Source organism: Schistocerca americana, chromosome 7, assembly GCF_021461395.2.
Source record: "Schistocerca americana isolate TAMUIC-IGC-003095 chromosome 7, iqSchAmer2.1, whole genome shotgun sequence".
Classification (NCBI taxonomy): domain Eukaryota; kingdom Metazoa; phylum Arthropoda; class Insecta; order Orthoptera; family Acrididae; genus Schistocerca; species Schistocerca americana.
Genome location: NC_060125.1, coordinates 136,259,976 through 136,404,154, shown reverse-complemented (window position 1 = coordinate 136,404,154; position 144,179 = coordinate 136,259,976). Strand labels below are relative to the sequence as shown.

The 144,179-nt window shown below is 43.2% G+C and overlaps 1 protein-coding gene across 1 annotated transcript; it reads left to right on the top strand.

Moving 5' to 3' along the window:
- The first annotated feature begins 53,205 nt into the window (after positions 1-53,205).
- LOC124622172 (myogenesis-regulating glycosidase-like) lies at positions 53,206-133,733 on the top strand. The gene is made up of 5 exons (XM_047147816.1): positions 53,206-53,241; positions 95,614-95,730; positions 100,466-101,874; positions 121,143-121,299; positions 133,327-133,733. Exons 1-5 carry the CDS (start codon positions 53,226-53,228, stop codon positions 133,524-133,526), a joined length of 1,899 nt encoding a protein of 632 aa, XP_047003772.1. The 5' UTR covers positions 53,206-53,225; the 3' UTR covers positions 133,527-133,733.
- The last annotated feature ends 10,446 nt before the right edge of the window (positions 133,734-144,179 follow it).

The following is a 144,179-nucleotide window of genomic DNA, read 5'->3' as shown; positions in this document are numbered from 1 at the left end:
TAATTCTACGTGTGAGGAATATATCCTGCAATTTGTGCCGTACATTTTCATTACATCCTATATGCATAACAGTACAAGGAGGCACAGTGCAGTTTTTGCTCTGCTGTATGCTTCGATTCTGCAGTTTTGACTCTGTGCTAGTTGGATACTCTTGAAGTCATATGTTTCGTTACTAAAACACAAAGTTTATTAACAAAGTTATATTAATCCTCGTTCGATATCCACCCTTCACTATGAAAAACGAGTCGAAAATACCACAGGAATATGATATGTGGAACAATGAGAGGAGACGAAAATATTAGCAACCAACGACACGATCAACAGACAAATTATGGCAACTATATCACAAGGCAATGTAATGAAAGTACCCAATAAAGTAACGAACTTTTGGTTTCGAAACTATTTCGTTACCCTAACTAAATTTCCATTATTTCCGCCAGCAGTAGCACTCTAGCGTCTAGCTGCACTTGGTCCAAGATTTGATGTTCCTGTAACAGCTTCGTCTGACGAGCCTGCAAAAACCGATACGCCGCTTGCCGGAATCTGCATCAGGGAGCCACAGCGTACCCGGAGATCGGAGCCTGCTTACCCATAGTGGTTCCGGCCCAACGCCAGAGATACCTGTCGCGTTGCGCAGGTAACATCGTGTGCCAACCTTGATGCAACAATGACGAGGTTTCACCTTCACTGTTGCTTTTACAAATGGTGTGCAGCCAGTACATTTTTGTAGTTGTCACCTACAACGCACAGTTACACCCAAAGTGAAAGATCGGAAAGAGCGGGTGGTAACTGGCTGTCACTGGAGCTTCGAACAGTGACACAAAGGAAAGCATAATGCATCTGTTGGCAGTTGTGCATTTGCTTCTGGATGTCGATTAATAAAGAGAGGATAAATCAACAGTAACGCTAATTTTTACCCTTACGAGGGAACACAGCAGGTTCCCAGAAACTTCGCTCAGTGGAAGAGGAGTCAAATTAAGCGGACACGTGTCTCGGATTATCGGTAGACATCTGACCGTTTCTGTAAAACGAGTTTTTGAGGTAGTTTTGAGATACTTATTGTGCCTTTTACCGAGCGATATTTTCAGACGGAGAAGTGTCTCAGTGGTTTGCGTCGGGAGTCCGTAATTTTGCGCACCGTGTTCGAAACATGATTATTGTTTTTATTTTATTTATATTTTTCATTTACGTATCCATGACCGTAGAAGGTTACTGACAAGAATGTTTCTTATCAAATTAGGGATACAAGTGCGTTATTCTAGTTGTAAAAGTACAACTGAATTTCACTATAAGTATCATACATTTATTACATGCCTATAATATATGTGTGTATGGTGTGCTGAGGGGTTAAAATCTTTTCATATCCTCAAATTTCATTTTCAAATCAATTCTTGTATTTCTTTCACATCTTCATTCTTTAGGAAGATTTGGTGCATTCCCTTGGATAATACCTATCACAGAAACACTCGAAACACAGATGTTACGAATATCACGAGCATTACGCGAAGGCAGGTTTGCCACAGTGACATTTCTTCATATGAATCTCACTTGGGAAAGAAACTTCGTTAACACTGCTGAAGATCTCGTGTGTTGGCAATAATTTCGCGACAAACCATGCATAACGGATGTCTTTTCATATAACTGGCGCTTGCAAGTGATTATGAATCATTATGTGGTCGGGGAATTTCACCAAAAATATTTTCAAATGATTTTCTCGTGCTTTTTTTAAATTTTTTAATTCATTCGTTTGGCATACAAGTTGTAGACTTTCTTCTGGGTATTATGCCGCGTCATCGCTAAAAACTAACAACAGTAATAAACTAAAACCGACGTTTCGGCCGAATTGCAATGGCCCTCCTCAGGGCAAGACTGATTTTGCATGAGGATAGGTGCTTCTATTTATTACAAACTATCGATTTCTGACGTCACGGTTGTAAAACTATTAATTGGCAACCGTGACGTCGGACATCGATAGTCTGTAATAAATAGAAGCACTATCCCCATGCAAAACCAGTCGTGCCCTGAGGAAGGCCGGGGAAATTCGGCCGTAACGTCGGTTTTAGTTTATTATTGCTGTTAGTTTTTAGCAATGACGCGGCATAATACCCAGAAGAATTTTAATCACTATGACACTGGCCACGGAAGCCTACGTTCTTATATAAGTTGTAGACTGTTAAGGACAACGTTATATCAATATCCACTGGAAAATATTCGTGTAGTAATCGTCTACAAACGTTGGTATACAAATGAAAATTAAAAAAAGTAATAATCATGTTTCGAACATGGGGTGCAAAATTAAAAAAAAAGGCCGCGACGCTAACCACTGTGCCATCATTTCATCTCACGAAATCATGCCGTAAAAGGCACGTTAAGTGCCTCCAAAATACCTCGAGAACTTTAGCCATATTTTTTTTTCAGAAACTTATCTACCGATGAGCCGAGAAACGGTTTCGCTTTGACCCCTCTCCCACTGAGCGAAGTTTCTGGGAGATCAGGTTATGGCGCTTGCCGTGTTCTCCTGTTTAGTGCAAATGCGTACACCCTGGCGGCCGATTGTGGAGTAATGCAAGCGAGGAACCATGCGCGGCAGGCCGCCCGTCTACTCACCCGCGCGCGCCATGTCGACGCCTGTAGCAGCTAGCTGTCTTCGTCGCCGAGCGCGGCAGCCTTTTTATATCGGACTGCCTGTGACGTTGGCGGCGCGTCCGCATATCAGCGCCTCTGTATTTCTGTTCTCCTAGGCTGCGTTCACAGCGGCACCGACATCGGGCGATAGTATGGTCATAGTGCGTCCGATCTCCTTGGCAGTTTTTACAGGGTCGTAGAGATTGGGTTAGAATCTATTCTATGCATGAAGTAGGTTAGATTTTAACCTCTTAGCGTGGTGTAGATTCCACGACGCCTCTGTGATTGGATGCGAGTGCTGCATAGTGGCTTCTGCTATTAAAGAGTCGCCGACTGCATGCGAATGAGCTTTCCTCTCGTAAAGAACATGGTGAATTCTATAGACATTGTTATAGGAATTACCAGACAGGTTTTACGAATATATGAGATGACGGGAGACACTCAGCCGCCCGCCGTGGCCGAGCGGTTCTAGGCACATCAGTCCGGAACCGCGCTACTGCTACGGTCGCAGGTTCGAATCCTGCCTCGGGCATGGATGTGTGTGATGTACTTAGGTTAGTTAGGATTGGATTGGATTGTTTGGGGGAAGAGACCAAACGGCGAGGTCATCGGTCTCATCGGATTAGGGAAGGAGAGGGAAGGAAGTCGGCCGTGCCCTTTCAAAGGAACCATCCCGGCATTTGCCTGGAATGATTTAGGGAAATCACGGAAAACCTAAATCAGAATGGCCGGACGCAGGATTGAACCGTCGTGCTCCCGAATGCGAGTCCAGTGTGCTAACCACTGAGCCACCTCGCTCGGTAGGTTAGTTAGGTTTAAGTAGTTCTAAGTCTAAGGGACTGATGACCTCAGGTGTTAAGTCTCATAGTGCTTAGAGCCATTTGAACCATTTGTTACACACTAGAGATAATTGATTCAAATGGCTCTGAGTACTATGGGACTTAACATCCGTGGTCATCAGTCCCCTAGAACTTAGAACGACTTAAACCTAACTAACCTAAGAACATCACACCCATCCATGCCCCAGGCAGGATTCGAACCTGCGACCGTAGCAGTCGCGCGGTTCCGGACTGGGCGTCTAGAACCGCGATACCACCGCGGCCGGCAGAGATAATTCGTGGTGACCTAGAAAAGTAAGTTATAATCACTTATTTAAAGTTGTGCAGAAGTACGTCAGCTAACCTTCAATGACTGTTATTTAGCGTATGAGTGAAAGGCAGGCATAAAATGTAGCGTAAAATCAAAAATGGTTCAAATGGCTCTGAGCACTATGGGACTTAATATCTATGTTCATCAGTCCCCTAGAACTTAGAACTACTTAAACCTAAATAACCTAAGGACAGCACACAACATCCAGTCATCACGAGGCAGAGAAATTCCCTGACCCCGCCGGGAATCGAACCCGGGAACCCGGGCGTGAGAAGTGAGAACGCTATCCCACAACCACGGGCTGCGGACTAGCGTAAGATCCTCTGAAAACCTAAAGCACTTGGAAGTGGAAATCCATGCAGTACACCACATTTGCAAACCACTTCATATTAACAGAATCGCTACACTACTGGCATAAAATACCAGTAAACAGTAATAATAGTAGTTTGTAGACAACTAATGACAACCTACCACAAAAAAGGTCTAGTATAAGCAGATACGCCATCCTTTTCACCCGAACAAATTAATTTCTGATGTTATAATCTATGCCTAAAATTTCCAATAAAGATTTTGGCTATTTGAGGTTTCACAATAACCTGCGATTTCAGTCCATAGATTCCGAACTATATCGCAGTTATGGTATTTTCATCCTTAGGGTGCCAGAAACACACTATTTCTTGGACTGAAATTATTAGTTTCTCATGCTTCATATATTGTGTGCTAGAACGTCGGCCGATTTGACGGAAGCAAACAAACTGATTTGAATTTCACAGATTGTCATCCAAAGTCTGCACGTTCGGCTGATAAGGTCGGCTATAGTGTGACCGCATACGTAGTGACATATTGATTTGAAAAGATCGGCCGTTTCCGGCAGAAGTCGGTCGTCGGCCGAATCCACCATTATCGGAGCCACTGTGACACAGCCTTACTGGCAGCGCATACAGACTGTATCGATTAATCTGGTAAGGGTACCGTATGGCACAACTAGCAAATAGCGACGTGATTCCACTGTCACCAATCGGAATACTCACTTTTGCCCACAGCTTTTTTGAAGGTCTGATGACGGGTGTACTGCCGAAACTGTTTGTCTGTCAAAATAAATGATGCAATCACGACTGGGAATTCTACAGTTTAATTAGGTGTGCTCACTAGACAAAATATTAGCAACATTCTTAAAAGAGCACACTGGTCGCTATGGACTGTTTACAACTGGCAACGCGTGGTCATGTGACCCTGCAAGCTGTCGTAAAACACGGCAGTGAAGTCGTGTACATGTACCAGTGGGACTTATGGAATCAGTGCAGTAAGATGGATCTGTGTAGAGAGATGACAGAAAGCCAGGAAAGAGCAGTCATGTACGGACGTGCCCGTGTCCACACTGTGAATGTAGCTGACCAATTTGTTGGTGTGTCAACGGGGACTCTCCAACGTTTCTACAAGAAATGATGCTCGTGTAACAAAGCACACGAGCACTGGTCGTAGGAAGATACGATAGGGATCGGAGACGAGTGTCACACCTCCTCAACGACAATCGGTTTGACACCGGTCAGGAATTGTTGCTGACAGTGAATTCAGGTCCATCTCAACCAGTTTCCGTGCGAAAATGGCTAGGGAAACTGTCTGCAGCGGACATTTGCAGTCGCGTACTTGCAAAAGAACACTGTTCACCGTGTTCCCGGGTTCGACTCCCGGCGGGGTCAGGGATTTTCTGTGGTGTCACCACCAGACACCACACTTGCTAGGTGGTAGCCTTTAAATCGGCCGCGGTCCATTAGTATACGTCGGACCCGCGTGTCGCCACTGTCAGTGATAGCAGACCGAGCGCCACCATACGGCAGGTCTAGAGAGACTTACTAGCACTCGCCCCAGTTGTACAGCCGACGCTCATAGCAATGGTTCACTGACAAATACGCTCTCATTTGCCGAGACGATAGTTAGCATAGCCTTCAGCTACAATTGCTACGACCTAGCAAGGCGCCATAATCCTTTGCTATATATATTGTGGTTATAACATGTATCATCAAGAGCGATGTTCTACAATTGTGGATTAAAGTTAAGTATTACAGCAACTGCGTCCATTTTCTAAGTTCTCATTTCCTTTTAACTGTTCCAGACCTCACGCCAATCTGCGTGAGCTTAACGCGTGCCTTTCGGCTTCCTCTCGTTGTGACTTGGCTGTCGTGCTAAGTCACAACATTTTCTCTGCCTCGTGATGGCTGGGTGTTGTGTGCTGTCCTTAGGTTAGTTAGGTTTAAGTAGTTCTAAGTTCTAGGGGACTGATGACCATAGATGTTAAGTCCCATAGTGCTCAGAGCCATTTGAGCCACCACTAATTCAGATTACCATGAACCAGGATATTTATTTTAAATAACCTCCTCAGTGACTTTCTTCTAAATCTCCATAATGAGTATGGCGTGACTAAGTTCACAAAGCAACTGTCATACATTCCTGGTTTCGAGAACACTCAGGTATCCAGCCGCAACTCGATTCAAAATTTTTGGTAACGTTTTTGGGGAACAGTGATCTTTTAAGCTATATAAAATCAGTGAAAAAACAGTCTATGTAGGGATGGTTATTTTATTAAAATGACCCTTTTCGGCCTGGTCTTAGGCCATCTTCAGACGACGATCCTTAGAACAGTCAGCTGATCTCAGTCACTGAAACAGCTCAGTACAGCGGGTAAAACGCAGCAGTCAGCATCCTCCCAGTCTGGTTGCTCTATGGGGTCGGATCATCAACGAGAGGCTTCAGCTATATATGCCGTACCTGAAGACTATGTACTCTCTTGCTTCCGAATTGAGGTCATTTTCGAGACTAAAGGCGGTGTCATACAGCATTAGCGTCATGTCTCTCGGGGATTACTAATTTTTGTGCCTCGTGCTTATGAGCGTCATCAGTTTGCTGCAGAGCTTAAAGCGACCTCATTCTGCGCGATTCTACTGTTGTGATATCCGTACATACTATAAAAATGGATTTATACATGTGTATACACCATATGATCGAAAGTAATCGGACCCCCCCCCCCCCCCCCCCCAAAAAAAAAACATACGTTTTTCGTATTAGGTGCACTGTGCTGCCACGTACTGCCACGCACTCCATATCAGCGAACTCAGTAGTCATTAGACATCGTGAGAGAGCAGAATGGGATGCTCCGCGAAACTCACGGACTTCCAAGTTGGTCAGATGGTTGGGTGTCACGTGTCAGACGTCTGTACGCGAGATTTCCACAGCCCTAAACATCCCTAGGTCCACTGTTTCCGATGTGATAGTGAAGAGGAAACGTAAAGGGACACGTACAGCACAAAAGCGTTCAGGCCGACCTCCTCTATTGACTGACAGAGACCGCCGACAGTTGAAGAAGGTCGTAATGTGTAATAGGCAGACATCTATCCAGACAATCACACAGAAATTCCATACGGCATTAGGATCTACTGAAAGTACTATGACAGTAAGGCGGGAGGTGAGAAAACTTGGATTTCATGGTCGAGTGGCTGCTCATTAGCCACACACCACGCCGGCAAACGCCAAACAACGCCTCGCTTGGTGTAACGAGCGTAAACATTGGACGATTAAACTGTGGAAAAACGTTGTGTGGAGTGACGAATCACGGTACACAATGCGATCCGATGGCAGGGTGTGGGTATGGCGAATGCCCGGTGAACGTCATCTGCTAGCATGAGTAGGGCCAACAGTAAAATTTGGAGGTGGTGGTGTTATGGCGTGGTCGTGTTTTTCATGGAGGGGGCTTGCACCCCTTGTTGTTTTGGGTGGCACTATCACAGCACAAGCCTACATTGTTGTTTTATGCACCTTCTTGCTTCCCACTGTTGAAGAGCAATTCGGGGATGTCGATCGCTTCTTTCAGCACGATCGAGCATCTGTTCATAATGTACGGCCTGTGGCGGAGTGGTTACACGACAATAACATCCCTGTAATGGACTGGCCTGCGCAGAGTCCTGACCTGAATCCTATAGAAAACCTTTGGGATGTTTTGGCAACGCCGACTTCGTGCCATGCCTCAGCGACCGACATCGATACCTCTCCTCAGTGCAGCACTCGGTGAAGAATGGGCCGCCATTCCCCAAGAAACCTTCCAACACCTGATTGGACGTATGCCTGCGAGAATGGAAGCTGTCATCAAGTCTAAGGGTGGGCCAACACCATATTGAATTCCAGCATTACCCATGAGGGCGCCACGAACTTGTAAGTTGTTTTCAGCCAGGTGTCCGGGTACTTTTGATCAAATAGTGTATGTTCTTCGTCTCCTACTAAAACCCTGAACCGATATCAACCAAATTTTGTACGCATATCACTTACTGTTAGGCAACAATCGCTGTCAGGGAAGGAACCACTCACCTATCACAGTTCAGGAAATATGGCATCAAAAAGAATGAGATGCGTAAAAAACTGCTTCATCATGCATGACGTTTAAATCTATTACTTCTGTGCTAATGACACTATTCGCAATAAATTTCGTAGACAGTGTCCACATATGCTGCTAAATGCACTTACGAAATTATATCATGGTATCACACATAGTTCAGGACATATAACGTAATAAACACTGAGATGCGTAAAGAACTGCCGCATCATGCATGACGTTGAAATTTATTACGTATTAGTAACTAACTCTTTTCACAACATATTTCTCCAATAGTATCAGGTGAATATGGAGACACACACACACACACACACATATAATGGTACGACACATAGGTCAAGAGATATGACGCCACAAACAGTGAGATACGCGAAAAAAAGATGCATCACTCACTGCATTTTAATTTATTACGTCTTTACACTGACACTATTCGCAACAAATACTGCGGGCAGTATCCACGTATATTTCTGAATGTCCCTGCAAAATTCTATTTTTATATGAGACATGTTTCAGAAGATATAGTGTCATAAATTCTAAGGTGTGTGAAAACAAAACTGCAGGGTGAAATTCGCTACAGATACAGATGAAATATGAGTGAAATGCGCTAAATATATGTGAAATATATGCCAGTTGTGCATACTTTGTTAAGGCAGCGTACAAAAAGCTCGTCCTAAACCACTGGATCGGTTTCAGCCGTATTTGGTGAAGTTGTTACTTACCATCTGAAAAGAAATGCTGTGGGGTAAGAACCACTGGCTTGCTATTGGGGTGGGGGTGATAAATTGGAGAAAGAAGTTTTCGATGTGATGATGGCAGTCGGCCGAAACGCCTTATCCATTTGAAGATATAAACTGCGATCTGGGCCTACAATTTTTGTAATCGCCAGTCGCAGACCTATATAACGACTTCCTGTCTTCCATTACCAAACACGGTTGCTCGTATAAATCAAGGCATCCATGGCCGGAATTTGTATTGCGACTTGGAGACTGATGTCTTGCGAAGAAAAGAATGGCACATCTGTATTGAGACTTGGAGACTTACGTCGTTGGGAAGAAAAGAATGACGCCGAGGTTGTTAGCGGTAACTTGGCTTAAAAGACTTGCTTGCACTCGGGCAAGATATTCTTCTCTTGATTCGCAGCTCCTGAGTCTAAGTAGGCCGGGCAGTACTTGTTTTCTTTCGAATGTTGATTTGAACAGTTGACTCCAAATGCAGTTATGCGCAGGGTGAGTCGACTGCTGAGAATCCACCTCACTTTTCTCACAAGTTGGTTTTCTCTTGTAAGACTGAATAAGAGGTCAAACCTCACCGAGCTATGTTTGGGTCTTAGGTCATTGCTTGACACAACAGTTTCACTCTAGTTGAATATGTTGTGCAGTTGAACGGTAACTGACTGATCTCCGAGAAGTTTTCTTTGGAATTTAACGGGACACCTTTATTTTTATCATCATAGTATCCCTGTATAGCCTTTTAATTGAGTTAGGAAGTCTCCGCAGAACTCTTTGAATATTAAACTCTTTTAAATATGTCTTTCACTCTCTTCAAGATTAAGGACACATTATCAATCGATGGCATTACTGTGTAACTACTTTCAAACTGTGCTATTCTTAACTTACGTCAAGAGGTACATTTACTGAAAGTCTCTTTGTGAACTAGATCTTAGAATCCATCAGCAGTCTACTCATGCCGCTGGCAGTTGACTGACTTAAAATAATGGTAGCCGATACGTTCTCATGTGAAACTACGCAAAGGATGTGCGCTCCAAACGCAGTCCCACTTACCTGGGCATGCCAAACAGAAATGTGGCGTGGCAGATGGGTTAGCGGCTGCCGGCCGTGACCTCTGGGCAGTGCATGAATTCAGTGGCTTTTGCCGGCCGCTGTGGCCGAACGGTTCTAGGCGCTTCAGTCCGGAACCGCGCTGCTGCTACGGTCGCAGGTTCGAATCGTGGCTCGGGCATGGATGTGTGTGATGTCCTTAGGTTAGTTAGGTTTAAGTAGTTCTAAGTCTAGGGGACTGATGACCTCAGATGTTAAGTCCCCTAGTGCTTAGAGCCATTTGAATTTCAGTGGCTTTTCACACGTGGCAGTATAATTTACTGTACCAGAGACGTAGGTTTAGTTATCGCGTGATCATACAGCTACAGCTTATTATGAAAGAAAGAAAGGCATTAATTATATACCAGGGTCGGTTTAATGAATAAAGACACAGACACGAGGCAGTTCGTAGCCTTTACAGACTGCCTACCCAGTTCGCAGTTTTGTTCTACTGTCCATCAGATTACAAAATGTACTAGGAATGATCTGAAATAGGGCATTAATTATATACCAGGGTCAGTTTGATGAATAAAGACACAGACACGAGGCAGTTCGTAGCCTTTACAGACTGCCTTCACAGTTCGCAGTTTTGTTCTACTGTCCATCAGATTACAGAATGTACTAGGAATGGTCTGAAATAGCGCAAACTTTCGGTCACTCAGCATAGGAAACTTGGTTGTAGCCTTTTTGTAGGCACCATTCACCAATTCGCCTGAAGGTTTCGAAGACCCACGGAAAATCCAAACAGGATAGTCGCGTAATTACTAAGCGGTTATAATTAAGGTGTAGCTACCCATGGAAGTCTAGTGTGAGCTGTAATTACCGTATGGCAGCAAAACTTGGTGGATAAGCTAATGCGTTAACGCGGAACCAATTTACGCTGCAAAAAGTAAGTTGCAGTGTTGGCCACCATGTGCAAATCTGGCGCTGTACAGCATCTCGTCGCCGGCCGGAGTGGCCGAGCGGCTCTAGGCGCTTCAGTCTGGAACCGCGTTACCGCTACGGTCGCAGGTTCGAATCCTGCCTCGGGCATGGATGTGTGTGGTGTCCTTAGGTTAGTTAGGTTTAATTAGTTCTAAGTTCTAGGGGACTGATGACCTCAGATGTTAAGTCCCATAGCGCTCAGAGCCATTTGAACCATTTGGCATATCGTCGACGTCTCCGGTGTTTATACTTAACAAACTGTGTAAGTGGCAGATGCCCAGCCTTATTCCAAAGTAACTGGTATCCCGACTGTCAGGGCCACTTACTTGGCCACTCATACGTTGCCCGTGGTTCATGAACTAAGACATGACAACAGGAACCCACACCATGATGTATCTGAGGGAAAAACACGTACGTTTTTCAAAATCAGGATAGCTGAATAAAGTGATTGTGACCATGTTGCTAGATGCCAAGTATTTGTGAGCGCATATCCCACTTACCATTTTCCTTCCCACTATCCTATTCCATCCCTTTGTTTACCTGGGACTCGTTACCAAACCACGAATAGATCACCTCCAATCTAACCAGAGCAACTGAATCATCAATTTTTATTAATGAAACCTGCATTTTCATCATTTTGTATTTGTATTTTCCACTTAGTTTTATGTAATACCTGTATGGTTGAAGAACAGTCATTTAGGAGCTGTCTGCCAGCCCAGACAGAGACTGAAAGATCTATAAATAAAAAGAACTGACTGTGGGATACATATTTACGGAAACTCAAGTAGTGCAGACAGGTGATCAAATGAGTACAGCCTGACACTAAATCTTCAACCTCTTTCACTCTGGAACGCAGGTGGTGTTACACAGCGTCAGCTTTTCGCACTGCACCAACCGGAACTCTCTCACATTATCAGCTACGTGTAAGAACTTTCTTCAGCACATCGGAAGACGTGAAATGCGGTGACAGTACTTCATCGTACGTGCGAAAGGTTTTTTTACACAAAAATTTACTTTTGTATTTAAGTGCGCCACTTGATATATCTGTGCTATTAAACGGTGCAACAACCTGACACCGAACGTGGATTACATTTAATCAGAGCAAGCTGTCGAAGTGAGAGCCGTCTACAGCGCTATAGTAATAGTAGTAGCAGATACGGAGATAAAATGACACATGAGAAAGTGAGCGCTTATCTCGACATTTTGACACAGAAATTAACCCAAAATAGATTACTTAACTGATGAATCTTTATCATCGATATCACATTCGGTGGTGGGATTATTTGGCTTAAGTGGATGTAACATCGAGAGAATTTATTATGCTCTTGTCAGTGTATCAAAGTAACCGTGTTTCGATTGTCAAAGTGATTTGTCCGATAACTTGAGTCATTAGAGAAAGTTACATTCGGAGAACGTCTTATTTCCTTGATGATGCAACCATCTGTACTATGACGCTTAACGAGCTATCAAATTATGATGAAAAGAGAGTGTCTACTGCATAATATACCAGTTAGGTACTTTCCTATTGCTCTCAAATGCAGAGTCAGGAGAAAATAATGATTATGTTTGCTCGTCTCTAGATTTGTGTATTTTTATTGTTGTAGTCTTTTGCTCTTCGTCTATATGCATTTTTGTAGCTTACAGAACAATTTCAAAACATTGAAAAAAAAAGCTCAAATATATGTGTTGGTGAATATGGGAATGGCCACAATTCAATGAAAATGCACTGCTGGTAAATGGGACTTGGTCGATGAGTAGGTAGTGAGAAGGGAGGTAACACAGATAACAAGAGTCTGGTGTGCATATTGTTCGAGGATTTGCAAGATCTAGGAATCTGAGGAGACATCGAAATTAATTAGTTGGTTGAGGATGCGCTTACGAGAGACCAGGAGAATACAGAATGTGGGGCAGAAAGCACGTCATACGAGGACTGGCAAGCAATAACAAAATTTGGGTGGACTAAAACTTCAAACAACGTTGGAAAATGTATGGATTGGACAGGTAAAGTTTTCATACCTGTCATTGACAGGTGAAGAGTATAATGTCCACGTTTGGCCTGTTTGTAATTTGAGTCTGTTGTAAAGTTCTTCTTGGACAGTTAGGAAATGGGATTTTCTGGTTAGTTAGGAGTCGAAACTAGCCTAATTCTTAGTGTTCTAGTACGTTGGACGAAATAAACACAGTGGGTAAAAACTTTGTCATCCCATAGAGCCATCAAGCTAATATCGTGTAACACCACCTCTAGGTTTGACAAAAGTCTCAATTCGCTGAGCAAGAGAGTGCACAAGATTCTTCAGGTGTGACATATTCATCTGAAGAAACTAACTGATAATTAGAACCTGTGGAGCTATCATATGAGAGGAATGTTTATTCTTACGTTTCAACAAATGATCCTAATAGTTCCAGACTTTTTCTGTGGGATTAAGATCGTGTAATTTAACGAGCAGTCGTGGCTTAATATCGTGCCTGTGCGCCCGTCATACCAGAAACGTATGCGTGCTATTCTGTAAACACGGCTGTCGTCATCTTGGAAGACAGGAGTGTCCACAGCAGCTTCATCATGAAGGTATAGAAAGAACGTCATCGAGAATGTTGGAATAAACATACTAGTTCATTTTTTTTTTTGAATCACCAGTCTTCTGAGCGGTTTGATGCTGCTAGACACGAATTCCTCTCCTGTGCCAACCTTTTCATGTCAGAGTAGCAATTGCAACCCATGTCCTTAATTATCTGTCTTCCTTAATAGATTTTAGCCTCTATAGCTCCATCTAGTACCATGGAAGTTAATTCCTGGCGTCTTAACAGCATCCTATCGCTGTAATTTATATTTCTTTCCTCGCCGATCCTGCGGAGAACCTCCTCATTCCTTATCAGTTCACCTAATTTTCAACATTCGTCTGTAGCACCACATCTCAAATGCTTCGATTTTCCTCTGTGGCAGTTTTACTACTGTCCATGCCTCGCTACCATACAATACTGTGCTCCAAACGCACATTCTTAGAAATTTTTTCTTCAAATTAAGGCTTATGTTTGATACTAATAGGCTTCTCTAGGCCATGACTGCTCTTTTTGCTAGTGATAGTCTGCTTTTTATGTCCTTGCTCCCTCCATCATGGCTCATTTTGTTGCCTGTATAGCGAAATTCCAACTCCGTCTACTTCGCGATCCCCATTTCTCTCGCTGTTCTCATTTCTGCTACTTCTCATTATTTTTATCTTTCTTCGATTTACTTTCAATCAACATTTTGTACTCATTAGACTGCACATTCCATTCAGTAGCTCCCGTTATTCTTCTTCACTTCCACTGAGGCATAGCAATATCATCAGCGAATCTTAACGCTGGTATTCTTTCACCTTAATTTTTAATCCCACTCTTGAACCGTGCCTTTATTTCCGTCATTGCTTCTTCAATTTATAGATTGCACAATAGTGGCGAAGACGATTTTCCTATCTTACATCATTTTTCATCCGAGCACTTCGTTCTTGGTCTTTCGGGCTTATTGTTTCCTGGTTATGGTACATCTTGTACATTACCCGTCTTTCCCTATGGCTTAGCCCTATGTTTCTCAGAATTTCGAACATCTTGGGTCATTTGACATTGTCGAACACTTTTTACAGATCGAGAAATCCTATGACTATATCTTGATTTTTTTCAGTATTGCTTTCATTGTCAATTGCAACGTCAGAACCGTCTTTCTGGTGTCTTTACCTTTCGTAAAGCCAAACTAACCGTCATCTAACAAATCCTCAACTTTCTTTTCTATTCTCCTGTACATAGGCCTTCACTGTACTGTTTCCACACATCCGCTCCCTCCTCTGCATTTAACAAAAGAATTGTAATTGAACTCTTAACGCTACCGCCCTTACCTTTGATTTCACCAATGGCTGTTTTGACTTTTCAGTATGCTGAGTCAGTCCTTCTGACAATCCAATATCTGATTTCAGAATCTCTGCCAAACGATGATACAATTTAACTGAAATCTACCCATATCTCCCGGCCCTTTCCAAGTATACCTCGTGCTCTTAAGATTCTTGAACAGAGTATTCGCTATTATTAGCTGAAATTTATTGCAGAGCTCAATTAGTCTTTCTCCTTTCTCGTTCCTACGACCAAGCATATCACGCCCAAAACATCACGGAACTACCTCTGATGTGCAATACTGCACCCACTAACGCCGGGTTAAACACCTATTGGGCTGTGGGTGCGTTCAACGCCTCGCATCGTTTGAAAAGTGGCAACAACTCGATTCGCCGGACCCTGCTACACGCTTACATTCAGCTGCTGTCGAGTTTCTGTGTCTTTCGGTCGATTTAAGACGGGCACCTTTATGTGCCACTGTGAGTAACGATATTTTGTTATGTGTTTGAGAGGGACCTGTGTTCATTGTCCGCAGCAATTGCTCGTTCGATCGGTAACCAATTGTTGTTGACAATGCGTGACACGCGTCACTCGTTCCTTTCGTATAGTAGTATCTTTTTAGGACGAGTGTTCTTACATCGTTTTACATGGCTAAAATTGATACGCCATTCCTTGTAGACACACCAGGCAGTCCGCATTGATACAGTACCAGTAACACATCTGGAAAAATGAAGTGGTCAAGGGCCTAACCAAATACGATGCTGTCACTTCACGTTGACCATTCTTACCGTGGTCATTCCATACAATCAACTGGCACAACCACCAATCTTCACTGCAATGACTTATGTCAGAGGTGGATGTCATATGATTTCATGATATTAGGTCTGCATAACTACATTGCTCCTAAACGACCAGTGTGTTTTTTTAGGGGGTAACTAATATTTTTGTCTTGCAAGTCGTTTTGCGGCAGCATGTCTGAATAAAATCTCAGTCTTCAGACTCCGTCGTTTCGAATAAAATTCTCGAGTTTTCGATCGCCATCTTCGCAGTTGTTATCAGGAGTAAAAACCATTAACTATCAGGGCTGTTTTTTTTTATCAATTCTCCACAAAGGGGACGGGGTGGCAACGGATAAAAATGCTCTTCAGCCAAAGGTTACATAAACTGTATTTAAAAGATGGTTAAAATGTATAAAAAGATTATAATAACACGATTTTGCGAAAGAAAGACTACACTGGTGGACGATATGTACGATTTTATAAAACAAGTGACAAAAAATGGTTCAAATGGCTCTGAGTACTATGGGACTTTACTTCTGAGGTCATCAGTCCCCTAGAACTTAGAACTAGTTAAACCTAACTAACCTAAGAACATCACACACATCCATGCCCGCGGCAGGATTCAAACCTGCGATCGTAGCGGTCGCGCGGTTCCAGACTGTAGCGCCTAGAACCGCTCGGCCACTCCAGCCAGCAAACAAGTGACAATACACGAAGATTTTGTAAAATGCACACAGATGGAAAATACTGATGGTTTTTAAAACTCGGTTGGCTATTTTATATTACATTTGAAATATAGTAACTGATGAAAATGAATGATGCCTTGGTGTAACGGTTATGCTAGGCGATCCGTGGCTGGCACGGTTTTACACTTGTAGAGGCACGATTACAGCAGTCAGAGAGGGCCGAAGTGTTGGACAGCTCATAGCAGCTCCAGATCTGCAGCGGGACCGTGTGACGCCAAGTCGCGTGAGGGACCGTCGCCACGCTTGTAGGATGGCTGGAGCTGCAGTTTCAAACGTGACGCTGGGCCCTCGCGCCGCTTGACGTCACATGGTCCCGCTGCAAAACCGGAGCTGCTATGAGCTGTCCAACTCACCTTCTGCGCACGCGCCGTTACGGCCCTCTCTGATGCTGGGGGCTGCAATCGTGTGTATACAGGGTGTTACAAAAAGGTGCGGCCAAACTTTCAGGAAACATTCCTCACACACAAAGAAAGAAAATATGTTTTGTGGACATGTGTCCGGAAACGCTTACTTTCCATGTTAGAGCTCATTTTATTACTTTTCTTCATATCACATTAATCATGGAATGGAAACACACAGCAACAGAACGCACCATGGTGACTTCAAACACTTTGTTACAGGAAATGTTCAAAATGTCCTCCGTTAGCGAGGATACATGCATCCACCCTCCGTCGCATGGAATCCCTGATGCGCTGATGCAGCCCTCACAGGTAGAGTAACCCGTATGAAATCATGATAACGTGCTCCATTGGGTCCGCAGCTCGTGGTCGCGCGGTAACGTTCTCGCTTCCCGCGCCCGGGTTCGATTCCCGGCGGGGTCAGGGATTTTCTCTGCCTCGTGATGACTGGGTGTTGTGTGATGTCCTTAGGTTGGTTTGGTTTAAGTAGTTCTACATTCTAGGGGACTGATGACCATAGCTGTTAAGTCCCATAGTGCTCAGAGCCATTTGAACCATTTTTTTTGCTCCATTGAGCGTAGGTGGAAGAACATGGGCACAATCAAGACATCACCAACAGTACCTGCCCAAACGTTCACATAAAATCTGTGTTCATGACGTGATTGCACAATTGCGTGCGGATTCTCGTCAGCCCACACATGTTGATTGTGAAAATTTACAATTTGATCACGATGGAATGAAGCCTCATCCGTAAAGAGAACATTTGCACTGAAATGAGGATTGACACATTGTTGGATGAATCATTCGCAGAAGTGTACCCGTGGAGGCCAATCAGCTGCTGATAGTGCCTGCACACGCTGTACATGGTACGGAAACAACTGGTTCTTCCGTATACAGTGACGTGGTCAACGTTACCTTGTACAGCAGCAAATTATCTGACGCTGAGATAAGTATTGTCGTCAACTGCACGAAGAATTGCCTCGTCCATTGCAGGTGTCCTCGTCGTTCTAGGTCTTCCCCAGTCGCGAGTCATAGGCTGGAATGTTCCGTGCTCCCTAAGACGCCGATCAATTGCTTCGAACGTCTTCCTGTCGGGACACCTTCGTCCTGCAAATCTGTCTCGATACAAACGTACCGCGCCACGGCTATTGCCCCGTGCTAATCCATACATCAAATGGGCATCTGCCAACTCCGCATCTGTAAACATTGCACTGACTGCAAAACCACGTTCGTGATGAACACTAACCTGTTGATGCTACGTACTGATGTGCTTGATGCTAGTACTTTAGAGCAATGAGTCGCATGTCAACACAAGCACCGAAGTCAACATTACCTTCCTTCAATTGGGCCAACTGGCGGTGAATCGGGGTAGAACAGTACATACTGACGAAACTAAAACGAGTTCTAACATGGAAATTAAGCGTTTCCGGACACATGTCCACATAACATCTTTTCTTTATTTGTGTGTGAGGAATGTTTCCTGAAAGTTTGGCCGTACGTTTTTGTAACACCCTGTATAAGCGGTAAACCGTGTCAGCCCCTGGCGGCGACGTCCACCAGAGGTTGGAATCGACTAGATGTCTGTCTCCTGAACTAGTTTGTTTGTTGCTACTCTTGGTTTCGCAACAGGTAGGAGCCACTCCCAGATGTTTTGCGTCGGTATCTGTTCGTCTGTATAGTTTTGCTTGTGTCGTCTTGACTTTCTTCTGTGTGTGTATTCATCATCTCTTTGCGTATCATTGTTTTATTGTCCCCGCCTCCATCATGCTGCAAAACTGCCGTTGCCGTCGCTGTCATCGTTGCCAGCCCCTGCCGCTGCCGTTGCCACCAACCACTGCCTTCCGGCATCCGTTTCCGTCCTAGTGTTCGTCTTCAGCGCCGCGTCGTCACCGCCGCCGCCTACTCACTGCCTTCATCTACGTCGCCACCGTCGCCGCTGCGGTCATCACATCATCTCGGACACTGATCGGCCATCCTCCGCCATCTTGGCGATGCTCTGTCGCCAGTACATATCAACCCCTATAACCGACTCCTCATCGCATGATGGCACCCCAACCACCTCCATCATTTACCCCACCCCCTGCCCTGCTCCCATGATTCCGACTCTGGCCCTTGCCACTCTCCCCTTTCCCACAATTTCTTCTCCATCCACATTCACATTGGCCACCTACCCTCTCCTTCTCTCAACACCTTCCCCACCCGCCATATTTTCATAAGCCTATCCTCCACTCCCAGTCTTTCCCACACCCATCACAGCCACTGCAATACTTGCTTGAAATTCATCCCACTATGTCACCATCACTACACCAAAAGCCACAGTACCATCAACTAGCAGCCAACCTGACTCCAGCCCAATGGAAGGACCTGCTCAATACCATGTCCCAACTTCTCCAATTCTTCAATTCCCACCCCATCCCAAAGCCACCAAAAAACCTCAGAAGTGACCCAACATAGCCAGCCAGCACTACCACCAAAAGACCACAAACCAATCTAGACTCCTCTGAACACATGGACACTGCTCCCACCCTTGCACCTTCTCCCCCAGCTCTGCACACCTTCATCCTACCCTGCCCTGACACTCAATTTCTAAGCGCCAAACCCTTCACCCTCGAAATCACAGAGTACTTCTCCCATACCGTTATCACCCAAATTGTCCCTTGCAAAGAATATGTCCTCATCAGGTCAACCAATTGCAACTTCCACAAAGGCCTTCACCACAAACGACCCCACAATATCTTTGGTCCTCATGCCTCTCTTACTCCCTTGAACACAAGCCCCCCATCCCATTCGAAACAGCCCCAGCCTCCTTGCTATTCTCCCACTCTCACTGATGTGATAATGACATTTGGCCCTGAGATCATCACAGTGAAGGTGGTTGGTGAACTGAATTCCATTTCTTCCTTAGAAATCTGCACTGCCCACCGTATCTTCAATGAGTCCAGTCTCACTCTGCTCATGCACTTATTCACAGAGCATACCACCATTACTGATTGGTTCCTCAAGCAATGAGCCCACATCTGCAACCACCATCACAAAGGCGAACCCTCCAAATCCCTGCCTCAATCCTACAGATGCCAAAAATGCCTCCTATATAACAACCTCATTACTGGTTGTAAGAGTCGTCCCACCTGCCTCCCCCCCCCCTCCACTTAAGCAGTCCCACTTCCATAAGCGATGCCCCATCCTTGGTCACCCTTCCACCCACCTGTAACACTGGAATGACGCTGATCCTACCTATTCTGCCAAGAGCAAGGCGAAACCACTATCCATCAAACCTGAAGTAACTGTGCCTGTCCATCCTATGAATCATCCGAATAACTCCTTCTGTCGATCCCCATTGCTGAGGGCATCAACTGTTTCCTTACCATTGTCCTTTAAAATATATACCCCGTCCAGAGACCATAAACCCTTCAGCAAACATCCCTTGCAGTTCACTCCATATTTAACCTCAACACCCAAGCCACATACTCCCAAAACAGTTTCCACTTTGTCTTCAAACATCTCAACATCCTCATATAAATGTCTCCACTCCTAAGGTTGCTCAACTTGCTTCCTAGCCCCTCATCCAGACGTGATAACACTAACACTACTGCGTCCTATATAGCAATATCTGCTCCCTCCCCACCAACAAACCTCTTTTCATGAATACCCTGTCCCAGCACAACATCGATACCTTCATTCTCAATGAAATGTTCCACCAACGACACTACATTATCAGCACCTCTCCCTATATCCTCCACTGCACTGATAACCCCCTTCCCCTCACTAGAGGTGGAGTAGCCATCACAGGAATCTTTAGTCAATAATCCCGCAGAACATCTTATACTGTCATGTCTTCAAACCCCTAACCACCACCTGTGCTATAGTTTACACCCAGTCCACCAGTCCCATACCCTATGACTTCCAACTCCACCTTAATTTTTGCCGCCAACCTTGATATCTACAGTAGATGTCCTACAAAACTCCAGTGCTGGCATCAGTTTAGGAACTCTCTGCAAGGTGAAATTCTCTCCTTACCATAGCACACATGTAAAGAAAGTAGCACCACCCCACGATGTCTTTGTAGCACCATCTAACCTCCTTGGTTGCCTTACTGTAGATGCAATTGGAAGTGACCACCTACCTGTTCTCGTCACCATATCCTACACACCATCCCATGCACCCCATCTGAATCTCCATCCAACAGTTGTCCATGTCATCAGAAATGCCCTGGGAATCCATATCCACGCAGGAAGCCATCCTGCAACCTTGCATCAACCCGATATCCTTCATGCCACAGTCTTCCTGCAGCAGTCCTTGCCAGATGCCCTTCTTGCAGCAGTCCTTGTGAGATGCTATCTCTGCCCACATACCTACTAAGACTATATATTCTCATCACTTGACTCTCCCATTACAAGTTGTACTTCTTTTTCTGTGAATCCTTTCACTCAAATTTCTCCTTCTTATGGGCTCATGACTGGGATACACTCACACGCCACCTGCAAATACAACTACACATTAGAAATTTACTCAAAGCCAAAAAACGCCAGAACTGCCGTCAGACATGCACCAGGCCTTATAGTACACTCCCTGTTAACTCATCCAAGTACTGGAAAGCATTCCACCGACTTACTTGCGCCCATCCCATCCCTCACAACCATCCCTTACCTAACGACTTGAGCAAAGCCAATCACTTCACCTCATATATCTCTGACGTGTTCTCTATCCCTGACGATCCTCATTTGGACTACACTCAATCCCCTACTGTCCAAAAATACACAGATACTGCAGTCCCACCCCTGGATCGCAGCCTATGACACTTGAACAGCTTGTCACAAACAGAATTAAACAGTCTAATCACATCACAGGACCTGAAAGAAGCACTTCACAGAAAATGCAACACATTACCTTGTAACGACTGTATTCCCCATGAAAGAGTCTTACCTCCTTTATTATCACCCTTGCAATCCTATATACCACTATTCTCTCCACAGGCTTCTATTCTGAACTGTTGAAAACCTCTAAAAGCCTACTTTTTCTCAAATCGAATAACCCCACTTACTGACATACTACACCATCTGCCTCACCTCACTGTTTAACAAGGTCCTTGAACTCATCCTCTCCCAATGCATTCGCTGACATCTGCACCAACACCAACTGCTTCCTATCACTCAGTGTGGGTTTCATCCCTCCATATCTGCTGATGGCCAACTCCTGAATCTCATCTGTCTCCTGTCCCAACAATTCAACAACCGTAAATCCGCCATCATTGTTTCCCTTGATGTAGAGAAAGCATATCACCGCATATGGCATTCCAGTCTCTTTTTCAAAATCGAGATTTATGTACTTCCATTCATCTATGTCTGTCTTATTGCGTTCTTGCTATCCAGTCGCCCATATTATGTCATTGTAAACAAAACCAATTCCTGTATCTTTCACCCCTCTGCTGGAGTGCCCCAAGGTTCCATTCTCTCTTCTCTCTTTCACGTCTTATACACTACCGATATGCTCAAACCACCTCCCCCCATCTACCTCATTCAGTATGCTGATGACTCCTCACCTTCTGTCCTATGCTCCATAAATCCCAGTGATCGCTCCAAATCCATCTCATTCACTTTACCTCTTGATGTAACAAATGGCTGCTTAAGGATAATCTCTCCAAAACCAAGACAGTAATTATAGGGCACATCACCCACACCTTCTTTCTCCATATCTCGTTCCACACCATTTATAACTACCCTGTCCAGCTAACTAACACTATTGAGCAGCAACTAATGTGGAAACCTCACCTGCTAAACCATCCAACAGAAAGCCCACATTAGACTAAAACTACTAAAATTACTAACTGGCTGAACATGGGGACTAAACCACTCCATTGTCCTTCACACATACAAGTTACTGATCTGCCCTACCCTTTGCTATGCAAATGTTGCATAGATATGCATCTCACCCAAATTTAATAAGCCTTCAGATTCTCGGCTTATCTTCCCCCACAAGGATCCTTTTCAACTCTTCAAATTCCCCCCTCTTCCCACGCACACTGAACATCTATGAAAAACCTACACCTTCTGCAAGCTCGACTGCAACAATCCTACTATGTTCCTTCTCCTTTTCAATCCTAGTGTGCTGCCATTCCATCAATGCTCCACTTGCGTAGCCCCCACACCGTCTTCCAAAAAAATTTCAGCAATCTCCCACTCCCAGAGCACAAACTCTGCCCTGATGTATACCCATCCTATCAACTCTGAATCACACCCACTCTATCCACTCCCTGAGGGCTCCTTCCTCGTCCTCTCCCCATATCACGGCTCCTCCTTTCCTCCTCCCCTGTCGCTCCCTGTTCCCTTTTCCTTTCAAATATATAGATTCTAATACCAGCTACCAATTTCTCCTTGTCCCCCACAGCCACCTCTACATCATCACCGTTTACCACATCTCAGCCCTCATCACTACTACTCTCCTATCTCCCTCCATACCCATCTTTCTTACCATCAACAATCTGTCGTCCCAGGGCAAGTCCTTTTCAAGTATTAAGGAAAGCATACAATGCTCTGTTTTTACTGGTCAGAGTCAGATATGTCATGTAAAGTATTTTCAAGTGTTTTTTTTAAGGTTTACTGTTCTTCAAGTGTTTTTCAAATGTTTTTAACTGCACTGTCTGTCCACATTTTTATCACTGTTTTTGAACTGTTCGTGAACACAGATTGTTTCTTGCATTCTCCCAGGAACATCACATTTTAATTTTTTAAAAATTCATAGCAAATATGTCTCCTCCTTTTGTGTTCATCATCTAAGTCAGTGAATACTGTCTACTGGCAAAAGAGCGAGTTGACGGTACCGCTGCCAGCCACCCCATCACATGGGAAGGCAGATAACGAGGGAACAAATGCAGCGTCGTCGATGCTGTGGAGTGGAAGGATTGTGCTGTGAAAAGAAGCTATGTGACTGGAGTTAGGGCGGATCTCTGTGGCATTACTGCGGATGGTTTGAACATATAGGATTGGATACTTTTCACTGTTTCCACTAGAGGACAATGAGACTGGAAGAGGGAACTGGGCTGCGACCTGATCAGAAGTGCATTGATCTTAAGTTGAAACAGAAAACTGGATGGTCATTCATGGTTAAAGGAATTTTCTTGGTTTTAAGGGAAAGTAGCGACGTGTCTTTTGCTGGGAATATGAGAGAAGGACAATACTGAGGTTCGGTCATTGGAGAAATATTTATGGAAGAAACTATATTCGGGGTCGCTCAAGCTGTTAATTGGTGAGGACAGATTCGATAATATAGATGTTAGAATGATGCAATGGTTGGAAGATATTTTACTAGAGGGATAAAAGGATTTTAGTTTCCAATAACGCAGGACAGAAAGCATTGTAGAAGGTAGTCTTGTATAATGTGACAAGGCCCTGCAAGTAGGACAGAGGACATTCTTTTAGTTGGTAGCAACTCACACAATCTTCCACAGAGGCTGTGTCGTATTTCTTTGTGAGTATCTTTTTAATATCTCAAACTTTGGTTGTGTGTAGGTATGCCTATGGCTTATAATTTGAGTAATAGAAGCTGGGGACAAGGGTTAACCTGTAGCCCATAACTTGTGACTTGCAACCTGTAACCAGGATCCATAACCTGTAACCCATATCCTGTAACCCATAATCTGTAAACCATAACACATAATCCATAACCTGCAACCTGTAACTTGCAACCAGTAACTTGTAGCCCATAACATGCAACCCATAACCTGTAATGCATAACCTGTAACTCATAACCTTTAACCCTTAACTTATAACTTTAACATGTGTAATGCACAACACATGACACATAATGCATACCAGTAGTGTCTAATGCATAAAGGTTACAGGTTATGGATTGGTTGGTTGTTTCAGGGAAGGAGACCAGACAGCGAGGTCATCGGTCTCATCGGATTAGGGAAGGACGGGGAAGGAAGTCGGCCGTGCCCTTTGAAAGGAACCATCCCGGCATTTGCCTAGAGCGATTTAGGGAAATCACGGAAAACCTAAATCAGGATGGCCGGACGCGGGATTGAACCGTCGTCCTCCCGAATGCGAGTCCAGTGTCTAACCACTGCGCCACCTCGCTCGGTGTTATGGATTATGGACGACAGGTTACAGGTTATAAGTCACAGGTAATGGGTTACAGGCTATGAGTAACAGATATGGGTTAGTGGCTTGTTGTGTACATGGTTCCGCATAGTCAGTGCGTACACAACTTTCCCACTAGAGCGCGCCCTACTAAGCACAACAACGCAGGCGCAGCACTCGTCCATCTCCGCACTACGAGATGGTGCTGCTTTAGAGACGGACCAAATTCTGCTTCTGCCGATCCGTGTATTAATATGTAATGCAGCCAATGAGGTTGCTGCTAACGCAGAACCTTTTCTCCTCACAGATCACACTTGCGCAGTGATACCTGAATGTGCGAGGTATTATAACGAGTGTACAGACCTCCAATTAGTCAGTCTGCATTAGGCTGTATGAGTCTACATTTATCTGGACCTGTCTGTACCAGTCTACATTAGTCTGTACCAGTCTATAGTCAAGTTTCAGTCTGCGCCTAATAATATTACCATATTCCTGTACATAGCCATGAAGTAAATGAATAGACACTTTGTCAAGTATCAGAGATATATGAGAATAAGATTAACGTACCAAGACCAAAGGAACTTCAGATTGTCAATTGTAAACAGCATCCAGAATCAAGTTATGTAATGTCTATGCTTTTTATTATTTTAATAAATGTGTGTGAAAATTAATCAAGTTCTGTTTAAAGTTGGTCACAGTCAATCTGCTACTCTAAGCGTGCAAGTGGCCTTTCTATCGTCTGACCTAACGGCAGAAGATAAACACCCCACGATAAGACTATGAGACATATTGCTGACACTCGCCTACTTCGTTAGAGCGACAAGTCAAATTATCTGATGGTGTGTGTACCGAAAGTCTTACAGTACTCACACCACATGGCTGTATGTTGCAGACTATGGGTTCTGGGTACATGTTACAGGTTATGGATTAGGTGTTTCATGTTGTGTGGTTGTGGGATATGGGTTACAGGATACAGGATACATGTTATGGATCGTAGATTACAGGTTATGGGTTACAGGTTATGATTACAGGTCACAGATTACAGATTATGTGTTACATACTATGGATTACAGGTTATGGTTTACAAATTATGGGTAACAGGTTGTAGGTTACAAGTTTTAGGTTATATGTTTTGGGTTATGGCTTAAAGATTGTAGCTTATATGTTGCAGGTAATGGGATACAGTTTGTTCAAATGGCTCTGAGCACTATGGGACTTAACTTCTGTGGTCATCAGTCCCCTAGAACTTAGAACGACTTAAACCTGACTAACCTAAGGACATCACACACATCCATGCCCCAGGCAGGATTCGAACCTGCGACCGTAGCAGTCGCGCGGCTCCGGACTGAGCGCCGGCTACAGTTTGTCTGTTACATGTCACAGATTATGTGCTTATGTGTTACATATTATGGGTCACAGGGAATCACCAGAAGCTGACACTCCCAATAGCTAACACCACCAGTAGCTAACATCCTCTCCCCTTCCCCCCCCCCCCCCCCTCTCCCATAGATGACACACCTAGCAGCTGCCACCCACTGTAGACACACAATAATTTCAAAAGTTATACATTATTACCTCTCTCTGTAATGCGTACTACAATAATGTAACAACATTACAATTTTTATTATAGAGGGAGTAGAGTTTCCCCCGTGTAACAGCAGAAAATGACAACACTTGGTACTATGCTAGTAGTAGGGATTCTGATCATGTGGCTATGCTAAACGCATTCCAAAATGTGTGCTGAATAACTTCTTACAATGTTGGCATTGTTTTCTTTGCTAATTCTTGGTGTACTTTAGGCTGTAAATTTGATCCGAAACAGTGCTCTGGATGGATGTAATGCTGTCAGTAAGTGAACTGTGAGTATTTTAATAAGTTATATGATTAGGAGCAGAAATGTTTAATTTGAAGGTCCATTGTGCTTGCAAATTTGGTAGCAATATTGAACTTTCGGTTTTAGACACCTATAATTCTTGGTGTATTTTAAGCTCTAAGTTATATCTACAGAGATCTGTGTTTGTCTTTGCTAGCATTTTGATGTCTAAAATGAATTTTATGTGTGGTACAAATATTGCACCACAGTTGGCTACTAACCTACAATGTATTTAAGTAATCGGTGACGGATCATTTTAATAAATAATACAGATAATTTAGATATGGAAATATTTAATTTGAGGTTCCATAGAGCTTGAAAAATGTGCAAAATTTTACATTTTTGAGAAATTACGTAAATGTATTTTGCTTGAAAGTTTGCAGAGGGGTATAATTACACATGCAAATTACAATGAGACTGCATACGAGTTTGTGGGGGGGGGGGGGGGGGGGGAGCGGGAGGAGGCGCGTTTGATTAGTGATAAACAATTTTATCAAAGCATTTACTTTCAAGATATCGAATATATCTTGCTGCGTCATCTTGTTTAGAGATGATTCGGCTCTGTCATCATTTTTGGTTGTGATATGTGTGTAAACATAAGGGAAGTTAGTGTCACAGGATAATATCCCCAGTTGACACTGAAAATTCGTCCAAGTCCACTTTGGAAGCTCAGAGAAGGGGAACCACCTGTTGTCAATGACTAGCAGGCTGCCAGCTCAGGAGGCAATGCTGAGCAAGTTGTGGCAAATACGGAAGCTATCGCTACACCAGGGAGTGACCAAGCCCCCAAGTCTGCAAGCAAAGCATAATGACATGGAGGCTGAGACGTGCGTCATACTAACGGCAGATCAGAGTTTCGAAAGAAAGGCTAGGTATAATGCAACTTTAACTATTCAGGTGTCGTGCCAGCAGAGAGGAATTCCTTAAAGGTAAAGCTGCGAAAGTCTGAAGTCACTAGGAGAGAGGACAGCAACAGAAAACCAAGAGACATGATGTGTTAGCCATCCTTCCCGCCCCTGAGCACACAGGAAGAGCCAACATAAATATCCCAGCCTCCTTAACAAGCGTCTGATTGCTGAGTGCTGATTGCCGACTGCCCAGCGGCCTTGTGTCAGTTGCTGATGTCCAGTGAGAAGAGAGGCTACAGAGGTCGACCCTAAGCGCGCCTAGCAGACTGTCTGTCGAACCACGAGTCTGGCTGGAAAGACGCTGCTGCTGCCAGCTGCACTGCCAACATCCAAGGCCACACTGATGGGGCACGGAGACCATCACCATCCTTCAGCTCTGCTGGAGGCTTGACCTGTGTGACCTTGGTGCTGTCTGTCATCTGCCTGCCAGTGCGTGGCCGACTCTGCTGCTCATTCCGTTCCTGTGGTAGACACTGATGCTGCTGGCTCCCGTACCCAAGACAAGGCCTGAGAGCTAACCCCTGTGAGACGGTGAATACTTCAGGAGGACTTGGGTCGAGAATCCGGAGGGCAAATCTTTGATGTCCACGAGGGCATTTTGGGAACCAATACGCGGAGGTCGAGGCCGCTGGATTCCTCGGTCGGCGGCTGCCTGTGGTGTAGCAGCTGCTACCTGACACTTTTCTGCATTGACCGTATTGCTGAGAGTCGAGCGCACGCTGGCTTTTTTCGTCTGATGACGCACTACTCTGCTGGTCCATCCGTGGCGCGGCAGTTTGGAAGACAATCCCGTGTTACTGTTCAGTAAATGTTTTATTGACAATGATGTTTTTTGGCGTTTTTGACCCTAATTTGAACCTCACCATCGCATCTTGCCTGGCTCTCCCTGAAGACTGTGGGAGTCTGGTACCGGACTGGTGTCAGCAAGTGTTTGCCAGTGGTAAAGACGTCAATACATGTTGTCACACCCACATATCTAGAACAACAGTGGCTCCAGTGAGAGGTAAACAAAAAATGGTTCAAACGGCTCTGAGCACTATGGGACTCAACTGCTGTGGTCATCAGTCCCCTATAATTTAGAACTATTTAAACCTAACTAACCTAAGGACATCACACACAGCCATGCCCGAGGCAGGATTCGAACCTGCGACCGTAGGAGCAGCGCGGTTCCAGACTGAAGCGCCTAGAACCGCTAGGCCATAACGACCGACGAGAGGTTAACAGTTACGACTTGAAGTTCGGAACAATGTGGTGTCGTAAGTGACTGATATTTGTTTGTTTTTCTTGTTGTATGTTTTCGTACGGTCATGTTGAGTCGTAGACCCTTCACAGTACGTTAAAGTGTCGTTTGTTAGACTGCAGGAACCTACAGACTTGTCTCAGTTCCGTGTGAATACCAGAAAAGTTTAACTGCAGCTAGTAAGGTGTCTGTACTGTAATTTATCTGAAATTCACTTGCCATGTGTTCAAGCTGTGTCGGCTATCTGTAGTACGTGGTCACGAAGCGCTATGATTCGGCATAAAGAGTAAGTGTGGTTCAATACCTGTTTTTGCCTATTGTGTGTGCAGTTTCCTTCTTTTCTGGTACAATGGGAGATGGAGTTTACATGAATGACAGACACACGAGCAGCGACTCTGGATGAAATGGTGAAAACTTTTAAGGGGCAGATAGCCGCGTTGTTACAAACTACGTCGCAACAGGGGCCAGACAATGAAGCATTGTGTAGGAGTGTAGAGCAATGGGAAGTCGTTGGAGACCAAAGACTCCTTGATTCAGGAGAAAATAGAACCATGTTGAGTGTGCCTGCCTATTCCATCGATCCTTCAGCAGATAACCTCATAGCGCCATTTTCTGTAAAAGCAGGTGAGGCTGTATCTATTTTTATTAGTGATGTAAAGGCTGCTGCCAAACTTGGAAAATGATTGGAAGAAACGTCCTTGAATATGGCTAGATTACGATTAGTGGGTGAAGGGAAAACGCACGTGGTTGTGCGATTCTGGTCGCTTCAGTCTGGAACCGCGTGACCTCTACGGTCGCAGGTTCGAATCCTGCCTCGGGCATGGATGTGTGTGATGTCCTTAGGTTAGTTAGGTTTAAGTAGTTCTAAGTTCTAGGGGATTGATGACCACAGATGTTAAGTCCCATAGTGCTCAGAGCCATTTGAACCATTTTTTGAAAACGCACGTAATGTACCACAACGCCCTCAGTGAGGCCTAACCGTTGATGAACTGGCTAATGGTGTAACACAGCGCTATCAGAAGCAGAACAGTGTAAGCTTCTTTAGGGAAAACTCAATGGGTTACCGCAGAAGCACTGCGAATCAGTTGAATCCTTCTCTGGCAGGTTTTGAAAAATGAACTCGTACACGTATGAATTAACGCAGAATGCAGAGGTCATAGGGTGACTCTGCGCGAGTCAGAGAAAAGAGTTCTGGATATGTTTTGAAGAGGTTTCTGCTGATATGTCAAGGAGGGTTAGAATAGAGAACTGAAGCAACTGATCTGCTGACATTAGGATTGCTATGCAGTTGGAGGAGATCAACATTGCTATACGAAGGCAGAGTTATCGCAGTACTTTTTCTTCTGAAGTGACGTGTTTTAGATTTGGGCACGCGGTCCACATCAAGAAACAGTGTCGTCAGTCCGAATGTTGGGAATATGGGCCATAAAGCGTGTGATTGTCTGAAGAAAGCACGGGACAAGCAGCGTCCTAGTAATCGGTCGTTAAACGGGACAAACAGGAATGGGAGTGCCTTAGAGCGGACGCCACAATGTATGTTATGTGGAGTGTGTGATAATGACGTGGGATAACGCTGTTCAGTTTTATCGTGGGAAATAAGTGTATTTGGGAGCATTTAGAAGCACTGCCGCATGTTGATAGGGGTATTGTGCGATTTTGGTATTCGACTTTCTTGCTAAACATCACGCAAAAACTGACCTTTTGCAGAGTACAATTGAACTTGGTGGGACATGGTTTCCTTTAGGGGCAACAGCTACAAGTATTACAGTCATGAACGTGTACCAAATAAAACGAAGACACAATCACTAAAGATCAGTCTGCGTGATACGACACTACGAGCTACAGGGAAGTTGATCTGGGGGTACATATATAAGGATTTATTATATGTTGTAGAGGCATTGGAAACTAAGAGAGAATAGACAAGTTGAAAGGTGGCTACACTGAGTCACAGCGCCAGAGATTGCGCCAAAGATTATTATTCCGCCGCCTCCACTGGTGCAGTAGTAGTTCAGAGGATGTCGAGTGCAGTAGTAGTTCTGTTGGGCGAGAGAGTAGATGCTGTTCAGTTGGTGTAATGTATAGATGGAAGATGTTGCAATTATTAGTGTATTTTTCGTCAATATACACTCCTGGAAATGGAAAAAAGAACACATTGACACCGGTGTGTCAGACCCACCATACTTGCTCCGGACACTGCGAGAGGGCTGTACAAGCAATGATCACACGCACGGCACAGCGGACACACCAGGAACCGCGGTGTTGGCCGTCGAATGGCGCTAGCTGCGCAGCATTTGTGCACCGCCGCCGTCAGTGTCAGCCAGTTTGCCGTGGCATACGGAGCTCCATCGCCGTCTTTAACACTGGTAGCATGCCGCGACAGCGTGGACGTGAACCGTATGTGCAGTTAACGGACTTTGAGCGAGGGCGTATAGTGGGCATGCGGGAGGCCGGGTGGACGTACCGCCGAATTGCTCAACACGTGGGGCGTGAGGTCTCCACAGTACATCGATGTTGTCGCCAGTGGTCGGCGGAAGGTGCACGTGCCCGTCGACCTGGGATCGAACCGCAGCGACGCACGGATGCACGCCAAGACCGTAGGATCCTACGCAGTGCCGTAGGGGACCGCACCGCCACTTCCCAGCAAATTAGGGACACTGTTGCTCCTGGGGTATCGGCGAGGACCATTCGCAACCGTCTCCATGAAGCTGGGCTACGGTCCCGCACACCGTTAGGCCGTCTTCCGCTCACGCCCCAACATCGTGCAGCCCGCCTCCAGTGGTGTCGCGACAGGCGTGAATGGAGGGACGAATGGAGACGTGTCGTCTTCAGCGATGAGAGTCGCTTCTGCCTTGGTGCCAATGATGGTCGTATGCGTGTTTGGCCCCGTGCAGGTGAGCGCCACAATCAGGACTGCATACGACCGTGGCACACAGGGCCAACACCCGGCATCATGGTGTGGGGAGCGATCTCCTACACTGGCCGTACACCACTGGTGATCGTCGAGGGGACACTGAATAGTGCACGGTACATCCAAACCGTCATCGAACCCCTCGTTCTACCATTCCTAGACCGGCAAGGGAACTTGCTGTTCCAACAGGACAATGCACGTCCGCATGTATCCCGTGCCACCCAACGTGCTCTAGAAGGTGTAAGTCAACTACCCTGGCCAGCAAGATCTCCGGATCTGTCCCCCATTGAGCATGTTTGGGACTGGATGAAGCGTCGTCTCACGCGGTCTGCTCGTCCAGCTCGAACGCTGGTCCAACTGAGGCGCCAGGTGGAAATGGCATGGCAAGCCGTTCCACAGGACTACATCCAGCATCTCTACGATCGTCTCCATGGGAGAATAGCAGCCTGCATTGCTGCGGAAGGTGGATATACACTGTACTAGTGACGACATTCTGCATGCTCTGTTGCCTGTGTCTATGTGCCTGTGGTTCTGTCAGTGTGATCATGTGATGTATCTGACCCCAGGAATGTGTCAATAAAGTTTCCCCTTCCTGGGACAATGAATTCACGGTGTTCTTATTTCAATTTCCAGGAGTGTATATTGAGGTAAAAAAAAGAAGTATTGCCGGCCGAAGTGGCCGTGCGGTTAAATTCGCTGCAGTCTGGAACCGCAGGACCGCTACGGTCGCAGGTTCGAATCCTGCCTCGGGCGTGGATGTTTGTGATGTCCTTAGGTTAGTTAGGTTTAACTAGTTCTAAGTTCTAGGGGACTAATGACCTCAGCAGTTGAGTCCCATAGTGCTCAGAGCCATTTTTTTTGAAAAGAAGTATTACAAATTTCTTTAATGACAATGCCTCTTGGTCACAGGTACAGTCAACAAAGCATCTGCTCGTGTTCATGTATTAGACTTGTAATTCTGGTTTCTATGTGCAATTATAGTATTTGTGGTTTTTCAATTAGTTCGTTGTAAATGGTGTTTAAAATACCTTGTCGTATTGAGGAAGAACCGAGCCAGATACATGTACGTTGAGTCACACTAGCACACACAGAACACTTGTACTTTGTTGTTTCGTAACTTTTATAGTTGCAGGGGACTTAATTAATCAGTTGTGTTAATGGAAATTTCTTGTCATTCTTTATTTGTATTTTATGCAGACAGATTGCGTGCTAATACTAAGATGGAAGATTTTGAAGAAAATAATTTATTTCATATACGAGATGCAACAAGAGAGCGCCAGGCGCGCGAACTTGACAATAATCGACATTTGGACTGGGACAGACGCGGTAGGTCTTTGTCGCCACGAGGAGAAAACTTTGACTATAAACACTTCTTGACTGTTCGGAAATTTAAGATCTTTCGCAATTCTAATAATGTCATACATCCATGTTCATGGTTAGATCAATTTATGTACGCACTTCCGCCAAATTGGCCACTAAGTCACAAACTGGAATTTATGTGTGGATATTTAGGTCCTCAGGGGATTCAATACACTGAGTGAATATGTGCCGTAGCGTGCACAGGGCCCCAAGCTGTAGTCGTTCAAAAAACGGTTCAAATGACTCTGATCACTGTGGTCATCAGTCCCCTAGAACTTAGAACTACTTAAACCTAACTATCCCAAGGACATCACACACAACCATTCCCGAGGCAGGATTCGAACCTGCGACCGTAGCAGCGCGCGGTTTCGGTCTGAGCGCCTAGAACCGCTAGACCACCGCGGCCGGCGCTGTAGTGGTGCAATTTTCCTCTTAGTTTTCTGCGCTGCTGTCTATTCTTTTACTATTCTTTGTATCTATCAAAACAACTCTTCAACTATCAATCTATCTAGAAAAGGAGTCAGTAAAGAATAACCGGATATGACTATTTTACCCAAAAGTGACAGTTTTTAGGATATTGATGAAAAAAGAACCGGCGACGCGCATGCGCGCACTTATTAGATATTGTAATAATTTAAATGATTTTTATCATGAATTTCCATCGGCATATTGGTCCGAAAACACGCAAGACAGAGTCAAACATAGTCTTATTATGCAGCGTAATTTTAAACAGTCTGAGTTCCGCACGCCGGCGGAATACTTTGAAGACATGATTCGAAAGAATCAATTCCTTTCCAATCCTTATAGCCCGACTGAATTAATTCGCATTTGTTTAACTAAGCTGCCACAATCGATAAGACACATTGCTTTAGCCGGAAGATGTAAAGACGACATTGAAACTTTTAAGACTTTGCTACAAGAATTTGAGTATGACAACGACGACGGGACTTCTTGTAATTTTTTCAGTAACGGTAATCATAATAGATTTTCAGAGAAAACGGACAATGATCGGAACGGACGTTATAGCGGTAATTTTGAAAATTACAGACGAAACAGACAGGACAATAGATACCAGCCTTATGACAATAACAGACGTTGTAACATAAATTACACAGACAAGTATAATAACAGAAATTCTTACCGGAATGATCAATCATACGGAAACAGTAATCGGTATCATTAAGACAGAAATTATTCATACAATAGTAGGAATTCTTACTACAGAAATAACAAGGGTAGTAGACCTAACAATAATTTTAGAAGTGACAGTCGAAACTACACAAGAAGTAGTCATGCAGATAGCCAGGAAAATAGAAATTTTAATAACAGACACAACCAAGAATTTACATGTAACAGACAGGAGGGACCTAATTGGCATCCTTCACGTGACAGAAATTCAGAGAGACAAGTGCAAATCGTAGAAATTGATCCGCGAAATGACGCGAATAATCAAAGACGTGACGCAAACAATCGACAATGACTTGTAGCTTCGGATTCTGGCAGCAATATAGACGGTTCAGAAAGTAATGACACTACGACTTTATACTACGTACGCATGGATGACATGAGAGATATTTTTATAGACGAAAAGGAAAATAATGTAGACGCATTTTTACATCCCGTTATTGAAGTATGCGTGAGTAAGAATAAGTTCACTGCGGTTTTAGATTCTGGGAGCCCATTGAATGTTATTAGTGAATCAGTTTTTCGCATATGTGTAGGAACTATTGCTTGTCCTGTGTTACCTGTTTCTAAAACTACATTTCGAGGAGCTATTTCTGGAAAAAGTGTGGAAGTCAAACAACAGACCAACTTAAATTTCATTTGTCAAGGATATAAATTTTCTGCCAATTTTATTATTGTTCCATTACTCAGTACACAAAATATATTAGGTATGGAGTTTCTTAACACATATGAGGAAATTTTAAACTTTAAGGAAGGAAGTGTGTACTTGACGGTTGCCGGAATGCCGAGATGTTTGAAATTTTTCGAGTGTGTAACGAAATCTGAATCAGACACAAAATGTTTAAGGTTTCTTACTTCTGATGTTTTCGCTGAGTATTATGACGACGATGTGTTCATTCATGACAACGACAATAGATACAGAGACGCGATGGATGATATAATTAATAGTGAAGAATTAATTAATGAAAAGTTTAACAAAGCTGAAGTGACAGATGACGTTGCAAGAGAAGAATTGCACCAAATTTTGACTTCACATGCTACAGTGTTTAGTCATCACACAGGAACTATACAAGGCTTACAATATTTATTTAAAGTAAAAGAACGCACACCATTTCGGGGAAAAAAGTACGCTATTCCTTTGGCTTACAGAGACAAAGTTAAGAGTGAACTTCAATACATATTAGAGCATTATTGAGCCAGCAGTCAGTCCCTATACCAGCCCATTACATGTCGTTCTTAAAAAGGATGGGTCAATTCGTTCGGTTCTGGATTCCAGACAGATAAATAATATCATCATTACTGAAACTGACCGTCCACAAAATCTAGATGAACTTCTTCAACATTTCCATAAAATTAAGGTTTTATCCACAATTGATATGCGCGCAAGTTTTTGGCAAATAGAACTCCACCCTGATTGTAGAAAATATACTGCCTTTTTAGCCTTTGGTAACTGTTATCAATTTCGGAAATTACCGTTTGGACTTACTGTATCTTCAGCAGCATTCATTCGTGGTTTAAACGAAATTTTACCTGTTTATCTTCGTAACAATATTACTTCATATGTTGACGATATTCTTATTGCTAAACATTCTTGGAGTGAGCATAATAAAATTTTGGATTCATTATTACGTATTTTTGCAAGAGTTGGCATTACAGTGAACCTGGAAAAATCTGAATTTGGTCGTTCTCAGGTGAAATTTCTTGGTCATATTATTTCTACAGAAGGTATTCTACCTGATCAAGAGAAACTAGACACTATTCTTAATTATGCTGTTCCTACTACAAAACGTGATGTTTGTAGTTTCCTTGGTGTCTGTAATTTTCTTAGACGCTTTGTTAGATTGGACAATTTGGCCACACCTCGTTTATGTGAACTTTCTGGAAAGAATTCTAATTGGTTTTGGGATGAGGAAGCTTAATTAGAATTTCAACAACTTCGTGATGCTTTAGATGCTGCTCCACTTCTTTCACATCCGGATTTATCTAAAGATTTTTGTTTGGCGACGGACTCATCATACAAAGGCCTAGGTGCACACTTATTTCAAGAGACTGAAGAAAACGGCGTTGTAGTACAGAAAACTATTGCATTTTGAAGTCGTCTTCTTTCTAAATGAGAAAAGAATTATTCGATTACGGAACTTGAAGCTTTGGCTGTTGCTTGGGCTTTCAAAAAATTTCGCATCTTTTTGTATGGCAGACATACTAACGTTTACATCGATCATCGAGCTCTGGAATTTCTTATGTCAACAAAATTAACACATGGAGGAGTGTCACGATGGGCGCTGTATCTACAGGAATTTGATTTTAGTATTCTTCACACCCAGGGTTCTTCAAATATTATTGCTGAAGCTTTATCACGTGCACCTATGGGTTTGAAACAAAGTGCTGAGAAGGACTGCAAAGAAAACAATTATTGTTTGATGTATATTCAAGGTGTTGCGTTTGAAAATTTTATTTCGTCCGCTCCAGGACATCGCTAAGGAGCAAAACAATCTGGAAGGACATTAAGGAGAAGTGGAGGAGAAATGAAAGCGTAGCGATTAGACAGTATTATTTAGTTCGCAATGATATTCTTTTTAAACGAAAATCGGTTGACAATTCTGTTTGGATAGTTTGCATTCCTGATGAGTGGATTAATAAATTGATTTGGTATACACATGCACACTTTGGTCCCAGAAAATGCCTTCATAAATTACGAGAAAATTGCTACTTCAGTAATATGGAAAAACGTATTCGATTTGTTCTTGCCACATGCAAATTATGTCAAAAGGCTAAGCCGCCAACAATTTCTCACAGAGCACCGTTGTTTCCTATCATTCCAACAAAATTAAAGGAGATGGCTGCAGTCGATTTGTTCGGTCCAGTGGTTCGTTCCACCAATGGTTTTGCGTACATTTTGGTAGCAGTGGAATTGACATCAAAATATGTGTGTTTTACACCGTTACGCAAAGCAACAGCTCGTTCAGTATCTAATGCTTTCATCAAACATTTTCTTAAAGAAGTGGGTCATGTTGATAAAGTTATATCAGATAATGGATCACAGTTTCGCTCTAAAATTTGGCTTCGTACTCTACGGCGTCGTAAGATTAAACCAATTTTCATTTCACTTTTTCACCTTAATCTAACGCTTCAGAGAGATGGATGAAGGAAATCAATAAATTGTGTCGTCTTTATTGTCATCATAATCACAGAACGGGGATCAGTATCTTCATATTTTTCAAAGCATTCTGAATGAACTCTCTAATGATTCAACTTCTTTACCGCCTATATTGATATTAAAAAATAAGGCACCGACAAATCGCATTTCTGAAATCGTTCCTTTTCCGCCTACACAGCGGCATTCTGAAGTTGTCAACCTGGCTCTGCAAAATATTGCATCTACGGCTGCTAGAAGAGAGAAATCAGCTAAAGGTCCTGGTCGTTTAAAAACTTTGTCAGTTGGTCAGAAGGTGTTAATTAAGTCTCATCGTTTGTCTCACAAAGGAAAATGCTTGTGTCGGAAATTTTTTCTGCTTTATAACGGTCCATATAAAGTTCACAAAATTATTCATGATAACACTGTTGAAGTAAAAACTCTTAAATCACGGCGCTCTAAGGGAATACATCATATATCGAACGTTAAACTTTTTGTGGAATGACATACATTTGAGAAATTAACAGTTACACGTAAACACGCAGAGAATACAAGGATACCACGCCGTATTCTGGCGGCGGCACAAACACTAAGCGACAGTCAGTCCGCGCGCCGCACAAGGTAGCCGTTGACCGCAAACAATTACTTCCTACGTCACGCTTACCTACAGCTGTTCGAGCGCTCAGTGCGAATGCACTGACAGCCGTAGACAAATACACAGTCTAATTTCTCCGATTAAATTCCGCAGAAAGCTTTAGTGGCTTGATAACTTACGTTATTAACGTTCAGTTTTTCCTGGATACAGTTGTATAAAATATTTAAGAACTTCAGGTAAATTCTGTGCGTGTCCGACGTTAAGAGGACTTGCTATCGAGAAGATTTCAGGAAGAATGTAATTTCGAAGAAGAAAGCAATAAACTACAAAGGTAACTATTAATTGAGTTTATTTTTCAGGTAACATATTTCTATATAGGTATGTACTTTATACATAACTTGCTGCTCGCGATTACGTGATTTATACTTTGTGCTAAATTTTATGTTCTATGAATTTACTTGTGAAGCAACATGCTTGCATACATTTTCTGATTTTGACAATGTTTTATTAATGAGCAGGTTGTTACGTGTGTATATTATGCATCGCTTGGCTGCTATGCTTTTTCACTGATGTCATATTTTTTATTATGTGCCTCCTGTGCCTATTTATTCAAATTATAATTGTCACCTGCTTAGTTGTTCTGATATGGTTATGTATGTAAGTTATGCTTTGTGATTTATCTGCTTGCGCCTTCATGTTTACTTATTAAGATTACATATGAACATTTATTTGCTTATGCTGATATGATGCTAATGACCTATTTATTATGTAAGACTAATCCTTGCTGCTTTGCGTATGGATTGCATACTTACACATTTCTGTTTTGTTGTGATAACTACACTTTAATTTGGCGTATAGAAATGCTTATATACTGTGTACAAACATAGAGTTTAGGTTACACTATGGTATTAATTATGGATTGTTCGCTTGGCAGAACCTCGTTGTAGGGATTGTGCTGCATCCACTTGTTGACATTCTGTTCTCAACTGGTATATTTACTCGCTATTGCATGTTTTGCTTACGCTCAGTGCTTTACATTTTAAGATAAGAAAATGAACTGCTATAATTCTACGAACTACATGGGTACAAGAAACTTCATTGAAGTCACATGAACTGGAGGTTTTATGGAAGCTGTATTAATTCATTATATTAGAAAGGAAGCTGACGACATGAAATACCAACACTAGCTTTAGACCATTGACAGTTATTACACTGCATTCTTTGTGAGCAATTGAAATAGCAAGTGACACTTGACACAAGAAATACTCAACATGTTTGCTTCTGTTTTACCATGATTCTTGAAGTGGTTTACACACTGTGAAATATTACGGTTGTTCATTCAAATTCTTATGTGATCATTAATACTGTGTACTCGCAGCTACTTACTGAAAGTTATTCAAACTGAAGGCTGTTAGAGGTCATGTATGCATTTCTTTTATTTTAGTATGGACAAGGTAACCAAAATGTATTTTATAATTCATAATGAGTAGAAGATTTGGCTTAGGTGGATTACACAGAGGTTGTGTGTGGACACTGTGTCTTCGGATTGTATGGGATGATGAATTGAAGTTTGCACTAGGATTTTATCCGTTCTTGTTCGAGGAGACTGACTAGAGGAAAGAGTTGTTGTGGAAGTGAAATGATATTGGTGATCAGGTTTATATGTATCGACGTATTGAAGAGGTATTATTGAGGTATTGAGATTGAGTTGATGATTATTGGAGTTTTGGTGGACAAGAGGTAAGGTAAATGATATTGGTGATAAGGTTTATATGTATCGACGTAAGAGGTATTATTGAAGGATTATGTGATGCTGATGATTATTGGAATTTTTGTGGATAAGAGGTAAAGTAAGTGAGGAGCATATTTTTTTTGTTGGTTTATATGGAACACGAAGGATGAAGATGGCAGACTAGAACACTCCAGTGGAAGGAAGATTCTCTAAACACACACTTCGTTAAATCAATAAGCAGTACATATAATTTTGGAGAGACGGAGTATTTGCATATCTTGGCACACTGACAGTTGTTCAGCAACCATACATTTTGATTTGGCTTGGCAAATATTGGTCTTGACATGATGACTATGACGTTGACTAACTATTATTGACTATTATACACTGCTGCCACTACTATTTGATGCACATGTTGAACATCAAATTTTGACAGAATTGCATTTACACAGTTAACACTATTCAATTACAAAATAGTATTTAATATGTGGATGAAAGATGAGTGAGTGTGTTTCGTGTGTTTTCCTTTCCTAATTCCAAATAATTGGTACCGACCTACCTCCTAAATATTATTTTACTTGTTTGTTGTGGCTTGCAGTGACACCCATAAATATTATAGGTTTACTGATATTTGTGTATTTGCAATACATTTTGCAGCAGCGGAAGTAAATTATCTTGGTGACATAATTGGCAATGAAAGTGTGAGAACAGGTTCGCGCTTGGTCTCAGCAGTTCAGGAGTTTTCGCCACCATAGACAGTTGAACAGCTGCAGAATTTCATCGGTCTGGGTGAGACATTCACCGTACCTAGCACACTGCAATTATTTTATTACAGTCGAACCTTGTTTATCGAACACCTCCAATAACGAGTGATTTGGACGAGTAGAAAAAAAAGTGTAAGGAAGTGACTCCCATAACGAACGATGTTTCACTTAAAGAGCCTGTTTAGTGTTATTTTTTCAGTCTTTAATAACCATTTCAGAAATCACATTGTGACCTGGGCTGGGCTCTTTGGCCACAATAAATGGAGACTAAGTCATGCATTATCCTGTAACTTACTGCTCTGTAAACTAGAAGCTCCGGCAATGCTGTATCCAGTCAGCTGTGTTACTGATCGAAATACACCTCGAGCCGATGTTACAAATTCTCTGGAATGATGTAGCAAGATTTTTTCCTCGTTAGCGCATGGTAACTGTACAGTGTAAAATTTACAACGCAAATAAATCAAAGTACGTATAATAACCAGTTTCTGTTTTATGGCCAATTAAGATGCACATTAACGAACATACATGTATAATGTAATTGAACATTTTAACTGTAATTAATTATAGGGATTTCCCGAAAACTTATCGTACCTAAGTGACATATGTACATAGACAATTCACATAATGAAATGAAGCTTTGTAATTATGATTAATGAGATTTATGTAGCTGTAACATCTCACAGTTGTTTGCAGTTGTGAATTAAGTTTACTAGTGTAAATTATCAGCAGCGGCTTCAAATACCCATCTGTTAGTTTACATCTGTGATTATTTTTTCTATATTCCATTTTGGATATTGTTTTTTTCACAGAAATAAGAAGCGGCAAAAGAGAAAAAAAAAGCCACGAGCGAACTTATGCAACTGATCAAACTGTGTAAGTGCAAGAGATTTATAAAATTCCAGCAATGAAGAATTAAAATATTTATCGTTAATCTTATCTTCATCTTTATTTTTTGATCGCTACATTGCAGATCAACCTTTCTGTTTGAAGTTCTGCGGCAAGAGTTTCTACGTGAAAATGATTAAAAAAATGAAAACGTTTGCAATTGCATCAAAATATGAAAAACGAGACTCAAAATTAATTTTGAAAGCACTCAAAGTTTCAATTACAAAATCTACCTGAAATTCAGTTTTGATTTCTGATTGAATGTGTGGTATTTATTAAAATGCGTGAAACATTTTTTGTTCGTTTGAGACTGAAAAAATTTTTTGTCGAAAGGATGTATTATGAGCGTACAAATCATACAAATCAGGCATCAGCTGATTTTCTTGTTTTGGATTGTTGTTTGTAGCTCAAAAAATCGCATCAGAGCTTTTCCATTTCTAAGCCACTATACTGTTGACTAATATGCTAAGTCATTTCTTCAGAGGCTTTAGTAAACCCACGGAATTGAAATTAACAGCTGACATGACTGGGTTTAAAATTTCTAACATATCCAAGCATTTTCCACACAATGACTGTTGATGTATGCAGCAATGTACGTAAAATGGTTTTCGACCTACCCTCATTTTCTACCGTCTTTGACACAAGATCAGCTACATCTTTATTTTTTCGACTCATGTTTTTACCACCATCTGTGCGAGATCAGAAACATCTGCTGATTCATTTAACGCTAAAGGAGAACGACTCTAAGTGCCGAGTTTTCTCAGACAATGGAATTAAAATACTTTCGGCAATATCATTTACTCTTCAAGTCACAGTTAATGCTGAGAAACTTTTTTTTAAAAAAATAAGCCTTTCCTGGACATTTCTTTAACTGCTGGAATCATATAACCCTTTGTTAATTCGCCGTCAGTAAATGATTTCTCACGTTTTCCTATTGAGTGAGTCGCGCAGAAACTATCACCAGTTCCTGCTTCTTGTTCAATATTTACGAGTAGTTTCTTAAAGAGCATTTGCTGAGTTTTCATACCGCGTTTTAATGACGCATATATTTCTAACCGTAGGCTCTCAATACATTTGAAATGTCTCTAAGAATGTGTAGTCTCATAATTACGTTTTACATTGTATTCCTTGCGAAATAATATTGTTTCATTGCATATTATACACGTGGCCTTAATACTTGACTCAATCACGAAATATTGATGTCCTCATTGCTCTTTAAAATTTCTGCACTCGCTATTTTCCGTTTCCTTTCCATATTGACACAAAGCCACAGAAAATGGATGTAGCTGTGAATCAAAGTGATGGTAATTAATAGTATTAAAAGCAAGGTTTCTGAGTAAACAGTTGCACTGGATTTATTTTTAAGGCAATTTCGATTAAATTAAATACTGTTAAACTCACTGTATCTTCACTAAGAAACTGTAGTCTAAAACACTAGTCCTCCTGTATATGGATTTTGGGAAGTGACGGTCAATATTCGGGGATGTGACAGGTATAGTCATTCGAAACAAAAAAGTCAAGTAAACATGGACTATCAAAATCATACCTTAAGAGCTACGTGCACTGGTTCATCTTCGCTACTTTGAAACACAACTCTTCTAATGAATAAGTGCATGTAGCTGTTAAGAAATGCATTTTAGATCACATGTTTACTGGACATTTTTTTCTTGTTTTGGTCCAAACTACCACTTTCCGAAATATGGAAAGCAAAGAGCTTGCAGTAGAAGAGATCTGTTTCACAGTATCGAAGATCAAGAATTGCTCATAGCTCTTAAGGTATCAGTTTTAGAGCGAGTGTTTACTTGACCTTTTTGTTATCGAGTGATCATTCCTGTCATAACCTTGAACATTGACCATCACTTCTGAAACACCCCGTATTTTGCTTTTCAGCTCGCCCATGTTGCCACTTCTCACAAGAAGGTGCTGTAATACAGCACTTATCTTTCTACTCTCCGGAAGATGATACTACCGTACATTTAGCGTTGTCGCAAGTAGTCGTAACAATATGTAAAGCGCAGCACGCGCGTCGGCTTTCACCGCGGCAATGAAATGACATGGGCGCTTGCCTGAAAGTGTCAACAAAAACTGCGACTGGAATTCATTCCCGAATACTGTACCAAAAATCTCTCAATTACCACCTCCTTCTGAAACGAAAATTTGTGCATAATTCAACACTGCAGTATGTTGGTATGGCGAACTGTAGTCTGTCCAACTTTTCTTGGGCTATGTCAGCGGTGATCACAGGAAACGAAGCCGTCACCACTGTTGCCGCTGCGTGGCGAGAGATGATGCGGTAGGAAGATATCCCACAGTGCTGATACCACGTGCAGTTCGCGCTATGTTTTGCCCACTTGCTGTAATGTTAATGACGCACAGAAATAACAAGGTTTCGTGAAAGAGCGCTACAGCAACCTTCACGAGTCGTATATATTTGTTAAGACCACCAGCTCAGGGTAAAAAAATAAGCAGTTCACTGCGTAATGACAACTGCAGTGCCAGTCACTGTCAGCTCATAAAAACTATCAGCAGTGGTATGCGCCACGGAAACATCTGAATTTTACCGAGGAGATGATCCGAGAAGTACAGACCTCAAGAAAACTTAGGCAGACTATAGCCAGGTCTTGGCTCTTGGGACTTAATGGAAGAGTCATTGTGGCCCTTAGGCTAAAGTGTTTGGAGACCCCCGATCTGTGTAATTATTATCATCGATTCGTAAAGGACTTTGCTCATATTGCCGGACGTTTGAACCGTTTGTGACGGAAAGGAGCAATATTTGAATGAGCTACCGAATGTGAAACGGGCTCCTGTTCTTTAAAGCGAGTACTGATATCGGACCAGTTCTGGAATTCCCTGACTTTGAAAAAGAATTTATTCTGTTTTGTGCTGAAAGTAATACGGCTAGGACAAACTATAGATGGGAAAGAGCGTCCTGTAGCGAACGCATCCCGACAGCTGAACAAAGCGGAGGAAAATTATTCTAGGACTGATAAGGAGATATTAGCAGTAATCTATGGTGTTACGTACTTCTGCTGTTATTTATATAGTCAAAAGTTTAAGGTAGCGGCGGATCACGCTGCTCTCAGATTGTCATTAGGATTGAAGGATCCTTCCAGTAGATTAACAAGTGGGCACTCTGAGTTAATATATAAGCCAGGAAAATGGCATGCGAGTGCCAAAAGTTGTAGCAGAAAAATTTTAGTTCTGGAAACACTGGGCTGGAGCGTTGCTGTATGGCGAAAGGCTCAGACTGCTATGGCGACTGTGAACGATTCACGTCGCAACATCACCTCGTGACGCACGACGTCTTGCCGCGCAGAACAACAAAGTGAGGATTACGAGTGGTGGTACGTGCAGCTTTCTGACACGAAGTCTTGGCACAACCACGTGACTGTAAGTTGTCGGACCATGGTGGGTGAAGAGCAACTGATGGAGGAATTGCCGAAAAATTTTGATGGGGGAATAGAATACGAGACGTTGAGCAATACGTCAGAAACTGCGTGCTTTATACGCAACGAGATGATCTTAGCCACCCTCCGATTCTGTTACAACGTCTACCGGAAGCATCAAAACCTCCCGAAATACTTAATGAGACATTTTATGCTCATTTAATAAAACAACAGCAGGAAATAAATGTATATTGACTATAATTGGCCATTTCTCGCCTTATATACTAGTGGTTTTAATTCCTCACCAAAAAGCGAGTACACTTGCTCAAGCGTTAGTAAATAATTGGTTGCTCACATTTGGTATTCCGAACACGTTAATCACAGACCAGGGTACCGATTTCACGTCCGATCTTATGAAGCAGTTGTGGCGATTGCTCCGAATTCGCGAGCTGCGAAGAAGCCCTTTCCACCCTCGAGCCCATGGAAGAATTTCGAAGATGTTGAGCTATTAAGTTAGCAATAATTTTGAAAATGAGGACGTATATTTAAATTTTGTAACTGATGCGTACAGTTCTAAAGTCCCTACGGCTAATCGTCTCTCGCTTTACGAGATAATATATGGGAGAAAGTGATTAAGCCGTAGCTCGGGCCCGACGTCCAATCAGTGAAAAAGTTTGATAAGAGATTACAAGACATTTTATAACGAGTAAAACACGCAAATACAAATGCCTTATGACGACAAGAGCAGATTGGAAAACGCTTAGGGAAGTTACCGTAATACAGGACTGGCCAATGGGTATTAGTAATGAACCCATATACACCAAAAGGCAAAAAAAGAAACACCATGGACCAACCAAGTAGTCAACTGTCAATGTTAAAATACAGATGGCTGCGAAGACTTCTATTATTCACGTAGGACTTATTAAACTTTTTAAGGAAGCTATCGATGCATTACCACAGATACCAGCAGCATCTGCAGTACAGAATAAGAAGCCTCGTGAAACAAAGAAGAAACAGACTGATGGCCAGAGTAGGTTTAAAGTGCCTTACGCCCTTTGCCTATATTGCACTTAGTTTGTCCTTGTGTAGATAATAAGAAAGTCATCCAGTTTTATTTTGTTCTATTTACAATACGTTTTAAAGTTTTTTTAATTTTTCATTGTCTAGAACCGATACAATCTTGTTTTTGTATATGGGTGTTGTATAGTTTCATCCGGGTAATCTCGCAGGGGGAGATAGTGATAAAGGTTCCTTCTCTTAAGTCACATACGGAAATGGGTACAGGTGTGAACCAAAGATGTATTAATAGTTTCAGAGGAAAGAGGTGGCTACGCTCTAATGTCGTTGGGAGTCCTACAGAGATACCAGAGGGAAAGTCTTACGATTTGCCCAAATAGGATGATACAGACTGGCGAGGTCCAGTTGTTTCTGGAAAAGGCACAAGCAAGTGAGTGTCAAAGGGAAGTGTTAACATAGTATCCACATTTCCAGAGAGTAGGCATCCACTGGGTCTACTAATTTTTTTCACCAGAAGCAGTCATAGTAAACTGTTACGAACACAGTCAACCAACAGGTGGAATTACGGGATAGCGGAATAACAATAAAGGATACGACTTGTGTCTTAGCAGGTGCGACGTTTCGTCTACCAGCTACGATCACTGGTGTAACCACACTTTAGTGGAAACAATGAATGTTATACTGACTCGAAAAGCCAATAGAGATACTGCCGACCCAAAACATACCCATCCTAAATAATACCTTGAATCAACATATTTCATGCTCACTAGACGAACTAGTAGTAATGCGAAAAGGGAGAAATACAGCCAAACAAATGTTCTCGGACATACGGGAATGCCGCGATAGACAACATCATAGTATCACGACTACAAGCGTGACATCTGCCAGTACTGTAGTGGTTCTGCGTGAGAGTTGTGTAATCTACTTCTGTTTTAAACGAAAGTCAGTGCACCTCTCAGATTTACCTGTGCACCAAATATCAGTTGATTGATTTGTAAATAAAGCTCAGACACAGTAAGGGAATTACGTGTAATCTCATAGATGAATCTATAAGTAAATGAATAATTATGTTAGTGTGTAAGAAAAGGCTTCTTCAGAGACCTGAATTATCGGTTTGATGTATCAACCGTTGAAAACCATGTAAATCACCGCCTGAGTCAACGAACAGGAGACTGCCAGTTAGGAGGAAATGCTGAGCGAGTTGCGGTAAATACGGAAGCCGTCGCAACATGGGGTAACACCGAGTGCCCAATTCTGCAAGAGAAGCTTTATAGCATCATGGAAGTCGAAAGATACCGTCATACTAGTGGTAAAGCAGAATTTAGTAAGAAAGGCCAGCTACTATTCAGCTTCAAGTATTGAGGTGTCGAGCCAGCAGGAAAGGCTTTCTGAAAGGAGAAGTTGCGGAAGTCTGAAGTCACTAAGAGAGTTGACAGTGACAGAAAACCGGGACACATGATGTCATAGCCATCCCCATCCTCATAGAGCACACAGGAATCGTGAACATAAATACCCCACCCTTTCAATAAGCGTAGTGTTGATGTGTGCTGATCTACAGGCCCTGTGCGTAGTCTCAGCCGTTGTGCCAGTACCAGCTATCCAGTGAGAGATGAGGCTATGGAGGTTGATCCTCAGCACACCTAGGTGTCTCTGATCATCTATGGAACCATAAGTCTGGCTGGAAGGACGCTGCTGCTGCCAGTTCCACCGCCAACTTCTGAGGCCACTCTGATGGGTCACAGAGCTCACCATCATCCTACAGATCTGCTGGAGGCTTGACCTTTGTGACCTGGACACTCTCCAACATCTGTCTTCGAGCGGATGGACGCCTCTGCTGCTCACTCCGATCCTATGCTGCTTGCTCCTGTCTCCAAAATGGGGCTGAGAGGCGGCCGCTGTGAGCCAGTGAATGCTTCAGGTGAAGCTGTGTTGAGACTCTGGAGTGCAAATCTTCGATGTTCATGAGAGCACTTTCCAGATCGATACGCAGAGCTCGAGGCCGCTGTATTCAGCAGTCAACAGCTGCCTGTGACATAGCAGTTGCTGCCCAGTGCTTTGCTGAGCAGTCCATATTGCTGCGAGTCGAGTGCACATCGGCTTTCCTTCTGTGATGAGGCACTGTTCCACTGACGCAGCCATGGTGAGGCACTTTGGAAACAATCCTGCGTTACTGCTCAATAAGTGTTTTATTGACAACAATATTTTTTTTGGCGCTTTCGAGAGTGATTAGGGCCTTATCACCACATCCTGACCAGCTTTCTCTTGATGACTGTGGGAGTCTGGGAGCGGATCCCTATCATATTACGAAAAAAAAATGTAGTTTACGTGCTACATCACAATAAAAATGTCAAATTTCCTTCTTCCTTCCTCCCTAACATTGTGTTTAGTAAGTTTATTTGTCTTTTGGCTATGTTGTGTGTGTGAGTGTACGTTATCCCATCACATATTTCTACTAGGTTTCGATGTTATTTAATAGATGTTTATAGAAAATAAAGTCTATAAAAGTTTAAAGAGCTTTGGGACCGTAGTTCCGGTTGGTAAATACTACAAACTTCGTCGAAAGTTGCTGTTACACATAATCTCTAGTAGACCTAAGTAATATGTAATAAGAGCAATAACTGCCAATCAGTATCATCGATTACATTTTTCTAGCGTGTGGTATAACATCATATATTATCTATGTTCCTCCTGAAATGATACTTGGGAACAACTTTAATTAATTTAAATTCAAATTTAATGGGAATGTATTGTGATTTACACCAAGAGTAGGCCTAATTAATTAATTTCTTCCAGTAAGTCAGACTGTCTTCTTGTTTGCGTGCTTATTTGCTTAGCTTAATACTTTAGCTAACTTCTTTTTTTCCAGTTGTAACCTTGATCATGTTCGTTTTACGACATCTTTCCCTTAGGCCTAATTCCTGCTTTTAACTGTTAGTTTATCATGTTACTTGTAACCACTTAGCCATGGAAATAATATTGGAGCACTTACTTTAGACTTAACAATCATGTCTTAGGCGCTAATTTGACGAATGTGTGAATATGTAAAATATAATACTGAGATACTTTGCGTAAACATTGGAATTTGGATTTATTGTAGACGTATTTTTACTGTCATTTTAAACTTGGAAAGAACATGGTGGTATTTGACAAGTATCATGGACGTGGAATACTAATTAATTTGATCCTCTGTTGTGTCTTAAACCAAGCATGTCACTCAGATCGAACAATGTTGGTGATGACAAGCTTAAAGCCATAGTAAAGGTTGGCTTGTTGATAAGATGACATGATTATACGAGTACTTATTACAGTTTTATGTTGCGGTGTCACAAATTAGAATTTCTGCGGTCGCCGGAAGAAACATCAGACTTCGACATTTAGAACATACAGGTTGCTGATCTGAAAGGGCACATACTGCAATACGAGACCGCAGATGAAATGTCACTTAAGCGCCATAATGCTAGATCAATGATCTTGGCTGATTGCTGGAAAATATTAATATACAAACACAACGTCATGACAGAAGAATATAGAGCCGGAATACAGCCATGTTTTTGGTGGCCTACTTTATCATCTAAAAAAAATGTACACCGTCTGTTACATTACGGTAGGTAATACCTTCCTCTCCAAACTTTAACAGAAGAATAATAATTACTACAGTTTTTGTTCTTTGTTATAGAAACAAAAATTGTTTAAGATAGTATCTCCTACGCCTGTTTCATGTAAATAAATTAATCTTTGCCGCTACTTGGCATATTTATTTCACACAGATTTTTTAAAATGCTCGATTACAATAACTTATTTATTGTGCGTTTTTGAAGATTTGCAGAATAGTATTAAAGCAAGACTCATCTTTGACAACTACATATTACTAATTTGTTAGTTTAATTGTACATATAAGCAAAGTTTGGTTCTTAACTTTTTATGTTTTACACTCAGTCTCATACCTCACTGCATAAGCAAACGTTGGTTTTTAACTACTTATGAAGAGTATATTTTATATTTGTTTTCATGTAACATTAGAAGTTTACCTGCCTGTTTAGCACGCCACTTGCGTTTAATCTTTGGGATAATTTATATAGAGTTTGTAATCATGTTTTCGGCAGCAGTTTGACGCAAACATTGTACTGTTTTGCCTTAGTGATACAGTGTTGCAGACTTGAAAAGAAAAGAGTGAAATGTGACAGGCATCATAGACGTGGCAAATAATTAATTTGAGGCTCTGTTGTGTCTTATACTACAGTATACCTACCGACCTTTGAACATTTTACCAGTGCAGCCATCTGTTGATGAAGACAAACAACATGAGCATAAAAGCAGCAGTTGATTATATTTCCTACACTTCGATGTTTAGCGGAATAGTATTTAAAGTAACAGTCATGTTCAATAACTATGTGTTACTAATTCATTAATTATACTGCATAAGCAGATGTCGATTTTTAACTATTCATTTGTATATTCATTGTACACCACTGTTTGAAAAAAATGTAACACCAAGCTGAAAGATGTAATCACGACGAAATTTATTCCACCGATTACGGACAAATGATTATCATCACAGACCTGCATATGCACAGTGACAGTGGAAATTCAGTACGGATTAATGCCACTACTTGCTGCAGTCAGAGCCACTAGACGTTGGAGTATGGAATGAAAGAGTGCCTGAATATGCTGCTGGGTATTACTCTGCAGTGTTTAGGCGCATCCAAAAACCATAAATTGCGGCTGCAGAAGATCTGAATGAACAAGCTGCTGACTGATACCTGTCGTTCTTCGAAGAAGGCTTGCACATTCCTCGACACATGCGGCCAGGCGTTGTTCTGTTGGAATATGGCACGTGGAACATCGTGCAAGAGGGACCATGGCTTGGGCTGTAAAATCTCCCTGGCGTAGCGGTAGCTGTTCAGATTGCCCTCGAGACATAGGAGACGAGATTGCATGTGTCCATCACACTTGACGTTTGTCTGCTATGCTGCTCAACGATACACGTCGCCCGATTCACCATGGTGGCGTCGAACGCTGATGTCGCCGTCACTATAGGACAAGTTGGAATTCGTCCAGAACCATTGTATTTTGGCACTCAGAGCACCAGTGTCAGCATTCACGTGCCCACTGGGACGTTGATGGGTTCCAGTGAATGGAGCCGATGCAGTGGCCTGCATGCCACCAGTCCTATCCACAGAAGACTGTGTCGAGCTGTCGGCACAGACATATCCACACCGACTGCAGTGCTCCAACGTCACACCAACACTCTGGATGAAGCTTTTCTGTTCGTTTCAGCCAAACAGACTAGATGGTCCAGAATGAGATTTTCACTCTGCAGCGGAGTGTGCGCTGATATGAAATTTCCTGGCAGATTAAAACGGTGTGCCCGGCCGAGACTCGAACTCGGGACCTTTGCCTTTCGCGGGCAAGTGCTCTACCAGCTGAGCTACCGAAGCACGACTCACGCCCGGTACTCACAGCTTTACTTCTGCCAGTACCTCGTCTCCTACCTTGCAAACTTTACAGAAGCTCTCCTGCGAACCTTGCAGAACTAGCACTCCTGAAAGAAAGGATATTGCGGAGACATGGCTTAGCCACAGCCTGGGGGATGTTTCCAGAGTGAGATTTTCACTCTGCAGCGGAGTGTGCGCTGATATGAAACTTCCTGGCAGATTAAAACTGTGTGCCCGGCCGAGACTCGAACTCGGGACCTTTGCCCGCGAAAGGCAAAGGTCCCGAGTTCGAGTCTCGGCCGGGCACACAGTTTTAATCTGACAGGAAGTTTCAGACTAGATGGTGATCATCACAAGGTGTGGTCACATTGTGTCATTCAGTACACTGTCAGTACTGTTGTACTGTCGTCATACACTATTGGCCATTAAAATTGCTACACCAACAAGAAATGCAGATGATAAACGGGTATTCATTGGACAAATACATTATACTAGGACTGACAAGTGATTACATTTTCACGCAATTTGGGTGCATAGATCCTAATAAATCAGTATCCAGAACAACCACCTCTGGCCGTAATAACGGCCTTGATACGCCTGGGCATTGAGTCATAGCTTGCATGGCGTGTACAGGTACAGCTGACCATGCAGCTTCAACGCGATACCGCAGTTCATCAAGAGTAGTGACTGGTGTATTGTGACCATTGACCTGACGTTTTTAGTTGGTGAGAGATCTAGAGAATGTGCTGGCCAGGGCAGCAGTCGAACATTTTATGTATCCAGAAAGGCCCGTACAGGACCTGAAACATATAGTCGTGCATTATCCTGCTGAAATGTAGGGTTTCGCAGGGATCGAATGAAGGGTAGAGCCACGGGTCGTAACACATCTGAAATGTAACGTCCACAGTTCAAAGTGCCGTCAATGCGAACAAGAGGTGACCGAGACGTGTCCCATACCATTACGCCGGGTGATACGCCAGTCTTGCGGTAGCGTTCTCGCGCACGGGGTCCCGGGTTCGATTCCCGGCGGGGTTAGGGATTTTCTCTGCCTCGAGATGACTGGGTGTTGTGTGTCTTTCATCATCATTTCATCCTCATTCACTCGCAAGTCGCCGTAGTGGCGTTAAAGAACTTGTGGAGCGGCGGTCGAACCGCCCCGCGAGGGGTCTCCCGGTCACCAATACCCTACGCTCATTATTATTTAACTGAGTCATGGTTTCAGTTGGTAAGAGCTGATGGTAGGGTTCGAGTGTGGCACTACGGAGCCTAGTTGTCAACAAGGCACCGTGCAAGCTGGTTGTGGCTCCATTGTAGTGTGGAGAGTGGTGTGGTCTGTGTTTACATGGAATGGGCTGGGTCCTCTGGTCCAAATGAGCTGACCATTCACTGGAAAAGGTTATGTTCGGCTACCTGGAGACCATTTGCAGCCATTCATGGACATGAGTTTCCGATCAATGACGGAATCTTTATGGATAACCATGCACCAAGTCATCAGGCCGCAATTGTTCGCGACTGGTTTGAAGAACATTCCGGACAGTTCGAACGAATGATTTGGCCCACCAGATCGCCCGACATGTGTCTCATCTAACATTTATGAGACGTAACCGAGAGATCAATCTGTGCACGGAATGTTACACCGGCGTCACTTTCGCAATTATGGACGGCTACGTGGGCAGTATGGCTCAATGTTTCTGTCGGGGTACTTCCAGCGACTTGTTGAGTCCATGCCACGTCGAGTTGCTACACTACGCCAGGCAGAAGGAGGTCCGACGCGACATTAGGAGGTATCCAATGACTTTTGTGACCTCAGTGAATTTGCCCACAGTGCTGCAGTACTAAAATTGCAGCCTGAAGGAGGTTACATTCCGGATCGCCCCCATGTCTCAGTTTGTTACAACAACATGCACACGGCCGCTGTGTTGAAGCAGCGAGCGTCGCCACGGCGCAACCAGGCTTGTGTTGTCGCGTCACCGCCAGCGCCAGCGCGCGTCTGTCGCTCGGTATAAAGGCGGACGGTGAGCGCTGCGGGAGCTACTGTGCGGTGGCCGCCATGATGGAGCCAGCAGGTGAGTACCGACCGCAGCCTTCTAGTCGAGCGCACCGCTCGCTACGCCACTATCAGCTCCTTCGAGATAAGATTGCTCTCTCCATTCGTGTCACTGTCACAAAGTAATTTACTTAAAAGATGATCAAATCACATCCGTTACCCATGTCGTCTTCAGACACTACCCTTCTTGCCGTGTACTTTTACAGTATGATCTGAAAAGCTGTTTAAGGCCAATGATTATGACTGGATTGAATATTTGTTGGTAGGGAGGAAGAAAATGTTATCTTGGATGAAGAGTCTACATCTGCATTTACATCCATACATCGCAAGCCACCTGACGGCGTGTGGCGGAGGGTACCTTAAGTAGCTCTATCGCTTCTCCCTTCCATTCCAGTCTCGTATTGTTCGTGGAAAGAAAGATTGTCGGTATGCCTCTGTGTGGCCTCTAATCTCTCTGATTTTATCCCCATGGTCTCTTCGCAAGATGTACGTAGGAGGAAGCAATATACTGCTTGCCTTCTCGGTGAAGGTATGTTCTCGAAACTTCAACAAAAGCCCGTACCGAGCTACTGAGCGTCTCTCTTGCACAGTATTCCACTGATCTGTCGTCTCCGTAACGCTTTCGCGATTACTAAATGATCCTGTAACGAAGTGCGCTGCTCTCCGTTGGATCTTCTCTGTCTCTTCTATCAACCCTATCTGGTACGGATACCACACCGGTGAGCAGTATTCAAGCAGTGGGCGAACAAGTGTACTGTAACCTACTTCCTTTGTTTTCGGATTGCATTTCCTTAGGATTCTTCCAATGAATCTCAGTCTGGCATCTGCTTTACCTACGATCAACTTTATACGATCATTAAATTTTAAATCACTCCTAATGCCCACTTCCAGATAGTTTATGGAATTAACTGCTTCCAGTTGCTGACCTGCTATATTGTAGCTAAATAATAAAGGATCTTTCTTTCTATGTATTCGCAGCACATTACACTTGTCTACATTGAGACTCAGTTGCCATTCCCTGCACCATGCGTCAATTCGTTGCAGATCCTCATGCATTTCAGTGTAATTTTCCATTGTTACAACCTCTCGATATACTACAGCATCATCTGCAAAAAAGCCTCAGTGAACTTCCGATGTTATCCACAAGGTCATTTATGTATATTGTGAATAGCAACGGTCCTACGACACTCCCCTGCGGCACACCTGAAATCTCTCTTACTTCGGAAGACATAGAGAATGACATGCTGCGTTCTGTTATCTAGGAACTCTTCAATTCAATCACACAAATGGTCTGATAGTCCATATGCTCTTACTTTGTTCATTAAAAGACTGTGGGGAACTGTATCAAATGCCATGCGGAAGTCAAGAAACACGGCATCTACCTGGGAACCCGTGTCTATGGCCCTCTGAGTCTCGTGGACGAATAGCGCGAGCTGGGTTTCAGACGATCGTCTTTTTCGAATCCCATGCTGATTCCTACAGAGTTGATTTCTAGCCTCCAGAAAAGTCATTATACTCGAACATAATACGTGTTCCAAAATTCTACAACTGATCGACGTTAGAGATATAGGTCTATAGTTCTGCACATCTGTTGACGTCCCTTCTTGAAAACGGGGATGGCCTGTGCCCTTTTCCAATCTTTTGGAACGCTTCCTACGGTACACCGCTGCAGGAAGGGGGCACGTTTCTTCCCGTACTCTGTGAAAATCGAACTGGTATGCCATCAGGTCCAGCGTCCTTTCTTCTTTTGAGCGATTTTAATTGTATTTCTATCCCTCTGCCATCTATTTCGATGTCTACCATTTTGTCATCTGTGCGACAATCTAGATAAATTAACTACAGTGCAGTCTTCCTCTGTGAAACAGCTTTGGAAGTATGCGGAAGTAACTTTAGGTTTACCACAAGAAAGTGTATTGGGACTGTTGCTGTTCTTATTGTATACTAATGACTTTACAACAATATAAATAGTAGCCTCAGACTTTTCGCGGACGATGCCATTATCCGTGATGAAGTACTGTCTAAAGGAAGGTTGGTTGGTTGGTTTTGGGGGAAGGGACCAAACAGCGAGGTCATCGGTCCCATCGGATTAGGAAAGTATGGGGAGGAAGTCGGCCGTGTCCTTTCAAAAGAACCATCCCGACATTTGCCTCAATCGATTTAGGGAAATAACGGAAAACCTAAATTAGGATGGTATGACTCGACTTGAACCTTTGTCTTCCCAAATGCGAGTCCAGTGCGCTAACCACTGCGCCACCTTTCTCGGTCCTGAAGAAAGCTGCACGTCTATTCAGTTACATTTTGATCAGATTTTAAAGTAATGCAAATATTGACAACTGCTTTAAATGTTGAGAAATGTAAAACAGTACGCTTCACGAAACTAAATATTCGTAGTATCCTACATGAGTGTCGCGGTGGGAATCGATCAAGTCATAAAAGTATAAGGGTGTAACAGTTTGTAGGAATACGAACTGGCACTGTCAAATAGGCTCAGCCGAGGGTAGAGTACGTGGCGGACTTGATTGATGGAACAGAAATAAAATTCAATCAGTCTGCAGAGAGGATTGCTCATAAATCATTCTGTGACTCACTCTAGAATTCTGATCAAGTGTGTGGGGAACCCGTACCAGATAGCACTAGCAGGTGATATTGAACGTGTATAAAGTTGGGCGGCACGAATAGCTTGACCATGGGACAGCATCACAGAGATGTTTTAAGAACTGAATTGGCAAACACTTGGAGAAAGAAGGAAACTGACCCGTGAATGTCTGCTCAGAACGTTTCAGCTACGAACTTTAAGTGAGGAATCCTAGAATATAATACAATCCCGTACGTATCATTCCAGTAGGGATCGATAAAACAATGCTAGATTAATGACAGAGCGCAAAGAGGTGTTTAAGCAATCATTGTTCTCGCGCTCCATATGTCAGTGGAGCGGGAAGAAGCCTGCTTGACCGATTCACCCAGAAGTATTCCCTGTTTCATACTTCACAATGTTTTGCAGAGTATGGACGTAGATGTAAATTTAAATGCAGATGTACTCAGCGTGCTGTAGCTGACTGTACTGTGGATGGGCGATTTTAATGATGGAGTCTAAAGATATTTGTGTATTGTCCCCATAATTTTCCATCGCTATAATTTATTTATTCATTTATCTGTAGACAAAATTCGCTGTATGGATGTTGTCATTGCACATACACATACGCATTATTTATATCCGAGGTACATCAGGTAAGAATAACGGGAAGAAACAGGACACACAGAAGAAATTCATGATACAAATAGACATACGCTGTTTTCCGCTAATTACATGCGGTAAGGCTAAACGAACAGATAAATCCGATTCATACAGCAGAAACGAATAGTAAGACTCCTCCTACCATATACATTGATTTTAGATTTCATGGTGGAAAATTCAAACTAGAAATGCGTTGTGTTGCTTATGGATATACTCCTTTCTTGTTGGCTACTTTGTTACTGGAGAACGTGATTATTTATTTGAAATAATTTTTATTGGTCGAAATCTTTATCGAAGTGAAAACTATTCCTTAGTAAGTACACTTTAAAACGTGTATTAACAGAGTTCGTTTATATTTTTGATATCATCTAGTAGTTTACTTTATAGCTTGACTTATAGGTAAAACGTAATGGCTGAGATCTTAACTTTATTCTTTTTATTCCGGAACAAGCAACCACTGCATCTGGTTTGGTGATCATTTATGGAGTTGAAACTTCCTGGCAGATTAAAACCGTGTGACCTGCGGAGACATGGCTTAGCCACAGCCTGGGGGGTGTTTCCAGATCTCCCCACTTCTCTAAAATGAATTTCCAGCATTATTAGAAGAGGTTCCTCTGCCTACAAGAAGTATATTCTGCCACCTTGAAGGCGACCCTATACATTATAGGCGTCACGTGACATAATCCAAAGCTAAAATTCCCCAGAAGGTGGATCGCCAGAAATGGTCACATTTCTAGGTACAGTGCCGAGTACAATGATTCCCAAATACCACTACATGGAGAACATGCCACAAAAAGTATAAGGCGGCACAGTCTCACACTAGTGTACCGTTCTAGAAGTCGAATTTTAGTCTTTGCTAATCAGAAGAGCTCGCCATCGCAAATATTTTGCCTTCCACTAAAAAGATGGAGGTTGGAAGGGTTGCCGTTTGGTAAATCACGTGATTTCTGACGGGGACTCAGTTTTACTCCACTCACCTGATGTGTTCGAACATCTTTGGCGTTATCTAGATAAAATTAGGATCTATCGAGGGCAGTTTTCACATCATAGAGCACCGATTCATCTCATTAAAATCCTTCTTGGTATATACAGCTGGGTCGTCTTATAAAATATTAAAACAAACCGAAGTCTTGGCCGAGTTGCAGAAACCTTCCTTAGGGCAGTCTTTTTCCTGAGGAAGACCGTTGCAACTTACCTGAAACGTAGGTTTATTTTGTTATTTTATGTATTTTATAAGATGGCGTGGCAGTACACTCGGTACGAATTTAACGCAACTGACGCTGACTGCGGAAGCCTGCATATTTATGTCAGTGGCATGCGGGAAAACTTGGACTTTTTTGTGCTCTTTAAGAAACACTCGACTGGTTTAGGACTTTCATTGTACTGAGTGGTATTCATTACTTGCCACTTCGCGTTACTTGGGTCATAGACAGCGCGGATGCTGTGGACATTCATACACTATGTGATCAGAAGTATACAGACACATGGCTGAAAATGACTTACAAGTTCGTGGTGCCCTCCATCGGTAATACTGGAATTCAATATGCTGTTGGCCCACCCTTAGCCTTGATGACAGCTTCCACTCTCGCAGATACGTTCTATCAGGTGCTGGAAGGTTTCTTGGGGAATGGCAGCCCATTCTTCACGGAGTGCTGCACCGAGGAGACTATATCGATGTCGATCGGTCAGTCTTGGCACAAAGTCGGTGTTCCAAAACATCCCAAAGGTATTCTATAGGATTCAGGTCAGGACTCTGTGCAGGCCAGCCCATTACAGGGATGTTATTGTCGTGTAACCATTCTGCCACAGGCCGTGCGTTATGAACAGGTGCTCGATAGTGTTGAAAGAAGCGATCGCCATCCCCGAATTGCTCTTCAACAGTGGGAAGCAAGAAGGTGCTTAAAACATCAATGTAGGCCTGTGCTGTTGTCGTGCCACGAGAAACAACAAGGTGTACAAGCGCCCTCCATGAAAAACACGCCCACACCATAACACCACCGCCTTCCGAATTTTACTGTTGGCACTAGAGATGCTGGCAGATGACATTCACCGGCATTCGCCATACCCACACCCTGCCATCGGATCGTCACATTTCGTACTTGATTCGTCACCCCACACAACGTTTTTCCACTGTTCAATCGTCCAGAGTTTACGCTCCTTACACCTAGCGAGATGTTGTTTGGCATTAACCGGTGTGATGTGTGGCTTATGAGCAGCCGCTCGACCATGAAATCCAAGTTTTCTCACCTCACGCCTAACTGTCATAGTACTTGCAGTGGATACTGATGCAGTTTTAAATTCCTGTTTGATGGTCTGGATAGATGTCTGCCTATCACACATTACGATCCTCTTCAATGTCAGCGGTCTCTGTCAGTCAACAGACGAGGTCGGCCTGTACGCTTTTGTGATGTACCTGCCCTTCACGTTTCCACTTTACTATAACATCGGAAACAGCGGACCTATTGATGTTTAGGAGTGTGGAAATCTCGCGTACAGACGTATGACACAAGTGACACCCAAGCACCTGACCCATTCTCCTCTCTCACGATGTCTAATGACTACTGAGGTCGTTGATATGGAGTACATGGCAGTAGGTGGCAGCACAATGCACCTGATATGAAAAACGTATGTTTTGGGGGTGTCCGGATACTTTTGATGACATAGTGTAACATCACGGTTATTGTTGAAATAAAGGAAGTCTCTAGAGAGCTTTAAGAATGTGCTGATTGGCATAATGTCATTCGGTTGAACAAAGTTATATCTTCACGAAGGAATGATACGAAATAGTGTGATTATTTCTACACGGATCGTTTGTCTTGCCTGCAAAGCTGCAATGCCCCGGCCAGTGTGGCCTAGCGGTTCTAGCGACAGCTATGGGGCAGGTTCGAATCCTGCCTTGGGCATGGGTGTGAGTCATATCCTTAGGTTAGTTAAGTTTAAGTAGTTCTAAGTTCTAGGGAACTGATGACCCCAGATGTTAAGTCCCATAGTGCTCAGAGCCATTTGAACCATTTGAAAGCTCCAATGATCACCTCACAGCTTGTATTTGCAATTCTGCATTCGGTTACAGAAAATTAGGGCGATGAATGATGTTCGCAGACGATCCTTCATTCACAACTCAGAAAAAAAAGAACTGGAATGCGAGGGAATTGTAGGTGTGCACAATCATATGGCTTTTCTATGTTTTAAAATACTATGCCACTTGTTCTGTCTGCTCAAAAATGTTTCTTGAGTTTCAATGCTTTCTTCAAGTTGTTTTTTACAGAGGTTTTGTTTGCGTCTCTTATACTTTCTGTTCCTCAGACTGCTTCCATTTCGCAACTAAAGAAAATAATCTCGTAGTGAAACAGCAGCCTAACATTTGCTTTGTCATGCTAGTGTGGATGGCTTTCAAACACAAAATTGTCACATTTCTTCTCGAAGATGTCTAGGTGTCCTGTAGGCCGGCGCAGTTGAATTATATTAGTTTTTATTATTTTTATTGACCATTTGGTGCATAAGTCCTTAAAGTCACCCTATTTTCTTCTAATCTGTGTAAATATGGTATTGAAATCATTATTGGTATCAATTGTTGGTTGCTATCCAGAAGAATGGGCAACCGTGATACTTGTATTTCTTCATCTACGAACAAGCACATTGTGTAACATAGTTGCCAGCGTGGGACAGTATGACGCCGAGACATGATAATGGGAAGCTAAGAAATAATTCAGTCAGTCTGTTCCCTGCCTCTGTGAATGAGCATTCCCAGAGCAGCTTTCCACCACTGGCGACGAGTAACCACCGGAAGTGTATTATGGACGAGTCCACAGTACATTGCAGATGAGTCTGCGGCTTTACTCGGGACTCTGGCGTAACACCTGAGGTTAGCAGCAGTACGGCACTGCCTTCCACATCCAGCTGGAGCGGTGCGCTGTACTTACAGTTGAACACTAACCGTGCAGCAACCATAACTCTTAATTCGGCCATCTATGAATTCGCACAAAGCAGAGCCATTTTTTCCAACGAATTATTTCCATGCTTCATATATAAAAGTGTCCTGGCCCTATTAGCACTTTCCCTCATTGCCCTGCCCCCCTACCCCTCCCCCCGTCCCCAAAAACCTTCAATAAATGTATAGCACAATGTACTTATTCATCATTATAGAAGTACGCTACTCTCCCGATGCAGAAACAATATTTCAGTGTTTAACATTACTTTTGATGTTATTGTTCGTAAAAAGGCCTAATTTAAAAGATCAAAAGAAGATGAAATATATGAAGAAATATATCATTTACACAGGACTGGTGTTTGAGACAAGGAATTATCAGTGTGCTCCTTGCTGACTGGATGTTTTATTGTAATTTTCCATCCGTGCTCGTCTAGGGAGTAAATTGATTACGTTATCTTACATAACACTCGGTATCTCCGCTGGCTGATACCATACTTCTATCACCTGACATGTAGTTATGGATGAGATTCTCATGAGTGTTTTTTACACTTAAGACGACCTTTATCAGATATTTGCCCTTGTTTTCCCCGCACGTATCATCTTCCGTTTGACAGCTGGCAACGTATTCTAAATCATTAGACTGGCGTGACCTGACGCGCTCCATTTATGAATTTGATGCCTCTCGCTCTTGTTCTCTGAAAAGGTTACAAATGTTAGGCGACGAGATTGTTAATTACTTACGGTCACTACGCTTTTCGTATCAGTAATGAGGGCTTATTTAAATAAACAATCCGGGGATAAAACACACCCAAATGTGTATCTTCAGCTGGTGTGGGAGCATGTATAAGGCATGTTAAGATACTAACTTGGAACGTAAAAACTCTCGACATTTTTGGAAAACTACACAATGTAAAAAAAAAGAGATGGTTAAACATGACATAAACATACCAGAGAAGTGAAATAAAATGGGCTGATAAATGGTACTTTCGGAGCAAAGAAAAGAGAAGTTATGGAGATATAGGGGAAGTTGGCGCACGAGTTAAGTACTAAGTCAAATCCTAGCTATATAAGCCAAGAACTATGTGCAACACAGTGATGGAGTAGTTATGGTGAGAACAGAGAATGAACCAGTTAACACAGTAATAATACGGATGTACATTTCAGTAACTAGTCACGCAGATGAAGGACCATGTGTACACAGAAGTGACAAAAGTCATGGGATAGAAATATGTATACAGGGTATATCATAATTAATGGCGTAAACGCATACAGTTGAAAGTACACCATACTAGAAGCAAAAAAGTCTCAGTAAACAAAGGGTCGAAAACGCATATCTAAAGAGCTACGAGCAATTTTTCATCTTCGATACTGTGAAGCAAATCTCTTCTACTGCAAGTTCTTTGCTTTCCATATTTTGGGAAGTGGTAGTATGGACCACAATAAGAAAAAAATGTCCAGCAAACATGTGCTCTAAAACGCATACCTTAAAAGTTACGAGCACTTGATAATTGGAAGAGTTGTGTTTCAAAGTAGCAAAGATGGAATCGAGTGACCCCACAAAGCCATAGAACCAAGGTGGTGGCTCCACAATAGTGTGGCCTGACATGAATACCATAGCATATTTATGAGACATGGTTAAGAAGTCAGTTCGTGCACAAAATCCTGCAACGGCAGCACTTGCGCAGTTATGGACGGTTATAGAGACAGCATGGCTTAATATTTCTCAAGGGGACTTCAAACGACTTGTTGAATCCATGACACGTCAAGTTGCTGCATTACGACTAAGAAAACGGGGTCCGACACGATATTAGGAGGCATTCGTGACTTTTGTCTCGTCAGTGTATGATCAGATATGAAAAGTGATAGTAATGACTGAGGCCAACGGTAACCACATTATCCTCGAAAGTTGGAACGTTTCTGTAGGTGAAGTAAAGCTGGGTGCACATTCGGTCATTATGGTCTTGGTGTCATAAATGGATGACGACTACAACCAATAGAGTAAAAAAAGCATTGGAGAGAATGTAACGGGTCTAGTAGTTATACCATATAGATTAAACTTCCTGTGGTAAGGGGCACATACCCCGAGTCAGGAAATGCAAACGTTACCAGCGGCAGATGTAGCGAGTGAGCACAATGAAGGACTGTTAAAAATCTAACTTAAGACTAAGAAGGTTTAGGGAGAACATTGAAAAACGTTGCTGATGTAATGTCAGAAAACTATAAAGAGAAAAGAAAAAAAAAATCATGAAATATTGATACAACAGAAGTTTAGAGAAATATCCATTTCTGACACCAATATATGTATGCATTTTAAAGAGTCTGTTTTAAAAGTCATGGATCAAGGAATAAGAAAAATAGAAAACGGCGAGCAGAAACAAGACCTATGGATTACGAAACACGTACTTTGAACGCCTGGAAGAATAAAGGAAATTCAAAAACTGAAAGAGCGGAAAAGGGTTTAGAAATTGTAAGAGACGCACAAATATAGTTAACAGACAAGAAGGTCAAGGGACAGTGCAATGAAAATAAAAGATGGAGGAAAGAAACATGGAAACAGCTTACGAACCAATTACGAAACAGATCAGAGGAAACGATGCACGTAGTAGCAGTATATTGCACAGAGATGTAAACTGATATTGGAAAGCAAAGAAGTGAGTGTGTGAGAGAGAGAGAGAGAGAGAGAGAGAGAGAGAGAGAGAGAGAGAGAGCGAGCGAGCGAGTGAGAAGTAAGCGATACACATAAAAATTATACAAAAATTCACCAGTGATAAAGGGTATAGAAAATGAAAATAGCATAGCTAGTGATCAGCTGCAGTCCTCTTTAACAATGGAAGATTATATTAATGCTGTAGAAGAAATTAAAATTTACAAAGCACCACGATGCGATAAAGGGACTGGAGAAATGATTACAGAAATTTGGTGGCGATATATGCGTCTATATTTTTAAACCGACCACAGATGACTGGAGAAATTAGAGAATACGTTTAAAATGCGTTTCATAATCCAGTAACAAAGAAATATAAAACTCTAAAATGTGAGAACATCGCTCCTTCAGTCTGTTGCCACGCAAGTCTAAAACATGGACAAGAATAACAAATAACTGGATAGTCAAAAGAACTGAAGCAGATTTAGCCGAAGACCTGTTTGGATGTACTGACCTTAAATTTCAAACACAAGCGAATGGTATATGAACTGTATAAAAACAAAAGAGACATCATACAGGAAAATGAAAATAAGAGAGGTTTAGATAAAAAAGGAATACGTCAGGAATGTACCTTGTCACCAAATTCATTAAACCTGCATGCTGAGAAAGGCATTGAAAAATATAAAGTGTAATGGAAGGGGTGGAAATTAATGTTTGGAAACCAAAATAGTAAGATTCCATGACGGTATAGTTGTCATTGAAAGGAACTAAGAGAATTTCAAGAAAAGGCAGAAAGAATGAACAATAACTTGAAAGAGAATTGTGAAATAAAAATTAATACAAAGAAGATCGAAGTTATAGTACGCAGCCAGCAATATATCGCAGTTAATGATGTAACACGCAGACAAGTAAATACCTTCAACTATTTAGGAAGGAAAATCACCTCACAAAGGAATACGTTTTGCCAGTATAAAGAGCAAAGGCAGTCTATTAGAAGAAAAAGCTGCTGCTTACATCGAGAAACCTGAATGGACGGCTCGCAACGGAGACTGCTGATGCGTACGACGGGAGCCGTCTGGAGGGAATCGAAATATGGCGCTGGATAAGGTTGGACAAGATCTCCGTTAACAGAAAACCTCACAAACGAAGAAAGTCTTAGAAAAGTAGTCGAATAAAAGATCTCTGCCACCAGCAGTACAGAAAAAAGGGATCAGTCAATCGATCTGGTATACGTAAAATAGTATACATCAAGAATCAAACTCTACAAAAAAAAAAAAAAAAAAAAAAAAAAAAAAAAAAAAAAAAAGAGAAACTCTGAGGTACTGTGCTAAAAATGAGACTATTTTTTATGGTCATCTTCTCAGAATGAACTCTAATAGAATGTTATGAAACTAGAAAATGGTTCAAATGGTTCTGAGCACTATGGGACTTAACTTCTGAGGTCATCGGTCCCCTAGAACTTAGAGCTACTTAAACCTAACTAACATAAGGACATCACACACATCCATGCACGACGCAGGATTCGAACCTGCGACCGTAGCGGTCGCACGGTTGCAGACTGTAGCGCCTAGAACCGCTCTTCCACTCCGGCCGGCTATGAAACTAGAATCGTCCGCCGTAGCTGTGGGTTCTTTAATTATTCTGGGAGGTGGCTAATCATAACTACAGCATATTAAATATTAGTTAACGTAATTACATGAATGAATCAAAGATTTACTTAACTTGATACAATCCTTAGCCACAGGAGAACTTGATAATTTACATCTAACGTTGGGTATTACAGAAAACTGAAAATTACAGTAAAATGATTACTCGGCAGAACAGCTCAGATGAGTAATAAAGACAGGAAAATAAGGTTATAAGACAAATTTAAAATAAAGTCGAAATCCACCATCTCGGAAGAGGAGACAAGAAGAAGGTCGGAGAGAATGAAGAAATACTGGGCACAAAGGACGGAATAACACAGAAAGAAATTACTGATTCATTGTGCTCGAAAATGGGTAAAACAAAAGAAAGAAGAAAGATCAGCCCTACGGAACGTAATGGAAGGAATGATTCAGGGCAGAGTGAAAGAAGACGATGCAGACTGAAATACGAGTACTCCAGGGGGGTCAGATATGATCCGAAACCGGGGTCCAGCTCATGTGAAGAAATGGAGAGACCAACAGGGAAAAGAGATGACTGGAGAACAATAAGAAGAAGAGAAGAAGAAGAAATGCTGCCAACTCAAACCGGAGAACCATCTTCAGAACAACAAAGACGTAAAAAACTGTTGAGACTTTCGCGGCATCTTGTTGAAATATTGGCTGTTGGCTTTTTGTCTCGAGTTCTTCGGCCAACGTTTGTCCGTCACTGAAGTTAGATAAAACACAATATATGTGATTCAGGGTTGCACAAGGCGTTTCAGGGCCATTAAAACCACTGCAAGATGGTAAATGAATAAATGAAACAGAATATTATGAATCTTTAAGCGTTTATGTTTATAAGAAACTGAAATGGAAGTCCATGTTATATATCATCTTAAACATCTAAGATATGGAGCTTTTCCATTACCGATAATGTCACATAATGGAGATGGAAATGTCAAAAGTTGACTAACTTTTCTATTTTCACTCACTAATGTCCGCGGTTAATGGGTCTAAACATATTCTACTGCAAAGGGCCTTAGTAAACCAATACAATAAATCTAGAAGACAAATAAAGAGCTGAAACAGAATGTGCTGTATTCTTAGACGTTTATTATTGTAGTATAGCCATAAAATGTAATTATATTTGTTTGATTTTTATTTGATTTTATTTCTTTCTCTCTGTCTGATGTGCTGTAATGCTTTGGAAGAAAGTCTTGTACTTTCGTGATTGGTCCTGCACTAATGATAGTAGCAGAACACATTTATGAAACTAAAAAATTATTAACCATTTTCTAACACGTTTAATTCCATTGTGAAAACATCCATGCTTTCGATTCCTTTCTTTCTGTATTTTTCTGTTGAGCTTATATCACGTAGAAAATACCGCACACAAAATACTTAGCGAATCCATTGTCCCATGTGTTCAGACTGTAAAGAATCTGAAGATCAGAAGTCGAATGCAAAACCGGGTGTGTAGGTGACGGCAGTGCAGTCAGCGCCTCTTGAATTCCAACGGTGAAACAGCCAACGGGAATACACGTCGATTTTAATAACCTTAAAATGTTGTCCAGAGCTACGCCAGGAAGTGACGTTAGGTTTTCACAACAACTGAATTAAAGGCAATTCACATTTCCTAAGCAGCGGAACAGTGGGAGCTGCATGCGAACTATGAAGCGTGGAAAAGGGCCTGTTCCTGCTGAGACCACTACATACTTTGATATTAGCGAAGAGCTCGTGTAACATTCGTCGGGGAAGGCGTTGTTTGAGTGTAAAACGTTTCAGTAACTAAGTGCGTACGAAACGACTTCGACTATCATGTGTAATGAATTTGAATATGTAATTGTATTCTGTTGCGGGGTGTTGTCTAGAATGACCATCTCTTTCCTATATTGCGTCGTAGTGTGCTACCGTGTATGCAGTATCAGGGTAATAACACGTGATAATCACTAATTAGCCGGCCGATGTGGCCGAGCGGTTCTAGGCACTTCAGCCTGGAACCGAGCGACCGCTAAGGTCGCAGCTTCGAATCCTGCCTCGGGCTTGGATGTGTATGATATCCTTAGGTTAGACAGGTTTAAGTAGTTCTAAGTTCTAGGGGACTGATGACCTCAGATGTTAAGTCCCACAGTGCTCAAAGCCATTTGAACCATTTTGAACTACTTAATGCAGTGTAATATAATAAATAACTACTGAACTAAATACGAATAGAACAGCAGCATCAACAACAACAAAAACAACAAATGTATTTACTATTAAAAACAGTCTTGATCACGATTTATTTATCAAGGTGACCGGTTTCGACTACTACTATGGTCATCTTCAGACCATTGAGTAGGAATCCCCTTCTGTTGGAGAACAACAGAAAGAGGTTCCTACTCAATGGTCTGAAGATGACCACAGTAATGTTCGAAACCGGTCACCTTGATAAATAAATCGTGATCAAGACTGTTTTTAATAGTAAATATTTGTAAGACATTCATCACTGCATCTCCCATAATGTATTCAAAAGTAACAAATGTATTGTTGCATATAAAGTAAATTACTTCTCAATTATAAAATACTCTTACTTTCATTAGTACTACTATTACTATTGACAAAAATAATAAATCAAAGAAATCCGTGAGGATAAAAGTCTACGAGTGTGAGGAATTCGATGGTGCAATTAATGTCTACGCCTATATCTACACTCCACATGCCACCACCTGGTGTGTGGCGGAGGGTATTTTGTGTACGATCTTCACCTGCCCCTTTTCCTGTTCCAGCCGCAAATAGTTCTTGGGAGGAACTATTGTCGATAAGTATCCGTGTCGCGTCGAATCTCTCTAATTTTACCTTCATGGTCTTTTCGCGAGATACGCGTGGGAGGAAGCAATACTTTTGTTGACTATTCTAGGAACGTACACTCTCGGATCTCCAACGTTACACCACAGTCGTGACGCACAACGCCTCTTATGGCTGCGTCTGTCACTGGAGATTGTTTATCATCTCTATGATACTTGCGAGATTCCTTAAATAATTCTGTAACGAAACGCATTATTCTTATGCAGATCTTATCTGTTTCCTCTACCAACCCTATTTGACAAGGATTCCATACCGTTGTGCAGTACAGCTCGAACGAGGGTTTTGTAAGCTATCTTGTTTATTGATGCCATCGGTCTTGCAGTAGTGGATGCTCCGGTTCCCGTGAGATCACCGAAGTTAAGCGCTGTCGGGCGTGGCCGGCATTTGGATGGGTGACCAACCGGACCGCCATGCTCTGTTGCAATTTTTCGGGGTGCACTCAGCCTCGTGATGCCAATTGAGGAGCTACTCGACAGAATAGTAGCGGCTCCGGTCAAAGAAAACCATCATAACGACCGGGAGAGTGGTGTGCTGACCACACGTCGCACATATCCGCATCCTCAGCTGATGATGATACGGCTGTCGGATGGTACCGATGGGCCACTTGTGGCCTGAAGACGGAGTGCTTATTTGTTATTGGACTACATTTCCTGAGAATTCTTCCACTGAATCTCAGTCTCGAATGTGACTTTCCTGTGGTTGCTTTTATGTAACCGTTCTTCTTTAAATCGCTTCGAAAGCGTGCTCCTAGCTGTACTTGCTTCTAGCTGTAATTGCTAAACTCTGGTCATACATTAATGGATCTTTCTCCTTACGTATATGCGATAAGTGACAGTTGTTTATGTTGAGAGTCAATTGCCAGTCCATCCACCAAGCGTCGATGCTCTGCAGGTCTTCCTCCATTTCGCTACAATTTTCTAGCTTTGCGATTTCTCTGTGTGCAAGAGCATCATCCATGAAAAGATTGATGGCACTTTCGACGTTGTTTATTATGTCATTAATAAATTCTATGAAATATAATGGAATTGTAACACTCCCTTGGGGTATGCCAGAAGTTACTTTTACGTCTGAATTCTCCGTTGAGAACAACATGCTGCATTCTGTTTGCTAGAAACTCTTCAGTCCATTCACACATTTGGTCTGATATTTTGTACGCCCGTATTTTGTTCGTTAAGCGGCAGTGCGGAACTTTACGGAATGTCTTAGGGGAGTCTAGGAGCACGGCAGCTATTTGGGTACCGGTTTCTACAGCCTTCTGGGTTTCGTGGACGAACACAGCGAGATGTTGTTCTGGGACCCATGTTGATTTGTACAGAGGAAATGTCTTGGAATATCACCAAATCTCTCACCAGCCAGAGGGAGCTATCGCAATGTTTTACTGAAATCTACACCCTGCGGGTCTAATCGCTTCCCAGCAAGTAAATGTTCCGCGTGGATTACAAACAGAACTGAAATGCATTTATCTCACATCTACATCCATAGCTGCACTAATATACAGTAGACATACGTAATTAACCTCTGATGCACTTTAAATCAATATATCTATGGATGTACAAGCGTGAACGTAGTTTATCCACTGTGACGACCGCATCTGAATCAGAGACAGAGTTAGTACTATCGATTTCTGCAGCACTTGCTGTAAGAGGAGAGTTCTCTAACATTATTGCAGGAAACGATGAGTTACGCAGAGGAGCAGGGGGCGTCTGGTGTAAGGTAATACAGGGTGATTCAAAAAGAATACCACAACTTTAAAAATGTGTATTTAATGAAAGAAACATAATATAACCTTCTGTTATACATCATTACAAAGAGTATTTAAAAAGTTTTTTTTCACTCAAAAACAAGTTCAGAGGTGTTCAATATGACCCCCTCCAGACACTCGAGCAATATCAACCCGATACTCCAACTCGTTCCACACTCTCTGTAGCATATCAGGCGTAAGCAGTTTGGATAGCTGCTGTTATTGCTCGTTTCAAATCATCAATGGTGGCTGGGAGAGGTGGCCGAAACACCATATCCTTAACATACCCCCGTAAGAAAAAATCACAGGGGGTAAGATCAGGGCTTCTTGGAGGCCAGTGATGAAGTGCTGCCTGGCTATCAGCTGCAGACAGTGCTTGAACCAATTTCAGACGATAAGGTTTCATAACTAACCTTTTTCGTAGGACTCTCCGTACAGTTGATTGTGGAATTTGCAGCTCTCTGCTAGCTCTGCGAGTCGATTTTCCTGGGCTGCGAACAAATGCTTGCTGGATGCGTGCTACATTTTCATCACTCGTTCTCGGTCGTCCAGAACTTTTCCCTTTGCAAAACACCCATTCTCTGTAAACTGTTTATACCAACGTTTAATACACCACCTATCAGGAGGTTTAACACCATACTTCGTTCGAAATGCACGCTGAACAACTGTCGTCGATTCACTTCTGCCGTACTCAATAACACAAAAAGCTTTCTGTTGAGCGGTCGCCATCTTAGCATCAACTGACGCTGACGCCTAGTCAACAGCGCCTCAAGCGAACAAATGTACAACTAAATGAAACTTTATAGCTCCCTTAATTCGCCGACAGATAGTGCCTAGCTCTGCCTTTTGTCGTTGCAGAGTTTTAAATTCCTAAAGTTGTGGTATTCTTTTTGAATCACCCTGTATTATTAAGCATCATATTGGGAAGGGGAAGCAACAAATACTTGCGTGGCTCCCTTTCACGTTTAGAAAGTGAATTTAGCTGAGAAATTCCCGGACGTCACTCGCACTGAAAATGTACCTAAGGGCCAGTTTACAACAGAGTTTGAAGAATATTTCAAGAGGGTGGGGGGGGGGGGGGGGAACAAAAGTAGTATGTTAACGTCGGCCTCGTCTGTTCTGTCCACACAATGACACGTCGGACATGGTTGACTCTGTGAAAAAACCTTGGCACATAGAAAGTAAGTGATTAAGGTTGTCCAACAACTAAACGAAACACAAATTTAGAGTAACTGACACTATAATTACGAGCTTGGATTTGAAACACACATAACATGTTGACACTTACGTCAATAACAATGTCGGAGCATGAGTGGTTTCTTATGTCCATAATAGTTTATAATTCACGTATAAATGTCCATTCATTAACCACTCTGTGTTTTTCACACATACCACCCTCACACGCAACAAAATAAGAGTATTTATCAATAGATTTAAACAAATTACAAATCTTATAATGACGCCTATGTAATGGTGCGTCCGTATTATGCCGGAGATAAAAAGAGAGTGATATCGTCTGGCAGTGGACGATGGGTTGCACGCTTGTTTTTTTTTGTAATATTCAAATGTCTTCAGAGTCTGTGTTTAATATCGATGTTTTTACATGTGCGCTAAATTAGTCTATAGCTTCTTAGGTGCGTCAGTGCCGCTGGATTCATTTCTCCTTGTAAATCGTCAAAATACTTCATTACAATGTCTAGTTAAATATTATACATTGGGAAATAAATGGCTCTTGGCCTCTTTCATTACTCAAATGTGACGAGATGTGGCGGTGTGAAAATACAACATCTCAGGCGGGAAGGGAGGTACAGGAATACTGTTGTGGGAAACATCAACCTGCGATGCATGGGCAGATAGAAAAGTAATGCTTCACGCACTTTTCTGGATGGGTCACTTGCACACTCGATATATTGACACTTCCACGAGAGAGATATCTGAGGTATGAGAAGCCAAGCCGCCTTGTTTCGCGACAACCAGAAACTCTTGAAGTATGTCTGGAGCACGAGAGGCAAGGGCGGACTACAAGGCGCCCCACTGCATCTCGTCCTCACACGAGAGCACCTCCACCCCAAGCTGGACAGCTACCTTTTGGTAAGTGACACGCGTCGCTCCATGTGGTTTCCGACGTACTCGCACTCAGCCATCAGCGAGTACCAACGCGGAGGCGAGCTTCACTCCTGCTCCGAGCGGCCTGTTGCGCTGTGAGACGCGCAGAACAGAGGCGGATGTGTGGACCGGCGGCCTCTAAATGTACCCGACAGCGAGGGAACAGGTTCTAGACTGTGCGGCCTCTCAGAGATTCCCATTCCATGTCACTGGACTGGCCACATACTGGTCGCAGTAGATCCCGCTTTCACGCTGTTAAAATCCATTAGAGTTGACAACCACTCTTATCTTCAACAAGGTTTTGCTCTTGTCGCCTCATTCTGTCGGCGGCGTTTGTCCCGAATCGAGATACTGACGTTACGGCCTAGTCAGGATTGCAGAACAGTGCCTGCAAGGCTCTGGACATGGTGTGTCGCACGCTTGCACACTCGCCGGCTGACCGCAGCTTAACTGGACCACCTGCACTCACCTCTCACTGTGAGGACCAGCTCAAGCTCTGATGGTGTTCCACTCACGTGGCAGTCCAACCATTCCTTTCGCCGTGGTGTCGGGGCAGCCCTCTCTGCGACACAGCAGATAGCTCTAACTCAACATCACACGAATGCTTATACACTTGAGGGAGCTTCATTATGTGCACTTCAATTGTGGTTCACAGTTTATGGTGTTCCACAATACAGATTTCACAACAGATGTAGGTTCCAAAGGACCGCTGTTAGTGGACTTGTGAACTGGAAACTTCAGTGAAACTCAGTTGCTAATCATTGTTCCAGTTAAGTGACAATGCCAACACGAACTGTACAGAGGCGATAGTTCTCGTTTTGCGTTTCTGTCGGTTGGAAGGTACGAATGAAAACTGTAGGTATATTACAGTTAGTACATCTGAAGATTGTAACAACTTTGTGCAAGAATGTGCACAACACTTAGTACCTAACAACAGACCATAGTAACGTATCATGGTAACAGACAACAGAAGCATTTTTTTCCATTATTGAGGAACAATGTAAAGCACTATTGTACAAATACAGTAGTTCATTCGTACATTTTATTCCGATGTTATACTCCAGTCGAATGATAACTTCAGTGGTATCCTCAGAAATCATTTTTTTCTTTGAGCCACCAGTCTTCTGATTGTCTGATGCGACCCACTACGAATTCCTTTCCTGTGCCAACCTCTTCATCTCAGTAGCACTTTCAACCTATGTTCTCAATTATTTACTGGATGTATTCCACTCTCTCTCTCTTCCTCTACAGTTTTCTCCCTCCGCAGCTCCCTCTAGTACCATGGAAGTCATTCCCTCTTCTCTAAACAGATGTCCTATCATCCTGTCCCTTCTCCTTGTGTGTTTTCTACATTTCCTTTCCTTTCCGAGTCTGCGCGGAACCTCCTCATTCCTTACCTTATCAGTCCACGTAATTTTCAGCATTGCTCTGTAGCACCAAATCTCAAATGCCTCGATTTTCTTCTGTCCGGGCTTTCCAACAGCCCATGTTTCACTACCACAAAATGCTGTGTCCAAACGTACATTCTCAGAAATTTATTCCTCAGATTGAGGCCTGTGTTAGATACAAGTAGACTTGAAGAATGAGATTTTCTCTCCGCTGCAGAGTGAAATTCTCATTCTGGAAACATCCCCCAGGCTGTGGCTAAGCCATACCTCCGCGGTATCCTTTCTTCCAGGAGTGCTAGTTCTGCGAGGTTCGCAGGAGAGCTTTTGTGAAGTTTGAAGGTAGGAGGCAAGGTACTGGCGGAAGTGAGGCTGTGAGGAGGGGGTCTGAGTCGTGCTTGGGTAGCTCAGATGGTAGAGCACTTGCCCGCGAAAGGCAAAGGTCCCGAATTCGAGACTCGGTCAGTTTTAATCTGCCAGGAAAGTTTCACAAGCAAACTTCTCTTGTCCAGGAACGCCCCGTTTGCTGGTGCTAGTCTGCTTTTGATGTCCTCCTTGCTCCGTCCGTAATCCTTTATTTTGCTGCCTTGGTAGTAGATTCTTAACTTCATCTACGTCGTGACTGTCAATCCCGACGTTAAGTTTCTTCCTGTTCTCGTTTCTGCTACTTCTTCGATTTACTTTCAATCCATATTCTGTAGTCATTCGACTGTTCATTCGATGCAGCAGACCATGTAATTCTTCTTCACTTTCACTCAGGACAGCAATGAGATCAGCGAATCTTATCATTGATATCCTTTCACCTTGAATTTTGATTCCACTCCTGAATCTTTCTTTTATTTCCATAATTGTACATATTGAACAGTAGGGGCGAAAGACTACATCCCTGTCTTACACCCTATTTCATCCGAACACTTCGTTCTTGGTCGTCCACTATTAGTACTCCCTCTTGGCTCTTATAAATATTGTGTATTACCCTTTTCTCCCTATAGCTTATCCCTATTTTTCTCAGAATTTCGAAAGTCTTGCACCTATTTACAATGTCGAACGCTTTTTCCAGGTCGTCAAAGCCTATGAAAGTGTCTTGATTTTTCTTTAATCTTGCTTCAGTTATCAACTACAACGTCAGAATTGCCTCTCTGGCGCCTTCACCTTTCCTGGAGCCGCTTCCTCCAATGATTTTAGAAATTCTGGTGGAATGTTATCTATCCCTTCTGCCTGATTTGACCTGAAGTCCTCTAAACCCCTCTTAAGTTGTGATTCTAATACTGGATCGCCTATCTGTTCTAAATCCTCTCGTGTTTCTTCTTCTATCACATCAGACAAATCTTCCCCCTCACAGAGGCCTTCAATGTACTCTTTTCACATATCCACTCTCTCCTCTCTCTCCTCTACATTTAGCAGTGGAAATCCTGCTGCACTCTTAATGTTACCGCCCTTGCTTTTATTTTCATCGAAGGTTCTTTTGACTTTCCCATATAGTGAATCAGTCCTTCTTACAATCATTTATTTTTAAATTTCTTCACATTTTTCATGCAGCCATTTCTTCTTAGCTTCCCTTCTTATTTACTCCTCAGCGACTTGTATTTCTGTATTCGTGAATTTTCCTGAACATTTTTGTACTTCCTTTTTTAATCGATCAACTGATGTATTTCTTCTGTTACCCATGGCTTCTTCGCAGTTACCTTCTTTGTACCTATGTTTTTCTTCCAACTTCTGTAGTTGCCCTTTTTAGTGATGTTCATTTCTCTTCAACTATACTGTCTACTGTATCTACAGCCTTAGATAACTTCAACCATATCTCGTCATTCCGTAGCACATCAGTATCCCATTTCTTTGCGTATTGACTCTTCCTGACTAATCACTTAAACTTCAGCCTACTCTTCATCACTGATACTTTGTGATCTGAGTCTGTATCTGCTCCTGGGTACGCCTTACAATCATCTCATTTCGGAATATCTGTCTGACCATGATTTAATCGAACTGAAATCTTCTTGTATCACCTGGCTTTTTCCAAGTATACCTCTTCCTCTTGTGATTCTTGAACAGAGTATTATTAGCTGAAATTTATAACAGAACTCAATTCGTCTTTCTCCTCCCACAGTCCGTTTCCCATGCCCATATTCCCCTGTATCCTTTTCTTCCACTCCATCCCCTACAACTGCATTCCAGTCCTCCATGACTATTAAATTTTCATCTCCATCTCATCCTCGTGTCCTTGCTCTATCTCTTCATCTTCAGCTTGCGACGTCGGTATGTATAACGGTGCTATTACTGTTACTGAACTGTTCACAGTAACTCACCATCTGCCCTACCTTCGTATTCATAACGAATCCTACTCCCGTTATACCATTTTCCGCTGCTGTTCATATTACCCTATAGTCGTCTGTCCAGAAATCCTTGTCTTCTTTCCATTTCACGTCTCTGACCACTACTGTATCTAGATTGAGTCTTTGCATTTCCCTTTCAGATCTTCTAGCTTCCCTGCCACGTTCAAGCTTCTAACATTCCATCCCTGATTCATAGAACTTTATCTTTTCGTTGATTGTTCAATCCTTTTCTCATGCTCACCTCCCCCTTGGCAGTTCCTTCCTGAAGATCCGATTGGGGAACTATTCCAGAATCTTTTGCCAATGGAGAGTTCATCGTGACACTTTTTTCCATTACAGGCCACATGTCCTGTGGATACACGTTACGTGTCTTTAATGCAGTGGTTTCCTTTACCTTTTGCATCCTCATGTCGTTGATCATTGCTGATTCTTCCGCCTTTAGGGGCAGTTGTCCACTCCAAAGGCGAGAGAGTGCCCTGAAGCTCTGTCTACTCCTCCGCACTATTTGATAAGGCATTGGCAGAATGATGATGACTCCTTATGCCGGAAGTCTTCGGACGCCAATGTTGATCATTGATCAAAATTTAAGTGGTTTCGAAACTGGGACTGATGACGATTTGATTGCTAATAAAAAACCCTACCTCTAGTCCACAGGTGGTACTACACTTATTAGCGAGGGCTCCCTGCAATCTGCAACGATGTGTAGGAAATGCTCCTGAAGACCACGCCTCTTACCTGACACTGCAGCGCCCTCACACTGAGACCAACATAGTATCGAGCATGATAAGAGCTAGCCCAGTTCCTGACCTCATTTGAAGGAGTCAACATCATAGTGTACGACCAAAGAGTTGTTAAAGTTTCTGATCAACTTGTACCTTAGTGAAGATTCAACATAGTATCTCAAGAGAACAGTTCGTTAATTAGTGTATCAAGTGATGCTTTGGTAGTCAATGGCAGTATAAATTATCCAGTAGTCCTATGGCAAACAAGTGTGTAAAATTTAGGTAAATATCTTATTCGTTTTTATAATAAAGTGAACTAATAATACATGTGTTCTAGTTTGAAGATTCTTCTCCCACAGCAATCAAAGAACTCACAATTGTGGCGGGATGAAAGTAGTTTCGTCTGGCCACAAAGCTTCAGCAATGTGAATATTAAAGAAGACGTAGATATGATAGAAGGTCCAGTCACATTAATGTAAGCACTGCCTATGTTCGACGTAAGTAACCATTCACAGACGGCAGGTGGCAGAATGAGCAGAATATAATGCACGTCAGGGCATTCGGAAAAAAGTACAGTCATTGTCGTAATGCGAAAACGAAGCCATTTATCCGAAAACCCAAAAGGACATGATCATTGGCTTTGGGACCAAGGGTGGAAGCATTTTCTAAATGGCTAGGTTTGTAAACGACTTGCCGCTGTTGAGTAACTGACTGCCCAGATGAACCGAGAGATTACGAACAATGTCTCCTCAATGACCATTCAGCAAACGTCGCTCCGTATGGGGCTCCGCAGCAGGTATCTGTTTCCTGTACCCATGCCTACTGCCGTTCAGTGGCACGAAGGCTGCAATTTGCATGACAGTATCGTAACGGGACGTCTACTGAGTGGCGATAGGTGGCCTTTGCAGATGAATAACGTTTTATGCTCAGTCGGGCAGATGGATATTGTCATGTACGGCGTGAAATGTCTGAAAGGAAATACCCTGCAGCAGGAGGTAGCTTTATGGTGTGGAGAATGCTTTTATGGCATTCCCTGGGATTCCCCGTCATTCTAGAACGCATAACGGATCAACGAAAGTATGCATCTATTCTTGGGGACCATGCCCATCCATAATGCAGTTTGTTTTTCCGCAGAACAATGGTATCTTACAGCAGGACAACACAACGTGTCACACAACTCGCAGTGTACGTCCGTGGTTCAAAGAGAATCAGGATGACTTTATCGTACTCCTGTGCCGACCAAACTGCCCTTGTTTCAACCGAAGCGAGACTCTGTGGGACCACTTCGGTCGGGCTGTTCACGCCATGGAATCTCAACTGAAAAACTTAGTGAAACTGGGCATGGCTCAACATTCTTGACGGTACCTTTCAGAACCTCATTGACACTCTTTCTGCATGTCTCGCAACGTTCCGTGCTGCAAAACGTGGTTATTCCGGCTTTTGACAAGTGGTGCTATTAATGTGAATGGACAGTGTACTGTCGCCTAAATAAACAGTTCCTGGCATGGTAGCGAAACGTTCCATGCGTCTGAACAGTTCAATGTGCAGGTCGCGATCTGTTAATAACCCTGTGATGATTATGTAAGCTGTAAGGTTTGTGGTTTGTTTACATGTGTGAAAATAGTCACAGTGCTAGAGGATGATGATGATGATGACGTTTTGTTTGTGGGGCGCTCAACTGCGCGGTCATCAGCGCCTGCAAAATGTCCCAATCTTTACACAGTCCTATTTTAGCCGCGTTCACGAACGATGATGATGATGAAATAATGGGGACAACACAAACACCCAGTCCCCGGGCAGAGAAAACACCCAAACCGGTCGGGAATCGAACCTGGCACCCCGTGATCCAGAGGCAGCAACGCTAGCCACTAGACCACGAGCTGCGGGCGACAGTGCTAGAGGGAATATGATGTTTCACTTTGGTTCAAATGGCTCTGAGCACTATGGGACTCAACTGCTGTGGTCATCAGTCCCCTAGAACTTAGAACTACCTAAACCTAACTAACGTAAGGACCTCACACACATCCATGCCCGAGGCAGGATTCGATGTTTCACTTTACTTAGTTGTTAAACGAAGTTACTTCGAGATCACTCATAGGAGAAGAATATTTGAATTAAATCGCCTTCTGATGATAAGTCGCGTGGCCAAACTGGGGATTCTGCGACTTTTGTATGTGGAGGAGTCCGCGGAGATTTCTGGGTCACAGACAAGTCCCGGTGGTGGATGTCACGTATTGCCTGCCGCGTGTCTCGTCGTTCAGCCACAACATTTCTGGGGGCTGCGGGTTGCAGATTACTGTAGAACTGGACTTTCTGCTACCGTGTTACATCCTACTTTATATGCCCTCGTTTTAAGTCCAGGAAAGTGAAATAAGATTATGTGAATTGGTGATTAACGATGAGTGATAGACACCTACGGACAAGGGGTTTGGCGAACATCTTTTACCTTACAAGGAAGAGGAAAGGTGGAAATCAACTGAGGTGGTTTGATGATCGATGACTATGATTCACGGCTTGAGCTCGGGTTACTGTTTTTGGTCGGTGGCTAAGTGAACGCAATGTGCAAAAAATATTTTACATTTCAAACATCCTCACAGCTGGTAATCGAAGACTTGCTGTGCCAGCATGGTAAAGATGCAGAATACAAAATAAGGGTAATTGTAATGTAGTTCGAAGAATATTAGGTTACAATCCTGGACCAGGTTGCTAAACATTGTGATCTGAATCCAGAGAACATATCTACAGGGTGTTCCCGTAAGAGCATGCAAAAATTTAACAGGACATAGAGGATGCTTCACTGAACAACTTAAGACAGGGAAACTAGAGTCGGAGACGTCAGCTAAAGGAGATAAGAATAAAATCGCATTGGTGTGTTCTTTCTTATTTACGTTAGTTACAGTTAACTAATTGCAAGTACACTACTGGCCATTAAAATTGCTACGCCAAGCAGAAATGCAGATGATAAACGGGTATTCATTGGACAAGTAAGTTATACTAGAAATGACATGTGATTACATTTTGACGCAGTTTGGGTGCATAGATCCCGAGAAATCAGTACCCAGAACAACCAGCTCTGGCCGTAATAACGGCCTTGATACGCCTGGGCATTGAGTCAAACAGAGCTTGGATGGCGTGTACAGGTACAGCTGCCCATGCAGCTTCAACACGATACCACAGTTCATCAAGAGTAGTGACTGGCGTATTGTGACGAGCCAGTTGCTCGGCCACCATAGACCAGACGGTTTAAATTGGAGAGAGATATGGAGAATGCGCTGGCCAGGCAGCAGTCGAACATTTTCTGTATCCAGAAAGGACCGTTCAGGTCCTGCAACATACGGTCGTGCATTATCCTGCTGACATGTAGGGTTTCGCAGGGATCGAATGAAGGTTAGAGCCACGGGTTGTGCCACATCTGAAATGTAACGTCCACTCCACTGTTCAAAGTGCCGTCAATGCGAAAAGAGGTGACCGAGACGTGTAACCAATGGCACCCCATACCATCACGCCGGGTGATGCGCCAGTATGGCGATGACGAATACATGCCTCCAATGTGCGTTCACCGCGATGTCGCCAATCACGGATGCGATCATCATGATGCTGTAAAAGAAATCTAGATTCATCCGAAAAAATGACGTTTTGCCATTCGTGCACCCAGGTTCGTAGTTGAGTACACCATCGCAGGCGCTCCTGTCTGTGATGCAGCGTCAAAGGTAACCGCAGCCATGGTCTCCGAGCTGATAGTCTGTGTTGCTGCAAACGTCGTCGAACTGTTCGTGCAGATAGTTGTTGTCTTGCAAACGTCCCCATCTGTTGACTCAGCGATCGAGACGTGGCTGCACGATCCGTTACAGCCATGCGGATAAAATGCCTGTCATCCCGACTGCTAGTGATACGAGGCCGTTGGAGTACAGCACGGCGTACCGTATTAGCCTCCTGAACCCACCGATTCCATATTCTGCTAATAGTCATTGGATCTCGACCAACGCGAGCAGCAATGTCGCGATACGATAAACATCAATCACGATAGGCTACAATCCGACCTTTATCAAAGTCGAAAACGTGATGGTACGCATTTTTCCTCCTTACACGAGGCATCACAGCAACGTTTCACCAGGCAACGCCGGTCAACTGCTGCTTGTGTATGAGAAATGGGTTGGAAACTTTCCTCATGTCAGCACGTTGTAGGTGTCGCAACCTTTTGTTGATGCTCTGAAAAGTTAATCATTTGCATATCACAGCACCTTCTTCCTGTCGGTTAAATTTCGCGTCTGTAGCACGTCAATTTCGTGGTGTATCAATTTTAATGGCCATTAGTGTACTATTAATGACACAATGAACGTACCATCTTTCTAAATGTGCTGAAACTGATTACCATCAGCATCAATGCAAGCATGACGTCGGCGAACAATATTTCTAACGCACCCTGACAAATATCAGTGATCGCATCACAGGCAGCTACAATTCTGGTAACTAATTCCATCTCCACACTCACTGGGGTCTCATACACAAGTGACTTTGGGTATACCCATAGGAAATAATCAAGGGGATTCACTCAGATGACCTCGGAGGCCATGGAATAGGACCTCTCCTTCCAGTCCAGCGACCAGGAGATACAGCAATGGGATGACTGCGGGCATCCGGCAGTGCACCGTTATGTCGTATCCATATCCTCTCACGAGCAGCCAAGGGTACGTTCTTCAACTCAGGTGCAACTATTCGCACGAACCTAGCTACTTAGACGGCCAGGTTGAAATATGGCCCAGTGAGATTGTCGCCTACAATACCTGTCCAGGCATTCACAGCAAACGTAATTTATGGTGTGACTCTACTACAGCGTGAGGGTTTCCTCATACCTGCTGTTCGAAATGCCACCAAGATCAAATGAGACCTCAACAGTAAACAGCACGATTTGGAGGAAATCTGGTCGATCAGTCCACAGTTGGAGCAACCACACACAAAATGCGACCCTTGGTCAGTCACAAGCATTGCATGGACTCGTTGTGGGAGATATGGGTGTAATTGTTGTTCGTGGAGTACTCGCCACACGCTAGTACGTGCAGCACCCATCCAACGTGCAATACGACGAGTACTTGAAGTGGGGTCCGCTGCAACAGGCTCCAGCATCTCCTCTTCAAAGTCGGGTGTGCGAGTGGTCCTCATGCTGCCAGGTTCCTTGTTTCTTTTTTCCAATGAACCATTCTCCCGCATTCGACGATCCAGAGATTAAACACTCATCGTGACGGATGAGCCTTTCAGCAGCGAGAGCACAGCCATATATACAAGGTGCATGTCAGTGAGTTTTACGAAACTGTACCGGTAGTGCTCCATCGTATTGTACTGTACGTCTCTGAATACGACCTAGTAATGAATGGGTCTGTCGTTGTTTCATACCACGTTCTTTCATGCGGCAATGTAAATACGATAAAACAGAGCCACCTTGGACAAGTAAAGTAAACAAAACCTGCATCATGACTTCCTAGTAATCAGGCTCTTCCTTCTTGTTTGCCGGTCGATGTGGCCGAGCGGTTCTAGGCGCTACAGCCTGGAACCGCGCGATGGCCACGGTCGCAGGTTCGAATCCTGCCTCGGGCATAGATGTGTGTGATGTTCTTAGATTAGTTAGGTTTAAGTAGGTATAAGTTCTAGGGGACTGATGACCTTAGATGTTAAGTCCCATAGTGCTCAGAGCCATTTGAACCATTTTGAACCTTCTTGTTTGCTTGCAGGAAATAAAGGATGTACATATAAATAAACAACACATCATGTATAAAATTGTATGCATGTTAGTTGTAAATAAGCTGGAAAACGACAATGGTAGGCAAAGTGGTCGACAGTTTACTTCCACATCTCCTTAAGCTGGTTTCTGCGACCCCAGGTTCCCTACCTCAAATTGTTCAGTGGACCATTCTCTGTGTTCAGTTACATTTCTGCTCGTTCTTCCGGAAGCACCGTGTATGTCAACTAGAACATAGGTTAAATGTCACATCAATTCACACCGAAATCCAGCAACAAGTATGAGCCATGTGCGGCTCACGTTGGTGCCGTTGGTAGGTTGGCATCGTGTAACATGGATAGTGGAATTTCGTTTTCTTCTTGTGTTTACTGGCGCCACTATGTTTGCTAGCGTTGTCTGTCCCCAAGTGGCAGCAGCAGCGTTTACCGATGTATCGGGCGTGTCGGATGTTCGGTTGGGACGGAGCTGGAGGGAGGTCCGGCAGTTCCAGGACATGCCGGGACTGCTGGCGGCATGCAGGCATTGCTGGATCGATAGGCTGTAGTTGCGAGGGCCACAACCTCGTTGTACACCGGACCCAGGATGTTCGAGTTGGGTGAACATTAACCCAGTAGAGAAACCTCCACTATTTTGAGATCACGCCGTTTGTCAGCGCGTTGCTGCTCGCAGGATAGCTGAGACGAAGAGCAACGAGTGGAGTGTTTGGAGTTGGAGAAATTAACTAGCCGTCCTCCACTTCTTATTATTAATCATTGAATTCCTTGTGTTTATTGATGGAGTTCAACCAACGGTATTTTTCTGCCTAGTGGCCGCTAACGCCACAGTTACCTTCTATGGAGGTCGGCGTATGTTCGCGGCAGTGTACTTTTCCCTGCCTTGCCACTGCTCTCGGGTAAGGCATGTAGTTCGACATCCTCCTTGATTGTGGTTCCGATATTTCGTTCTTTTGGTCTGTCTTGGTCGTGGTCCTTCCTTCTGCTTCTGGATGTTCTAAACACCGGATTCTGAAGATGTAGTGCTGTCCGCTGGTTGCGCCTTGACTGGGTTATTCCATCATTGTGTTGGTTACCATATGTTAGGTAGGTTTTGCAAGTGTGTTGGTCTACGTTTAAACTGTCACTAGTTTGAGTTGCCATTGGGTTAAGTGAATGCAACTCTCGGCTGCCTGTCTCGTCGGTTACGAAGTTGAGCGACTTTTCCCAAGCCGATCCTTGGAGCACTGTCTGAGGCCCCCTTCTCTCTTAGTTTGATCAGCTTGTCATGATTTTTTAAAAGTATTTTAATTTTCAGTTATTACTATTGGGGCCTTCAACCGACAAATAATTTGAATTTCTGGTCAATAAGGCCTTCACCCATGCGTGCAAGTTGTTAAGAATTTTCTATTAGACATCGTGACTTAACAGTCAAATCTGATAATTGTTCCTTATTGTCAACCTCATTTGCAATTGGTTCCAAATAAAGCGCACGTGATTAAAAAAAAAAAAAAACTGAGCAACCAACGGTAACTGAGTAAGGGCCCGCCCACACAGAATCCTGCCTTCCCTAAGCCCATGTTTCAAAGTATTCATTATAATTCGAGAAGAATGGAAACATTATACATTGAGTCTTTCTGAAAATTGCACGTTAGTTCAAAAAAGAAGTATGAGTACCTACACGGCGTCGTTTACAGTAAATGTACAGGGGTGAAATAAAATACGGAAACACCGAAAACACCGTACATTACCATCCCTAATACGGCGTAGGAAAATCATTATCATTCAGAACAGTTTGCAGTCGGAATGGAGAAGTACAGGGAATGTTTATCTTACTACAAAATAACGGAAGATTCAGGTACGCACGATGGTGGTTGACAGGTATCACACACCTGTCTCCCCAAAGTAAACCTCTATGGCTCAGTAATGTTGAGATCTGGTGACTCTGGTGGCCAGGGGAGGAGGAGGAGATTAGTGTTTAACGCCCCATCAGCAACGAGGTCATTAGAGACGGAGCACAAGCTCGGATTAGGGAAGGATTGGGAAGGATATCGGCCGTGCACCTTCAGGGGAACCATCCCGGCATTTTCCTGAAACGGTTTAGGGAAATCACAGAAAACCTAAATCAGGATGGCCGGAGATGGGTTTGAACCGTAGTCCTCCCGAACGCGAGTCCAGTGTGCTAACCACAGCGCCACCTCTCTCGGTGTGGCCAGGGGAGATACGACAATTGAAGGGCTTATTTCAATAGTGCTACAAGTCCATTTCTGTTCATTCTGAGATATGGAGTCCTAAAGTTAAATGAGCGCCGAAAAATCTGCAGTTGAGATACCAGAAATATTCAAGTATATATACTTGCATATTTCTGGTATGTGAACAGCAGATTTCGAGTATATAGACTTGAATATTTCTGGTATCTCAACTGCAGATTTTTCAGCGCTCATTTAACTTTAGGACTCTATATCTCAGAATGAACAAAAATGTACTTGTTCCACTATTGAAATAAGCCCTTCAATTCATCCTTGTGCTCACAAAACCAGTACTGGACAATGCAAGGTCTTGGAACACAGCATCACCATTGGGAAACAAAAATTGTAGCATGAGGTGATCCTATCAGCCAAAATGGTCGCATAATGCAGCAATGCGATCTTGCAGAGCGACCGTGGGGTCTATGAAACTTCTCGATATGGCAGCCCAAATCACCACCGAATCCCTGCCATGTTTGATTCTTGCGACATAAACACGATCTTAAGTTGGAAACAGGGTAAAAGACTCGTACCACCAAAGAATGACTTTCTTCCGTTACTCTGTTACAGGCATCTGCATCATTGACAAGTGGTTTTCTAATTCCACCTCTCCCCGCAGTTCTCTGCTTATGGGTCTCCCTCCGTGTTGTTTTGGTGCTGACAAGGTTCACAAGTGCGACATTCACAAGGGAGTGGTCCAATCCGACATGCCGAAACCCACTCTGAAACTTCTCACATAGGAAGAATACACCGAAAGAAACGTGTTCCGGCGTAAAAGTCAAGCGCCGGCACGACGGTCAGGAATGGTGGAGCAGAGAGGGCTGTGAAAAAGACGTCAGCCAATAGTTCGCTGACAGACCCCTCTCTAGGACGACACCGAGACAGCAGCGGCCTCTACAGGAAGAGGACATAAGCGCCTCGCCGCGGCCCACTTGAACACTAGCCGTTCTACGAGCTCTACAGCAGTCACTTAGGAACTGTATTGTTTCACTTGTTTTATGCATTGTCTATACTGAGGAGACTCCTTATTTATCTGTCACCATTTGTTTGTGACACAACATTGCAAATTCTCAAAGTTGAATATTGTCATTTATCTTTGAAACGCCCGCTAAATCGCGCAGGCCTAGCAGGTAATTGGGATTGTGGAAAGGGCCAAGGAAGTTGCGATTGGATTCATTTCGCTATTGTAATTTATTATCATTTGGTTCACAAATACACTTTTGAAAGAATTAAATTTGCTTCGAGGCTGAACGCCTCCAAACAGATGCTTTAGAATAAGTTCAATCTCGAAAAAACATGACACAGGGTTAAACTTACGATAAGGTAAATCGTATTCGTACATGAGATCAGCATGCGGAGTGGCTGAAGGGCGCCGGATTAAACCTTCAAAATTCCAAATACACTATGATGATTACTGAAGGGAGAAGACCACAATGTTTTAAGATGCTAACAGGGCTGATGGCCCACAAAGTGCACAGAAAGAGATAAACAAACGCAATAAGATGGCTGAAGGCCGCAAAGTTAAATTCTGCAAATTAAGGAAATATATATTGCAACAAACGGTAAAACAATACATGAAGTTTAAAAATTTCCTTTTTGCAATACCAACGGCGGAAGGCCCACAATAACTTGTAAAATCATTCAGAGAAAATTACAATAACGTTTCAAGGGCGGAAGGCGATAATGTTTGGACTTGAAGGAGATTCTGAGAACATGTTTCCAGGACTGAAGGCCCACAACTAACCTAGCCAAATTAAAAATATAAAATACAGTTAAATTACAACAAGATTAACACTGCCGAAAGGATAATTAAGAGAACGGCACTCAGGCATCTCCAGTGGATCGGTCTGCCCTCGTTCACTCAGCGAGACAGGTGGCGAGTCCAACTACACTTAATTCGTGCGAACCCAACCAAGGGACAGTCACAGACCGACCGACCACCGGCTTGCTTGCCATGACGATGCACACGAGAATTCAAGGTCCTCAAAAAATTACAAGTATCACTGTCTCTAAACAAACCCGTATGCTAACTGAGCTGCCAAAACTACACACCATGTTCAGCAGCAACAACAGGTGAGGAAAAGACACTGCCTAAAAACTATGTTAGCGGCCAGAGCAGGTAACCAGAACACTAACGGCCACAAGGCAGAAAATTGCGCTGGTGCACTCAAATTGTAGTCAACCAATATAGTTAATTGCACCGCATGGCGGCTAAGTTTCAGCAATCGAAATACTCGGTGTTGATCACAGGAAAACCTCCCCAACAGAGAACCACCGAAACGAACCACCACAACATGAATGGACGTGGCTTGCGTAGTTGAAACCACTACTCAACTTTGACGTCCTGGGTCGGTGAACCACGAAGCTCGTAGCGATCGGATAGCTCCACACATGCTCCGACACTGCGCAAGGACCGCCAGCGGACCCAGCCGACTGCACAGCGCGGAGATAACTTCCCTGGTCCGCAGCAACCGACCGACTCCTCTCAGAATGCCGACAACATCTAAAATAGCCGTCAGTGGAAATAACGCCAACTACACACACAACCTGACAAACACTTCCACGAAGACCTGAACGATACCCAACAGTCACTATGCACGCATGAAGACAAATCGGGAGTCGATGCGCATACACACACAGCCGACTCATGAACGATTGGCGAGCCAAAACGCGTCGTCCGTTAGGACGACCGACCGGCGATCCACCAAGACCGTGGCCCGGCTCAAGTGATGCGTGGCGGCCATGTCGACGCAGACCTCACTGCACGAACCCGACTGCACTAGTGCCGCATTACAACTCCCCGACAGGCAGGTCCGGACTGCGCTCCAGACGCGTTCCAACTGACTGGCAGACCCGAACTCGCGATCCGAACTCCCTTACGACAGACGACGACCGGGAAGTAATAGCAGTTGAGCAAAGATACTGCGGGAGGGGATGTATCGATACGTGTTGCTAGCGCCGCTCACGTTCAGGCAAAGCAGCAACTCAGTGACACCAGTAATTTAAATTAATGTAGAGAGGTGGAAGTACGTTAATAACAGGGTGTAAAATTCGTGATGGCGGGAACACGAGGCACGCACGGCTCAATCTTATTGTAATAAAAATTCATTAATACGATTTGCTTGAATTTTTGTGTAGCGATCCGAGACAGCAGGTTTCCTAGGCACGAGTAGGCAGGACACAACAAAATGCATTGTTAAAGTTTTAGCTACTAAGGCACATTGAAAGTATTTTAAGAAATTTTATAGTCAGTCATTTTTACCACACGAAGAACAGCTTGTTACCAGCTGTTTGTACAACCATAGCGCGCGAATCGGCGAATAAGCAGACGCCGCTTTGCCATAAGAAAGTAGCGCCGCGTAACGGAAGTCCAGAGCGCACACACGTGGATTTTAAGCACTTGACCCACTGCAAAGATGTCTCAGATCATTAATTAATCATTGAATAAGTTGCAGTTCATATCGACAAATAAACTGCTGTAGATACAATTGTTACGCAAGTGATTAGCAGAGGAAAGAAAATAAATGCCGTGTTTGATGTTACATTAGAGACGACTTCCATCAGTCAGGACTTGAATACGTTGACATTATATATTTTATAACAGTTCATGTAAAATGCTTCAAATAAAAATGTATGAATATTGTGTATTTCGATAATGATCAAACAGTTCCTTGGCAGCGCGACAAGGCGCCATGTCACGGATTGCGAGGCCCCTCCCGCCGGAGGTTCGAGTCCTCCCTCGGGCATGGGTGTGTGTGTTGTTCTTAGCATAAGTTAGTTTAAGTATTGTGTAAGTGTAGCGACCAATGACCTCAGCAGTTTTGTCCCTTAGGAATTCACACACATTTGAACATTTTTTAACAAACAGTTCCTTGTTTATTCCCTGTGGTCGTCTCAAAAATGCGAAGTGGCTATTCGGTGACCAAAACAAACATTTTTACTGCACAAAGCACTCCTGATAAAAGAAAAATTAATCAATTCAAGCACTTCAGAGAAATTACTAGTGTTTTGTGTAGATAGAATTGGAATGGTGTATGACGTGGTCGCGGTCATTGTTCGGCATATTAGGGTACATACAAGATATATTTGATCAAATTCGTAAAATGTCATGATGCAGACTGACAATGCAGAAATAACTGGTATTTAACAATTCTGTTCCACTTGATAAATCTGAAATGGCAATGAGCTATCGGAAATTAAACTGCCCCACGGTATTCTGAAAAATGCTTTGCACTGTAGAAAACATTTTTTATCGAGAGGCTGAGACACAGTATTAGCTCCGGGTGGAATACAAATTACATTTCGTCGTCTTCCTAAAGACACGGGTATTGTGTACAGTTGAAGAGTCCAATAAAAGCAATGAATTGTTTTCTGCAAATGGTAGGAAGACATATCGGATACAACAATGAAAATTATTCTCTCCCATTTTTCCAGACATTTGCAAGTAAACAGTCCTTTTTCTGAATTTTTGGTCCTAATTTGCCTCGATGTTCCTGAAAACAGAGATAAAACTGCCGAAACACATATCAGCCATTTGCGTTGTTGTATACGAATACATCCCAGCATCCATCGAGTGCACAAGCAACTATATCTGTCTTTCGCTCTAAACAATAAAATGTGGTTTGCACGAAATCTGACTTATTGGCTTTATACGCGGCTTGTAGGGGATACGTCAGCTACGAATTTCTATACAGTACTACCTATTAATGACATCTCCTCTACACGTTTACCTGATATAAACTTCGTAATTTTGCTACTATCTTTCCTGTATAATTTCCTGAAAACGTTTAAGCAGGTCGAAGTAGCCTGGAAATCAATAATGTTCATCTCTCTTGCAATTCAGAGGGCCCAGTCTCATTGATCTTCCTCGTAATGGTGGGTTGACTCTCATGGGCAGTTCTAAATCTTTCGAATAGTTTTCCTTTCACACTTTTGCGAGTTTCGTTTTGGAACATATTTCGAACTTCGTGTAAATCTTTCTCCCATTTGTACAATTCGTATTCCGATTTTAGAAAACAAAACTGGCTTTGCACGCTGCTTAAATTGAAGTACTTTTTCCCTCCTTTGTTTAACCAAAAATATTGAAGATTTTCCTTTCTCAATGAAAGTTATTATTGTGCACGTTTTTTTTTTGGCTTGAAAAGTACTCCATTTTTGTTCTGACCATTAATTACCACAACAATCATCGTTTTAAGCGCAGTTCACGGTATCGTGCGAGCTGTTTTCTGTTTCTTCTGGTGTTTCCAGAATTTCTAACAAAATGTCGGCATCAACGGAATGAATGTCCAACGTTTCTAAAAAATATATATGAGGCACTGAGAGTACGAGTGGTACAAGTCCAGAGAAACTGTTTCTGAGATATCTCAAGATGAAAATATATGGTAATAAAGAAATCAGCATAAACTTTGAAAACATAAATTTATTTTAAAACAGACAATTGTACTTCGCTTGTTCCATGCAAAATGGAGGGCATAGAACAAACATCGGAGACCTGCAACAATGTCTGAAATGGAAAACATGGACTAGCTTCAGTAGTCTTCTGAAAATAATTGCAAACAAGGTAGTACAGTATGTAGCAGTTCCATGCTTAATATTTCCATTCACACATAGAACAACTCATTACTGTCTTCAGACTCGGTATCACACTTCATGCTGTGTTTCAAAGTTTTGTACCAGGTGGGGCAAATAAAAGTGGCTCGGGGAGCAAAGTTCTGAGGTGCAAAGAAACACAGCAGAGGAAATACAGCACTAACCCGACTACAGCACATGTTGAAAATGACCACCATTCATCCCTTGACATTTTTGGGCCCTGTCCAGGAAGGTGCTGAAGGTGGATCGAAGCCGGATTCCTGGAATTGCTGCAGTCTCATCTGAAATGATCTGCTCCATTTCTTTAAGACTATGAGAGTTGTTGTGATAAATCTTAGACTTGAGGGCTCCCCTCACAAAATAATCGCACATTAAGAGATCAGGTGACCCGGGTGGCCAGCTAGGGCAGCGATCAGACTGACCGCTGCTAACAATTCTTTCAGGCGTGAAGATCGTGTAAATGTGTTCCAAGGTTCGGCTGTCTGTATGGGTAGTTGCTCCATCCTGCTGGAAGTAACTGCTAGTCTTTTCCGCCTCCATTAATGCTGCCACAAATGGTTTCAAAATATTTCCAATTTAACGCGCCGAAGTCAGTGTCTGGCGTGCACATACTGCGCAATAAACCTGGAGCTTCTGATCATGCAATGGTGTTTCTCAGAAGCTATGTTGATTCTCCGCTGACCAGGAACCTGTGATTCTGTGAGTTGACATAACCACTCAAGTGGAACTAGGCTCCATTAAATATAAAGAACAGATCCATGTCCAAGGGATTCATTGTTATCTTTTGTTTGCAAAGGGTACGATGGTACTCATAGTGGAGCAGCGGGTGTTCGTTGTGGGAAGTTACGTGACAGCAAAATCATGGAAATGGTGTGGTCAGTTGTTTGCCAGAGACGTTTAAAGGTGCCAAAGTGCCAGCAAAAGATTTCCATGCAACGCTTAGTCCCAAAATGGCGTCTCATAGGATGTGTTTTGAACAAGTCAAAGACATTCCGAAACGTGTCCGCACACCAGAAAATGTGACTGCACTTCACCAAAAAATGGTTCGAGTCCTATCAAATCGAAACGAGGCCTGTCGCAAGAGACCAGCATATCACCTCGATCATGCAGACTAATAATCCACCTGGACAACACATGCATCCCTAGCGAGTGTCTGTCACTCATGCATTAAAACCATCAGATGCTCTTCAGCGCCTCCAGATTTGTGAGTGCCCTTTGAAACACCTGACACTAACTACCTTGGTTACGGAAGCACGCACCGTATGAGCGCTATCGACTTGTCCACTTTCGAATTCACTTAGCTCCGACATGATGCACTCGCAACTACACAGAACACTGTTCTGATAGCAAATGACCCTTGCGCCGTATTGACGACATTGCGCAAGTGGCGTTCGTGGTCAAAACACAACAGCGCAACCTGAAGGCTTGAGAAGAACATGCATTAATATTCAGGTATTCGTTTCTCACGGTGTTTTCAGTTTCTGCCCAACCTTTTTAAGTTGAATTACAGCGAACTTGGCTACATAAAAGAGGACTGAATAAGGCGCAACATACAGAACGTACACTTATGATGCAAAGCACTATGACCCAATATTTAGTAGTGTGTTGGCAACGTAATACAGCAACGATTTTGGCATGAAATTGATTAGAAAAGTTCTTAGTAGGCCTTCGTAGGTATGTGGCCACACACAGGTCACGCAGTTCCCGTGAACCTGCAGATCGATGGTTTACGGCTGCGGTGCGACGCCCTAAACCGTCCCTTATGTGTTCCATCGGGTTCCGATCAGAGGACTTCGGCGAGCAAGACACGAAGTGAGTTCCCTATCATGCTCCTCAAACCGCTGCAGTACGTTTCAGGCCTTGTGAGACGGACAGTTATTCTTCAGGTAGATGGCACAGCCGTCGCCATGGAAGCCCGGGTGGGTGTTTTCTACATCACTGTACAGCCCCCAACTTCACGTGTACACGTTTCCAGCAGCCATTTGCGTGGATGACTGCCTATTCGGACACAACCATCGGCATGATTTAACAAAAAACGGATTCATCCTGCCAGACGGCATGTTTACATTGACCTGCGGTCCGTTCTCCATGTGATCAAAATTATTCGGACACCCCTAAAAACCGCCAGGTACTCCATTTCAGCGTCCTCGGTATAGACATCATGAGAGAGCAGAATGGGGCGCTCCGCGGAACTCACGGACTTCGAACGTGGCCAGGTGATTGGGGGTCACTTGTGTCATTCGTCTGTACGCGAGATTTCCACACTTCTGAACTTTCATAGGTCCACTGTTTCAGACGTGATAGTGAGGTGGAAACTTGAAGGGACACGTACAGCACGAAATCGTACAGGCCGCCCTCGTCTGTTGACTGACAGAGACCGCCGACGGTTGATGAGGGTCGTAATGTGTAATAGCCAGACATCTATCCATACCATCACACAGGAATTCCAGACTGCATCAGGATCCACTGCAAGTACTAGACAGGTAGGCGGGAGGTGAGAAACTTGGATTTCATGGTCGAGCGGCTGCTCATAAGCCATACATCAGGCCGGTAAATGCCAAACGACGCCTCGCTTGGTGTAAGGAGCGTAAACATTCGACGACTGAAAAGTGAAAAAACGTTCTGTGGAGTGACGAATCATGGTAGACAATGTGACGATCCGATGGCAGGGTGTGGGTATGGTGAATGCCCGGTGAACGTCATCTGCCAGCGTGTACAGTGCCAACAGTAAAATGCGGATGCGATGGTGTTTTTCATTGAGGGGGCTTGCGCCCCTTGTTGTTTTGTCGTGGCGCTATCACTGCATAGGCCTACATTGATGTTTTAAGTTACCACTTCTTTCTTACCACTTTTGAAGAGCAATTCGTATGTGGCGATTGCATCTTTCAACACGATCGAGCACCTGTTCATAACGCACGGCCTGTGGCGGAGTGGTTATACAACAGTAACATCCCTGTAATGGACTGGCCTGCACAGAGTCCTGACCTGAATCCTGTAGAATACCTTTGGGATGTTTTGGAACGCTGAGTTCGTGCCAGGCCTCACCGACCGACAGCAATACGTCTCCTCACTGCAGCACTACGTGAAGAATGGTCTGCCAATCCCCAAGAAACCTTCCAGCACGCCGGCCGTGGTGGTCGAGCGGTTCTAGGCGCTACAGTCTGGAACCCCGCGATTGCTACGGTAGCAGGTTCGAATCCTGCCTCTGGCGTGGATGTGTGTGATGTCCTTAGGTTAGTTAGGTTTAAGTAGTTCTAAGTTCTAGGGGACTAATGACCTTAGAAGTTAAGTCCCATAGTGCTCAGAGCCATTTGAACCTTCCAACACCTGATTGAACGTATGCCTGCGAGAGTGGAGGCTGTCATCAAGGCTAAGGGTGGGCCAACATCATACTGAATTCCAGCATTACCGATAGAGAGCGCAACGAACTTGTGAGTCATTTTCAGCCAGGTGTCCGGATACTTTTGATCACGTGATGTAATATGTCCACTTCAATCTTAATTGACGATACCGTTGGATAAACATGTCTTTTTACACGTAGGGGCAGTTATCTGTGGACCCCTACGGCCATCGATGTCCGCTGGAGCGTTGAACCATGTACTCTGAAACGCTTATGCCTGCAGCAACTCTGCACTCTGGTGTCACGTCTTCCACAGATCTCCTCCCGCCCTCCTCCTTTAGAGAGCTGCCAGGCCTTCAACCTCCACGTCCTGTCCACGACAGTAGCACGCGAGCAGTGGCAAAAGATTCGCTCGTTCTCAAGGCCAGGCTGTAAGAATCTACCCTTGGTGCAGCTCGTTTATGGCAGTGGATTTACCAGTTCTGTTCTGTATCGCCGCTAGAATGATTCAGCATTCGTTTGTGCTTCGCTTACATACTTTCCTTACCTCGTCACGTGCCCTCAACGAAACCATGTGGCATTCAGTCTCAGAATGCTATGGCCCATCGGTATGTTAAGGAACAGGGTGATGGGTATAAGTACAGGAATTTTCACGTGTGGTACCTTAATATGTAGACACGTCATTGTATTGGTTGTTTTTTCGCTATGTCGAACATTCACACAAACACGTCAGAAACTTTACGAACTGACGTTTTCTGCATGGTCGTACTGCACCACTAAGTAGACTACGCCTTTCAGTATAGACTACCTGATTTGGGTCCGCGAGTCCACATTTATGATCTGCTGCCCAGGAGAAAATAGACATTAACGGCTTGCTCTCCCCACGCGTACTTGAAAGTATTAACCAACCCAAAAACAAATGATAATTAATCGAAACCCTCAGCTGCCAACAGGTGTTGTTGACATACCTTAATGGGGGCAGCTGCAAATGTGTTCTCCGACCGGGACTCCAACCCGGGATCTTCTGCCTACCTGGCAGACGCTCTCCCCATCTGAGCTACCGAGGGCACAGAGGATAGCGCGATTGCAGGGACTTTTCCCTTGCACGCTTCCCGTGAGACCCACATTCCCAAATGTCCACAACCTACATTCGTAATGTTCCTAAAGGATATTTGCCCATTCACTCATCACTCGCGCCAACTGAGGTGACGATTCTCGTAAGAGTTCGGGCAAAGTGTGCGCATTCGCACAGAAGAAGGTCAATGGCCCTGTAGCCTTTAACTCGGATATGAAGATAGTAACTGTTCCGAAAGAACAGATACCAATGATGACCATGCAGCTTCTGTAGAAACATGCGTCTCGTAACGGCTATAATTATTAGTCTGAAAATTACAGAAATACTGATGTGATGTTATTCAGTATACCGTCGTCAGCTGCCACCAGAAATATATGCACTTATACTAATTACACCGTCCATTCCTGCACGAGATATGTTTTCAAAAATTACTGTATTTTACGACCTCCAGACAGACGTTCGGTCTACTACAGATATTAAAAATATTTACAAATTAACGAATTTCTGCCTGAATCGTAATTCTTTTTGCTATTTTCAGTATAGTGTTAGGGAAGAATGATGAATAGTGGGGAAAGCGACAGGGATATTCACGTGAGAAAAAAGATGCGAATCTTTTTTGGATTTTTCGGTCCCGAACATAGTGCACTGTGTTTAGAACGATGGTGGAGCAGTCATATGAACCACCACGTATGGCAGCCGCATGCTGTGGACAGCATCGATGGTCTCGCACACTTGTCAACGTCACTGTAGATTTTAGATGGTTTGCAAATGCTTTTAGACATGTGCATTTATACTTCAGTTACAAAATATACTAGAGATGGAAACTGGTAACCATAGAAAACAGAGAATTTATGACTCACGGGTTGATGATGTGTGAGACTTCCTCTCCTGCCTTGGGTTCGAAGGACTTGCACCCATCGAAATTAAGGCCAAATCGAATAAGCAAAGAGATCTGCCACTTGCAGAGTCCTCAAAATCTTAGGCAGCTCGTGTACTCGAAATGTGAGTACTAACTTCTGTTTAGACGCTAATAGAACGTCGCTTAACGTGAACAGTTGTTTCTCTAACCTATCGCAAAATAAAAAATGTGTAATCTTACTACAAAATAGATTTCCACTGTTGGTGTGCAAGTTTCTTCGTTTGTTAGATTATGCATGCTCTTTCAGCTTTCTGAAGCCCGAGAACGTCCAGCCATTTAAATGTTGCTTTTCCGGAGCAATAGACGAGTCGTGTTCATTGACCAAATTCTGACTCTCACAGTCGAGTTTTGTAGGTGACGCTGAGTGAGTGATAGTCAGAAGAACAGATAAATAAAAGGAATCTGTGACAGCCTCAGAAGATCTACGTATACCGTTATAAAGAAAGCTGAAAAACACACTGAAACTGGCAGTGGTGCTTCGGAACTTTTGTCCTATATTTCTTTCGATTACTATGTTGTTTTGTAATGGATAAATGCGTCACTAAGTTATTTATGATGTCTCGATAATTTTATTGCGTTTTCTTACATCTGCTATCTTTAAGCAGCAGATAAATCCGTCGCCGTTGAAACCCGCATTTATTTTTACACGCATGATTGTACTCGAAACCGTCTTGCTATCTCGTACATGAGAAAATTAATGGTTTTCCTTGTAACAGTGCAATGAGTTTTGATGCTAAACGAGAAGAGAAAATTTATACATGATTAGAGTCTTAATGCATTGTAGTTGTAACAAATTTCAAATAATTACAATAGTAAATAATTAAGAAATGACCTGAAGAAGTCTGCAGATTATAATAAGTTAGATCTCAATTGAAGCAAGTGGAATCATGTTACGATATAATTAAATGTCGTAGCACATAATACGTACGTTACCTTACTGTGAACATTTTTCGCAGTCCTGTGTCTGTTGTTGCTGTCTGCTGCCTGTTCGGCTGAGGTGCTCTTCCAGAACGAACGACTCACTGTCAGCACGGACTCCGGTGGGCGTCTCAGCTTTAACTACACGAACACAGGTGAGTCTGTTGCACTAGGCTGCTGTCCTCGGAAAAATGTACTTGGAATTTTATGGAATAACAAATTTTGAGCCCCATTACGAGCTTAATTCGACATTCACTCGGTTATTTCCAAACTGAGTCACTTTCCAGTGACTATCCCTCACTCATGATGTCACATGTGAAGACTTATTAACTGTATTTCCTCATCAATGAAACATTCAGTATCTGTGACTCCGCACTGTAATCATTACATCTTCTCTCTGTTCATATATTACGTATTACATTAATGTCACAAGAGTGCAGTACAAAACTAAACTACACTACCGGCCATTACAATTGCTACACCAAGAAGAAATGCAGATGATAAACGGGTATTCATTGGACACATATATTATACTAGAAATGACATGTGATTACATTTTCACGCAATTTGGGTGCATAGATCCTGAGAAATCAGTACCCAGAACAACCACCTCTGGCCGTAATAACGGCCTTGATACGCCGGGGCGTTGAGTCAAACAGAGCTTGGATAGCGTGTACAGGTACAGCTGCCCATGCAGCTTCAACACGATGCCACAGTTCATCAAGAGTAGTGACTGGCGTATTGTGACGAGCAAGTTGCTCGGCCACCATTGACCAGACGTTTTCAGTTGGTGAGAGATCTGGAGAACGTGCTGGCCAGGGCAGCAGTCGAATATTTTCTGTATCCAGAAAGGCCCGTACAGGACCTGCAACATGCGGTCGTGCATTATCCTGCTGAAATGGGTTTCGCAGGGACCGAATGAAGGGTAGAGCCACGAGTCGTAACACATCTGAAATGTAACGTCCACTGTTCGAAGCGCCGTCAATGCGAACGAGAGGTGACCGAGATGTGTAACCAATGGCACCCCATACCATCAAGGCGGGTGATACGCAAGTATGGCGACGAAGAATACACGGTCCCAATGTGCGTTCACCGCGATGTCACCAGTCACGTATGCGACCTTCATGATGCTGTAAACAGAACCTGGATTCATCCGAAAAAAAGACGTTTTCTCGTCGTTGAGTACACCATCGCAGGCACTCCTGTCTGTGATGCAGCGTCAAGGGTAACTGCTGTCATGGTCTCCGAGCTGATAGTCCTTGGTGCTGCAAAGTTCGTCGAACTGTTCGTGCAGATTGTTGTTGTCTTGCAAACGTCCCCATCTGTTGACTCAGGGATCCAGAAGTGGCTGCACTATCCGTTACAGCCATGCCGATAAGAAGCCTGTCATCTCGACCGCTAGTGATACGAGGCCGTTGGGATCCAGCACGGCGTTCCGTATTACCCTCCTGAACCCACCGATTCCATATTCTGCTAACAGTCATTGGATCTCGACCAAACAGTCATTGGATCTCGACCAAGGCGAGCAGCAATGTCGCGATACGATAAACCGCAATCGCGATAGGCTACAATCCGACCTTTATCAAAGTCGGAAACGTGATGGTACGCATTTATCCTGCTTACACAAGGCATCACAGCAATATTTCACCAGGTAACGCCGGTCAACTGCTGTTTGGGTATGAGAAATCGGTTGGAAATTTTCCTCATGTCAGCAGGTTGTAGGTGTCGCCACCGGTGCCAACCTTGTGTGAATGCTCTGAAAAGCTGCTCATTTGGGTATCACAGCGTCTTCTTCCTGTCGGTTAAATTTCGCGTCTGTAGCACATCATCTTCGGGGTGTAGCAATTTTAATGACCAGAAGTGTATTTACTCGCATTTGTATCTGAAGAGGAAACATGAGAAATAAGGGTGAGGAGAACAAATGGGGTAGGGGTCAAAAACATTAAGAAGAATCCCATTACCTACGTTTTAGTTTTCAACATACAGGGTGAACATTAATAAGAAATTACAGGGACGGATTCATGACTGGAAAATGGGGGAAAAAAGGTCCCATGAACATGCGTCCAAAAACACACCGCTGCCACGGAAGATGCCTCTGTGAAATGACACTCCCTCTGACCTCGTGCCGTGTGTTCCTTGAGAGCTGCAGCCTGTGTGATTGATGTAACGTAGTGAAAGCAGCAGAATTGAGTGGTATTGATGTAGGGAACAAGCCGAGATGGTGTTTGTGTACGGTCAAGCAGACAGAAGCGGTCGCGAGGCAGCACGGCTATATAAAAACAAGTACCCTCGCAGACACCACAGAATATTGTTATCTCTTTCTGGGCTTTTGTGTGATCATGGGTTCTTTCAGACTGACGAACGAGCATCGAGGAGGCAGACTGTGCGTACATCAATCTGGAGGAGTGGGTTCTACACCTATTGAGATCAACCCTAGTACAAGATCCGGGCAAGTGGCCCGCCAACATGGTGAAACCAAAGTATGATTATGTGTACCCTGCATGTCAACTGTTACTATCCCTGTCACCTGCAGCTCCATGGAGGCCACTTCGAACACCTGTTATGACGTGGTGTGATGAAGTTCTGTACTGTGTTCCGGATCGATTTATTGTACTCGCATGCACACCGTCCATTTCCGGACACATGTGCACAGAAACATTTTTCCTCCATTGCCAGTCAGGAATCCGTCCCTGCAGCTTGACTTATTAACGCTCATCCTGTATTATCTGCTTGATGTTTTCAAAGCAATATTTATTTTTTAAATCGGTTTCTTTATTGAACACACATTCTGGTTGTTTGTTAAACACAGTGTAGGTTTCAATTTCTTCGTAAGTATTCATAAGCATTCCCTTATTAATAATGTGTGACACGTCAAATGCATAATTTGTTTAGCTGTATGTTTGCCGTTACGTAAGTGACTGTTGAAAGAACATTTATTACTCCCATTTGTACTAGCATTCAAGTGCTCCCTGAACTTCATACCAAAATTACTACCCGTTTGCACTAAGTGAAATTCATTAAAAACATCACATTTATTTTTGTAACTGCCTAATTGTTTTATAATTGAACTGTTTGTGTATAATGTTGGTGTATTCTATGCAACTCACTGTGAGTTTGTAAGCCTATTTTCACTTCAGTGTTACGAAATTCTTTTGCTGTGAGATACAGTTAATATATTCTGTTTTAGCATGTAAGATTAACTTGCACTTATTGGGGTGTCAGCAAAGCATGTAATATACAAAGTTGAATGTTATCAATAGTCAACTGTATTATCTTTGGTTGTATCTTTGCTAGACACTAGAAATCGGATTTCAGCTTCAGCCTGTAGGTGCAACTGTTGTGGTTCACGCATGATATGACGTGATTTTACGGTTGTAGCACGATGTTTTCGTTCCTAGATTGTACTGTAGATGAATTATTACACGTATGGCTTCACGTATCACGTACGACATATTGTATAAAGCTGATGTATAAGTAAGAGTGCTTCTGTTGAATTTAAACGCGGCTGTGGTTATGTTTAAAGTTTTCCGCAGTGTGTAAACAGGGTGACAAGTATTGAACTATATGAAAGAAAACATAAATTAGCCACAAATTACGGCCGGCACAGACTTTATTGGACATGTAACCATCACTACAGATATTCGGATTTGGGTTATGGCACGTTCGATATGCCTGCCATCATTGGTGATGATGCGGAGCAGACTAATAGCAAAATTCTTCATGACCCGCCGAAGTGTCGAAAAATCAATTCTGTCGATGACCTCCTCAGTGGCTGTTTTCGGCTCAGAAATGGTTCTGGGATTATTGCTGTACACCTTTTATTTAATATAGCCTCACCAAAAAGAGTCGCATTTGTTCAGGTCAGGAGAATATGGCGGCCAATTGAGGCCTTTGCCAGTGGCCTCCGGGACCCCAGAGCCAGAATGCAGTACCTAAAGTGCTCAACCAAGACATCAAACGCTCTCCTGCTTCGATGGGGTTGACCTCCGTTTTCCAGGAATCAAATCTTGTCGATATCAGTGTCACTTTGGATAATGGGAATGAAATCATCTTCCAAAACTTTCAAGTACCGTTCCATAGTCATCATGCCACCTAGGAACATCTCACCGATTATTCCATGACTGGACATTACACGCCACCCAGTCACAGAATGGGGGTGAAGAGACTTCTCGATCGCGAAATGTGGATTCTCAGTTCCCCAAATACATCAATTTTTCTCATTGACGAACCCATTCATATGAAAGTGGGCTTTGTTGCTAAACCAAACAATGCGCATGCGGATAGTAATTCCCATCATGCCCTGCAGCCAACCGTGCAGTTTGAACGTCCTATCGCAAACCGTTCAGAAGTTAAAAAAATGGTTCAAATGGCTCTGAGCGCTATGGGACTTAACATCTGAGGTCATGAGTCCCCTAGAACTTAGAACTACTTAAACGTAACTAACCTAAGGACATCACACACGTCCATGCCCGAGACAGGATTCGAACCTGCGACCGTAGCGGTCGTGCGGTTCCAGACTGAAGCGCCAGACTGAAGCCAGACTGAAGCCAGTTCAGAAGTTACGACGATTTTATTTCGTATAGTTCAGTAATTGTCACCCTGTTATTACTGCTTTACTCTTGTATGTTGATGTATTCTTCTGTAGGGGTTACGAAACGACTTAATGTCGAAATTGACCAATCGCCAACGAGTAAAGGATATAGTTGGTCAGCCTACTATGGACAATGTTATAATATTTCTTAAATTCTTTTGGAAGCTGTGGATCCACAAATTAATAAAATTTCGAAGAAAATAGTAAAGAATTTTGTTAAATTTGCGTATCTCTAGGAGTAATAAGAAGCTGCATACAAGTACCACATTTTCAGTTTGAGCTGGTGCGAACTGTTACAGACGGATCTGTGGCGCTGCACAGCTGGACCGACGCAGCTCTTGGGTCTGAAGTCGAGCTTTGCGACGCGCAGGACTCGGCGCTGTGTGTACAGTGGGGGCAGGAGCAGAAGCTGACGCTGCTCTTCACCGACGACACGTGCGACCACTACACGTGGCCCCCATACTCGACAACAGGGCGCTGGGAGACTTGCTTCGACCAGGGCGATCTCCACTGGTACGGCGGTCCGGAGCAGAAGGTGCAGCACTGGCCGTTCGAAAAGCTAAACTTCACCGAGTATTCGTATGTTACCAAGGAGAAGGACTCCATGGCGGTCGTCGAGTCTTACTGGCTCCTCTCCAACGGGATGTACATATACGTCGATATCAACGTGCCACTGTTTCTGAATCAGGGAAACGGATCTTTTTGTCTTGTAGCGGAGAACGCCGACCCGTACCCACCCACAAGACAGACGCTGCACTTAGGATATTACGTGTGCAGAGGCGAAGACGCCAAGCAAGCACACCTCCAGGCGGTGCAGAAGTTCCTCTGGAAGCCCTCGGCGGTTCCCGACGAACGCATGGTCCGCCACCCGATCTGGTCGACGTGGGCCCGATACAAGCGCGACATCGACGAGAACATCGTGAGCACGTTTGCGGAAGAGATCCTCCAGAACGGCTTCAACAACAGCCAGTTGGAGATTGACGACTTCTGGGAAACCTGTTACGGAAGCCTCTCGATCAACACGACCAAGTTCCCCGACATGAAGAACCTCACCGATTCGCTGAAACAGAAGGGTTTCCGAGTGACGATGTGGGTGCATCCGTTCGTAAATTTCGACTGCGAACCCTACTTCTCCGAGGCGCTGGCGGCAGGTCACCTGGTGCTCAATACGGACGGCGACCCTTCCACGCACTGGTGGAACGGCGACGGCGGCCATGTGGACTTCACCAAGAGCGAGGCCTTCAGAGCGTGGTTCGACCGTCTCCACGCGCTGCAGGCCGCTGCCGGCATCGACTCCTTCAAGTTCGACGCCGGCGAAACCAGCTGGCTGCCACAGCTGCCGGTCCTGTCCGTGAAAGAGGACGTCAACCCCAACCAGTTCACCAGCATGTACGCCGAATGGGCGTACGAGGAGTTCAGAGACATGGTGGAGGTCCGCGTCGGATATCGCACGCAGAACGTGCCGGTGTTTGTGCGGATGCTGGACAAAGACTCAAAGTGGAGCTTCCAGAACGGCCTGCCCACGCTGGTAACGACACTGCTGCAGATGAACATGGTCGGCTACCCTTTCGTACTGCCCGACATGGTAGGTGGCAACGGCTATAACGATGACGTCCTCACCAAGGAGCTCTTCATACGATGGCTGCAGGCCAACGTCTTCATGCCCGCCATACAGTTCTCCTTCGTCCCATGGGATTTCGACAATGAGGTAGGTGTCTTTCCTGCATAATGCAACGCTGTTTTCAAACCGTACATACGTTGAATCAATGTTGAATGTGGCCGAGATGAATGCATTGATATAATTTAAATTATTTATTTAATATTCTTAACATTGGTACACAACCATTAGTTTCCAGGTTTCCTAGTTAGTTAGATGCTCCATAGATAATTTTGCACGATAGATAGTAATGACGTGCAACGAGTCATTTTATATTCACATTGCAAATTGATGCTTTTTTTTAAAAAGAGAAAAGACATGCAGTATGTAACTTAGTAATTACTGCCCACCACCTTTCACACATTTCAGTAACGGTAATTCTCCTACAGTATAGAAGGAGTTGTCAAGGAGAAACTTTCTCATCAAATTTTACTTTGCTGTCTGTCAGACATTCTTTATCACTGGGTAAGGGATCAAAAATTTTTGCTGCAGCATTGTGCACTCTTCTTTGTGCTAAAGACAACTTCAACGTGGAGTAATGAATGTCTTTTCTCGTTCTGGTATTGTAATTATGTACCCCATTGTTTCTTTTGAATTGGAGTGGATTGTTGAGAACAAACTGCACGAGGGAATAAATATACTCTGAAGCAGTAGTCAGAATGCCAAACTCTTTAAACAGATGTCTACAAGATGATCGTGGGTGAGCACCACGTATTAGTCTTACAGCACGTTTTTGCACAATGAATACCTTCTTTCTTAAAGACGAATTACCCCAGAACATTATTCCATATGACATTATTGAATGAAAATATTCAAAATAAATAAACTTACTGATTTGTCTCTCCACAAGATTTGCAATAATTCTAAGCGCAAGTGTGGCGGAAGTAAGTTGTCTTGGGAGGTCAAAAGTGTCTTTTTTCCGATTTAAATTCTCATCAGTATGGACCTCTAAGAATTTTAAAGTTTCTACCGCGTTTATTATTTCCTTACCATGTGTTGTACTTATCATTGGTCTTGTACCTCTAGATGTGCAGAACTGAATATGTTGTGTCTTTTAAAACTGAGGGTGAGACCATTCGCAGTAAACCAGTCAACGATTCTTTTAAGAACTTTGTTTACCATTTGTTCTGTTTCTGTATGTTAGCTTGGACTAATTACAATACTAGGGTCATCTGCAAAAAGAACTATTTCTGCTTGTTTTATACTAGACAGAAGATCGTTTACATGTACAAGAAACAATAGTGGTCCTAAGACTGAACCTTGGGGAACCCCATACATGATTTCTTTCCAGTCACGATTATGTCCCTGGACTATATTGCTTGAATTACTAAGTGCAGCTTTCTGCACTATACTGTGTAGTCTTTCTCATTCGATTTTGAGGAAACTTTTATGAAAAAAATTCGGCATCTTGTAGTCTAACTGATTTTATTTTCGTTATTGTCCGTTATTATTGTGATGCTTCCAAAATAACTAAACCACCGGGCCTATTTTGAGAAACCTGCGGTGAAGAGTGTAGTTGCGGACCAGTTGACGTTTGTTGGGGCTTAGGACATAGTTTGCAGCGTGTGCAGTGTAGCTAACATTTGAAAATTGCTTTTAACGACGGAAGGAGGTACATGTCTCCAGTCCTGAGTAAATAAATGATATATTTTGATATTTGGCCGCCACGAGCTGCGACACACAACACTCGACTTTTTGTCAGCGTCCTATGAGGCTTTGGGATTCGTGTTTCTCTTTCATATGAAGTCATCACATTTTAAGTTAGTATTGCATTAAGAGTTAGTTTAATTTTATAACTAGAGGTAGGCAATCGCAGATCCAGTGGCAGAGTTAGCTATACAAGTAAGTTTTTCTTCTCTCCACTAACAGTTTCATTCAAGAAACGTTGAGTATTTTCGTTCACATATTGTCGAACAAATGGCGTGCGAGCAGTGAATGAGATATGTGACTTTGTTATTGATATAAAGATAACTGGAGTATTCTCTGTTCTGAATATTTTATGCTTACCAATTTTTGTGTTTACCTATTTGGGCTTTCTTGATGAAAGCACTCTATATGGGGCAAAACGACGTCTTGCATATTTTTGTAACAGTTGTTACATATACTGTATAATATATATTACTTATATTTCAAAAAAGAACACTATTTCTTTATTTTCCTAGTCGGCAATGTTGAACCTGTGCTGCTGAAACCGTCTGTTTTTTCTGTATTACTTTTTGCAGAAACAACAACAACGAAGGTCAAAACATGGAATGTTTACTGCAATACAAATCTGTAAAAGGAGCAACAGAAGAGACGGAAAAATTTAATACTATTCCTGTTGCAATTACACTAAACATGTACAGTCAGCATTATACTCTCTGTCCTCAGTGAATGAGTTTTCCGAGACATACGTGCAAATTCACTATTCGCTTGGTACTTGTCCACAAAAATTCCGTTTTTCAGCTGGGATTTAATGCCACATGTCAAATAAGGCTTTATTCTTCGCAATTTCTACTGACAGAATTTTATAACATAATAAAGGGGAAACTGTAGCTTTAGCTAGCAGCACATTTCTTTTCCCAGTACCTCTCGGATTCTTTGCAATGCTTTGACAAGTGCACGCCTGATGGATGTTATGACGCTTCCCTACCCTTGGTAAAGTACGGCTGTCAGACGGAATATGTAGTCAGATACACTCTGTTATTTTAAAACAACTCTGCTGCAGCCCTTAGTCTAGTTCTCTGAGAACCCTTGTTTTGCAAAGAACGACCCATTACCCCTGGAGCTGGCAATGACTGGAATCTAGTTTTCAGGGTGAAAGTATGATTTGTTTCTCTCGATAAGGGCAAAGAGTTACTGGTCTACAGCAGTGAAACATTTACGGATAATCAGATTTTGGAAAAGTGTCGTAATATTTTGAATATCTCTCACAAAATGTTAGAAAGAAAATCATATGACTATGTTTCATCGCTTTTCTCTGAATGCTCTCCTTCACTTTGTCTAATACAATAGAGAAATACTTTTGAGACATTGTGTAAAAATGCTGTAAAAGTGTAGGATACACATTCAGTTCTTTCATTACGTCGAAAGTGCCATATTTCTTCCCTTTTTGGAATCATAACACATGTAACTATTATCTTCTTCGCTGCTCAACACTTACGAGTTAAGATTGTAGGGTAGGTAACTTTCACAGGTGGTAATATGAACTGAAACAAGAAAAAATGTTCAGTAAACAATGGCTCTAAAATGCATACCTGAGGAGCGTTGGGCACTAGTTCAATAGAGGTTGCATTTCACAGTAGCGAAAATGAAAAAGCGCTCATAGCTCTTCAGGTACGCATTTTAGATCCCATGTTTACTGGCCATTTTTTCTTATTTTTCCTCATACGACCACCTCTGAAAGTTACCTACCATACAATATTGGCAACGGCAGTACCAGTACATGTATTCCACTGTCAGAGGTATGAGAACGATTTTCGCTTATAACTTCCGACTCGTTCGATTCCGGTGCAAGGACCCTTTCCTCAAATTGATACATTTATCCTTCTCCATCATCCTAGAAAGTTTGTAACTTCGTAACGGAAGCGCCCTGTATGCAGGGAATCACAAAAAAGCTATCCAATATTTCAGGGTGTTACTCGGTGCTTACTGGGATTGAGGGAAAACGTGGAAGGTCGGACCCAACAATATAACTTTCTTTTAACACAGCCCGTTTATTTAATAATATATAAACTGTGTTTTACAAGTAATCGAAGCATTTAACCATAAAATTTTCTGTAACAAAATGACCAAACTTGCAAAATTCTTTTGACCTTAAATAGGCTTTGAATCTTTGCAAAGGAAATCTGAAGTGCTGTATTGGAAAACTGCAAACAATATGACAAAGATTACAAGACGGCCGGACCTGCAGCCCGCCCGTTATCGGGTGAAACAGCGGTGTTTACTACCGCGCTGGACACAGCCCTTCTGCAACACATGAAAACTATATGAGCACCATTGATGACAAGAGTGATTCAGTTACTCAAAACAGATGACTTAACTTTTAATTTGAAAGCTGTATGTCGAAAGGTTCGGGGTTGAGATACGCACCTGTGCTTAAAGGTTAAACAGATTAGCAAACAATATGACAATGTTAACGCTTACTTCAAAGCAACTAATCTCTTAATTTCAATCGGCAACTGGATCCCAACTCGTCCCTCCTGAAAATTTTATTTTGACTAAAACCCTGGTGACAGTTGGCTTTTAATATTTTCAAAGTTAAACTGATTGTCAGTTATTAAGACAGCTCTGAAGGAACGACTTAAAACATCACTTGTGAACACTTATTACAAGAGAACTCACTCGACGGAACCAAAAGATCCACCTAAAATACACCAATAATGACCCGGTCTTTAAAACACGGAAACGAACAGCTTAGTACAACGGGCTGTTCAGATTACAACTAATGACTGAGAAATGCAATTACAATCAAAGAATTGAACCTGTTAATAGCTAAATCTAACCACAAGGTCCTTCTTTTGTTTAACAGCAACGTGTGCCTTAGTACAATTGTCCCAGCTATATTTACGACCAAGAGCTAATTAATTATAACATTAATGATAGGGTACGAACCAGAAACGAAAGGCAATATAATAGCGGGACAAATTTTCAAATGACAACTAGTGTCTTAGTACAATACTACCCCTATATTTACGACCAAAGACCCGACTGGGTAAAATTCTGAGGGTCGGGTACAAGCCAGAAAATAATAAGGAGGCTCTGGCTCTGAGCACTATGGGACTCAACTGCTGAGGTCATTAGTCCCCTAGAACTTAGAACTAGTGAAACCTAACTAACCTAAGGACATCACACACATCCATGCCCGAGGCAGGATTCGAACCTGCGACCGTAGCGGTCTCGCGGTTCCAGACGGCAGCGCCAGAACCGCGCGGCCACTTCGGCCGGCAATAATAAGGAGGGCAGGTAGACAATGAAACAAATCACCACGAGGATTACATAATGTTACTCCCCTTTGTCAGCATGGATACACGGTGCGTCGCAGCGGTTACTGAGTAGTGCCGATGAAAGCCACGTAGAAGAGGGGAGCCTGCCCACAAGCGGTCGTCCGACACCAATGTTGCCATCCAACCGGCGGGATGTCGGCCTGCTGCTTGTAGTCGACGCTGACCCCTGTGAAGTCCTCCGGTATCTTCGCTCTGTCCGCCCCCGGTAGCTGTGTGGTCAGCGCGACAGAATGTCAATCCTAAGGGCCCGGGTTCGATTCCCGGCTGGGTCAGAGATTTTCTCCGCTCAGGGACTGGGTGTTGTGTTGTTCTAATCATCATCACTTCATCCCCATCTACGCGTAAGTCGCCGAAGTGGCGTCAAATCGAAAGACTTGCACCAGGCAAATAGTCTACCCGACGGGAGGCCATAGTCACACGACGGTATTATTATTGTCTTCTCTCTGAGCTGGCTCTCCTTGCGCCGCTCGTGGCTTCAGCCGCTCGGACCTCGTAACCATCTCTTATCACGACGCTACCGCCAATCTCCAAACTTCGAGCCTCCCTCTCGCGCCTGCGAACCCACTATATATATCGACAAGCAAAGACCTTCTAAGGGCACAACCCAGAGATACCAACTCTTCCTCAGAGCCGGCCGGTGTGGCCGTGCGGTTCTAGGCGCTTCAGTCTGGAACCGCGTGACCGCTACGGTCGCAGGTTCGAATCCTCCCTCGGGCATGGATGTGTGTGATGTCCTTAGGTTGGTTAGGTTTAGGTAGTTCTAAGTTCTAGGGGACTGATGACCACAGATGTTAACTCCCATAGTGCTCAGAGTTATCTTCCTCAGAGATATTGGCAATGGGGCCGCAAGAGGGACAGTCGATACCACACCTGAGCCAGTGGCGTCAGACAGAACAGTCTACTAATTTAGTGCCACCACGGCTCACAGGGGATGGTAGTATGCATCAAAAGAAGACAAAAATGTCTGATGATCATGGGTCCTACAAGGCACACGTTCTGACATATGACATATTAACATGTGTTCATAAGAGGTGCTCTTGTGATGTCATACGTGGAAATGCATTACTTGTCTTACTGCAGATGACTACTCGCTAATTAACGTTAATTAAAACCCGTGGCAGCCGGCCGGAGTGGCCGTGTGGTTCTAGGCGCTAGAGTCTGGAACCGAGCGACCGCTACGGTCGCAGGTTCGAATTCTGCCTCCGGCATGGATGTGTGTGATGTTCTTAGGTTAGTTAGGTTTAATTAGTTCTAAGTTCTAGGCGACTAATGACCTCAGAAGTTAAGTCGCATAGTGCTCAGAGCCATTTGAACCAAAACCCGTGGCATGGAATACTGCGAGATAGAAAGGCATCACGAACATGTGGCTGCGGATATGGGCTGCACCGTTGCATTGGTGTTCCGTGTCATATCAGGGTCAACAGCGTGCTGGGAAACTGCCGTCCAGTACCGATGAAAACATTAATTGACTCAGTGGTCTGCAGTGAGTTGTTCCGTTAACGATGTGTGACTGTACTGTAGTCTTTTTACATCTGTTTACGTTTGCAAACATTTCTCCTAATTCCTATGGCGTATCGTGATTTTTGTCTACTTACAGGTAATGTTTAAAGTACATGTAATTGTGACGTTTGTGGTGCAGTACAACATGTTTTCCCTCTTGCAGATACTCTGACACAATCTAGCAATGGAGGCCTTTTATTCCACAAGGGAAATGGCAGACATGACTTACTGCTATGGTTTAGCAGATAGAGTTAATCTGTACCTGTAAACTGAAAGATTTCTAACACGTAGGGTATCATTTGTTAAGCTGTTCAGCCAGTTGTTCCAGCGTCTTGGGCAAACAGGTTCCATAGCACCCAACAAAGTAGACAGTGGAAAACCTCGTTCAGTTCGCACGCCTGAAATGGAGGAGCGTGTTCTAGGTGCAGTGGACGAGCTGGAACCAGTGTGCGACGAATATCAGCAGCAGTAGGTGGTAGTCATTAACTGGTCTGGATGATACTTCATGAACAATTGTTGCATCCGTACCATCCTGCCAGAGTGCAGTTCTGCTAATTGTTCTTGCGGTAATGTGGTACAGATCCACAATTTGCCTCCGAGATTTTGATTACTGATGAGCACGATTTACACGAGGAGGTGTTGTAAATTTCCATAATCAGCTTGTGTAGGCCGATGAAAATCCCCATTCCCCATTCAAGAAGCAAGACATCAGGATCGATTCTCAATCAGTGTAGGGATAGGCGTTCTTGGCCGTAGATTAACAGGGCTATACGTCCTACCACAGAGATTAACTGGGGCTCATCGTTACCGCTTTCTGAAGGACATACTGCCTATCTTGCTCGAGGACGTGCCATGTCAGTACAGACTACAGATTTGATTCATGCATGATGGCGCACCAGCACTTTCTCTGCGTTGTGAATCGGCACCCGACGAGGTCATTTAAAAACCGGTGGATTGTCCAGGGAGGTCTCATACCATAGCTTGCTCGTCCCACTAAATAATCGTGTCTTTCATGCATCTCAGCACATTCAGAACAAACTAGGGCGATTTCAAAGAGTGTGTACACCGTAGAGCAGAGGTGCATTGAATGGACATCATGTTGAGCACCTTCTCTGAACAAGTGGTCATATATCAGGCTGTATGCTTTGTAGGACCCATTGTTGTAAGACATTTTTTTCTTATTTTGTTGTTAATATTCATCCCCTGAACTATTGGACAGTTTTTTAACACCCTGTATACATAAATTTACAGGAGCCGATGTCTATAACTTTTTAAAGTTTCCATAAGGTGAGATTCAACCACCGTAAAGTATTTTATAAACTGCATTTTAACCATGAACTGTTTATTTGTCTCATTACTCATCTACCGGTTTTGGTTACAATATGAGTTACATGTGATTTTAGGGTTGTCACTAGTAATTACATATTGTAATCTGTTATTACGTTACCTGGAACGATATAACTGATCATTTTGAAACGAAATTCATAATTGTATACCACTATTGTTTTAATTTAATACCTTGGATACAGCCTCTTTTGAAATATATCATTTAGTTAAAAAATGAGACTAGATCTTTCTGAACTTATGCTTTGTCTGACATGTATTGTAGCATAAAGGGTGTTGCTGCAAGTGAAGTACTATGGGAAATTCGACGTTGCATTTTAGATTAACATTATTGCTTTTATTACTCAAGTTGTTTTGTACCCTGAACCAGGTGTACATCTTTGTTGTTGTAAACATATCCGGTTTCACTGACATGTGTTTCCAGTTTTATCTTGCGAATGTTTTTACTGTAACTTCAGTATTAATGTTTCTCTCATTTTGTTTACCTTCAGTCAAAGGCGTTGATAAAGATGTTCTATTCCTTAACAAATATGTTGTGATGTTACCTATGCAGTACAATTGTATTATCTTTGGTATAACTAGGCTGCTGCTGGATTCTTCCAGTAATTGTTCGTTTTGTTTTTCTTGTGGTGTCTGTCCATTTGACTTAGAGATGACTGTCAGTATTATATGACAAACTGTGTCAGGTGTTTGTACAGTTTCACTGGATAATTTCGATATGCTTCAGCTTAAAAGGAATATGGGACGCTTTTAACTAATCTGTTGCACCTTGTAAGTATACATATGGAATTTTGCACCCATATATTTGCTGAGTTTTGGTGCTTTTGTACTGCACTTTCATATTTTCTTTAAACATTGATGTTGAGAGACATCCTGGATGATGCTTAATAACCGAAACCGGTAGATGAATAATGAGACAAATAAGCAGCTAATGGTTAAAATGTGTTTTATAAAAAGCCCGTAAGTTTACGCTCTGTAGCTTCTCTGTTTGACGTTTCCAGATGTGGGTTCCTATTCAGAATACACACTCATGCTCATAAATTAAGGATGATGCTGATACATGGTGAAATTATTGATGACGTTATGAGGGGTAGAATACTAGGGCGACTGGAGGTTGGTCAAACACAGCAGGTCGTAGCACGGGCCCTCCGTTTGCCACAGGGTGTGATCTCAAGATTATGGAAACGATTCCAGCAGACAGGAAATGTGTCCAGGCGCTACAGTACAGGATGTCCACAGTGTACAACACTACAAGAAGACCGATATCTCACCATCAGTGCCTGCAGATGGCCACGGAGTACTGCAAGTAGCCTCGCTCGCGACCTTAACGCAGCCACAGGAAAATTTGTGTCCAGACACACAGTCAACAGACGACTGAACAGCCATGGTTTATTCGCCCGGAGACCTGCAAGGTGCATTCCACTGACCCCTGGTCACAGGAAAATTTCCATTAGAAATGGAAATTTTCATACATGACACAAAGCATGGAGATAACATTCTTACCAAAATAACTGTATTCAAAAACTAAAAATTCTTCACAAGTCTTAAGCCAGTTCTAACTCAATAGATTCAATAAATGTCAATGTAAATAATTGACTAGAACCAAGAATATCGATACAAAACCTCGATAATCGATACAGACTCACATGCTACAGTCCGCCATCTTGTGTTGTGTGTATAACATCGAAGCAATTTGTGCAGTGGTAATCAGTGACAAAATATAATATGCAATAGTGTAATGTCAATCAACAGCTCCACCATTACACGAGTGATGCAAGTGAAGCAGCAAGAAGATGATATTGTAAGTGATGAACTGTCATACAAAAGCCTTTCATACTATTTTCGTAGCACATAACTGATGCAAATCTATTTGCATCCGATACGGGCTGTGATATACATAGTCAACAACAAAGAAGAAAACCATCAGAAGACATCACTGATTTCGATTTCTAGATGTACACTGCCCCCCTCCTTCCCCCCAAATGCCACACCAGCAGCTACAGTAAAAACAATGGACAAAGTGTTCTAGATTAATCTAGTTCAAGACTGTTTATTTTTAAGTAACATTTCTCTATGTATGTATGTACGTATAAATGCTTGAAGATGAACAGAACATTTTCGAAACGCGTTGCATTATGTTAGATTAAGCATAAAATAAAAAGCGACGGGTAGCAGAAACTTGAAATAAATAATTATCCCACACAGTCACTGTTCACAAACATAGACATTATGGCTGAAAATAATGTCACTCAAGATTTATTGTTGCAAAAGTGCTTAAGGAGTACATGGAATGATTACTTTCACAGATCGATAGCACAAGCGGTTTTGAGGTACCAGATATCGAACCAAGCTGAAATACCGATATTAGTACTTGGTGTAGCCTCCACAGGCGGCAATGCACGTGTTGACTCTAGCATCTCGTCGGTCGTACAGATGACGAATACTGTCCTGGAATACGTTATGCTATGCGTGCTTGACCTGTTCATGTAGTTCTGAAAGACCCGTTGGTTGAAGACTGATAACAGCATCGTTGCCAAACTGAAGCAGCACACCCAACGTGTGTGGCAATTCTCAGAACGGACCATACCGCCACTTGGAAGGCTAAAATTTTACCCCTTTCAAACTCGCTAAGTTGGCTGTAGGAGGCACGAGTGGGGGTCTGTGGCACGGTTGCGTGGTTGTTTCACACGTCTGCACTGCACCGAGCCTTCTGGCTGGGAGCATTACCTATTAAAGAGTAGACACAGTTTATGTTGTGGTAGATATACCACTCCGCTGTCTCTTGGCGGACGACGTTGGAATATATAAGGCGTAGCGCCTTTGCATCGCTCTTGTAACTTGTTAGGACGATATCGTTATAGGCATGAGTCATCGACAGATGTCACCAGCTGACATGGACCTGAGTTACAGAGCTGCACGTAGTTGTACTAGTAGGCGGCAGAGGTCAGCAGTTGACGGACAGTGCCAGCAGTCGTAGTCAAAACAATGTTGTAAAGTTATGTTTGACTAATATTTAATGTATTTGCATAATTATAATTGTTTTATATGTGTAGTAATTAGCAGTGTGAGTGTTGTATGAGTGAAGAAGAACAGAAGTAAATGAAAATTGTTTTGTTTATTCACGCAGTACCAGTTAAACTATACAGGGGATTTACTATAATTAAATGTGCAATCAGTTTATGGCACTAATAAATCGTGAGTAGAACACAAATTAATCGGTAATTTCGGAAGGAGTAATTTTATATTTGATACTTTTCTAAATTGATTTATTTAGCAATTGCCATAGAAAGAAATGTTTTACTATGATTGGTCATTGAAGTAAATCGCGGGTTAGCGCGGCATAATACTGCAACCTGATTTGCTGTTTGTGATATCAGCCAATCAGAAAAATGCAGGCTCGCGCCAATCTATGCTGGGAACAAGGCCTTTAATGTGATCTAAGGAGGTCGGATCTGAGGGTTGGAACTAGTAACATCTCACTGAAAGCAGCTCCGACGAAAGTACCGTAAAATCGCGGAAAAATGCTAATTACGAGTTCGCGAAGTAGAAGAAAGTGTATTTAAGTGCACGGTATAGTGGAAGTCGTGTGGAATTTCGGACGGAATATCAAAATTATTGCTTTTGACTGTTAGTTAAAACCGCGTGGCGTGTTGTGCGGTCTAAGACTGGAATAGGTATTACGTGTAGAGCAGAGTGCACAACATTTGAGCGAGCATTTTCATAACTAAACGATCTAGTGAACTCTATTAACTTCGGTAACGGGTGTAAATGCCATAAACTGGCTACGTGTGTGATTGTGGTGTGTGTGGGAGCTTTACATTGTGTAGACGCTTAGTACGGACTTGCAGTATTTTATCGTAAAAATACACCTGAAAATTTACATTGCCAAGTTAAAACTTTTATTTCAGTACTAGCCACATCCCGTTTACTGGGCAGTTCTATGTATGTTGCGACCCGCAATAGACAGTAGTGGTCTAGTATTTTCTACTACAGCTTTTACCTAGACAAATGAACATTTCTGGACATTGGCAGGGCGGTAAAAAGAAACGTGCCGCGCCGCAATATATATATATATATATATATATATATATATATATATATATATATATGTGTGTGTGTGTGTGTGTGTGTGTGTATTATTTGGTTGTACAGGGTGATTCAAAAAGAACACCACAACTTTAAAAATGTGTATTTAATGAAAGAAACATAATATAGCCTTCTGTTAAACATCATTACAAAGAGTATTTAAAAAGGTTTTTTTTCACTCAAAAACAAGTTCAGAGATGTTCAATATGGCCCCCTCCAGACACTCGAGCAATATCAACCCGATACTCCAACTCGTTCCACACTCTCTGTAGCATATCAGGCATAACAGTTTGGATAGCTGCTGTTATTTCTCGTTTGAAATCATCAATGGTGGCTGGGAGAGGTGGCCGAAACACCATATCCTTAACATACCCCAATAAGAAAAAATCGCAGGGGGTAAGATCAGGGCTTCTTGGAGGCCAGTGATGAAGTGCTCTGTCACGGGCTGCCTGGCGGCCGATCCATCGCCTCGGGTAGTTGACGTTCAGGTAGTTACGGACAGATAAGTGTCAATGTGGTGGCGCTCCATCCTGCTGAAATATGAATTGATGTGCTTCTTGTTCGAGCTGAGGGAACAGCCAATTCTCTAACATCTCCAGATACTGTAGTCCAGTTACAGTAGCACCTTCGAAGAAAAAGGGACCAAAAACTTTATTGGCTGAAATGGCACAGAAAACGTTCACCTTAGGCGAGTCACGTTCATACCGAGTTATTTCCCGCGGATTCTCAGTGCCCCATATACAGACATTGTGACGGTTGACTTTCCCGTTAGTGTAGAAAGTTGCTTCATCACTAAACACAATCTTTGAAACGAAAGATTCATCTGTTTCCATTTGAGCAAGGATAAAATCACAGAAATCGATTCTTTTAATCTTATCAGCTGCAGACAGTGCTTGAACCAATTTCAGACTATAAGGTTTCATAACTAACCTTTTTCGTAGGACTCTCCATACAGTTGATTGTGGAATTTGCAGCTCTCTGCTAGCTCTGCGAGTCGATTTTCCTGGGCTGCAAACAAATGCTTGCTGGATGCGTGCTACATTTTCATCACTCGTTCTCGGCCGTCCAGAACTTTTCCCTTTGCACAAACACCGATCCTCTGTAAACTGTTTATACCAACGTTTAATACACCACCTATCAGGAGGTTTAACACCATACTTTGTTCGAAATGCACGCTGAACAACTGTCGTCGATTCACTTCTGCCGTACTTAATAACACAAAAAGCTTTCTGTTGAGCGGTCGCCATCTTAGCATCAACTGACGCTGACGCCTAGTCAACAGCGCCTCAAGCGAACAAATGTACAACTAAATGAAACTTTATAGCTCCCTTAATTCGCCGACAGATAGTGCTTAGCTCTGCCTTTTGTCGTTGCAGAGTTTTAAATTCCTAAAGTTGTGGTATTCTTTTTGAATCACCCTGTATTATAACATTTTATTTATGTCTAAGCAATAAGATCACAAAGGCTATTTTTCAAATATGATGTACGTTTGTTTTGTTATATTTGTGCATGGTTATAACATTACTGATCAACTCGTCACAGACAGGACATGTTTTAAATTTTTACCTTTGATTAAAATTTGGGATATCTTTTGTTCTGAATTATCTTTCTCTCATAAGAGTTCTGTCGAAGTTCCCAAAACAGTTTTTATCTCTGAGTTCTGTTTGTTCATTTAGGACATTTGTTGGCTCTCTCATTTTATTAAATATGAGTAGACTTGCATTTCCTGCACGATGCTCATCCAGCTTTCTTTTTCAGCTGCATGAAGAAATGAAAGGTTAATGCTTCTATTTAGTATAGGGTGTTGGTTTGCTTGAAGATGCATACTAAATGTGGACAGGCTGCTTTCACTTTTGTTTATAAGTTCTTTGTATCTTATTGTAAATTTTCGTCCAATGTAGAAAGTGTCACAGTCACTGCACTTAATTAATATTCCTGATTCTGTGGGGGATTGTCAATTCTTGCATTATCTTCATTCCTAGCTTATTCTCTGTGCAGAAGCTAAGTTTAACATTATTAGTACGAAATGTACTACTTATTTTTTGAGAAGTATTTCCCACATATGATAATGTAACGAATTTTCTTTCTCCTTTCATTAATGTTATTTTCTATTTACTGCTATGTGTGAGTCTTTTATCTAAGTAATTTGAATCCATATAATTTTTAATAGTGTATTTCTTGGTATATGTTGAATTTGGGTTAAACAGTTTAATAAATTTTTTATTACGTAAGTGTGCTGGAATATTTACATTATTTGCAGCTGGTCTAATATAATTTTATTGTGTAAGTAAAAAAATTGTAATGCAACCAAATATTACGTACGCATTTATATATAAATGTACTGGCACTGATAATAGCTTGAATATATTTAGGTACAGCTTGAAAATGAGCAATGCTCCTAACCAGTGGCAATGAGTACACACACACACACACACACACACACACACATACACACACACACACACTCATACCACCATATATACAGTAAAATTTGTAGCTCTTTTGTAATTCACATGCCTTGTACAACCCTACTAGTAACATTTTGATTAAGTTTTCATATTGTAAAAGAAACTATCAAAATACGGAGACGTTATTTGTATTGATCTACAGGAAAAAACTTGACGTTGTTTTTCGTACTCCTGTAATCATAAGCATAGTTTTATTTAACATTTGAAATTTGTAATGTATCTGATAGATGTAATTTAAGATTGGGAGTGAACAGCTTCATTTTTCCAAGCTAACCTCTTAATGATGATCAGCCTGCTTTTGACTCTCTTAGCTATTTTAATATGTGGATTTTCCAGTTCATTTTTTTGCTTAGGTGCATCCGTGTATACCTTGAATCCTCTTTAACCGTGATTGTTCTCTTCATAATAAACTAGGTAGTAACGCTGGAAACATTATAGAAATGTTTGCAATGAATGTGGTAGGAAAGTACATTATTCTGGATTGTCATGAGCTCTTGCGATTATTATGGTGAAAATGAAACGGAATACTGCAGTTTATTTAGATAAGAATTGAATACAATATTAATAACATCTGAAAAATGAAAATATAATGCATGTATCAGAATTTGTAACTGAGAAAATATATTCCTTTATTGAGACACAAAGGAATGACAGACATTGGCTGAGAGTGAGCATCACTTTAAATCAAGTGGGAAAGTTGAAAATTTGTGCCACATTGAGATTCAAAGCCAGGTTTCCTATATACTATGCACATGCGCTAACCCCTGCGCCATCTGAACACAGTGGTCATCGCATGTGCTCGGACTATCCTATCACACCTCCTGTCATACCAAAATTCTCAACTTATCGACACACTACTGGTGTAGCACCCCTTGCCTGTCAGACACGTTTGAAAGAACAGGTACCATGAATATATCTTCCTTCATGCCAATATTAACGATTACGCTAGTGAATTACCTGTTTGAATTATCCATGTATATTATGACTGTTATATATGCCTCACATGTTATCGAAGAGATGTAGAAAATACTTTGCTTTCTTATTTCTTTTGTGCATGCAAATATTTAATCATTTATTGTGGTTTATAAGCAGTAAAGAGATTATGAATACTATATTAACATGTAACATACATCTTTAAATATACATGAACAATAATTTTTGTGTATGCAAGAAATTCGTTTTGAATATTACTGAATCATAGGCTTCATTGATGGTGTTTAGAAGAATTAGTTGAAACGTTAACTGATGAAGTCAACGAAAATTACTTAGACAAGACGATTTGTAATTAAATTCACAAGAAGAAAATCGGCAACTGTAGAAATGGAGGAATGTGTCATTCACAAATAAACTTAAAAATTTTTAATTTGCTCTAAGCTCAACATTTGGGTTTATAATTTTACGCTAAGAACGGTTCCATTGCATTTACACGACTACAACATGGTGACTAGCCGCTATTCTTATCGCCACCCTTCTTCCTACACCGCCCCCCCCCCCAAGTGGATTATATGCACTCCAACTGTCTGCATCTCGTCTTATCCCATGTGAAAGTGTGATTCATGTAACTGAGGCGGGGACGTAGGTATCAGCCCGTTATTCATTTATTCACCAGCTAGAGACCACATGCAGGCTAGCCAGAACACTGGCATCGTTAGTGTGTTGAGCCAATTCTATACAGGGCGGGCGCACTTCCATGAATTCGGAAGTGGCGTGCTAACATTTGCAGCTGTCCGAGTAGGTTAGTCCCCTGAGAATCTGTGTAAAAATAAAGTTTTCTTCCCCTCTGTCCTCATTTTTCTGAAGCAGTGAACCCATGTGGAGTATTTGTACCTATGCTGTAATTTCTTTATCGAGTGATCAAAATACACTCATGCTCATAAATTAAGGATAATGCTGATAAATGGTGAAACAACGCTCTGGTGGGCAGTTTGCGGGTTTAAATCACCTCAGAGTATGACCATGCGGTGCATTTGACCTGCAGTCGTCGCATGGTGATGCTTGCAGCAGTCCACATATGCAGAGGTGTGTTGGTGTATGTCAGAGTACGGTGCAGCGAGTAAGTGTGCAGACGTTTTCAGACGTGCTGATGCTGACAGTGTGTTGAAAATATTTCAAAGAACACATATTGATGACGTTATGAGTGGTAGAATACTAGGGCGACTGGTCACACAGCAGGTCGTAGCACGGGCTCTCCATGTGCCACAGAGTGTGATCTCAAGATTATGGCAACAATTCCAGCAGACCGGAAACGTGTCCAGGCCATACAGTATGGGACATCCACAAGAAGACCGATATCTCGCCATCAGTGCCCACAGACAGCCATGGAGTACTGCAGGTAGCCTTCCCTGGGACCTTACCATGGCCACTGGAACAGTTGTGTCCAGACACACAGTCTACAGACGACTGAACAGACATAGTTAATTCGCCTGGAGACCTGCAAGGTGCATTCCGCTGACCCCTGGTCACAGGAGAGTCCATAAAGCCTGGTGTCAAGAACATAGTACATGGTCATTGGAACGGTGGTCTCAGGTTACATTTACAGATGAGTCCATGTATAGTCTGAACAGTGATTCTAGCTGGGTTTTCATCTGGAGTGAACCATAAACCAGATACCAACCCCTTAATGTCCTGTATGGAGGTCATGGTTCGATGGTGTGGGATGGGATTATGATTGGTCCATGTACACCCCTGGGTGTCTTTGACAGAGGAACTGTAACAGGTCAGGTGTATCAGGATGTCACTTTGCACCAGTATGTCCACCTTTTCAGGGGTGCAGTGGGTCCCACCTTCCTCCTGATGGATGATAACGCACAGCCCCTCTGAGCTGCCATAGTGGAGGGGTACCTTGAAACACAAGGTATTGGGCGAATGGAGTGGCCTACCTATTCTTCAGACCTGAACCCCATCGAGCTTGTCTGGGATGCTCTCAGTTGACGAATCGCTTCACATCTTCACACCCCTAGGAAACTGCAGGAGCTCCGACAAGCACTGGTGCAAGAATGAGAGACTATACCCCAGCAGCTGCTCGACCACCTGATCCAGAATATGCCAAACCGTTTGTGCGGCCTTTGTACCTGTACATGGTGATCATATCCAATACTGATGTTGGGGTAAATGCGCAGGAAACAGTGGCGTTTTGTAGCACATGTGTTTCGGGACGGTTTTATTCAACTTATCACCAGTACCGTGGACTTACATATCCGTGTCATCTGTGTTCACTATGTGCCTATGCCGTTAAATCCAGTTTTGTGTAGTGCCACGTTGTGTGGCACCACATTCTGCAATTATCCTTAATTTACGAGCATGAGTGTAGTTAGTGGTGATTACAACTCTCTCATAGACAGATTGAATGAGATTTGTGCTCCTCGTTTGCCTCTTCTGAGATAAATTTAGGGGCACCGCATATAATAAATGTTCAAATGCATGTGAAATCTTATGGGACTTAACTGCTTAGGTCATTAGTCCCTAAACTTACACACTACTTAACCCAAATTATCCTAAGGACAAACACACACACCCATGCCCGAGGGAGGACTCGAACCTCTGCCGGTACTAGCCGCATAGTCAATGATTGCAGCGCGTTAGACCGCTCGGCTAATCCCGCGCAGCCTGCATATAATAACTTGTGCGAGATTATGAAAGACTTCCACTGCAAATACGGAGCTCAGGGCTCACGACAATGATTGTACGAGGGTTGCCCAGAAAGTAACGCAGTGCATTGTTTTCTTCAACAATTCTTTTTTAACATAATGAGAATTACAAACATGAAAGAATGGTGTTTTATCTACACACCCCATTATTCCACGTAATCTCCATCCTGTTCTGTGGCCTTCCTCCAGCGTGAAACAAGGGCGTGTATGCCCTGTCGGTACCAGTCCTTGTCCTGGTGGCGGAGCCAGTGCTTCACTGTGTGAACTTCCTTTTCTGATTGACAGATGCAGCACCAACTGCCGAGTTGTAATGCGTCTGTCCTCGCGAATAACACCAGCTCGCTGCAACATGTCAGGTGTGACAGCCGTGGATGGTCTTCCCGACCGCTGCAAATCTTGGAGTTCGGTCGAACCGCCTTCTGATGACCTCATCCTATGTGCCCAGCTACTAACTGTACTTCTGTCGATAGCAGATGCTCCATAGACTTTGCATAAGCGTTTCTTTCTCTGCAGTGAGAAATTCATTGACGGTACATTGCTTGTGACGTACATCACCTACAGAGGCCATTTTGAAACTGTCGTGTAGCAACACTGTCGGCAGTAACGGAAACTCATTCAGGAGACTTCGGATAATAGATACGTAGCGTTTCGCATTCGTAGCATTGTTTTCGGCTAAGGAAAAAAAAATGCGTTGAATTTCCTTCAGGGCAACCCTCGTAGTAATGAGGTGCGACGGTCAACTAAGGTTACTGTCCATTCGGCATAAAAAAGCATAGACTCATCCAGTGAACAGGATGAAAATGGGTTTACACGCTGGAGCTATGATAATGTTATTTTGCAAAAACAGACATAATGTCTTATGGGATAACAGCAATCAGTGATTTTATAATGTTACTTAAAATCCGTCTTGATTGCAAATTTTTTATTCATATGAACGGTTTCGGTTCATTCAGAACCATCTTCATATCTGATATTTCAGTTACAGGAGTAACCCGGTGACGTAGCATGTGAAAGTTGCTGGATCTGGACGGGTTACTCCTGTAACTGAAATATCAGATATGAAGATGGTTCTGAATGAACCGAAACCGGTCATATGAATAAAAAATTTGCGATCAAGACGGATTTTAAGTAACATTTATGTTATTTTGGTCGAGTAATCTGGACTCGTTAGCTATGTATATTGGAGGTTATGCAGCTTGTGGATGTATTTTTAGCCCTCTTGTCTTATACGTCCCTCGGTCTCTATTGCGAGGCTGCTGACGTCACGTTTTGGTGCGGCTACGTTGCAGACGGTGGAGATCAGCCGGCGCTACACGGCGCTGCACGCACAGTACGCGGACGCCATCTTGGCCGCCATGCGGCGCGCGGTCAGCGAGGGGGCGCCGGTGAATCCCCCGATCTGGTGGGTCGACCCCGCCGACACCGTCGCGCAGACCATCGACTCAGGTAACGTCATGTCCAGCGCGCTCGCAGGTCTTGTCTTACAAGCGCGATCTCACCGACTGCCCTTCTTCGATTTTCTTCACAATTACAGCATTTAAAGCTGAATTTCCTAAATCAGTACAACGCAATGAAAAAAAACGTCGGCTTCGAATATTAGAATATTTTCGAGCTCTGTTAAACACTAAACATTTTTAGTTTATCATCACAGTAGGTAAGTGCGCAGCTTAAAACACTAGTAAATCGCTAGTAGCAACTCTTCTACTTAATTTAGTTTTCGCACTTATTAATAAATGGAAATGTTAATTGATATAGTATTTAATATTTCCTTAACAAATATAACATCGTTATGGTCTTAATTATTAATCACATCAAAAGTGTGACTATTCATAGTGAATTAAAATTTTGTATAAAAACATGACACATGAATTAGGAAATAACATACTTTTTATTACTTGAGATTTTACAGTATTACTGATATACATAATTTTTTCTTCATCTATCAGTAAGCAACTTGGCATGGAATGTATGTATGTATCTTCCGCATCTCCTCTTAAACCTCTGGGCCGAATTCAACCAAACTTCACATATCACTCACTGTCTGGAAAGAATCGCTATGTGGGTAAGAACCACCTTCGTGTCAAAAGGGTGCGAATGGGGCTGAAGAAACAGTTCAGCCCACCTAGTGTGAATGTCAGTCTTCCAATATTTGAGAAAGATAGCACTTAGAGACTTGCAACAGCCTCTGCACATAATTTCAACCCTTTATAACACTTTTTCTCCCTGACTACCCCCACAAAATGATGAAACGAGAAACGTATATCGCATACCACATTTTGGCTGATCATGCTGTAAAACTGCCACATGAAGCTTGCCTTTTAAATTTATTACTTCTTGACTACCAACTGCACGAGAGACACATTTTGTAGACACTACTCACATATACAACTAAATTTTTCAGAAAAATTATATTATTTTACAACATGAAGTTCAGAAGATGTGACGTCATAAACGCTGGCATGCGTCAAAAACTGCCACATCATGCAAAACATGTAAATTTATTACCTCGTCGCTACTAGACATGTGTACTAATATGTGTGAAATATGTTAAATTTACTTTAGATGCATGTGACATGTGCGTATGTGGGCAAAGTCACGGGTAACAAGCTCATCCGAAACCTGTGAAACGATTTCAACCAAATTCAGTACACATATTAGTTAAAATCTGGGAAGAAATACTGTGGTTGTAAAGAACCACCAGCATCCTACTGTCGTGAACGTGATTACGTTGAGAGTGAAGGGGAGGGAGGAGGAGATGGATTGAGAAAGGAAAGACGAGGTGGCGGACTGAGACAGAGTGAGGAAGAGATAGACAGACGAGGAGAAGGAAATGAATAGAGGGGAAAGAGGAAACGAACAGAGAAAGGGAAGAGGTGGAGGTGGCTAGAGAGAGAAGAGAGGAGATGATGGATGGAAGAAAGAGGAGTAGATCTGTGGTGTCACCGCCAGACACCACACTTGCTAGGTGGTAGCTTTAAATCGGCCGCGGTCCATTAGTACATGTCGGACCCGCGTGTCGCCACTGTCAGTGATCGCAGACCGAGCGCCACCACAAGGCAGGTCTCGAGATACGGACTAGCACTCGCCCAGTTGTACGGACGACTTTGCTAGCGACTACACGGACGAAGCATCGCTCATTAGCCGAGCAGCTAGTTAGCATAGCCTTCAGCTAAGTCAATGGCTACGACCTAGCAAGGCGCCATTAGCATTACATTGCATGAATCTACAGAGTCTCACTTGTATTATCAAGAACGCTGTATACAAATGATGGATTAAAGTTAAGTATTCCAGCAGCTACGTACTTTTCTTTATAGCATTCATTACGTATCCTGTTTCAGACCTCACGCCACCCTGCGTGAGTTAGCGCGTGCATCTTGGCCGCCTCTTTCTGTTAGTGTACGTAGTGTTGGCAAGTCTGCCGACACTACACATATATGTGCTTTGCACGCGTGGGTTCCCATCCCATCCTCGTCGCCATATATGTGTTGTGTCGGCAGACTTGCCAACACTACGTACACTAATAGAAAGAGGCGGCCAAGATGCACGCGCTAACTCACGCAGGGTGGCGTGAGGTCTGAAACAGGATACGTAATGAATGCTATAAAGAAAAGTACGTAGCTGCTGGAATACTTAACTTTAATCCATCATTTGTATATAGCGTTCTTGATGATACATGTGAGACTCTGTAGATTCATGCAATGTAATGCTAATGGCGCCTTGCTAGGTCGTAGCCATTGACTTAGCTGAAGGCTATGCTAACTAGCTGCTCGGCTAATGAGCAATGCTTCGTCCGTGTAGTCGCTAGCAAAGTCGTCCGTACAACTGGGCGAGTGCTAGTCCGTATCTCGAGACCTGCCTTGTGGTGGCGCTCGGTCTGCGATCACTGGCAGTGGCGACACGCGGGTCCGACATGTACTAATGGACCGCGGCCGATTTAAAGCTACCACCTAGCAAGTGTGGTGTCTGGCGGTGGCACCACAAGATCAACAGGGAAAGGGTGAGGAGAAGGGGTGAAGGAAGACATGTACAGGAGAGAGAGAACGAAGAATGGGCTAATAAAAGACTCGAATAAATGCATATCTGGGCGTCTCTGGGAGCTCTGCTAGTTAAAAATAAGAAGATGATTCAATATTTGTTAATTAACATTTCCATTTCATAATTGTTATATCTTCCTTTCCACGCCGTGTGGTTCTTTAGTGGGCGCAGGAGCGAGGAACAGATGCCGTTCATGAACAGAAAATTTAGAATTTTATATGACATTGTGGGAGAACACTGATCTTATAGTGATAAAATTATTTAAAAGCAGTCTAGATCGCAGTCGATGTTCACTTCTGACCGGTCTCGGCCTTTTAATTACGGGCCACCATCAGAGATTGCACTGTAATAACCAAAGTAACAGTGCAATATTACATAGAGAAGTCAATGTTGTAAAAGTATATTCTAGAGCGATGTATCATTACCCATGTGGATGACGGCGATGGCGACTGACCCGCTATGGAGGCCTCAATCACTGTAACTGATGCTCATGGCTAAGCAGCCACGAGTTGTACAGAGTAGAGAGAGCGCACTCCAGAGCTCAAGGCATCGCCATCAGCCAATGGGGAACGATTTAATATCATTTGAATCTTCATGCTTAAGTATTTATATTTTAAATTTAAGTAATCAAGAATCGAATTATGGTTCATAGTCTATGTTACTGCCAGTCTCATAAAAAGCATGACAGTCTAGTGTAATTCCCTAACTGAGGTCCAACTGGATGAAATAATTAGCACTATAAGATCGTTAGTTCTATAGCTACTGCCATTTATTGGTAATGAAACCAAATGTTTGGCGTATTAATACGAAGATTATACATATTCACTTATTTATATAAGTAGTCACTAACTTAAAGTTTTCAATAAACACTAGGAAGGTCTACATACATCGTTGTATACGTGTTTCATCTCTTGGTGCCTGTAATAACGTATTAAGACCTCGTTTACATGCAGACATCCAGGTTGGTATGTCTGTCACTTGTCAAAGTTATTTAGAATATACTGTTACAACACTCACTTCTCTCTGTAATACAGCACTGTTGCTTTGGTTATTACAATGCTGTCTCTGATGATGGCCCGTAATTAAAAGCCCGAAATCGATGAGAAGTTAACATCGGCTGCGATCTAGACGACTTTTAAAAAAAGAAAATTTAGATATCATTTTATTCTACATCTAGTATCAATTGGTAAAAATAATACACAACTTTGCTGCGGTATTAGCTGCGTCAGTTGCTAACAGTAGATTTAAATGTAGAAATATATACAGTTACAAAAGATTTATAAATCTGTCACTCTTCAACACAATGTCTCTTCAGAAGGTGTCGTGCCCTGGCCACTATGAATGTCTATAAATACACTCCTGGAAATTGAATTAAGAACACCGTGAATTCATTGTCCCAGGAAGGGGAAACTTTATTGACACATTCCTGGGGTCAGATACATCACATGATCACACTGACAGTACCACAGGCACATAGACTTAGGCAACAGAGCATGCACAATGTCGGCACTAGTACAGTGTATATCCACCTTTCGCAGCAATGCAGGCTGCTATTCTCCCATGGAGACGATCGTAGAGATGCTGGATGTAGTCCTGTGGAACGGCTTGCCATGCGATTTCCACCTGGCGCCTCAGTTGGACCAGCGTTCGTGCTGGACGTGCAGACCGCGTGAGACGACGCTTCATCCAGTCCCAAACATGCTCAATGGGGGACAGATCCGGAGATCTTGCTGGCCAGGGTAGTTGACTTACACCTTCTAGAGCACGTTGGGTGGCACGGGATACATGCGGACGTGCATTGTCCTGTTGGAACAGCAAGTTCCCTTGCCGGTCTAGGAATGGTAGAACGATGGGTTCGATGACGGTTTGGATGTACCGTGCACTATTCAGTGTCCCCTCGACGATCACCAGTGGTGTACGGCCAGTGTAGGAGATCGCTCCCCACACCGTGATGCCGGGTGTTGGCCCTGTGTGCCTCGGTCGTACGCAGTCCTGATTGTGGCGCTCACCTGCACGGCGCCAAACACGCATACGACCATCATTGGCACCAAGGCAGAAGCGACTCTCATTGCTGAAGACGACACGTCTCCATTCGTCCCTCCATTCACGTCTGTCGCGACACCACTGGAGGCGGGCTGCACGATGTTGGGGCGTGAGCGGAAGACGGCCTAACGGTGTGCGGGACCGTAGCCCAGCTCCATGGAGACGGTTGCGAATGGTCCTCGCCGATACCCCAGGAGCAACAGTGTCCCTAATTTGCTGGGAAGTGGCGGTGCGGTCCCCTACGGCACTGCGTAGGATCCTACGGCCTTGGCGTGCATCCGTGCGTCGCTGCGGTCCGGTCCCAGGTCGACGGGCACGTGCACCTTCCGCCGACCACTGGCGACAACATCGATGTGCTGTGGAGACCTCACGCCCCACGTGTTGAGCAATTCGGCGGTACGTCCACCCGGCCTCCCGCATGCCCACTATACGCCCTCGCTCAAAGTCCGTCAACTGCACATACGGTTCACGTCCACGCTGTCGTGGCATGCTACCAGTGTTAAAGACTGCGATGGAGCTCCGTATGCCACGGCAAACTGGCTGACACTGACGGCGGCGGTGCACAAATGCTGCGCAGCTAGCGCCATTCGACGGCCAACACCGCGGTTCCTGGTGTGTCCGCTGTGCCGTGCGTGTGATCATTGCTTGTACAGCCCTCTCGCAGTGTCCGGAGCAAGTATGGTGGGTCTGACACACCGGTGTCAATGTGTTCTTTTTTCCATTTCCAGGAGTGTATTATTCAGCTGGCACAAAATGGGCTCAGTGCATGAATGTTCGACATTAAATACACCCGCCGCTGGAGCTCCGGAGAGGGGATTTTTTTTAATAAAAAATTCCTTATTCATCATCTTTATAATATACATATGCAACCCACCACCTTAAGTGATTAGTGGGTCCTAGGATGTTGCAATGTCATTATTGCTAGCAGCTAACTACAGTTATTACAAGTGAGCTACAGTACAGTTTAACAATGGGCAATTTCTATTCTATTGGTGCTCTACTTAGTTCTAATGGCTACTCATGGCTAAAACGCTTTACTGCCTGCAACGTCACAGGTAGGTCAGTGATTGTATAAACCTACTGTGCAGCCTTGCTCGCTGAGCTAACCCCGATAGGCGTGACTTTGACACTAGGCAGGCCAAGGATGGCTTGAATTGCTGCATGGGATGCTTGCATCTCATTGGCAGCAGCGTAATCCTTCGTGGCAGCGCCCTGGTGCCTCGGCGGCGACTGTATAAAACACGGCGGTGTAATTGGAGGCGCGCGTGTTTGAAAGTGCGGTCGACAGGATGGCGGCCGAAACCACAATAATGAGTATACAATTACAATGAAATGAACACCCTTAGCTGCTTACAGGCGTTGATATACGTCAACGGGGACAGATGAAAATGTGTGCTCCGACGGGGACTCGAACCCGGGATCTCCTGCTTACATGGCAGACACACTATCAATCTGAGCCACCGAGGACACAGAGGGTAGCGCGACTGCAGGGATTTATCTCTGGCATGCCTCCCGCGAAACCCACATTCTCAACGTATTGTCCCGCACTACATTCGTAGTGCCCCCGCTCACTATACTCATTACTCGCGGTGCGTTGCCGATTCCCGTAAGAGTTCGGGCACTGTTTGTGCATTCGCACAGAAGAAGAAGATGGTCAAGTGGCCGGTGAGCCTTAACTATGTGCATACTAGTGTAGTGCGGGACAATACGTTGAGAATGTGGGTTTCGCGGGAGGCGTGCCAGAGATAAATCCCTGCAGTCGCGCTATCCTCAGTGTCCTCGAGGGCTCAGATGGATAGAGCGTCTGCCACGTAAGAAGGAGATCCCGGGTTCGAGTCCCGGTCGGGACACACATTTTCATCTGTTAGCAGCTAAGGGTGTTCATTTCATTGTAATTTCATTCTAACGAGCTGCGTGGTCACCGATGGTATCTGTTCTTTTGGACATGTCCGAAAGAACAGATACCATCTTAATATGTAATGAGTATACAGTTTTAGCAAAAGTAAGAAAAAATAGTTTCTACTTTCCTGCACAACAGTGGAGATGTCGACGACATATGCTGTGTGGCTTGTTTGCAAAAAAACTTGTTCGATTCACTCAAGGTCACCGCTGTTAAGAACAGTAGTAGCGCCCACTTCACTCTCTGTCCTCAGGCTTATGTTCAGTATTGCTCGGTTCTGTCACGGCTTTTTTCCCGCCAGTGATCCAGTGATAGTTGTACGTTAACAGTAATATTCAGTAGTACGGGTAGCTTTAGTTATAGAGAGTTGGTAGATGTGCACCACGTGTAAGAGTTCACTGAATGCAATGGAAGAGTGGCGCGACAATGGAATGCCGAGCTGTTCCCGCTGTGACCACCCTAACGTCAGATGACTTTTGCATCTGAGGGTTGTTGCTTTACTCTGTGTTTGACGTAATGCGTTTCGGTGACTGCATACAACTGGCGTTTTCACTGTCGTGAAAGAATTTTCACGGAAACAACGGTAATCGCTGTAACAAACTGCATAAATCGTAGGTACATCATTAGTCTGTAACGAGCGCCCAGAGACCACGCCCTCTTGAGACCAAAATCCTCAGAAATTGTCTCTGAGAAACCTCCGAAAAATTTTAAGTAACGCTGGGGAGCACCGTGTGAAAGGGTACTTCGACTGCATTTAAACTATAATCAGGAGAGCAGTTGTGATTGAAGAGCAGGACAGTAAGATAATTGCTCACAGAGAATAGGAAATCCACATTCGAGTCAAAATTCCTGCTGCCACTTCAGATAGTGCGATATGTTACTTGATAAAAAAAGTGCACCATTTAGAAGGGGAGGAGGAACCAAAATGAAGCTTCACGGACTGAGAGGGTATGTGATGTTATTTCGGCGATTAAAAAAATCGAATGAAATTCACAGAGAACGTGGCAGCAGGGGCATACTTACCAGTATGAGATAGCATCCCCTCTGATCCGGATGCATGCGCTGATCCAATGGAGACGAACGCTGTGAAGCTGTCGAATCCTCTCCGTAGGCAAGGCGGCCCATAACTGTTATAAATGGTCCTCGACAATGTGGACACTGGCGTGGGATGGAGTGATGTGCGAGCTGGTCCCATACACGTTCCGTTGGGAACAAATCTGGGGGTCTTCTTGGCCACGGGAGTACTTCAACATCGTGCGGACAGTTCGTTGAGAGACATGGTATGTCTGGACGAGCAATGTCCTACTAAAACAAGGCACAGAATACAGTCGCATGAGAGTCAACACATGAGGACGCAGGATGTAAGCGACTTACCGTTATGTCATCGTATTTCTCTTAATCATTACCTTCACATACCCGATACCTCCCTATCGGAAGGAGCTAACACCACTGTGCCTCCCCAAAACACTGCAAAATGGTACCACTTTCCCGCCATGCTCGCCGTCGATGGTCATCCAGGGTGGTGTAGAGCCACAATGCATCGCTGAACACAACTCGACGCCGTTCACCAGCAGTCCATGCTTCCCAGTCACAGAACCACTCCTAAAGCAGCCGTTCGGTGTTGTGGTGTTACGGCAACCTACGCATGGGTCGGTAATTCCTTAGTCTGGCAACTGCTAGTCTCCAGCGAAAGGTGCGCGATAACACAGAGTATTACGTGGGGTCCAGTACATATCCTCAGATGGCAGGCGCATATGTGATGTGGTTTCGATGTGCTTGGAACACGATACGGTGATTCTGCCTTGTGGTGGTCAGATGTGGTCGACCGGAACGTTGGCGAGGAGTATGCTTGCCCTCACGTTTCCATGAACTCCAACACCGGACCACTGCCACATCCAATTGCCCTGCAAAGCTGGATATTGCACGATTCTACCAGCTTGGCAAATGGAGATCCACGATGATGCCCCTTTCAAATACTGTGAGGTCCTCATAACGCTGCCTCACAGGTAGGAGGCATCTAATCTCCTTCGCAATGACCGCTCAACATCAGGCGCTGTTCACGCCATTACTGTATATATCCAACCACACACCGAACGAGGTGGCGCAGTGGTTAGCACACTGGACTCGCATTCGGGAGGACGACGGTTCAATCCCGCGTCCGGCCATCCTGATTTAGGTTTTCCGTGATTTCCCCAAATCGCTCCAGGCAAATGGTGGGATGGTTCCTTTGAAAGGGCACGGCCGAGTTCCTTCCGCGTCCTTCCCTAATCCGATGAGACCGATGACCTTGCTGTTTGGTCTCTTCCCTCAAACAATCCAATCCCTACCACACACGGTAGCAGCACTAAACACGAACGACATTGATGCCCTCTGGTGGCCATTCTACTGATCACAGATAATTGCGACTCTAATCATCTACAAAACCCACGCTTACGTTACATCGACATGTGACCATGTCTTCAGCGAGTTTCAGTTTTGTAGTCAGGCAGTGTCTTTCGTTAGACAGAAGTTATGTCTGAAGAACTTTTATTAATTTCTTAGTTTCCATCTTCCCACTACATCTGAAAGACTGTAAATACTATTTCGCGCACTGCACAACATTGACCTCATACACTCAGATGTCGCCATTACAATGTTGTGAGGAAAGTTCGTTTCTGCATCTGTGCATTCTAAAAGACAATAATTATTTAATTCAAAACGTGCAAATACATACAATGCCGCATGAAATAACTTTTATTGTATACCAATTTTCACCGACGCACTTCATTGAGTGATTTTGATAACTGTCGAATTTGCGATAATGGTGTTTAAGGTGCCAGAGATATCGTAGGCGTGTGAACATCCAAACCTATCAGTGGCTAATTACCAAAAACGCGAGAGTACTGATTGGAAGTGACTATACAGGAAAGGTGCTTTGAACATATCGAGAATGGCTATAGATTAAAGTACAGTATTAAAATGAACACCAAGACCCCCCATTAAAACCGATAACCTGCGATAGATGAGTCTTGAAGCACCCAGATTTTATAAGTTTCCCACATTAGGTATACAACGCATACAGTAGTTGTCATAGTTAGGTATTTCATTCAGAAATTTGTTGGAAAGTTATAACCACAACACCAACACATTTCTGGAACAGACGTGTACATTTCTTATTTTAATTAGAAAATAATTAAGCACTTATACCAAAGTTGCAATTTAGTTTCGTTCAAATTATAACTTTCCAACAAATTTCTGAATGAAATACCTAACTATGACAATTATTGTATGCGTTATATTCCTAATGTGGGAAATTTATAAAATCTGGGTGCTTCAAGACTCATCTATCGAAGGTTGTCAGTTTTAATGGCTGGTCTTTTTCCCTAATTAGATTCAGTACAACCCTCTTAGACTGTGTGCAGATGATGCTGTCGTTTACCGTCTTATAAATCTCATCAGAAGATAAATAGTATTTATAAACTGATTCAGACAAGATATCTGTATGGCTCGAAAAGCGGCAACTGACTCTGAATAATAGAAAATGTCTAAGATAAATCTTTGGGTCAGTATCGCCTTGCGTATTTCCACATTTCTTCAGAACCGAAAGTGGTCTTTCCTGATATCGGATTTTACCAACTTTTATATTCCTCTGTACATACGTCGTGCCTGTATTTTCTAAGAATGACTTATTAAGCTGATGGTTTGACAATATTCACATCATCTACCTTTTCTGAAATTGAAATTATTACATTTTTCCTGAAATCTGAGTGTATTTCGCCTATCTTATATATCTTACGCACCAAGATGAATAGTTTTGTCGTGAGCCATGGACGCTTACATTCATTTTACCCATTCTATTAATGCTGACAACAGCTGTTTTCTTCAGCATGTCCGAAAAGTTTGTTTATTCACAAACCATACCTCTCAAGGATGTAGTGTGAAATGCCTATGCATTTTGCCAGTAGAATATCTGACTGTAGTGTATATAGTGATTTGCAGGTGACAACTGAAAACAACTCAAGGCTGACACTGCAGTCGTGGAAATTGTAATAAACAGTACAGTGGATGGGGAACATGATGTCATGTACACTACTGGCCACTAAAATTGCTACACCACGAAGATGACGTGCTACAGACGCGAAATTTAACCGACGAGAAGAAGATGCTGTGATACGCAAATGATTAGCTTTTCAGAGCATTCAAACAAGGTTGGCGCCGGTGGCGACACCTACAACGTGCTGACATGGGGAAAGTTTCCAACTGATTTCTCATACACAAACAGCAGTTGACCGGCGTTGCATGGTGAAACGTTCTTGTGATGCCTCGTGTAAGGAGGAGAAATGCGTACATTGCTGCTCGCGTTGGTCGAGATCCAATGACTGTTAGCAGAATATGGAATCGGTGGGTTCAGGAGGGTAATACGGAACGCCGTGCTGGATCCCAACGGCCTCGTATCACTAGCAGTCGAGATGACAGGCATCTTATCCGCATGGCTGTAACGGATCGTGCAGCCACGTCTCGATCCCTGAGTCAACAGATGGGGACGTTTGCAAGACAACAACAATCTGCACGAACAGTTCGACGACGTTTGCAGCACCAAGGACTATCAGCTCGGAGACCATGACAGCAGTTACCCTTGACGCTGCATCACAGACAGGAGCGCCTGCGATGGTGTACTCAACGACGAACCTGGGTGCACGAATGGCGAAACATCATTTTTTCGGATGTATCCAGGTTCGATTTACAGTATCATGATGGTCGCATCGGTGTGTGGCGACATCGCGGTGAACGCACATTGGAAGCGTGTGTTCGTCATCGCTATACTGGTGTATCACTCGGCGTGATGGTATGGGGTGCCATTGGTTACACGTCTCAGTCACCTCTTGTTCGTATTGACGGCACTTTGAACAGTGGACGTTACATTTCAGATGTGTTGCGACCCGTGGCTCTAACCTTCATTTGATCCCTGCGAAACCCCACAGCAGGATAATGCACGACCGCATTTTGTAGGTTCTGTACGGGCCTTTGTGGATACAGAAAATGTTCGACTGCTGCCCTGGCCAGCACATTCTCCAGATCTCTCACCAACTGAAAACGTCTGGTCAATGGTAGCCGAGCAACTGGCTCGTCACAATACGCCAGTCACTACTCTTGATGAACTGTGATATCGTGTTGAAGCTGCATGGGCAGCTGTAACTGTACACACCATCCAAGCTGTGTTTGACTCAATGCCCAGGCGTATAAAGGCCGTTATTCCGGCTAGAGGTGGTTGTTCTGGGTACTGATTTCTCAGGATCTATGCACCCAAATTGCGTGAAAATGTAATCACATGTCAGTTCTAGTATAATATATTTGCCCAATGAATACCCTTTTATCATCTGCATTTCTTCTTGGTGTAGCAATTTTAATGGCCAGTAGTGTAAAAAAATTCAACGAGGCTATAATCTTCAAATACTGTAGTATGGTAGTTATAATATTGTGGACGAAAGTGACTTGGGTGCTTGGTGTGTGTGCAGAGTACCTGCTGGGTGAGGATACTCTGGTGGCGCCAGTGCTGAGGGAGGGCGCCGTCAACCGTGACATCTACCTGCCCAGGGGCAGCTGGAGGGACGAGGCGGACCCGGATCACCCCGTCATACAGGGCCCCACCTGGCTCTACAGCTACCCGGCGCCACTGGACACTCTGCCCTACTTCACCAGGGTAGACTCTTCATAGGACTCGCGCAACGTCAATGTGTACTGAGTAGTCACTATGAAATATAATACTTCAAAAAGTCTACAAAAATATCGTAACATCTGAATAATTCCTTCGGAAACATTTATTTTTCACATCTGGAATCTTTCAGTACTAGGTTCAGAGGATACCTATCACAAGGAGAGAGAAATGGTTCCGTAAGTATTTGTATGTGCCATCTTAGAATCAATTGCAGTATCCTGGTCCTGTGTATCATACATTGCAGACGTCTCAAACGGATGACTGCCAGAATAAAGGTGTGAAGACAGAGTCTTGAACCTTGGATTTACTTTCATAATCTTTTCTTAAAGAACTTACTTTAGTTACTGGCGATTCATCAAGAACATTAACACATTTAATCACACTATGTGAGCGTGGAAGTAGTTGCCAGTAGGTAACTGATGAAAACAAATTTCTTTCAACAAATAGAAATTTTATTCCTAAAAACCCTTTCCTTAAAAAAAAAAAAACAGATTTAAAAATTATAATCAGAAGGCACCCTCTAAATATCAAGTTACAATTTCTTCAGAGGCAGAAATAACTTTCTTGTTGTTGACAGTATTAGCTTTCGGGTTGAGAAGCTTGCCGCTCCCTTTTAACACGGCCGTAGTCACGACCGCTCACAACAACCTCTGAAAGACTACACTGGTGCAAATCTGCAACACATCAGATTGCTTTAAACTAAAGATTTTAACAACTCACACAAACACAAACTATGCACCCCGTAGGGGAGATGGAAATACTACAAAACACTCACATTTAAAAAACAAAATTACTTGCTAGCGAAAGTGCAACTTGTTTTTAAAAGAAAACTCTTACGGTGGAAGGGTGGCAACTTTATATACTAAAATGACCATTTAAATAAAAACCCATGAAATGCAGTATTACATAAAATGTACAAACATGCTCTAGATTACACATATACCGCCTCTCAAGATCATAGGCAAGATAAAAACATATTTCAGGAATTCGGCCTTTACACCTTAAGCAATAAATTCGTTAACACCGAATCCGACAAATATGACAGAGGCAGCTATTAACGTACGGCAGACCGACAGGGGCATTACTGAACAACCCGAACCGCAGATTGCTCTAACCCGCCCCTACTCCACAGGGGAAAAACGGACCACCCAATTCGTAAATAACCACCTTCCCGCTGGTGGGCAAACGGAGACGAATGGTGGGACGACCCCAAAACAAAGCGGCTGGTGACCTCACCAAGAAAACAAGTAGACTTTAACAAGTAAATGAAACAACATGTCTCCAATCACTTAACTTCTAATAAACTGCGATTTCTGGCGAAGACCTGGCGCAGCACCCCCAACGCTCTCCCGAGCCGTCCGCTGACAGCCGCTTCAACGGACGCAGGAAGGCGCGCCGATCTCCCGTCTCATGGCGTCGCAGTTCGCCCCGGCCAGCTCGATGTCGTGGTTTCACTCCTGTTGCTCTCGTGTGAACCGCGAAGCCACTACCCCCTTCTATACGGCGCTGCCCACTGGACTCACGTGGGGACCTCACATGCGCCGACGCTCAAGGCGGACAAGTCATCTCGTGTCTCAGTGCGCGACCGACCAACCGACCGATCCAACCGCCAATGACCGTTGCTCGAGCAACTCGAGCAGACTGGCGGCCTAACGCGCAGGCTCAGATGCTGGCACTCAGCCCCGACCGGGCGACCACTAGCTGAGTTCTGTTACTGGCGGAGTGGCAAGACTCTCATTTTCTGGCTTTAAGGTTGTATCCAAACGACAGACATACTAGCACTCGACGGCAGACAGACACTAACTGCCGCACAAATGCGAACGAGAGACAGACCTGCAACTGGTGACACGAGGCTGACCCAGCCTCACTCCGACTGAACAACCGAACTGACTCGCCCCAACCTGCCGCGGCTGACCAGACTCGGCCCGACTCACTAACTGACCCCGTGGCGAGCTCATAGCGCCCCATAAATGCACGTGAGAAGGCAACCTTTCCCCTTTCCGACCAGGGGGAGACACCAAAGCTGCGATTGCCACAGCGGCGCCACCACCAGAAACGGAGAGCGACTGCTTCAAACTACGTGCTGCGGCGCGCTCTACAAAACAGCAGATTTTACCAGGCTCAAGTCTGTTAGTCGAATTCGTAAATCAATGCGTAAGAGCAGTCTCAACAATGGGTTGAGCTCCTCGTTTGAGTCCAGACTCGGCATATCGTCTAAATCTACCAGAAAGTTTCACAATAATGCTAACTCCATTGCAAGGTGAGTCATTCACTGGGGGAGCTATTACACAGTATACAGGGTGCGCAAAAATGAGCTGACACAAAGACAAGAGCAGGACAGAGGATGTCGAGCAAAATTTTCCAGGTAACCAGACGTCGGAGGTGCACCTTTGTGGAGCTGCGGTTACGACCGCCAACCAACGAAGAGCATGTGAAATGTCTGTTAACAGAATGCGTCTAGGTGTGTCTTGCAGCGCAGATTTGTCTGGCCGACCTGCTGCTGTGTTATGGTGTGGTTGTTATGATCCTGTGCTGCTGCACGTGTTAGAACTGATTCGACTCAGTGAGCTGTAGTCGCTTTGGATGCAGGAGGCCGAGCACGGTGTGCAGGAGGGTGGTCCGGTGTAATTCTCACAGGCTTTAGAGACACAGCAGTATCTGCGATAATATTTATTCGTCAGGATGAGTATACGGAGTAATAAGCTGCATCTCTGCATGTTACAGGGGCCAGGCCTCAGCACATGCTGTGAAGATGCGCTGACACACCTTGCCAGTGAGTCCTGACGTCAGAGCAGCAGGTCAGTATATCGTGACCTGCGTGTTGTTGTGCAGGCGGCGTGTCCGCTCTGGTTCTGCGGTACAGTGCGGCCTTTCACGTCGGCTGTCTTGTAGAGAGTCTGTCCTACGCTTAGGTCAGGACAGCCGACTGTCTAGTTCAGGATGTTTGGTTGAGGTGAAGATTAGGTGTTGGTCACCCACTAAGACTGTAGCCAGGGGGGTTTGTGCGAACGTGCCAGGCTAGGATGGTGTGCAGATGACAACTCAAAGGTCATCCGCAAATATCTCTCAGTGGGAGGAGTGTTGCAGCACTGCAGTATTCTCCTCATCTGCCATGTCCCAATAAGCTTCAGTGGCAGACCACTGTGGTAGTTTGCACCATGTTGACTGCGTCTCAGCACTGAAGTGGCACATAGCAGGCAGACCGTCATCGATCGGCTTCTTGGCGTTTCAGTGAAGCTCAGTAGACCATCATTCTCTATGGATCTGGCGATAAAATGGCGGCATGGTTGAATGTGACTTTGAGCTCTGAAAGCTTTGTTATTGAAAGAGCTGTGCCCACTCCTGTGGTGTGGTGACTTTGAATGCATGAGCGAATTTGCCCTTGCTTTTTGTTCTCGTCAACACTTCTTGCCTTACAGTAGTGGCTCAATAATTATTCTGGGTTGCTGAGCTCAAATCATTCTGCAACGTGTGACTATTGTAGTGGCGCTCTGGTGCTTGAAGATATGGTGTTACTTTATACTGTCCTGTTACGTTGTATTGCAGAGTTTGCTCTTCTGCTTTTCTCGTTTGGTGGTTATGTCGCAATGCTCGCATGGCGATGTGTCTTCTACTACATCGGCAGTACACTGTGTTAACTGGCCCTGAGCTGTCCTCGTTGGCCGCGAACTTGATGGGTAAAACACTAAAAAATTTAAGCTTCCGCACCGAATTCTTTCTGGGGCGCAACAGAATAAAAGTCTATTCATTATCTCAGCTCACTAACAAAAATTAAAAGATATGGTCCTTGATTGCATTATTAATAACATTGTATCTCACACTAGCACATGTCGACCGTCTTTCTGCAATGGTGTTTTTGTAGTACAACTTATTATTTTTAGAAATTAATGCTTTTATAGCAATTTTGGATGGAAATTAGGGCAGGGAGCATGGGGATGAGGTAGTGTGTAATAGATGGTAAGGTGAACACATAGGTGGTCACTTCCGATTGGTTTAAGTACTTCTGCAGTGAGCCATTCAAGGAGATTGGGAGATGCTAAGATGACATCTAGAGTGATGTTATATTCAAGATGGTGCGCTGTGGGATGGGGACAATGCTGCCTGTGAGAGTATGTGGACTTCTGCTGTGATCTACTGTGGAAAATGTGTGTTGATCTGGGTGGCGATGTCACATGGGATTAGGTGATTAGGCCGGATGAAGGTAGTACAAATAAAATTTTGAAGAAACGGGTAAGGATAAAGCGTTCAGTTGGAGCACTGTATAGAAGTTGTGGCTGTACAGGGATTCTCTTGTGGTGACCAAATGCAACTCCACCTCTGGCTAGAGCAGACAGATTATCTGTATAATGGAGGATATAGGGAGAGGTTCGGCTGGTACAATAGGGTTGGAGGAATGTTTTGTTGATGAAGGTATAGACATTGTATTGGGACAGGTATGCCTTAAACGGAGTTAGAACAGAATGTTTTTTTCACGTTTTCGGGCTTTATCTCATTATAAAATTTGCAATTTTCCGATATATAAACTCACAGTATTTTATTTTATTTTTTTTAAAAATATAATCTACACTGGTTGGAAATGCTAAAATTTTTTACATGTATTAGTTCAGGGTCTAATAAAATTGGTAATTTTATATATTGGCTGCGGATTGCTATGTTATAATCGTTAAATTACGTGTTTGTATTGGTAACACGGCCAAAAAATCTTCGTATCAATTCATAGTATAAACACGCGTTGTATGTCGAAGTGCTAACATTTTTCCGCGGAAAAGTGACGAATAGATTGGTAAATCTCTCAAAACGTAAATAATGACGCCAAAACGAAGTGTTTTTAAGAAACTTGGGTTTCGTGGTAATAGATTTTCGAATAAAGGTTCAAAATGGCTCTGAGCACTATGGGACTCAACTGCTGAGGTCATTAGTCCCCTAGAACTTAGAACTAGTTAAACCTAACTAACCTAAGGACATCACAAACATCCATGCCCGAGGCAGGATTCGAACCTGCGACCGTAGCGGTCTTGCGGTTTCAGACTGCAGCGCCTTTAACCGCACGGCCACTTCGGCCTGCCCGAATGAAGGGAAACACTGTGTTCAACATGTGACGTGTAAAATAGCAGACAATGAAGCACAAGCAAACTCATCTGTTTCTAGAGAAACACCCGTTAGATTAAAATAAAACGTCGTGATACACAATTTTCTCAAAACGAAAGTGATGTAAATGCTAGGTTAGGTTGTACTCGGCTAGATTTACACATCCTAAGAAGGCTGTTAGGTGAATGTGTGTGTTGTAAAATATGCGGAGGGTCAATTACTTTACATGAAGACAGTGAGGTATCAAATGGACTCCAGGAAACTTATCATTAATTGTACCAATTTTGTAAATACACTCATTCCTTTTGGAATTCTGATAAGTGTAAAGATAATTATTTTGAAGTAAATGTTAGGTGGTTTTATGGATTGAAAGCTATTGGCAAAGGACACACAGCAGCAGAAACAATGTGTGCCGTGATAAAATGCCAAACCTACCTTGTAAAATCGACAAGTATGCAGGATTTATTGGAGACGCTGATGAATCTTTTGCAAGTGAGTCAATGAATGGTGCTTCAAACGAAGCTGTTGAAATAAATGATGGTATGACTGACATACCAGTAGCTTTTGATGGCACTCGGCAAAAGTGCGGCTACCGTTCTAAGAATTCTGTTGCTACGGTGACCAGTGTGGATACTGGAAAGGTAATAGATTTCCAGATTTTAACCAAACATTGCTATAAGTGCGAATCAGGGAATGAAGAAGGGCGTTTATGTGACATAAATTATGAAGGAACAAGTGGTGGTATGGAGACCTCTGCAGCTACTGAAATTTTTAGTGGATCTGTGAATAACAGAGGAGTGTGTTACACTAATTTCTTAGGTGAAGGAGACTCAAAAGCATATAACAGGGTAGTAGCCGCTCAGCCTTATGATGAGAAGATTATCACAAAACTGGAACGTGTTGGTCATGTCCAGAAGAGGATGGGCTCCAGGTTGAGGAAGTTGAAACAAAGTTTGAGAGACAAGAATCTTTCTGATGGTAAAACCATAAGAGGCAGGCTGACAGACAAAATGATTGATGGACTTCAGCAGAATTATGGGATGACCATGAGAAATAATACTGAGGATTTGTTGAAAATGAAGCAGGCAGTATGGGCTACCTTCTTGCAGAGACTGACAACTGATGGAAAACCAATACACCGCCTTTGCCCTCCTGGACATGATCATGGTTCAATTACTGCAATGCCCAGTACTCAGACAGTTCATACAGCCATAAACATTCCATCCCAGCAGCAGTCATGGATATTATAAAACCCATTTACAGAGACCTGGCAAATCCTGAATTACTGAAGAAGTGTCTGCACGATCAGACTCAAAATCCCAATGAGTCGTTCAATAATCTTATATGGATTCGCTTACTAAAAAATGTTTTTGTTGTAATGAAGACACTAAAGTGGGCGGCCATTGGTGCTGTTAGCGCTTTTAATGATGGCAAAATTGGTAGGGTGAAAGTGCTATTGCATATGGGTATTAATCCTGGAGCAAACTGCATCAGAGAACTTGAACAGATGGACAAGGTTCGCATTGATAAAGCATAGTATGCAGCACAGTTGGACACTAAGGAGTCCAGAAAGAAGAAAAGAAGAACAAACTTGGAAAAAGCTCAAGAGGATGATATACAGCATGGTGCAGGGTACTTCTGAGTGACTAAAAATAAAAAATTAAGCATGTATTGAGTTACAGTCTTTTGAAACTTTAGAAGCCGTTCCTGAAAATTTACATTTTCTATTGCCTTTTTCCTTAAATCTCAAAAACTACTTCTAATAGAGTATTCAAATTTTCAGGGAGTAATAACATACATATCCTGAGTCTACTGAACTAAAAGAAGAACATAATATTATGAATAATTAAAATTATTTAGAATAACATACAAAAAAGTACACCAAATTTTAACGAAGTAATTAAAAAATCGTATTTCGGAAAGCAGTGACTAAAATGCAATTATTATAGTTCAGTAGTCTCAGAACATACAGTTTCATGTCAATGGCTACAGTGGTTCCTGAAATACAGGGAAGCCAAGTCACTAAATTTGACATTGTCGGGATAGGGCGTTCCAACTCCCCTTAAAAGGGGATTGTTGGTTGGTAGGGAGCAGGTGTTGTGGCACATGATGCTGTATTGCTGCCACGGCATGGTGAGAGGCTAATGAGCAGGTTTTATGGATAAGAGGTGGAGAGTGTTTAAACTAGGGTGTCAAGATAAGTGAGTACGAAGTGGTCTTGGACTTGGGCGTAGGCAGCATGAGCAGTGAGTGGAATACAGAGCACGTGGCAAGGGAAATTTGTTTTAGGGTAAGAAATAGTTGGAAGTGGTGAATAGTTTGGAGCATAATGGTGTGGAATCTGATGATATAGTTAGCAGTGGCAGGTTGTTGAAAGGATTTGGTGGCGTGGATACTGTTATCAATAGGCAGACAGGCATGGTTAATTCTGATTTGAGGGGTGGAGGCTTGGCTTTGCGTTTGGTGAAGTAGGTAGGATGGGTATCATTGCAGCTGTTACAAGGAGGAGGAGAGCCGAGATAGGGACACTGAGGAATTTGGAGGCTTTACAGTAAGGACAGTTGGGCGAATTTTTGCAGTTGAAAGTGAGATGGTCATTGAAAAGAAATCATTTTTGGAACTGGTAGAACTTGTGGACTGTGAATTTTGAGGGTTTGGCTTTGTGGCAGCTATTGTAAATAGAGGCATCCTTTGTCAGGAGGTGATCGATGGCGGGAGCAAACTTGATGAAAACACGCAAGTGAAAGATGGAGCATGGGTCATTGTGGCTAGTGTAGATGTGGAAGGCTTTGTGGATTTCTGTGGCAGGATGAGAATTGAATTTGCAGACCAACTCCTCTGCTGAGGTCTTAGGACCAAACTTTGGTATCATCACAGTGAGGGTGGGGAACAGCAAGGAAGATGTGGCTGTTTGTTTCAGTGAATGGTGTTGAAGGGGGGAGGGAGGCATGAGAGCTGAAGGTGATGCATGGGATTTTGACGAGGAGGTCTATATGGATTTAATAAGAAAATAATCTTTAATGCGTGGCATGTACGTCTCGATTTCAAGAGTTAGGGATTTGACATTAAGAAATCTGGGATCAGGGCGAGATGGGATCAGGGTTCATTTCAGTACTCTTGAGAACAGTGCTGGTGGTCGTGTATGTTTTGGGACACTTCTGTGGCTCCTTCGAAATAGTCAGATGTGGTGGGTATTGGGGAATTGGAGAGGGTGAAATATGTTGTGGTGCAGGTGCTTCCATTTATCTCGAGTTGGCGTGGCAATTTGTTGACTGGATGACAGGTATTGTGGATTTTGGCGGTATTACAATAGCACAGCGAGACGTTATCCTTGCTATTTGTGGAGAAGGGGAAGTGGTTGGTGTAGAGCAAGATGGAAGTGAGAGCTAGGTAAAGGAAGTGGTCGAATGTGGGGTAGAGGTCATGAGAAGGGTAGGGTAGCTGAAGGGAGTATTTTCTAATAGGAACGAGAATGTAGGACGGGGAGAATGGACATAGGGTAGTCGAATGGAGGTAAATGCTCCACATAGTGACAGTGGGTACATGGGATTAGATTGTATACATGAGGGAGGTGTAGGGATGTCCACAGCATGGTAGGTGGACAAGGAACGGTTAGTAAACGATGATTACCGGCGACGAAGTGTTGCTGAGGTCGTGAGGTATGACAGCAGCGACATCCAGGATGATGTAGTGGTGACGACAACAGATGATGGCAGCGGCGGAGGCGACGGAGGCGGAGGCGGAGTTGTCAAGAATGACTGCAGCAGAGGCAGTGGGATGAGTGCAGTGGAGGCGACGAGAGGACTGCGACGACATTGACGTCGATCCACAGGGCAAGATGAGCAGGATGATGAGGAACACACATGAAGACAGAGGAATTCTTGAATATAGAAACGAACTACACACATGCAGTAGATAGTGTTTTGCTAAGTGTAGGAGAGTTCCCCTACCAGTCCACGCAGGACGAGAGGTGGGTGAATGGCGAACTAGCGATCTAGCATCAGGGAGTGCCCAGTCCAATCTAGTCTACAGGCACCGGGGTTGACGTAAGCTAACCCTCGGATTCCTATAAAAATCTGTCTTGGTCGCTGTCACTGTAAGCTATCGTGTGCCTAGACAACATACAAAGTGCTCCATCACAACAAATCTCTAAAGATGTCAAAATGGATGTTGCGCCAGAACTTGCATTGTTTGTTTAGGCAGTTCACATGGTTACTTTTTTGGTCGGCAAACATTTTAGTTTCTTTCAGTGCATTGAGTAGAGCATCTTTTTAATCTCGATGTATAATTTTTAAATTGTATAGGATGCCGTGCATGGCGTATATAGCGGCACTTACATGCTCACCATATGCTGTGTTGTTATTTTGTTTTCAACTGTGTTGGTTGTATGATGAAAAAAGTTTCTGCGCGTTTGGCCAATCTGCCGTTTTTCATGTAATGCATATGTGACCCAACTGTACAGGTACAGCCTGACAGCACATTTTGAATTACTTTTGTACTTCTAACTTTTAGCTTATATCATATATTACGTTTTTTTTATTACCCATGAAACGAGCTGTTATTTTAAGTATATTAAATCTGGTAATTTTCTGTAAATATACAGGTTACGCCATATTTTAGAAATATAAAGGAGATATTCCATTCTAAACCTGCTAGCACACGCTACATTTTTTAAATTTTTTGTGCAGTATACATATCCTGTCATTTGGGTTTACTATGGCCCCTAATGCCACTACCGCCGATCATTATAAATTTGAAAGTTACCTGAAAAATCGCCACTTTCAGTGCTCAATTTTTTGTTTTCTGTATTTTCATTATTTCGAGAAACAGTTATCGTAGCGTTAGTGCAGAGATGATTCAGTAGTCAGTGGCGACTACAAACACGGTATCTTTGGAGGTTTAGTCTCCGAAGTTTTAACGAAGCCTGCTTTGGGGCACGTGGTAGTGCGAGTCAGACAGACGTCTTACCGGTCTCAGAGCACATGGTGTCTAAACCCATAGTCTTTAAAGAAACGACCTCCCATATATAAAAGAGCTTCAAATTTCTGATAGCTTTACAAATGGGTTAATCTGTTCAGATGATGAATATGCACTTGAATTTAAGTAACACATGTCGTTTGTGGTCTCATGGAGCATCTGTTATTCTGTTCACTTGGTCGTCTGCAAACATTCTATCTTTACTTTGCTTTTCCTGTTCATTTTAGGGGCTGATAGTAAAAGAGGTGCAAGTGCTCGCTGGAGCAAACTGAGTAAATGGCTGCCAGAGTGAAGTGGCTCTTCATAAAGTATGTGACTTGGTATAAAAACATCATATATTTTCTTCTAATGACCAGTTAGTCCGTATAAGGTTGTAGGTATGTTTCGAGACTGTAGTACTTCTGCATTTTTAATAATATTTTAAAAGTACTTATACTGCTTGCATCTTAAAACTTTTCAGAATAAAACAGGTACAAGTACAAAAACGTTTTCTTTGCTTTATTCTGAAAATCTTTTTGGTACAACACACATGATACTCACAGCACAATACCTTCTCGTTATAAAACAAGATTTTATGTCTGATTAATT

Bases quoted from the DNA above. Each gene is read 5' to 3' on its own strand.
- LOC124622172 (XM_047147816.1), top strand. The intron at 95,731-100,465 runs GTGAGTCTGTTG...GAACTGTTACAG, and splicing joins CTTTAACTACACGAACACAG to ACGGATCTGTGGCGCTGCAC. The intron at 121,300-133,326 runs GTAACGTCATGT...GTGTGTGTGCAG, and splicing joins CGCGCAGACCATCGACTCAG to AGTACCTGCTGGGTGAGGAT.